Source organism: Eupeodes corollae, chromosome 1, assembly GCF_945859685.1.
Source record: "Eupeodes corollae chromosome 1, idEupCoro1.1, whole genome shotgun sequence".
NCBI classification, from domain to species: Eukaryota; Metazoa; Arthropoda; class Insecta; order Diptera; family Syrphidae; genus Eupeodes; species Eupeodes corollae.
The window spans coordinates 191803018-191947196 of record NC_079147.1 but is presented as its reverse complement, the minus strand read 5'-3'; the positions used below and the strand labels follow the sequence as shown (position 1 = coordinate 191947196).

The following is a 144179-nucleotide window of genomic DNA, read 5'->3' as shown; positions in this document are numbered from 1 at the left end:
TAACAAACCAAAATGAAGCCGTATTGAGACAAAGCGGGCTCGCAGGCTGCTAAAGCTTAATGAAGACGAATAGATCTGGTTTAAAAATAAAATAATTTAATAAAATAAATTGAAATGTTAATAAATTTTTAATAAAATATACAATTGACAAAATTATAAAATCCTATTGATATTTAAAATTCTTTACAAGTTTTTATTTACTACATACATTTAAGTTAGGTTAAAGTGGCTGTCCTTGATGGAATCAGAGACACTTAGGCCAGTTTAATGGCCGATTGTGATACCACATGAATCTTGAGGCTTCCTGCTAAGCTTAATGGAACCAGTTTGAGACCCTTACGAAACGTGAGAGGCTGATTATGCTGATATGATTTAGATCTTAGGTAAATCTTGCGTTTTTGAGCTAGACAAGTCCATGTACAGAGTAGGTGAAGAACTGTTTCCTCCTCTTCTTCGCCCATACAGCTTCAGCAAAAGTCATTTGAGAAGACTCCTACTCGCGTGGCATGCTTTCCTATTAGACAGTGTTTGGTTATGGCACCAACACCATCTTTTGTTTTTCATGTACAGAGAATTTGAAACTGTTTCATCCTCTTCCTTGTCCATACAGCTTCTGAAAAAGTCATTTGAGAAGACTCCTAGTCGCGTGGTGTGCTTTCCCATTAGACAATGTCCGGTTATGACACCTATTATGGAGCTTATATGCGATCTGCTTAGAGATAGCAAGCACCTGGAAAGTTTTAAATCCAGTGTTGGCCAGATGTTTTTTGTGACTTGACACGTGCTGATGTTGTTCCACCTGGTGTTTGCCTTCTTCATAGCGTCTTGCATTAGCAAAAGTCTGCAAGTAGCGATTGGTATGCCAATATGTGCCAAACGTGATAGGATGGGCTGCACTGTACCGTTCCTGGCGATTTTATCTGTCTTACAGCTACCTGGAATATCTCTATGGCCCGGCACTCAGCAAAGGTGAATATTAAACTGTTGTACCATCTTCATTAGAGATGTGTTTGTAGAGACAGAGGCCAGACATTTGATAGCGGCTTGACTATCTGGGAAGATACGGATATTAGACATTGATATCACATCAACATATCAACAGCTCCACAGACCTTAGAAGCATAGCAAAGGGCCGATCTGACTACTGACTTAAATACATACTTTTGTTTGACATTTTTTTACCAGCTAAATGGATCAAGCTTTGTGAACTTTTGGCTTTTTCACATAAGTGAAATTTTAAATAGAGCTTTGTATCTGGATTCACACCTAAATATTTAAATTCGTTCGTTTACGATCTAAATAGGTTGCCCGTCATGGTTCCAGAGACACTCATTACGAGCGCTTGTTCAGCCTTTCAAGACCATATTCAATTTTACCGTATTACTTACTTACTTAAGGTGACGCTACAGTCCTGTGTGAACTAGTGCCTCACCCAACAAACTTCTCCACCTAGCTAGGTCCCTGGCTAGATGTCTCCACTTGCGCACTTCAAGTTCGCTGAAGTCATTTTCCAATTGTGCGTTCCACCTTATCCTTGGTCTTCCTCTGCTACGCTCTCCTGTAGGTGTGGATTTGAAGACTTTCCGGGCTGAAACATTGGTTTCCATGCTTGAAACAGCCATCTTAGTCATTTGACTTGTACACTTCTGGCTACGTCTACGTCACTGTAAAGATGGCTTTTCTGCTTAATTGCCTTCTAAGTCCAAAGAAACAGCGGTTAGCATGAGTAATTCTTTGTTTGATCTCAGGGCTGGTGTCATATGCGGCCTTAAAACAGATGGTGGATGTTGATTTGATGTTATTGGGTTTTTCCAGGATCTGTCGTAATGAAAGATGTGATCGATCGATTTTCCAAAGCTCTTGAATAACAAAAAAAACTGGAACGAATTCAGGTTTTACAAACCTTAGAAATCCTATGCAAACAATTGGTCAAACTAAGAATGAGGAGAACAATTTATTGCTGATGTTTGGAGCTCGAATAAATTTTGGAAAAAAGAAGAACTCGAAGAAAATGACAAGCTACGAGATTTCCATATAATATTGCAGTCTTTAACTGTATTAATATTTAATTTAAAAAAGAATCAATAAGTTCAAAAATATTTCACTAATTAAATTTCTGTAAAGTCTGGCGACAGATAATTCTATCAAATAAACCCATTAAGATAAGCAGCAAAGCGTCTAAAAAGACCTCAGACTTAAAAGTAATCAATAAAATTTCAAGATGACAAATGAATCGGAAACTTGAAACAAAAAGCTGATCTTGCAAATGTTTTTAACCATTTCCAGCAAATATGACTTCAGATCGCTTACAGTTTGGTGATAGGACCGAAGAATGTGAAATTCTTTTTGTCACGCTCGAAGAAATAAGAAGCATGTTTAATCATAAGTTATCTAATAAGAAATCACCAGGTTTTAGAGGAAATGGCCTTAAAAAAACTCCAAATTATAATAAAAGCATGCCTTAAAGACATGGACCTCATCATGGTTTCATTGCAAAAGTTATACCTTTATTAAAACAAGGTAAGCCACTAACAGAAGTAACAACTTACAAACCAATATACCAATCATGAGAAGAGTTTTTTAAACTTCCACTTAAAAGACTCAACAAAATAATGGAGGAAAGAAGACTAATTCCGAAGCATTAAGAAATACTGAATCACATTATAAATATGGTAGAAAAAGATTTGAAATAAATTCAAGTATGGTCTGCTATATTCTTTGATGTTGTTAAGTAGAAACTGCATAGGGGCCTACGAAATACTGAAATCAAATGTTGTGAACCAAATCTTTAGAATACTGTACGACACAATAATTAAGAACTAAAGAAAATAAAAGACGGCGTAACGCAAGGAAGTGTACTAGGATCAACCTTGTATCCTTCATTTACATGGGATAATAAAGAGGATAGCAACGCTATTGTGACCACCTTTGCTAATGATTCTGAAATATTTGTAGCAGACAGATTCGTTTCAAAATACAGTTGATGGATTTAGTGTTTTGACCTTAAAATGGCGGATTAAACTAAATGAACCAAAATTGACGCATGTAAATCTTACAAGCCTATCATCAATCAATTTAATCAATACATAGATCACAAATTACTTGAATGATATTTAACATAAGTTCTTTTATCGTTTTTGGGGTTTCTTAGTAAGTCAATGCTTTTTTAATGGTTAATCGCAAAAAAGTCAAAAGACCAAATCGTAGGTCTTAGGCGGTCAAATAGCTGATAACTTGATGTGTAAATTTTCCGTAATATTCGTTGTTAAATGAAAACGCTCCTCATCAGAAAGTAATGATCTTTCGCAGAAAATCGTTGTCCAATGCAAGCTGTTCTAGGGTCCCACGGGACCAAAAGTCACCCAAAGAATTTTTCTCTCGAAGCATCTTAAGACGCTCTCATCTTTCTTCAACAGGGTCCAGGCTTCAGCGCTATAAATGTATAAATGAGAACCGGGATGATGAGTGTCTCATAGATGGTGATTTTAGATGCTCGACAGGGTACTTTACTTCTCAATTGCCTTATAAGTCCAAAGAAGCAGCAATTTGCAAGAGTTATTCTTCGTTTGATTTCAGCGCTGGTGTCGTTGTCTGCATTAATAGCGGTGCCTACGAGGTAAACAAAGTCCTTAACTACCTCAAAGTTATAGCTGTCCATGGTGACGTCTTGTCCAAGACGTCGTTGTTGTACTTGGTCTTGCCCTCATTGACCACTAAACCCATCTTTTTCGCTTCCATCGCAATGCTCAAAAACGCTCCATTGACATCACGCTTTGATCTTAAAATTATGTCGGAGTAATTACATGAAGCTTTGGAAGATTGTGCCTCTAGTGTTGACGGTTGAGTTTTGCACAATTATTTTCAGAACGATGTTGAAGAAATCGCATGACAGTGCATCGCTTGTCTAAAACCTTTTTTGACATCAAATGCATCGGTGCGATCTTTTCCGACCTATCGTCATTTTGCACAAACGGATAAGTTTGACAGTGATACCAAAACTAGACATTGCTCCGTAGAGTTCTCGTTTTGATATTAACATCTTAAACTCATTGACTCTGTGTGACTTTTTACCCAACGTCAAATAATTTACAACATCAACTTGAAGTTGAACATTTGTGTGTTTATTCTGTAATTTTCGTTCGCAAAGTTATATGTTTCCTTAAAGTTCGGATATAATGTCGTTTTTGACAAAAATGTTTGATCGACTTGAAGCTTTAATCAAAGAATTTTGCTTGCAACCTTCCCTCGCAAATATTCATGGGTGCTTATAACAGTTTATATCTTATACCAATAGATCACCTGATTTGATTATCCCCAAATATGTCACATACCACATTCAATCTTATTTGTTTATACAAGGCTTATTAGGCCTCTTCAAAACCGATAAAGTCATCAAATTTCTTGTTAAATTTTTTTAAACTAAATCTTGTAACCCTTCGTTCTATCAATGATTATAAAACAATTAGCAACTCTCTAATAACAAACCATTTAAAGCTAAACACCTTCCAGAGACTTTAGGTTGAAGACCTACAGATACGTAGGTATGAATGTATGTACAAAAAATCAAGCCCTTTTATTTGACGAACACATGCATGATGATTTAAATTGAAATATTTGATCAAATAATTTCAATAACATCGTCAAGCGCGTGGCATGATTTTCGAATTAGCTTTCTTTAAGTTGAAAGTACCTATTTTTGTACAAGTGATGCTAGCTTCAGAGAAGAACCATAAACTAAATCCAGGCCATCACATCAGCTTGTAGAGTGTAGACTTTTTGGGATCATAGAAATTCCCAGAAAATACCAACTTTTATGTGTATAGTTTTATGTTTTTTGCAAAAGTCAAGTCAAGTGCGTGTCATATGAAGACTTTGCTTCCTTTTACCACCATCCCACGTCAAGACCGACGATGACGACGCATAGAGCGCCCTCTCTTATGTTTAACATTTATATGTATGTCGTTGTCGTTGTGTTATATTTTGTCTGCTTAAGTTGGCAAACAAAATTTGCATATCTCTCTTCCCTTAAAATATCGCACTGGGAAATGAAGAAACAGAAAAAGGATTATCCGGATATACAAACGGTATAATGATGTCAGACGTTTTGTCTGACTAAAGTGTTCCACTTTATCGCTGCTTGAGTTGGAAGGGGGCTTGTGAAGGGATGAGGCAAGTGGTTGGATTGGTAGGTCTTTGTCGTCATCCGTAGACTTTTCTTCCTTTTGGTCCTGGGTGGTGCTGCTCTTGTGTCATTTGAATTCCCAAATTTAGTAGCACTGACGGAAGTTGGTCTGGGGTCTGACATAAGGACTCTGTCATCGTTGTCGTTCTAGTCGTCCTGGGTCTGGAAAATTGTCAAAGAAGTAGAAGAAGCAGAAGACGACGAAGTGATGTCGGCGGATTAAAATTTGAAATCATGATGAGCTTAAAAATTAGAGTCATAGAAGGAAGAAGAAGTCATATTTGACTTACTCTACTCTTTTTATTCGTTTCGCTTCGTTTTCCTTTTTTCAATTGAAGGCAGAAACCTATTAGAAAATAGAAGCGTTCTATTTTTTGAAGAAGCGAAGTAGTATAAGCCTTCAACATACATAATATAAAGTATGATGATGAGTAAAAGTAAAAGGAGTAGTGTGGGCGTGAGATAAGTTTTAGATATCTGAGCTTTGGCAGTTGTGGGGGATTTAATTTATTTTTATTTGGATTATCCTCGGAAATTCTTCATCCTTGATGGTGGAGAAATTGAAAAACAATATTATTTTGAATTGTTTTGTTTTCTTGAATAAAGCGGAAAAAAAGGAAACTACAGATAGAGAGACAAATAAAAAATAAAAATAAAAAAAAAAACAATTTTAAAAGTGGATAAGAAGATAAGAAAGGAAAACAATGTAGAAACATTTAACTTAAGGGCTCTGTAGTTAATGGTTTGACCGTTGAGTTTTATTTGTTTCGAAAACAACAACAAGAAAAAAAAAAAAACAATTTAATGAGAATCCAAAGACAAAAACAATCTGCATAAGAAAGTAAATTGATCCATAGAGATGGATTAAGTGATGTTTACTTTTAAATAAGTCTTAAACCTTATAACCATCATTATAGAAAGAGAACAAGTACCTATTGGGGAGAAAATTTGAGGAAATTGTTTTCAAGTTAAAAGTCATCAAATGTAAGGAATTCAATGTTTTAACTGCCTAATTTTTATAATCTTTTGTCAAGTAGACTAACGCTTTTTTAAGTTTTCAAATCAGCATTCCGTTGAGGACCAGTTTTTGCTGGAAACGCTGCTGTGAAAGTGGAAAGTTGAATTTAAAAATAAAACATAATATCCAGTTATTAAATTTAAAAAGTGCTCAATATGATGTCCAAAAATCGGCCGTTTTTAAGGTTATATATAATCAAGCATATTTCTGCTTAAAATAAGTATTTATTTTAAAATCTAAAGTCACATGTCTGACAAACGAAAAATCCTCGAAACCTCACCAGAAGAAAATTCCTATCAAGAAAATACACCAAATCGCCACGAAATCTTAAAATGCACCACCACCAACATCTCTATATCTGATTCGGAATTTACAAAAAATTGTCGCATCGTCTCTACGAACTGTGCTGGCATTGGCAATTACTATCCTAAAGCTACCAAAGAAGACCAGGGGACCTATTCTGTAATGCGCTTCGAAAGCAAATATTTTCGAAAACGAATATTTTGTACTCTCTATTTCTAATGCGGATAAGAAATCTACTACTTACAAAATGACTAATCCGCAATGAGTAGTATCATCAGCATATAGTCGATTGAACCATGGTTCCTCTGTAATAGGATTTGATAGAGGGAAATTCTGAAGACAAATATTAAATAAGGAAGGTCCCCGGTAGTATAAGGAAAGGTACTGATTTTTCAGCTTTAATTGCAATCGACGTAGTACGATATGTACAAAAACTGTAAATCATTTTTATAAGCCAGTTTGGAAACATTAAATTTAAAAGCTTAAATATTAATCCATCATGCCATATTGAGTTTAAAGCTTTTTCAAGATCAATATCTAAGCTAACTGTACATTTTTTGTTCCTTAAGCGTTTAAATACTTTATTTTGAATTATTAGTAGTGCATGCTCAGTAGAACATCGCTTTCTGAAACCATATTGGTTATTTGGAATAATATTTGCTTCTTCGGTGAAGTTATTCACAATGATCCTCCAAAATTCTTTCAAACAGCTTTAAAATATTAGAAAGTAATGAAAAAGGACGAAATTTTGAAATATCTCTAGCAGCTTTGGTTTTTGCTATCGGTACTATTAATGCTTCCTTCCAAGCACGAGAGAAGTAACCATTGTTAATACAATGATTAAATACTGTGGATAAAACCGTATCTTAAGAAAGAGGACATTTTCTTAAAATGAAATTAGATATCTGATCATTACCAGCTGATTTTTTATTGTTCAAAGCAATTCTAAATGCTCTTGGTAGGTAGGTAGAAATGGCGATCTCAAGGCAACCTAGACTGAGATTCAATTAGCGCTGTAGTGCGCCATTTTGATACCAAAAACTCGTTTGACCTTTGATTGAAAGGGATAGATTGATAGAGAAGCTTCATAGCGATTATGTTAGAGCTATTTTGTCGCATTGAGAAAAAAGATTAGTTCTCTAATCTTTGTCTCAGATAGCTCACCAAGTTCGTGAATGCTTTTCCAAAGTATTTCATTCTAGTGCTTGCCAAAGCAGGACATTTGTAGAGGAAATGGATTATAGTTTCACTTTCTCTTTGGTCACTACAGCTACGGCAAAAGGTGTTGTAAGAGATACCTAATTTCTCTGCATGAACTCCTATAGGCCAATGTCCGGTACAAACCGCAACAATCCTGGCTATGTCTTGCCTTGGCCTGCATAGAAGATCGTTTGTACAGGTTTTGTTATAGGTGGGCCATAGCTTCCTAGATATAATGCAGTTGGGTAAATTGCTCCAACTTCGGTTTGATTCAGTTTGGTAGATAGAAAAGATTTTACCCTCCATAGCACCAAGAGGAATGTTAAGCATTTCCGCAATTGAGCTATGATGGGACGATCCTTGCCTGGCCAGCCCGTTCATTTCCCACGATACCACTATGGCCCGGAACCCAGATCAGGGTGACATTGACGTTAATATTCAGGCTCGCAAGCTCATCTCGACATTGCTGGACCAATTTAGATGAGGATATTGCCGAGTTAATGGCTGTGACAGGTGCCTGACTGTCTGTAAAAATAGCCGCATTTCGGTTTTGGTTTGGGTTATGTTTAAGTATCACCCTTATTGCATGTAGGTTAGCTTGAAAAACGCTAGCAAAGTGAGGAAGCCTAAAGGATTTGGCTACATTTAGGGACTCAGAAAAGATCCCAGAACCAACTCCGCACTCCATCTTTGAGCCGTCAGTAAAGATGGTTGTGTCGAAACCTATCGACACGATGTCATCCTTCCAATCTTCTCTGGATGAGAAAATAACCTTTAAACCCTTACTAAGGCTCAAAGTAGGAGTGCAGTAGTCAGTGTCTACCGAGATAATATCTGAGGGAATCAATTTCGTAGTGTTGCTGTGATCATAAGGTTTTGACAACCAGCTGTTTGATTCCTTCAGCATAATAGCGCTGCAGGAAACTATGTATTTAATAAAAAGGTCTATTGGTAGAAGATCCAAAATAACGTTTAAGGCGTCCGTTGGGCAAGTACGCATGGCCCCTGTGGTGCCCACGCAAGCTGTTCTCTGAACCTTCTTTAGCTTATCAATATTGTAGGCTTTGCTAAGAGCAGGCCACCACACAATCGAACCATATGTACTACGGCTGTGTACGTCCATAAAATCATCTTCGACTGAAGTCCCCACTTTTTGCCGAAAGTTTTGCTGCAGGCGTATTAGGCAACACAGGCCTTCTTGACCCGTACTTCAATATTTAGTTTCCAGTTTAGTTTAGGGTCGAGTATAACTCCCAAATATTTCTCACTGGAAGACAATGATAGGATTTGACCGTTGAGTGGAGGTAGCGTGAAGGGAGGTACTTAAGGTTTTGGTGGTAAAGAGCAACAGTTCAGTTTTACTTTATTTAACTCCTAGTCCATAACTCGTGGCCCAGTTGCTAACTTTCTTCAAAGCTGACTCCGTGATTTCACTAATCACAGATGTGTACTTTCCTGACACCAATACCACCAAATCATCCGCATAGGCTACCGCCTTCACTCCACATCTCTCAAATTTAACGAGAATTGCATCCATGACCATCAGAAGCCGTAAAAGAGGCGAAAGGAAACCACCCTGGGGTGTTCCCCTACTCACGTGTTTTGTTGCGATTGTATTGCCTAGAGAGGCTCGAATCTTCCTACCACTGAGCATGGAAATAATCCATTCTCGAATAAAGTCTTCTACACCGAACTTAACGAGCGATTCTTCTATGGATTCTGTAAGGACGTTGTTAAAAGCGCCTTCTATGTCTAGGAAGGTGGCAAGAGTAAATTCTTTATAATGGATTGTTTGTTCTACAGTACGCACTACCTCCCTCTTGGTTTGAAGTCTCCATAGATTTGCCCTTAAGATAAGCATGCTGAGAGCTTTCAAAAGGTCGTCTAAATAGTATTTCTCTAATATGGTAATCAAGAATGCGCTCCAAGGTTTTAAGCACTAAAGATGTTAATCTTATTGGTCTGAAATCCTTCGCGGATTCGTGACCTCGCTTACCCACTTTCGGAATAAAAACTACTTTGACCTGTCTCCACGACATGGACACATGTTTGAGAAGGAGACATCTTTTGAAAATTTGTTCCATCATGCAACTTTTGAAGCATAACTGGCAGTATGCCATCCATGCCTAGGGACTTATACGGAGAAAAAGTATTGATGGCCCACAAAATATTTTCTCAGGTTATAACGGAATTGACTTGCTCCACATGAGCTACGTTTAGCTCTGTGGTTTCAAGCGATCCGGGGTTGTCACTCTCGCAACCCGGAAAGTGCGTCTTCACCAGTAGCTCAAGAGATTCGGCTGGAGAGGCTGTCCAGGTTCCATCAGACTTTTTTAGAAATGAAGGATTACAATGTTCCTTCGATAAAACTTTGCTGAGCCTTGCGGAGTCCTTACGACACCTATAAATTAATAACGCAAAAAGAGACATAACGAAGCCTAGGCTGTTTTTTTTAGATGAGAAATTTCCGGATCCACTAATTTCTAATACAATAAATGAGTACTTTATAAAAGCAAGCAAATATGAGGTCAACTAATAATGCGTTTGGACTCGTATTGTTCAAGCAAAGAACTTAAGAAAGTGCTTTATTAAACAAAAAAAAACAACACAATTATTTAGATTCTCCACAAAAATCTCGTCCAGATGTTGGACATTTGTGTCACTATAAAATTCCCTTGTCAATTACAAATTCATTACTCTGCCCTATTTCGCACATCTGTAAAACTTCAATTAATTTTAATTCTATTTCAAGACTGATGGGTGCTCCCAGATTTTTCCTCTCTAACAAACCACTCTATCTATATGTGCAATCAATTTGCATGATTATTTCGAAAACAGAGAGAAAGTCCAGAGTTTAAATCATTAACCAATTAAGTCCGTTCCTCTGAACATCCACACTTTGCACTCCAATACATCTTCCCCAAAGACTAACAAACCAAAAAATCGAAAAATTTACACAAAGTGCAACACCAGGGACCTATGATGGAAATAGAGTATTTTCAATATAGTAGTCCTATAAAGCTTATTCATAGTCGAGGCACCCACATAGCTTTTTTTGAAGCACATGCAAATAATCATAAAACCCGATAACCTAAAAAAGTGGATATAAATAAAAATATTTATGCACCAGAAACAAACTCACGCACAGAACAACACAACAACAACAAAAAAAAACCCTGATTACCCGTAATCAGAATTTTAACTCCTTCGGGAGTTAAATGAAATCTCTTTTTTGTGTTTGTTGGTGTTTTCAAAAACATAGCATACGAGTATATTTTTAGCCCAGTTTTGTTTCATAATTACAAGGAACTTAGTGAAATTTTGATTCTGATTGTGAAAAAGGATGTGCCAGGCGCCAGCGAGTGTGTGGAGGATATTTTGTTGGTGTGTTGTTTCGTTGTAGTGTATTCTTTTCCTTTGAATCCCTTTTATGATGTGCTTAACGAAACAAAAACACGAGAATGAGCATGGGCATTGGGTAAAGCTGTTTTTCGAAGCCAAGGACTACACAAATACATATGGTACTTATCAAGACCAAAAAGCGGTATGGGTAAATTTTCTCTCTCTTAAAACATCTCACCGCATTTTCACATGGCAATGGCGTTTTATTGAGCAGAACCATCATCATTATCGTCATGAAGGAATTGAGATACAAATTGTTTTCGTTTTCGTGGGAGTATACTCGTCGTAGGAGCTACGAGCATAATATGCTAAATACTTTGACGGGATTCAGTTGAATGGAAAATCAGGAACCAAGAATGTTTAAAATTATTCTTGGAAACAGTATGTGGAACAAAATGGTATTATTTGAAATTTTTCTTAATGAGACTTAAATTATTGTTAAGATATAGCTAAGATGGTAAGAGGGGAAAAGTTCGGCAATGTGCTTAGAGTTAATTGAGTTTTGTTTAAAGTTTTTCTCAAAATAAAATTAGAACGGAAAGAATAGGAAAAACGATTAAAGTTCCTGGCAGGTTTTCAAGTCAAAATTTGTTAAGAAGAAGAGGTTCCCATTATTGAAGCTATCTGTATGAATCGGCTATGCAAAGATATAGAGTTTCCTAACAAGTTGGAAATGTTTACTGAAATGTGGGCAAAATTCCGCAAGCTAACCTTTTTTACGGTTGGACAATTCAGAATTGTGCATAAGACTAGGAAGAGATGATATCGTTGTTGGCACAATTGGAGAACAAAAACTGCACGATACCACCTTCTACAACGGATTAATACTGATCGATTTCACTTTTAGTAGCTGGTAGATAGTACCCAGTTCAAATTTCTTGATATCCACAAGAGGTCATGGAATTCTCCTTATCAAACAACTGTCAACATGATTGTCAACATATGACACTTCTCGATGTTCGAACATTCGGAGGGGCTTACATTGACTTGAACTAATACCTCTTTGAAGTCAAGGAGCTGCTCGCGAGTTCTACGAGCAAAAAAGTTAGAGAGGAACAGCATATTCTTAGTTGTAAAAAAAGGAGCATGAAAATCGCCAGATCAAGGAGTTAAAGGGATTTCACAACAGGAATGAGCTTCGTAAATCTTACAAAAAGGTTAAAAACCTCCCAAATGTACCAGCCAGGAACCGAAGCTTGCAAGGACGAACAGAGAAACATCGATGTTGAAGCACAGGCTATGTTGAGAATATGGAATGACAACTTCTCCAAATTATACATATAATTGCCAAGGGTGTGATAACACCACTCAACCTAGACAACGTTGAACAATAATTCCGTGTACTTGTCCTTGACTATATGAAGATAACTATATCGAAATTGAAGGCCAACAAAGCTGCTGCAGCTGACTTTATAGCTGCCGAATTATTCAAAGCAGCAGGCAATGATTTGGTTGGGATCATGTACTAACTCATTTGCAAAATAAGGTGGGAAGAAAGCATACCCGATGAATGCAATCTCAGCATAGTTTGGCCATTACTCAAGAAACGAGACTTCCTAAATTGTGCCAAATACAGAGGTAAGGTAAGGCAATTTTTACCAGCTGTCTTTACCTGGTCCATGTTCCCTCGGCGTGGAGAGAAGATAAAGTTGTTTTTATACCCAAAGCAGGTAAATGCTCGCAAGTCAATCCTAAAGATCTACGACCTACAAGTCTATCATCACTGCTTCTTAAGACCTTGGAAAGATTGATTGATATACATTTAAGGGCAAGTATTGATACAATACTTCTGTCTTCGTTTCAACATGCCTACTGTAAAGGTAAATCGGTGGAAACAGCGTTACACACTTTAGAACGTACGGAGTTCACTATGGTTGCTTTCCTTGACATCGAGGGTGCCTTTAACAACGTGGAGACATCTGCAATCACATCTGCACTAACATCTCTAAATGTAGAGAGTTCGCTTCGGAAGTTTATTCATTTAATGCTGACTAGCAGAATAATTACATCAAAACTGGGCAACTCTTCTGGCAGACGATTCGTTAGTAGAGGGACACCGCAAGGTGGTGTTTTATACCCTCGTCTTTGGAACCTAGTGGTGAATTAAATCCTAACTAGTCTGGATGCGGAGGGTTTCAGAGTGATAGCTTTTGCGGACGACGTTGCTATATAGCAGTTTACCTTAAAAGAATTCTTACAAAATGCCTTAGACAGACTAACACTTTAGACTGATCGGTGTAGACACTAAAAAACGATTTAGTCTTATTTTCGAGGAGACACAAAATTCCATATGTCAACCCTCCCTATATTAAAGAAATCCAATCTCAGACGAGGCCAAATACCTGGATCTTGTCTTAGACAAAAAACTAAACTAGAAACGCAATGCACAGGAAAGAGTCAAAAAAGCTATCGTAGCTCTCTTTTCTTGCAAAAAAACTATTGGGGCTTACAACCCAGATGGTTACAGATGGTTCAAAAACAAAAGAACTGGTTAGTGGAGGTGTGTACTCTGAATGACTGGAATTAAGTCTCTCATTCCGCCTTCCTAATCATTGTATCGTGTTCCAGGCGGAACTTTTGGCGATAAAAGAAATCTTGTCCTAGCTTAAAGAAAACGTGATATCAAAATCTGATATCAGTATCTTCTCAGATAGTCAGGCTGAACTTGCCATTAACGGTACAGAGCAGCCCATTCTACCACGTTTGGCCCAAACTGGCATACGAATCGCTACTTGTAAACTGTTGCTATTGCAAGACGCTATCAAGAAGGCAAACACCAGCTGGAACAATATCACTCCGTGTCAAGTCACAAAAAACATTTGGCCAGCACTGGATTTAAAACGTTCAAGTTGCTTGATATCTAAGCAGATCGCTCATAAGCTCGATAATAGTGCCATAAGCGGACACATTATAAAAGGAAAGCACGCCACGCGACTAGGCGTAATCTCAAATGAGGAAGAGGAGGAAACAGTTCTTCATCTTCTCTGTACACGCTCTGCTCTGGCTAATTCTTCTTTAACGATCTAAATCATATTAGCACAATCAGGCTCCACGTTTCGTAAGGGACTCAAGCTGGTTCCATTGAGCTTATAAGGAAGCCTCAAGATTCATGTTATGTCAAAATGGGCCATTGAACTGGCCTAAGTGTGTCCGTTTCCATCTTGGACAGCCACTTTAATCTAACCAAACCTAACTGGGGTATCAATCTTCTGAACATTGCATATAAAATCCATTACTGTCAAGGCAAGATATAAACGTCTTAGGATGTTTCGAGAGAAAAATCGGGTGATTTTTGGTCCGCCTACATACATAAACGGAGAGAGGATTTAAAGATACAACGACGAACTGTACAGAGCTGTACACTGTACAACGACACTGATCTGGTTAAAAGAATAAAAGTCCAACGCCTAAGATGGTTGGGCCATGTAGAGCGAATAGACATCCAACTCCGAGGGACGAGGGAGTAGAGAAATACTGCAACGCAAGTCGCAGATGAGAGAGGATCTCAACCAACTTGGCGAAACTGGAGGCAGATACCTTCGAACTGAGCTGGCTGAAGAAGCATGTTGGTAGAAGTTAAGGTCCGTCCTGGACTATAAAGCCACCTTAAGTAAGTAGCTATCAATCGCCTGTGGCCTTCAGAGTTTTAAGGATAATTCGATGGAATCGTTTTTCGAAGTCCCAAGTCACAAGCTTTAAATGGCCTTCAAAACCAACAAAACCTATGCCATGGTCAAATTGAACCTGATGATTGTTTATGCACCAGACTAAGTCAATTCAGAAAACATGTCACTCAATCATAAAAGGACAATAAATTATTATTATTATCATTAAATTAACTTTTAAAGTTGTCAAAATAAGATTTCCTCTGCTTGTCAATTCTATTGTATGACATCCGAATCGAATATTTCAAGCTACACAGACACACCATGTTGTTCTCAAAAGTTATGGTAATGTGATCACCGGACGACATTGGTGCAATGCAATGGGCAGCGGTATAGTCCTGGCGATAGATCTAACAAACCACTAGAATATACACATAGGTATACATAAGTATAAATGGTATAGAGCAAAAAGAAGATCATCATGTTATCCTATACATTTTATTCCCTTATCTATTCCTCCCAGGCACTCCTTATATGTACCGTACCTATACCAATTGTGCACCAAAAACGACAGACACACGCTTCAGTACTCCAGACACAACCACTCACTGTTGGGGGTGCAGCATTTGGTGGTTGGATTCAATATGGTAAGGGATGTGGAATGTGTCAATCATGGTGTGGGTAGGAAACGGGAACTCAATGCTTTGCTCTGTTCCAGCTCTAAACAGAAGCAGGAGCACATTATAAGAGGAAGCTGAAGAAAAAATTCAGACCAACATGTGAGGGAGTTGAAGTGGGCTATGTATAGCTTCATAGTGCGGGCTACATATATATATGTATGTATAATGGATGCTAATGCTTGAAGATGAAATTTCAACTGCTGCTCTGCGGTAAGTTGAATGTTGTATGTGGTTTTATTGTGGTTGGGTTGGTGGTCTTTGTTTTGGTACACTCATACTCTTCTCCTATGATGTTATAGGGCAATATATGGTACAGCAGCATGGAAGAGCTAGGTGCAGGTAGGTGGTTCCAGGTACCATAGCTACCAGTTTCCATCGTTGTTCAGCCTTTTTGTTGTGCTTTCAATACGAGGGAATGGTGGACTTGGTTTCAATGTTTATGGAATTGGCCACAATCGCTCAATTCAAAACGAGAAACAAAGTAGAGTGATGGTATAATGCAGGGTTGGGGGTAGTAGAGGTGAAAAGTTTGTTTGCTATTTTAGTTCTTTTTTATATTTTATACATAAATGTCGAGGACTATTTTTTTAATTTTTAGTTTTAACCGCTACTAGTGTTTTGTGGCAAAGTGCGTGTGATGGAGTCAGTGAAAAGTCTCGTGAACATCACTGAATTTATTAACAAAAAATAACTTTTCATATAAAAAAATAAGAACAATTTAAATTCACCACGACACAAATTTTTCCTTCTTTCTATATTAAATAAAAGTGTTAGTTGAAATTTGTACATTTGCATAGGTATATACTCTTGGGGTAACCTTATGTTCCTTTGATGATTAAAAAGAAGAGTGACATTCTGAACGTGTTGCAGAATCTCACAGAATCTCTTTCACTTTTCTCAACATTTTAGATATTTCTTAAATAACTTATTCTGCATGTGTAGTTATTTTTGATCTTAAAAAAAGACTTCCAGACAAAAAATAACATTGATAACTTTCAATTGGTGCCCTAACGCAAATGATATTGTTTTCTTAAAGCCAAGTTATCTTTTTAAAAACTTCAAGTTAATAAGGAAGTTAAGTGTATTAAGGTTTAGGTTTTTAATTTTTGTCAAAAAAATTGTGTACAAATAAATTGACCGATGGCATTGATTGTGTAGTCTTTAAGGGCCTTAATTGCAAATACCTGCGACCTAAAAAAGCTCCCTAAGAAATAGTTAAAAGGATTCAAATCAAACGATCTTAGCGGCCAATTCATGGAGCTGCGGTGCTAGATAACCAAGCCAAAAAACCACTCACGCAGAATAACGATTGAGTCTTAAGCTGTGTTGCATGTAGACTGTATAGAGCCTTCCTGTTGAATAGGTCGTGGGTGTACCTATCACCTAATTCAGGCCACAACAAGTTGGTGATCATAACCCTGTAGCGATCGTCGGTGACGATAAAGAAGAAAGGACCGCTAACGTTAATGATCGCCTTAGACTATTTTTTGACCATAATTGGGATCATCATTCAACTGCTCGAAAATACAATTAGCGAACACATAACGCAGGCTATGGTCATTTGGTTTGAGATCCTTAATTTGTTGGATTGGTCTGCGACAGGCCTCGTATTAATATTTCCGATAGAAAACTATGTAATTATTGGAAGGTGTCAGAGTAACTGAAAAAGTATCTAGAGCTTGCACTTAAATCTTGTTCATGGTTTCTGACTGTAGGCACGAATCATGACAACAAGATTTGGGGATCTGTTGCGAATTTGATGCCTGGCAAGATGCTGTGAAAGTTAAAAGTTGTAAACATTTATCTCGCCCGCATTTTATTTTTATAAAAGTCAGTTTAAAAGTTAAAAATATATGTATTCACCTATTTATTAGTACAAACGTGGGCATATTTATAAAACAGGTAATAAATTATAAAATCTAAAATCGTTTAAAATATCTGCAAACCTTCCATATAGATCTGATTCTGATGAACAATAAGCGTAAGAGTCGTCTAACTTCAACTGATTTTTATTTTTTTAAATAATTCAAAAATGTCCAAATTAAATTTATCGTCCATGATTCCCAACATACTGAGATCGAAAGAGGATCTCAATGCAGTAAATTGAGAGATAACCTTCTTGAGAAAACAAAATGAAGACTTGACCCAGAAAGTTCATCAATTCTAAGCAAGATGCGTATTGTTAGAGGAATATGTCGAAGCACAAAGCCGTGAACTTAAGGGTAAAAATATTATTTTCGCCCTTCCATCTGAAAGCACTGACCCTGAAGAAAAAGTCCCAAACCCATTAAAACAGGCAGAAAAAGCAACATAATCAAAATGAAACTAAACACTGGTTGCAACGAAACTGCATTGATAATGCTTAAGAACTCCGCTAGGCTGGAGAATACAAGTGTTTACATAAAACTAATGGAAATGATGACGAAAATGAACTACAACAAATGTTTGGACAGCTAGACTTTGGCAGTGTCATAAACACAAAACTGTCAAATAGACGGCAAGACGAAAGTACAAGATCAATACCAACTAAAGTTCCACCAGGGATGCCACTTCAACAAAATAGAAGCAGTGGTTATAGTAGTAGTGTATTAAGAAATTGAAAATTAAATGCCGTCAGCCCTTTAATTAATAGATTTTGTAAAATATAAGCCTATAACTTTTCTGGTCTTAATAATAAATTATTGTTTGTAGAGTTTTTCAATTTTGTCAAAACATTTGAAATATGTTTCAAACATTTCAACGGATATAAACTACATCGGATTCCTGCTATCAAAACATCTATCAAGGGACGTGCAAGTTGAGATTGTGTATTTGGTAGAAATCAAATAACTACCCTAAGAAACATCAAAAATGATTGTTTGAACGTTAACACTAGAAAATCCAAAGACTTAACATGTAACAGTAATGGTACTGCACTACTCGATATGCTTCAATTGCATGATTTTGTTCTTTTGAATGGATGTACCGAAATTGACCTAGATTGTTAATATACGTTCATTGGAGGGTCAGGCAAATCAGTGATTGATAACTGTATGGTGAATAATGATTGGATTCAACTCTTAAATAAGTTTGAGGATCCGTACAGACATTTCTCTGATCATAAGCCAATCATTGTAGAATGGACAGCAGAACCCGACTCTCATCAAACAAACCAAAATTTGTTACCCCGACTAAGATGGAGAGAAGACGAAGCTGAAACTTTAAAACACAAACTATACATCTATCTCTCAAGAATCCCAAATGACATCGAGTCTTCAGATGCTCTATCAAATGAAATAATAACATCCATAGGAAATGCCGCGAACAAATCAAGCGATAAGGTTAAGAAAGTGTTTAAACAAAAAAGGTAAATACCTTCATTCAGATGCTGAATATTCTATACGAAAATAAAAAGCACCCGATTGCAGTTGTTGATTGAAATTTCTGAAGATAAATCTTGATGCAAAAAAAGTTGTTCTAGTCAAATAATTTATGATCAACATTAGAAATAAAATCAGCGCCTTGGTTTGAGCTAGAGTGAAAAAAAACAGAAAATTATCCCTCGGCCGGTTAAGACCTTATCGTCGCTCAAGCACTTTAAAAGACAGCATCTTCAAGCGAACACCTATTATAAGACCTTGTGTTCCCAAAAAAAATACTTTGAGACAAAATCTAGACGGTTATCTAATTTAATGAACTGAAGGAATTTTGAAATTAGGTTAAAAAATTAAAGGAAAAGCCTTTAAAATCCACCCCAAGTGAAGCCCAATGCTTTTGGAAGACCATTTTAAAAATTTGCTAAACCGAATTCATGAAGGAAATAACATTTTGGACACAGATATAACCAACAAATGAAGTAGATGCAAATGAAAAAAAATGATGGATGAAAAAGTGGTAGGCTCCAATGGGATACCAGCGGTATTTTGTAAGTATGGAACCATTGAGTTAATAAGCAAGCTTACTGCAGTTTACAACGAGGGATGTATTGGGAACAGTCTTGATACCTCAATAATTTAGTGAATCGATCATTTTTCCGATCCACAAAAAAAGATGCTGGTCTTGATACCATTCTGCAAACATGGTTTAGTAAATGGATTGATGAAAAAAGGCTGTTGAAAGAATTTCAGGCAGGCTTTAGATCGTTACTCAACAACTGATCATATCTTTATTCTAAAAAGCATTGCAGATTAATTTATAAGAAGAAGGAAGAAGATTTCAAATCTGCATTTGACATAGTGAATAGGCAAGCTCTTTTCTATAAGCTTTTCGGTATGGGAAAATCTTTAAAGTTTGGAAGAGTCTTGCCAAGCATATATTTGGATACTAATGCAGCAGTTTGGAATAGTACAGAAAGGTCAGAATGCTTTAGAACGGAATCAGGGGTTAGACAAGGTTATACGATGAGCCCAAGCCCATTCGCTCTCTTAATCGAAGACTTAGTCGATATCTAACCTACTGGTATCGAACAAGGTGAAGAATTAATTAAAGGTTCTCACGTCATCTCCAGAATCACTACAGCTTATGATAAACCAAGTTTTTGAGTACTGTAAAATATGGAACCTAATAGTTAACATGAAAAAGTCCAAGATCATGATTTTCAAGAACGGAGGAGGTAGAAACTGCTTTAGTAAAAAATGGAACTACAATATTGAGAATAATTGTCAAAGAGTTCAAATACCTTGGAGTGAGCTTGACAAAACATTTAAATATAGAAACGCATCTGAGAGAAAAGCTTACAAGTGCAAAAGCGGCTCATCTTGGAGTAGGTGTTTCTCAAACAAAAGTATCGCACACAGCAGTAAGTACACTGTTTTTAAGGCAGTAGCAGAATCAGTCTTCTTCTATGTGGAAAAATTGTTACGCTTCTACATTAAAAGTCTTAAAGCTGCCACCAAATACGCCGAATTATATAGTTTTGTTGGAAACGGGACTGCAGCCACTCTTTGTACGAACACTTCGATTGCAGATTGATTATGTGCTCAAAATCATTAATATGGATAATTCCCGCATTGAAATGATGGATGAAACTTTCTAGAGAGTGTGACATGAACCTTAACATATATACCTTTGTTTTATCCACTGGAGAGAGACACTGTACCACCTTATTGCAAAGGTGGATGATATGTTATGGGGTAAATGCCTTAATGAAGCAAATGGGTTTCTGCACAAAGCAATTTCAATTGGTAATTGTCCAATTCTTAAAGACATCAGAAGAAATGTTCTTGTTTCCTCTTAATCCACGAAGAGATTTTTTTTGGTAATTTTAAGGGTATAAGTGCTTATTTTTAAAAATTTCGATAAAAATACTTATTCATCGTTATATAACTTTTTGGCGCTTAAAGGTTTTGTAATCATGCAGTCTAAGAGCAGCGTTCATATAGAATTTTTTTTTAGATAAATTGGATTGAGAGGAATCCCGCTTTTTAAGAATGTCAATGAAATGTCAAATCAATGTGACAAGGCGGAAATAAAAAACTACAAGCCCATTGTAAACCTTTCCTGCAATCTTAAACTTTTTGAACAAGCCGTTTGTAAGAGTGTATCATTTTTCGTAAAAAACCCCTTTTTCGGAAAGCAACACGGATTCTTAAGAAAAATATTATCTACTATAAATTTTCTCACATTCTTAAATAAATGTTCAAACGCTTCACAATGTGATCATTACTACGTAGACACTGACTTTTCTAAACCCTTTGAAAAACTTAAATCTCTTGGTTTTCCACCCTTTTTTTGTATCCAAGTAAAATTAAAAAAAAATCCTTTCCTAACCTTTTGTTCCCCATCCTGCCTATTAAAGTAACAAATTAAATACTTATTTTAACTGATGATCGTACTCTTTTTCAGGCTGATATTGATAGTTTTGCAAGTTAGTGTTTGAAAAATGGCACGTGGCTGTGACTCAACCCTTCAAAATGTTAGACGGGGCATTTTTTGGAATACGAATCGTAAATTTATTTGATTATTGTATTTTGCAGCAAAAACACTGTCGTGACTTTACTTTTTAGGATAAAGGTGTTTATTTCTGTTCCAAAGGAAGTTAATGATCCCTATGTCACTTTTTACTTGCGACATACCTATAGGAACTATGTATATGGCAAGTTTTCATTCGTGCAAAATTTCGAACTTGAGATTTTAATCAAACATGATATTACGATGGTAGAGAAGTCGAAAAATGTGGGTCCCGCGATTCCGTCCGGTCGGTTTTGTCTGTCTGTCCACGCTCCTACAGCCTAAACCATTGGGTTGATTGAGGTCAAACTTGGAAGTTTGACCTTAATCAAAACCGATAGATTTTTTTAAATTTTCTCTTAAATTTTCTCTAAAATTTTATTTTTTAACTTGGCTTCTTTTAAAAAGGACTTATGAACTTACAACTTATGAACTGATTTCAATCATTTTTTTTCTGAATAAGCTCTTATATTGCCTTAATAATATTTGATTATCAAAAGTGCAATTTTTTATTGCTTAGATTTTTAATATTAGAAAATATCGAAATTTTTTCTTTTTTAAATTCAATATCTCAAAAACGGGTCAATATTTTTTTTACAAAATTCAAATGTAAATCGTATATTTTTATTTTCTAAACAACTGCATACCAACAATATTTTTAAAACAAAATTGAAAAATTTTATTTATAAAAAATTAATTTAAAAAAAAAAGCACTCTAACGATTTTCAAAAAAATAATTTGAAAAATCAACGGTTTTTTCATTTATAAAATGGCATTTAAATTTTTGAAAACAAACTTATTTGTCAGGTAAAATCTTGAATATTAAATTTGTTTTAAGAATAAAGTTGTTTAACACAACGCCAAGTCAACTATTCTACTTGCCTTTATAAAAGAATAAATAATAAGTACTAGTTAAATAAACGTACAACCTCTACAACTACTGCTTACGTGTCACTTCACAACTAAAATCCAAGACGCACAAGAGCCTGACTGTAACCAACACATGAATAGCAATTTCTTGTACATTAATGAAAAAAGAGGCTGAGATGCGACCCACACTGATAACTTCCCATCCCGTCTGTCGATTTGACTTGCTTAAAAGTTTGTCTATATGTACACGCATCAATTTTTACCAAATTTTCGTACTATTTTTTGTAGATTTTATTTTTTTTATGAAAAAACGCACTGTTAGATTTTTATATAAAAATTACTTAATATTGAAAACAATATTTTCTGTAAAATAAAATAAGTTTGAAGCCAATATTTTTAATTTTTGAAAAGCTATTTGAGCCGAAAGTAAATTTTTACCAAGTTTTAGTATTGTTTTTTTTTTTTTAGAGTTTTATTTTTTGTAAAAACAACTCACAATTCGAATTTTTTAAAAATTTTACCAAATGTTGAAAACAATATTTCGTTTAAGATAAAATTAATTTTATTATTTTAAAGTTTTTAAAAGATATTTGAGTCGAAAATCATTTTTTACCAACTTTTGTTAATTTTTTGTTCGGTTTTTAATTTTTTGTAAAAAAAACTGTAAATTCGATTTTTTTCAAACCTTAACTGAATGTTGACAACAAGATTTTTTGAAAGATAAAAGTAAATTAAAGCCAATATCTCAAAGTTTTAAAAAGATATTTGAGTCGAAATATATAAACTTTTATACATTTTTTTTTAGGTTTTTTTTTTGTAAAAAAACTGTCAATTTGATTTTTCTCAACATTTTTCACAATGTTTAAAATAATATTTCTTAAAATGTAAAATAAGTTTGAAGCCTAAATTTCAACTTTTTGAAAAGATATTTGAACCGATATTCAATTTTTACCAACTTTTGTTAATTTTTTTCGGTTTTTAATTTTTTGTAAAAAAACTGTTTATTCGATTTTTTCCAAACTTTAACTGAATGTTGACATTAAGATTTTTTGAAAGATAAAAGTAAATTAAAGTCAATATCTCAAAGTTTTGAAAAGATATTTGAGTCGAAAATCAATTTTTATAAACTTTTATACATTTTTTTTAGGTTTTTATTTTTTGTAAAAAAACTGTCAATGCGATTTTGCTCAACATTTTTCAACATGTTGAAAAAAATATTTCTTATAAGATAAAATAAGCTTGTAGCCTAAATTTCAAGTTTTTGAAAAGATATTTGAATCGATATTCAATGTTTACCAACTTTGAGTAATGTTTTTTTTAGATTTTTATTTTTTATAAAAAAAACTGTCAATCAGATTTTTCTTAAAATTTTATCAGATATCAAAAACATTATTTTCCGTTGCAAAAAATTGTTTTAGAGATGTAATCATGTTTCAGTCGTAAAATTTTCGAGGCGAAAATTATTTTTGTAGTTTTATTGATTTATAAAAAAACCGTTATATTGATTTTTTTCAAAAAGTTTACCCGTTTGGCATCACGTTACAATATATTATTTAAAATTTAATTCAAGTCTGTAGCGTTTTTGGTTCGTAAGATATTTAGGGTTAACCAAAATTTTCACCTTTTTTTAAAACTGCTATTGTAAAAAAACCAGCAACGCAATTTTCTTGAGAGCCCTTTCTGCATCTTTGTGCCTTATTATCTGTATAACAAAATTTAATTGAATTTGATATTTCTTCTGGTTCTTGAGGTATGGAGGACGAAAAAAACGTTGCGAACGTGACGTACGGACGTACGAACGTATTTATACACGCACGCACATAAATCTTTCTAAAAATCTTTTGCTTCGACTCTAGGGACCTTGAAACGTCGAGAAATGTCAAAATTTTGAATTCGACAAATCGGACCCATTACAATAACTTCCTGTGGGAAGTTAAAAATAAACTGAACGTAATAACTCCATGTTTGCTCTGAAAACTTGTAGAAAACAAGGAATGTGATTGGATTGTAGTAAGCACCTTCTACCACCAATAACATTCCTTCATCTTTATCATAAACATGTCTTTATCTATCTATCTGCATAAAGTTAAGTACGCCAATGAACTATTCATTATCTGTTTTAGACACATGCCTAACTACACAACCAATAGGCAATCGCTTTACAATTTGAACATACATGTTCTTCCTCTTTCTTATCTTCAGATAATTTACTTTCCATCCTGGTTCTTCTAATATGAAATTAAAATAAAGCTATCCAAAGGAAAACGTTTTTAACGAACTAGTTGAATACACAAACAATTGTTTTCGTTAATTACGCTTACAAGTATATTTCACTTGCGTTATGCAATGTCCTAGTATGAGTTGTGTCTTGGGATGAATTGCGGGTGTTTTTGACAAATCAAATGGCATTTTTATCTTTGAAGACAAACTTATTTTACAGGTATATTTTAAAATCTTATATAAGTACTTTTTTAAAACAGACTTTTTGCATACAGGTGCAAGTTCGTGCGTTTGTCTTCATAAAATTATCATGTCTTCCAATATGCAAGTATGGACTTCCAACTTCCATTTGCGAAATGCATAAAAATCGCATTGAACAAAATTTCATTAGTCTTTCCCTTAGGAGTCTTCCTTTGAATGATTCTTATGATCTCTGACCTCCTTATGAACATCGTATTCAGCTTCTTCAAATGCAATCTTAGATGGGAAATTTTTGTACAAAAAGGTCTGTCGGTAGAGGCACTCCACAAGGTGGTGTTCTGTCCCCTCTCCTGTGGAACATAGTGGTTAACGAACTGCTTTCAGCTTCTTCAAATGCAATCTTTCTCCCACCAAAGGCTTTATAATAATGCTTTAATTTTTCTTCATCAAACCATTTATGGTCAAATTAATGTATACACGACTATTTTTAGACAAATGGTCCCAAATGTCAAATAAAATGTCAAATGTTAATTAGAGAAAATAATGTGAGACTATAATCGTTTATAAACTTAATTTATGTTTTTTTATCTTTCTTTCAATTCCAAATCAATATCCTCCTACAATCGTTCTATTTATTTTACCCATCACTACCTTCACCGATACAACTCACGACGACACGCCAACGTGAAAAGTGATAAGAATATTTTATTTTTCCATTCGCACCTTCCTTTAGTGGAATTTTTCAAACAATTATTACCATCCATTTATCTAAACCAATACAGAATTTACCATCCCGTCCTGTCTGATGGAATCAGACTTGTTTCAAAAAAGAAATAAAAACGATTATATTATTATAATTGTTTCTATTTTCATGCAAATTTTCCTCTTCAACAAATCGATTCTAATTAGAATGAAAGCATTTTCACCTCACGATTCGACCCGATTCGTGGTATGGCGTTCAAAAAAACTTGTTCGACTTCGAAATTCCAATGGCAAAAATATAAAAAATAACGGTTCAATTGGAAATCTATTTAACTAACAGTATTGAAAATTCAAAATCTAAAATTATTATAATGAAATGTGTACGTTTTCTAGCGGTATTGTCAACCATTTGTGTATATTCGAGTACCGAACGATCGATGTAAATGTTTGAGTATAACAAACAACTTGTGACTAATTACGAACTCATACTAATTGATTAAACAAAAATAGCAAAGTTATTTTTATAGTTTATTGTTTAAATTAACAAACACACAAAATCAAATAAAACATACAAATTGGAACAACAACTGTTTAACATGTCACGTGGTTGCATTTAGTATGTGCTAAATTATATCAATAGACTTAGTAGCAATTTTTTTTTTTTTTAATAAATTTTATTACATATTTTTGTTTACCAAATGACAGATGCAAAAATTCTACAAACTGCACAAACCAAAATTTATCAGCAAAGTTTACTTATGCCTTTAATAAAATTAATAATAATAATATAATTCAAACCGAAATAAGAGGGTGAGGGTGGTTTGGTTTGGAGTGGGCTTTTGTGTATTTATGCCGTGTGACAGTTAAGGACGTTTCTATGACAGTTCAGCATAAGTATAGGTACAATATATTGCTGAATAGCTGGATTGCTGTGATGGCGCGGCTGTTGACGGCACTAGCACCACCAGCCACGTCGTCGAGCCGCCCGTTGCCTCTGCCACAGTAGTACCGCATTGAAGCAAGGTAAATCCCAATTAAGTGCGAGAGCAGCCTAATTAATAACACTGTTGCAAACGATTACGTACATTAAATTGGTTTTCGAGGGATAAATAAATTATCGACTATTTACTGTTAATTGTGTGACATTAAAATATATTATTTCGAAACAATTTCGTGCCAGGATTCATTATTTAAGCTCTGTGTGCGGTGCGCGTAGGGTGTAGATATAGTCTTTGTTGTTCTTGTGCTACCTCGTCATCATATCGCTTATAAATAGGGTTGAAGGTAGTATGGAGTATGAGTATGATGGGAAAGTCCTTTGATTGCTTCCATCCTTTTTCGGTTATTATTTTATTATTATTATTATGTATTATAAATATGATAGGTAGGGAAGTTAAGTAGGTATAGTAAAAAGTTCATTCTGCAGATGTTGAGAGGGTTATAAATTTGGCTCACTTGCAGTAATGATGTTGAGTAAATTAATATAGAGTTTATTATTATTGTAGTATAAGATGATTATTTTGTTTTTAATTGGGAATAACAGGAGGCATATGAAGCTTTTTTGAGGTAGTTAAGGGTGTTTTTGATTGTTCCTTTGTCATTTAGTACCAACAACTAAGGAATATCACATTGAAATAAATGATCTAAACATTTTAGAGATGTTCAAATGGTAGAATTGTGCATTCAAGAGGACACAAGCGTCCACAGGTTTTTTTTTAAACCCACCTCTGACTATCAACTCCTACTCTCACCTCCCCGCGGTAAACATCGTGTGCCTAGTACCTCAACTGGAGATTGGATTCCAACCCCAGTAGAAAGTTGTTGGGGGCAGCAAACGAGAGAGGGGGGGAGAGGTGTTTAAACTAAGGCACCTCTCCTTATTCAGGCGGCAGCGGACGAATTCTCGAGATGGAATCAACGGTGGCGTCTACAGTTCCAGTAAGGTTGAACTACTTAGTGAACACCTTATAGGGCTTCTTCGACATATTCAGAGCCCAGGCCTGTAAGGAGCTGTTTATCCGGCTCCTCTTTCTTGGAGTTATACTAAGGATCTGGCCCTCCAGGTTGGGGGTTGTGCCGTCGGGGTGACTTCCTGGCCACGCAAAAAATAACTTTAGTTGCGAAGCACCTACAATCCTCGGATAAGGACGGATTCACTGTTAACAACCCACTTAAACGAAATAAGGACAACGAACTTCGGATCTTCGTGAAATGTTAGGTCCCTTAACAGACCACGTGCAGCTGAACAATTAGCGGAAGCCCTAAACTGCTGCAAGGCAGATATTACCGCCATCCAAGAAGTACGATGGGATGGACCAGGCAAACGCAAACTAAAAGACTGTGATATATACTACGGCGACTGCTACGGAGAACAAAGACAGCATCTATTTGGGAGTGAATTTGTTGTTGGAACATACTCAGGCAAAAAGTCTTGAGTTTCAACAGTGTGAGCGAGCGCATCACGACAATCCGCATCAACGCTAAATTCGCCAACATAAGCCTAATAAGCGCGCATGCCCCAACAGAGGAGAAAGATGAAGACACCAAAGACATATTCTTCGAGCTCTTGGACAAGACATATGAGCATCGCCCTGGGCATGACATTAAAATTGTCTTAGGAGATTTTAATGCCAAGCTAGGAAGAGAAGACATCTTTGGTGGCATAATCGGGAGATACAGCCTGCACGACACCACCTCCGAAAACGGATTCAGGCTGGTCGATTTTGCTGCGGGGGGAGACGTTCTGGTAGCTAGTACGCAGTTCACGCATCTCAATATCCACAAGGGGACATGGAAATCTCCTAATCAATCAACCGTCAACCAGATTGACCACATTGCGATCGACGCACGACACTTCTCCAGTATACAGGATATCCGAACATTCCGAGAGGCCAACATTGACTCGGAGCACTACGGCTACGGATATCCAGATCCAAGCCAAAACAAGGAAGTATTGTGAGAAGATTTGACGTTAGACGGCTACAATCGCAAGAAACTGCTATGTCCTTTTCCTATCGAGTCTCTAATAACCTCTTAAGGAATCCTATGCTGCTTGCATTACGCATTGAAAACCAGTGGCAACATTGCCTTGCAGCCATCAGAGATGCCTGGTCTGAGGTGCTAGGTTTCACACGGCCACCACAACGAAACACCTGGTTTGACGACAAATGCCTTAGATGGAAAAAAAGAGAGCATGATAGGGGGCGATCGAGAAGATAGAGGAATGTCAGAACATTAATGAGGTTCGTAAATTTTAACAAGAGGTAAAAATAACTTCCCACTGGTACCAGCCACGAACCAAAGCCTGTAAAGACGATCAGGGGAACATCGTAGTAGAACCGCAGTCGGTGCTGAGAATATGGAAATACCACTTCTCCAAATTATATAACGGCGATGACGAACCGAATTCCGCTGTAAGGGAGATAGAACCACTCAACCAAGGCGACGCAAATCAACAATTCCGTCTACTCGACCTTGACGAAGTGAAGATAATAATATCGAAATTGAAGTCCAACAAAGCTGCTGGAGCTGATGGCATCGCTGCCGAACTATTTAAACCATCAGGCGATGACTTGGTAGGGAGCATGCAAGAACTCATCTGCAAAATATGGTCGGAAGAAAGCATGCCCGATGAGTGGAATCTCAGCATAGTGTGCAAGATACATACAAAAGAGACGCTCTAAATGGCCTCAACTACAGAGGCATCAGTCTCCTTAACATTGCGTATAAGATCCTCTCTGCCGTATTATTTGAACGTCTGTCAACAACCTGTTAGGTCCTTATGAGTGTGGCTTCAGACCAGAAAAGTCCAATATCGACCAAATATTCACACTACGGCAGATCTTGGGAAAAACCCAGGAGCTTCAAATCGATACCCACCATCTCTTTATCGATTTTAAAGCCGCGTATGATAGGATCTATAGGGAAGAGCTCTACAGGGGAATGTCTAGTTTTGGCATCCCTGTCAAACTTATCCGTTTGTGCAGAACGACGATGGAAAATGCACGCTGCTCTATTAAGGTCGGAAAAGATCTCACCGATGCATTTGATGTCAAAAATGGTTTTAGACAAGGCGATGCACTGTCCTGCGTCTTCTTCAACATCGTTCTGGAAAGAATTGTACAAAACTCAACCGTCAACACTAGAGGCACAATCTTCCAAAGGCCCATCCAATTATTCGGATATGCAGATGATATTGACATAATAGGAAGATCAAAGTGTGATATCAGTGGAGCGTTTTTGAGCATTGCGACGGAAGCGAAGAAGATGGGTTTAGTGGTCAATGAGGGCAAGACCAAGTATATGCTGTCATCAAAAAAGGACACTGAACGACGACGTCTTGGACAAAACGTCACCATGGACAGCTATAACTTTGAGGTAGTTGAGGACTTTGTCTACCTAAGCACACCAATAAACTCAGACAACGACACCAGCGCTGAAGTCAAACGAAGAATAACTCTTGCTTTGGCGGGTGATGAAGAATGGGGGAGAAGATACATATAACGACGAATTGTACGGGCTGTACAGCGACACTGACCTAGTTAACAGAATTAAAGTCCAACGACTTAGATGGCTGGGTTATTAAGATCGAACGGATATCAACGCTCCAGCCTAGAAGGTCTTCGAATACAATCCCTAGGGACAGGCGCGGCGGTGCAGTAGAGGAAAACCGCGACTCAGGTAGCGCACGCAGGTGGGTGAAGACCTCACCAAACATGGAGTGCGAAACTGGAGACAGCTAGCTAGGGACCGAGCTGGCCGGAGACACATGTTGGTTGAGGCCCAGGTCCGCCCGGACTGTAGCGCCACCATAAGTAAGTAAGTAACTAAGAGAGGAGTTGCTTGCAGAAAACAATTTTCAAAGGCATTCCTAAAATAAACTGCCAACTTGTTCGCAAATGAATCTAGAAGAAGACTTGAATATTTCTTAAAAGTAATATTGGTTGAATATCTGTCAAATTTACATTTACATTTACATTACTACGTATCTTTAAAACATATGGAGTTTAAGTTTTTAATCACACGAAGTATTCAAAATGAATTGACAGTACAAAGTCTTTGAGTAAGTCACACTCTAAGCTTTGATGAAATGAACTTCAAAAAGATCTTTTTTCTTTTATTTTGTAAACTGAAACTTTATTTTGTTAAATAATCTATTTTTTCTCTTTTTAAATAAAATCACAAAATCAAAAAGTAGAGTTAAAAATTGTCATGAATCATTCATTCATATAATTTTAGTCTGTTTAACATTGTTTGGGTAAATATAACACTTTTTGCAAATCGAGGCCATTCGGTTTTATGAAAATATAAACAATTATATTAAAAATTTAAAAGTATCTAAATCATGATAAGATTATTTTAAATCGAACCCAGAACACACAAGAAATTACCGGCAGAATGCCACAGTTAATTATTAACGCATAACTTAATCTTTATTTAAAGATTTAAAAACATTTGAGAACAAAAAAAAATACAAATATGTATATCAACACCGTTATAATTCCTACTAGCACGAGTTTAAATCCAAATGTAGACCATCACTATACCCAAGAAAAACCATGTAGATACTATATCTATACCTACCTATGAATTGAACTTACCAACTTAAAAAGGCTCTAATTGATGAGGCACGAATTCAAACAGAAATTCAAGATCCACGAGCCCATATACCAACAAAAGTGATCCATGACGATGATGGCGGTACTCATGATTACGATGATGGCCAAGTTCATGCAATAAGTTCTTAGAGTAATTTTCAATGACAAGAAAGAACGAATCAGTCGTTGATTGTATCTCACATTGATAAAATACTATTTATTCCCAAAATAATAAATTGACTCTTAAATTTACGACTACAACAAAAAATCTACCCTCTTTTCAATAAAAAATCTGTGCCTTTGTTTTTTTTTTAAGTGTGTGTACGTCTTAACTTGTATACCTTTAAAAAATCGGAAAGGGAAATCAAATGATAAAACCTTTTAAATTAAAATCGAAATAAAACAATGAAGTCTATGAAATAGAAAGATACCAATTTAATTCTCGTGTGTTCTGTTCTTCTTATACAATACCTAGAAAACCAATTCTTCAAAAGCAGATTAAGTTAAATAAGTTTTAAGAAAAGGACTTTCATTTTTTGTGTGCTTTCGTTTTGTTTGTCTAAAGATGACCCACAAAAAGATTTATCATCATCATTCTTATTCGGGGAAAGCTTTCATCCTGTTGTTGTTGATGCTCCTTCAGCTACACACGATAACAATGCTTAAAGTTGTTGTTGTCAACTCATCATCCGAATTTGAAGATGCCAAATCTGAATCGTTATCGACGATAAGTGGTAGTAGTTGGAGTAGCAGCAGTGATGGAGGAAGAAGCTCCTCCAGTGAGGGAGAATTCTTGTCAAAGGAAATAGCGGCTCCCTTGTTGACATTTACGTTAAGAACCGGGAACAACAATGGTTCATTGGAGCAATCGAATCATCCGGACGACGACGATGACGACGACAACTACAACGACGAGGAGGATAACAATGCTGGCATTTACAAAGCAAAAGTGGGAACAGACGAAAGACGGGAAGATGAACTCCATGAATTCTATTCGAATAAGGATAATGAGGGCGATAACAATGACAGTAATGTTTCATCTGAGTCCGATTCCGATACTGGTTATGGTTATGGTAAAGGACTTGGTCGTCGATATCGAAGAGATGCTGTAGTTCAAGGAGACGGTTTTGGTAGTCCATCATCAGAATCACCATCACCCTTACCATCGCCGCCGCCAGGAGGAGAAGCAAGCAAAGCTATTTCGACTAATTGGGGTACTTATGAGGAACAAGCACCAGTTGTTGTTCATTCGGGGAGTCGTTCTTCGATTGACGAAAGCGATGCTAACTCTGTTGACGGTGTTGGTCGTATGGCAACAGATGCCGATTCCAATGCCAATGCCTATACCTTTACCCAGAACGATGATCATGACCATTATGACGATGATGATTCATATGCGTATGGTGATGAATATCAATCGAAAGAGAACGAAAATGAATCCAGTGAATATGATGGAGAGAACCCTATAACGTATGATGATGATGATGATTACGAACATGAAGGTGGACATTTTGAGGGAAGACAATTTTATCCTAGTCAAGGAGTAGCTGCTGACGACGACAATGTGCACGTGGAACATGAACCCAGTGGTTATTATCGACAAAAGTATTATGCAACAGCTAGACCTTTAAGTCAGCAACAGCAAGGAAAGGAGCCATCACAACAACAACAACGCCCAGGATATAGGTAAGTTTTGTGAGATGAAAAGATTTTGAATGGTAATAGAATAATAATAATTATGCTTGAAGTTGTTCTCGAAATTATACTCTCGAAACTTTATTCAAGGAGATACCTATATAAGTTCTATTGATGTTATAAAGGTTGTGCTTTTGTTCGGCAATGTAAAGTTTTACCATTATGGATACTCTAAGTGGATTATATTATTTTTGAACCACTATCTAGATTATTTGAAGATAATTATTTATCTTTTATTACTGAACAATTCTTTAGTTATTTTGTTATGTCTAAACTAGCGTCCCGTCTCGGCTTTGCATGGGTAGACATAAATAGATACAGATATTTAAGTTATATGTAAGCATGCTAATTAAAACGACCAAGAATTACTTAATTTGAAACAAATTGTATACTTATCTAAAAGCCTCCCTGAACACTACGTTGGCTGTGGTATTTGTAGGTGGCAACAAAACGTATTGATTTTCAGGACATCCTACTCGAGAAAGTGCCACATTCAATTGCCCGTGGGAAAAGCACTCTTTCCTCAAGTCGATACCAACTTTGGAAAAACTTTGTCTCTTGGACAAACATTATTTGATCCGCCGGTACATAAGTACATCTGAAGCAGTGTGCAGGATATTAGAATTGTACTTATTTATTACTACCCGTGCGAAGCCGGGACGGGCCGCTAGTACTAAATATAGCCTATGTTACTCAGTGATAATGTAGCTTTCTAATGAGAAAAAATATTAAATTCGGTCCAGTTTTTGTGTTTATTCGTTACATATAAAAATACACATCTTCCCTCTTTTTTAATATTTAGTGTAGATGAACATAAATTAACTAGATTTTAAAAGTTAGCCTTTTTATCGAAAAAAAAAATGTTAAGTCGATACAAAAATTATATTTACAGTACCAAAGGTGAGTTTTAGGAATGATAGCAGCTGAAACAAATCCTTAACATTTTGTTGAAATTAAACTAGTTAGTTAGTTAGTTGTAATGACTTTTTATTTCAAATAATTAGTTTACAACGCCTTGGTTATCTTAGTCTATTTGGTGTGGCTCAAAGCCGTCTAGGTCAGGTTGACAATAAATAAATAAATATCGTAAGTTAATTTACAAACAAAAATTAAAACAAATTAAAAATTAAAAATCTCCCTCTAAAATGCGTTTTCTGTATCGAAGTGCAGCTACTGTTTAGTTGTATAAAACATCCCATCCTTTTTCGCCGTTTAAGATGCTTATTGTCTCTCCTTCTTCAAGGGTTTTTTTTTTACGAAATACCATAACACGAAGTTCTTTTAAAATTGGACAAGCTGCAAGAAAATGGAAAACTTCCTCCCTGGTGTTCATGTTGCAAAGTTCGCAAATAATTGGTAGATCCGTTCGGTGGGGTAAAAAGTTTAAACTTATTATTTCACCTCTTATTTTGAAGATATTACTGATTTTATCAATAGAGTAGCAATCAAGAAAGTATGTATTTTCACTAAGATAATGGTTTAATTTGCTATAGTAATTCCTATACAGTGAAGCTCCAGCATCTTCAGTGTATCTATCGTATAATATTCTACCGAATTTACCTAACAACAAGATAGGAAGGTTGTTCATTTGTCTGGATATCTAACTCTACTCCACACTCTGATGCAATTTCTATCCACACATTGCAAATACTTCCACCCGTTTGAATAATATTTCTCATTACTATGTTTGGTATTCTAGTTTCTTCCATCTCTAAAACTTTGATAACATATTTAAAGTGCAATTCTAGTGTATACAAAAACAAAGGGGGAGTACCAGTTTCAATATACAACATATAATTTGGACGGCCTAGTCACTGATAAAGCTTCGGTTCCCATCGATCACCGAGATCAAGCATCAGTGAGCGTGGTTAGTAGAAAGATGGGGGACCGTCTCGAAACCTACCGCGTGCTGTTGTCATGTGTTCTTTCTTTCTGTTGTTCTTTCTCTTCTGTCCTTCTGTCTTGTATTAATGTCTTGTCTTGTTATCACCTTACATAGCCTAGTTGCTCAAGGTGCTGTGTTCTCTACTCTGTAAATTTATGTGCAGAGTAGTGTGAAATGTAATGTAATGGAGTGTTTTTCGGCAAACGGAACTTACTTACTTACTTACTTAAGGTGGCGCTACAGTCCTGTGTGAACTAGGGCCTCACCCAACAAACTTCTCCATCTAGCTCGGTCCCTAGCTAGATGTCTCCAGTTTCGCGCTCCAAGTTGGGTGAGGTCACCTTCCACTTGTGCGCGCCACCTGATTCGCGGTCTTCCTCTACTGCGCTGTCCTGTGGGTGCGGATTCGAAGACTTTCCGGGCCGGAGCATTGGTTTCCATGCGCTCTACGTGACCCAGCCATCTTAGTCGTTGGACTTTTACTCTTCTGGCTAAGTCTACGTCGCTGTACAGCCCGTACAGTTCGTCGTTCCATCTTCTCCTCCACTCCCCTTCGATGCATACGGGACCGTAGATCACACGAAGAACTTTTCTCTCGAAGCGACCCAAGGTGCTTTCATCCGCTTTTGTCATGTTCCATGCTTCTGCACCGTATAGCAGGACGGGGATGATAAGGGTCTTATATAGCAACACTTTGGTCCCTCGAGAGAGGACTTTACCACTTTGCTTTCTTAGTCCAAAGAAACAGCGGTTAGCAAGAGTTATTCTACGTTTGATCTCAGCGCTGGTGTTGTTTTCTGCGTTTACAGCGGAGCCTAGGTAGACAAAGTCCTTGACTACCTCAAAGTTACGTCTGTCGTTTGTGACGTTTTGACGTTTTGAATACTCACAAAAGCCCCATTGACATCACGCTGAGTTCTTCCAATTATGTCAACGTCATCAGCATATGCCAGTAATTGGACAGACTTTTGAAAGATAGTGCCTCTAGTGTTGACCCCAAATCGATGAAATTGCTCGTTTAGCATCTGATAGTTTTTCATCGAGATGTATATTTACATTTAAGTTCGCCGATATCATCATATCAAGATATTTGTATTTGCGTACTATCTCCACATCTTCTCCATTGAACTTCCACTTTTCCAAGCAAGAATATCGACCGCCACCGTCTCTGAACACCATAATTTTGGATTTCTCCAGGTTAACTGTTAAATTCCAAGTTTTACAAAATATGGATTTCTCCAGGTTAACTGTTAAATTCCAAGTTTTACAAAATATGTTGAGTCTGTTAATCATTCGCTGAAGCCCATCCACTGAATCAGACAGAAATACGATGTCGTCCGCATACATTAAAGCTGGCTGGAATTTTTACCCTGTTGAAGTTTATACCACCTTTAAGAGAATCCGTTACATCATTAAGATACAATATAAAGAGTAGGGCACTTAGTATACACCCCTGTTTAACGCCCATTTAAGTTTCAAATTCTTCAGATGTAAGAACTCCATCCCACACAAAAGCCACATTATTTTCGTACAATGATCTCAAAATGCGAATAAATTTGGTTGATACTCCCATTATAAAGAGTTTATAAAATAGTGCTTCTCGCGATATTGTGTCAAATGCTGCACGAAAGTCCACAAAAAATCATCAGCTATGTTGGTAAGTGCAAATATTTAGTCAATTGTGGAATAACCCTTTCTAAACCCAGCTTGGAATTGTGTTATAATTTTCTTTTCTTGCACCCATTGACTAAGTGTTTTGTATAATAACGCAGCAAACAATTTGGCTGAAGTGTTTAAAAAAGAAATTCCTCTGTAGTTTGCTGGATCTTTGTAATCACCTTTTTTGTGAATCGGAAAAATAATGGATTTTTTAAAACTTTCGGGAACTTCAGCTGTTTCGAAGATTCGGTTGAACTACACGGTTAGTAATTTCATAAACTCGTTTCTTGAATTTTTATAAAATTCAAATGGGATTCGGTCATTTCCCGGGGCTTTATTTAGCTTTGAGTTGTTTATGGCTTCCTGAACATCTTGAAGAGTAAAAAGTGCATCCAAATTTTCATCTAGAAACATAAGGGCCGCATATTCAAATAAAGGAGACAATAATGGGGCATTAAGAAGGCTGTTAAAGTGGGTTCTCAGCAGAGGAGCATTTAACGACAGCGAAATAGTGTTAGTGCGTCCATTTATATATTTTACCGCTTTCCAAAACTCAGCTGAAGATCTCGTATTGTTTATCACAGTTATATTTTGTTGTTCATATGCTGCCTTTTTATCATAACAAATTCGTTTAAAATCCTTGTTATAGAGCACTTTGAAAATATTGGAATTATAATTATTTGATCTAAAAAGTTTTAAGAATTTAAAAGATTTATTTCTGGCTTTCAAGTATTCTGCATCAAACCATTTTTGTTTAAATAAAATGTCGCCACTTGGTAATTTACTAGGCGGGATAGCTTTCTTTATGATTTCCGTTAAGGTTTCAGTATCAACTGGGCTATTAAGCATTTTCAGATTTTCAAGATTTGCATTAAGGTTGTGCTGATAGCTTTCGCGAATTCCTTCCTTCCAAACAAATTTCGGTAAAAGTCCTAAACGCCTTATGTTCTCCTGGTTTACACTTGCAGTACAAGAAAATGTGATTTCCAATGGCATATGATCAGAAAAAATCTCCGCTCCAACTTTAAAGTCTTCCAACAGATGATTCATTTTCCAGCTATTAAGCAATAATCAATAACCGAACAAGATGATCCTCGAATAAATATAAGTTCTCCCTCTAAATCTCCTGCACAGCTCCCATTCAAAACACGGCAGTCATACGCATCAGAAAGTTGTATTATTTTTGAGTCTTTACTGTCGCAAACTGAGTCCTTAGATTTACGATTTTTGTTCATATAAGCACCATCATAGCCAGTCAACAAATTATCTTGTGAGCTCCCTATTCGACCATTAAAATCACCAACAAGCATTATATCATTTGTTTCTAAAAATTGAAGTGAGTCACATAATCTGTCATAGTCACGTTGCCAATGGTTGCAGTTTAAATAGATAGGTATTAATACGACGTCATGATTGCTTGTTTTTATATCCAAAGTATGAAATTCACCCCTTTTGTTAAAATTAACACAAATACCATCAAGATTTTCACGGTATCTAAATAAAGTTCCTCCACTTCCTCTGCCAAATAGTGATGTTTTTACTGCAGGTACTCAGACAAGCACATAATTTAAAAATATTTTCTTAAATCTATTTTCATCATTTTTTAAAAGATGAGTTTCAAAAAGAACAAATATATCAAATTTCTTAACATAATTAAAAAAATTTACAAAGTTTAATTTGTTTTAAACCTGATACGTTATAGCTTAATATTTGTATTTACTAATTTACTAAAATATTTTCGATTTCATTTTGGTTGACTGGTCCGCATCATGCAACGTGTGCACATGCATTAGAGCTTGTGGGCATAGCTGAAAGTTGTTGATCTCTTGGCAGCATTTATTTTCATTATTTGTAAATGTACCTCCATTCATAAATAAATTATAATTGATTGGTATGTCTCCAAAAATTAATTTAATAACTTCAACCCCATTTTTTTCACCACATCTCAGCCCTTGCACAGTGTTCCAAGTAAATGTTTTTCCCGCAATAAGAAGCTTATCATCTCTTAAGGCAACTTTAATTGCTGGATCTTTGAGACGCAGCTCCTTCATGATCGGAATCATTTTTGCTCGTCGTTGTCGAATGTTGAGGGGCAAATCTTTGTTTTATATTAGTCCCCTTGAGCTTACAAGCATTCCTCAATACGCCCCACATTGACTCCCTGGATTTCATTTTAACAATGAATGATGCACTGTTTGGGTTTCGACTGCGTACTCCGTAGGTTGAATCAATCACTTGGTCCGGAGCGACATCAAGTAATCCAGCGCAGATGGATTTTGCTTTTTCACCCATGTTGGTTTGGCTTTCAACAGGAAGGTTGATTATCAGATTGGCCTCCGTATATTTTTGCACAACTTTTTCAAGCTGGTCCTCAAGTTGATTGTTTCGTTGTTCCAGGTAAGTAACTTTTTGGCAGATTTCATCATGACGCCGATTTAGTTCTGCAATCTGATTGTACAGCAGCTGTAGGTCTGATTTCGATGCAAGTTATTTTACAAGCTTCTCATTATTTGCAACCAGGATTTCCTGCATTTTTTCGACGCTTATATCAGTAGGTGTTCCCATCGTAGCGAGTTTTGTTTGCGGTTTACTCAAGCTTGGGTGTCGTTTTTCGTTGCCTGGGTGATCTGGAGATGTATCAGATATTCCTCTTTTTACCATTTAGAGGTTAACTTTTCAAGTGATCTTTTTCTTGACTAAATAGTGGCTTATGATAAAGAACTTACTCAGTAATTTATTTTCGTTTGTAAGGGTATTTTTTAATTTGTTTCTTCAAAGGTTTTTTATTCAAAATTTACTCTTTTTCACACTTTTTTCATTTATTTTTTGGGAGATCAAATTGTATGTGTCCACTTTGACAGATGACGTATTGCCAACCTCATGATCCGAGACGTCTATGAGAGATAATGGGTGATGAAATTAAACTATAGAAAATATCACCGAGACATTTGCTTCTTTGAACAAAGCCGCGAGCTCTCATGTCTGTCATTGTTGGTTGTATCGTTATTCTTATAAACAATACTCTAGCGAAATAGCCAGTTGCATACCTCCCCTTAAACAATTCAACCGTAATGACCGTTCTGCTAGGAATGTCCATCAGTTTACCCTTAAGCCGAATTTTGGACGTACTGTTAAGTACCGAGATTCTTTCTTTAGCCGCACTACGCGAATGTGGAATGCTTTACCTGACTCAATATGTCCCACTCATTACAATGTGCAGACATTCAAAACCAATGTGCATCAATTTCTCCTTTCTAATCCTATCCTCCTTTCCTAATTGTTTGCACAGTGTTTAATCATTATAAGGGTATTCATAACCCCTTTAGTGCGCTTACAATATATAAAAAAAAAAACAAAATTATTGATAAGATTCGCTTTTGTTTTAAAAAAGTTGAAACTAAGATTGGGATATGTGAGCCACATGTTGAAATTCCTAACCTAATTGTTTTCCCTTTTAGTAAATTAAGGTTCTATGGAAAGTGGATTATACTAGTCAAGAAGATTTTTTTTTGTAACTGAAAGTTAAGTAATGGATTTTCGAAGAGTTTTGGTGTTCTTAGTCTGTTTCTGGCCTTAAAATCATTCCATAACCTTAGGGATTTGCAGTATCTTATTTTAAAATAAGTATTTCGTAATAAATACTGCAACAAACTTCGTAAAACTGTAAAATAAAAGTACTTTTCAAGAATTGCAAAGAATTACAAAAATTTATGGATTTTTCTACATTCTGAAAAATTTTTAAGGAGCTAAACGAAAATAATTTTAAAAATAGGCAAAAGGTTAATGTGCCAATAAACTGGATCATTATTTTTAAAAGCTTTTAAATTCTACACTCACAAAAACCTATTGACGGTAAACATGTTAGGTGACGTTATAAGCTCGGATGAGATACATATGGTTTTGAATAAAGTCAAGGGCTATAAGTTACCAGGTTATGATTAAATTCTTCAAATAATATGCTCCCAAAATTTTTCTCGAAAATCTAGCTAAGTCACATTCTTTAATTCTAAATACAGCTGAAAATACGGGAAAGTTTAAAAAAATCAATAGTTTTTCGAGTACACCCAAAAATGTATGTTAATAATGTTGAAGACGTATTTATTTGTGCAGGATTCTCAAGGTTATATGCTATGATTGTCAATTTTTGACAGCATAGATCGGGGAGCAGTGTTAAATTGTGTAATGAAAAAAGTTTCAATTGTATGGAGAATTCTGTAAAAGAATACTTATTCGGTTTCAGAATATTACATAACCTTAAGTGCAGTAAGGTTCTGATTCTTTCCAAACGGAATTATTGTTGCTGGACTTCAAATTAGAAATTTTTAGTATATGCCGATGATCTTCTTTTATTCTAAGACTTGCCAGAGAGCGTTTGATGTTTGATGATAAATACGTTAAAGTCCAAGGTCATGATCAGGTCAGTTCAGGTAGAAGTAAGCACGAAATAAACGAAACATGGGAAATCATACAAGTTGTGCAAAAATATATAGCTACCTTGAAATTATAGTTGCACCCAAACTTAACCAAGAAAAAGTACTCCTAGGTGGAACTTAACCAAACGATGGCTGCTATGGACTCTACCTGGAAACCGCTGTTTAAGACCAAGAATGATATTCACAGCGTTTATAACCTATATAAATGTACCTTGAGTTATCTTAAACTCCTAGTTACCTGGTTCTGATTGAAACAGGTGTTAGCTAAAATATCTTTTCGCTTTAAGAATTCACTTTGAATATAATAATTTTAAAAGCACTTGTATACAATGACAACCGCCTTCTCAAAATATTAACGATACACACAAGTAAAGCTGGTTTCAAAAGTGGGAGGATATTTTTATGCTGTGGGGAGTCTCATTGCAGTTTTTGGATACCTTAAATATATTTTTGAAGCATAAACCTATTAACATCTTGAGTAAATGCATGTCAGGTATAGAGGAAGTAAAGAATTAATCACGTTGATCCTTCTTCCAAAGCTTGAGTATCTACATTTAAATCAAAGTAAACTATTTCAAGGGTAAATTGAAATATTCAACTTTTTCCGTGTTTTTTGACTGATTTATAGATGTTTCTACCCTTTGTTGTGTTGCACTTTTTTAGTTTATTTTAAAGTTAAAAATAAGTTGTTGTATTATTAACTTGCCATAGGAAGTTATTGTAATGGGTCCGATTTGTCAAATTTTGAAATTTCTCGACGTTTCAAGGTCCCTAGAGTCGAAATAAAAGATTTTTAGAAAGATGGCTGTGCGTGCGTGTGTACGTACATTCGTACATCCGTACGTCCGTACGTTCGCTACGTTTTTTTCGTCATCCATAGCTCAGAACCAGAAGAGATATCGATTTCAAATAAATGTTGTTATATAAATAATAAGGCAGAAAAATGCAGAAAGGGCTCTCAAGAAAATTGCGTGGGTGGTTTTTTTTTTACCATAGCAGTTTGAAAAAAAGGTGAAAATTTTGGTTAACCTTAAATATCTTACGAACCAAAAACGCTAGAGACTTGAATTAAATTTTATATAATATATTGTAACGTGATACCAAACAGCTACATTTTTTGAAAAAAATCAATATAACGGTTTTTTTTATAAATCAATAAAACTGAAAAAAAAAATTTGTCACCTCCAAAATTGTACGACTGAAATATGATTTCATCTCTAAAACAATTTTGTGCAACGAAGGATAATGTTTTTGACATCTGATAAAATGTTGAGAAAAATCTAATTGACAGTTTTTTTTATAAAAAATAAAAATCTAAAAAACACATTACTCAAAGTTGGTAAAAATTGAATATCTATTCAAATATCTTTTCAAAAACTTGAAATTAAGGCTTTAAGCTTATTTATCTTATAAGAAATATTGTTACTATTCTGAAAAATGTTGAGAAATATCGAATTGACAATTTTTTTTACAAAAAATAAAAACCTAAAAAATTGATTTTTGACTAAAATATCTTTTCAAAAATTTGAGATAATAGCTTCTTATTAAATTTTCACTTATAAGAAATATTGTTTTCAACAGTAGGACAAAGTTTGAAAAAAAAATCGAATAAACAGTTTTCTTACAAAAAATTAAAAACCGAAAAAAAATTAACACAAGTTGGTAAAAATTGATTTCAGACTCAAATTATCTTTTCAAAAATTAAAAATATTGGCTTCAAACTTATTTTATTTCACAGAAAATATTGTTTTCAATATTCAGTAATTTTTATATAAAAATCCAACAGTCCGTTTTTTCATAAAAAATAAAATCTACAAAAAATAGTACGCAAAATTTTTAAAAATTGATAGGAGTGCATATAGACAATCTTTTAAGCAAAAAAAATCGACAGACGGGATGGGATGTTATCAGTGTGGGTCGCATCCCAGCCTCTTTTTTTAATTTTTGCATATGACAACAAGCTTTTTTGTAATTTGTAATAAATTTCAATATATATTTCTATTAATAATAGTTACAATTTGAATTGTAATCGGTCTTATGACGTGATTAAGTTTTGTTTACCATTGAACGGCTCGTGCAACAATTGATTTGGTAACCGAATAGTTTAATGGTGCGAACCCGTCAATTGGCCCCAAGATCTTGTGATTTAACGTCGCTTGACTATTTTCTGTGAGAATATGTGAACTCACAAGTCAACACCTAAATCTAAAACGTTTGACCGCTTAGTGGCCAACATTCAATCACAACTGTTGGTTGGAAAAGGTAATTGAAAATTGAACCTCCATAAGAAATACATATGTCAATTTAAGGAAATCATCTTTGCTATATTTTATTTCAAAGTTCTATTCCTCTTATCTTATCTTATTTTATCATGTATAAACATATATGTATAAACATTACCCAAAGCTTGTACACACTGTAGACTTTCGAGGATATCCATTTTTCTTTCTTAGAGCTTTTCCTTCTATTTCCTTGGATTGTAGCGTTCATAGGCTTTTGAAATTGTCTATTGTTTTCTATAAAGCACCTTAACAATCTCCCAAGGTACTGAAAATTAGAATAGTATTTTCTCAGCAAAACACACAATGTATAAAAAAAGAAGTTATAGATAATTGGCTCAAATATCTTGACAAAAAATAATTTTACCTCATACAAAATATTATTTTGAACAGTTATTATTAAAAAAAAAAAAACAAATGTCTCTATTTTGTTTCCTATAAAAATAAGAATCTTTAACAAATTTTAGGAAAAATCGATAAAAACTGATGTTCGATTCTAATAGGCTTCAAGATTATTTCATTCTATTAAAAGTTTTGTTGTTAACTTAAGATAATGTTCTTCGAAATCGGTATATTTCTTTACATGAAATAAAAACTTTAAACAAAAATGGTTTTCTACTAAAATTTTTGGGAAAAAACAGGTATTGAAAACAAATTTCTTTAATCATAGGCAAAAAATTGTTGCTAACTTTAATTTTTTATAAAAGAAAAATTCAACTGGCAGTTTTTTTTTGCAAAACACGAACACCTACAAAAAACAACATAAAATTTATACGAAATAGTTACCGTCTCAAGTATTGTTATTAATATTGTGTTTAAGTCTTAGAAAAATCATAAACCGATCACTATTGGGAAGTTGTGCCAGTGTGCGTCGCACTCCGGCTATTTTTACTACTTCACGCTGTCTTCGGTGGCCAGAACATCTTTAAAAGATCATTGTTTGTTCTACATAACACATAAATTGAAACTAAGTATTCAATACTTTCCCTAGTTGTGTAAGCGCAAAGTGACCCGCTATATTAAACGTAGTTATCAGTCAAAATTTCGACCAAGACGCAACTATTAATGTCAAAATAACACAGAATTTTAAAAGAAACTACTTTGTGGCTCACTCTGCGCTGCAAATGCTGTCATTTACTGTGCTGTAAATTTGAATACCAAATCATTTGTTAACCAAATTTCTATGTGTAAATACAATGAGGTTTGAAAATACAAAAAAAAAACAACAATAAATTTTGTTTTATAGATAATTAAATACATAAACAAATTTTGTTCTTGCATTCTTGTTTGAGATTTGATGTGTTTATTGAGTTATTGTTCTTTTTGATTCTCATATTTTTGACCATATGTATTTATAATTCCCTTTTTTATTTTTTAACAAACATTTCTTCTACCTGTTAAAAGTCCTAGAAAAAGTTAAGGATTTAAATTCAATAGACGGTATTTACCCTCAGTTCTCAATTACTTTTCACCCACACAATAGACATAGTCGACAGTCGTCGTCGCCGCCATACTTCGTCGTTCATCGCGTTCTTATCGCTTGACTGCTTAGCTTAATGAGGTAAAATTATAATCATCACTTCCTCTTATCCATTCTAAATCCGTATTATTTTCTTTTTTATTTTGGATTTAATATACAAAGTAGATAGACATTCATAGACATACAGATACAGAGGATAAGAAGCTGTTATGAATTCCATTCACTAAATGTTACTATAACATCTCTTAACTTTTGAATAGATGCTTCAATGAACTGACTGACGAGACGAGATGAGCGACGAGGACGGCGAGGCGTAGACGATGAATAAAGTGCCAAACCGCTCCTTATAAATGCCATTTGAGAGCCACTAATCCTTCTTAGCATGAAAACATGAGGATTTATTAGCCTCAATTTATGACTTAAGTGCGTTTTGTGTCTAGCTGGCTTTCGTTCTCATCCTCGTCCTTGTCGTTGCCGTACAGTGAATGTTTGAAGTGTGATGAGGAGTGTGAAAAACCGTAAATATATTCAGAGTTAATGAGTGGATCTGAATATATATGGTATGTATATTTTATGCAAAGTATATGAGTACAAAAACTATACCTACGTTTTATATTAACTCAACGTACATATATAGAAAGTGTAAAAGGGATATATAGAACAAAATAGATATAGGTCCTTATAGTTAGTTTCCCGTTTGCCGTTTTGGTATGTGATGGTTTTGTATGTGCGGTGCGATGGAATTCATTAATCCTTTTGAACTCGTTGATAATTATTATGGCTCATGATGATAAGCTATAGGTCCTGACGAATATACATTATACACGGTGTGATGTTTGACAGAAAGCTAAATGAGATTTACTGATGTATGGCATGGATGGTGATGGTGATGCTGGTGGTGATGTCGACGTATAAGCTTCTTATCTCGTTGAGTTCATATATTTACAGACCTATAGGCTCAGAGTTTTCTGTCTAGGTGTAGATTTTAAAGGGCGCTTTCATAATAATTGACATTTTTTGTTGTGGCTTGTTTTTTTTTATGATTTGTTATAGTTTAAGAAATAAGAACAAATTTTAAAAGTTTAACAGAAAGTTGAATAGTAAGAGGTATTCGATTATTATTAAATCGATTTTTAGCCTCATACTTACATCTATGATATTTTGCTTATTTTTCACTGACAACTTAATACGGAAGCAAATAAAAAACTCATAGAAGGTAATAATTCTGTTGAAAATGGCAGCTGAGATAAATTATCAATGCTGGCTACATAAATGATCTCCCATTTGCTTTTATATTGTTTGATAGCAAAATGTGCTTCCACTGCACTGTACTCCCCATGTTATCAACCAGAAACTATAAACCACATTTTTTCAAAATAAGTTGCTCTCGAACTTCATTTTTGCAGAAAAACAAGCCACGCAATATTTCTGGCAGTATGAGCTGTACGAGCATGTACCAGTGTTGTCACATCTCCTACATAACCGACTTACTTAAATTTTTACACGATTTTCCCGATTGTAAACACATTTAGAGGAATAAATTGATCGAAAAAATCACGAAGTGCACGATGAGAATTTTGATTTAAAAGCAAATTTTCATAATTAGCTGGAAAAACCTCAAAGCATTGCTCTATTTTTCAAATTGAATTAGTCACAAGGCTGAAGGCTGAATTATGAATACCTTTATTAACACACTGTAACAAATGTTAAATATTGAACCTGCTAAAGCTTTCCACATTCATGTTGTGTGGCTTGAAATGTAATCTCTTTAGTTGACTCTGCATTTAAAATTGGGCTCAAAGGGTAAGTGATAAATCATCATCAGAGGTACATATCTTTCATCAGCAGCCGGAGTAGACAACTTAAGCATTTAGCAGTATGTTATCTGCAGAGGAAATGGTTTGACACATACATAGACACGAAAGTGCACCCAACGAAAAGGGCAGGTCACTCTTTTGTTTCTGTATTTTACACTAAGTTTTAAAAGCATTAAAGTCTATTAAGTTTTTAATTCCCCATTGAACACTGTTGTCAGGATCAGAATTCAAACAGCTTATCATAGCCATTGGTAGTCCATATCCTAATGAAAAGAATGTGAAAATCTAAGGGTTCTAAATGAAGTTTTCAAATATAAGGAAGAATGTCGGAGATAAAACAGAGCCCTGTGGCAACCTAGTGATTATTTTGAGGATATCAAATTTTAAACTGCCCGATACTGAGTTCGTTTAAATTTCTTTAAAAAAAGTCGTAGGTCCAAGATCCATTTATTAATGCTTTTTATGTTTCAAACCGCCAAAGAAATGTTTAACTTCCCATATGATAAATATATCATTGTAATCGGTCCAATTTTTCGGATTGAAAATTTGGACATTTCTTGACTTTCCAAGGTCTTTAAAATCAAAATCATTTTTTTTTAATATATCTTTGTGTGCGAGTGGCCCTAAATCCAAACGTTTAGGGGCCTTTTTCGACGGCCATATCTCAAGAACTGTCATATATAACGACATCAAATAAATTTTATATTACAAATAATTTCATCAAAAGATGGTGGAAGTTGAATGGGTGTTTATTTACTATTTAAAATTAAGTGAAAAATTAAGTTGACTTCATATATCTCTCGAAGCAGTATTTCTAGCGACTTCAGTTAAATTTTATATTTTGAAGTGATACAGAGTTACATCAAAAAATATTTGACAATTACAATTAATGTATGCATTATAATTTTATTCGTTAAAGAATTACGTTTTTTAAATCTGGTAAAATTTGTAGAAATGTAGAAGGAACAAGGTTTTTTTTTACAGAAATTAAGAACATAAACCACACACAAATATCTTGGCAAAAATTAAATTTATTGGCTTTGGAATAATTGTATCTTAAAAAATATTATTTTTAACTTTTCTAAAAACTTAAAAATCAAATAGTCTTTTTTTATATTATTCACATCTGCTATTGTTGAAAGTGTTGAACGCTCTGAGCTTAAAAACTAGATCAAACTTGGAAGTAACCATGTCTTAATTTACTAACAATTTACTGTAACTGATTTAAATACTTAACATCTACTAAAACTAGGTGGATAAGAAATTGTATTCATTTTACTGAAATGCAAAATTCTTGATGTTTTTATTAAAGAAGGCATTTTAGCTTTCAGAAATAATTTGGGGAACTAAAAACTACTAGGAATAGACAAGTCGAGCAAACATTTTTGGAATGTAGATAAAGTAATAAAAATAAAAAATGTTCCCGCACTGAAGATAAACAATCAAATTTTAATTTAGGAGACTGAAAAGGCAAATGCTATGTCTAAAAAATGTCGTTCCTTCGTTTCTTAGTTTTTGGTTTTCGGCTTTCTTGTAGCACTGTTCATCAAGTCCATCGTATTATAAACCTTATCAAGAGATATGTTTGTATTGATAGAAATGCAAAAATGATATTGCTTGACGTAGAAATGGAGGTTAATTTTGTTTGGCATTATGGATTTTTTCATAAGATGTTTACTTTTATTTTCCCCATGTACCTTAAAACTTGTATAAGTCTAAAATAATTCTTTCCACTAATGCAACTGCATAGTGTTGTTGAACAATTTTGTATCTGACATTTTTACTTTAGTCGTATGTGTTCCTCAGGAATTTGTTTTCAGCTCAATTTGTTTCACTGTTTTTACTCGTGACTTTTCTAGACTCAAAAAAGACTCAAAAGATTAACTTAACAATTAAAATACTCTATTATCCTTTTATCAATGAAGTGCCCGTGGCGTGATTGTTAGTGAGTGTGACTGAACGGACAATTCCAAAGTACAAAGAGCGGGACCAAATGTACGCTTATAGAAACGCAACAATTGACGCACTACGTAGGCTATCAATTAACAAGTACTGGGACCGCAAGATCCGGTCAGTCAATTCACGATCCTAGTATGTTCCCCAAAATCAACAAGATATTCAGGAAAAAAAACGATAATGACCTTCCGTGTCTTAAGCTCCAAAGAACTGAAGAGAACAGAGACGTACTCATGACAGCGCAAATAGATCCAGAGGAAGCCATCTTTGTAGATGACTTTTACATAATTGAAGATCCGAAGCAAAAAGTGGAGGCAGTGAGAGCTGCTTTCCAGCAAGTGTACAAGGTGAAAGTTAGCATTCGCCCCAACCACGACGTAGAAAACAGAGCCCTACTTAATCACTTTAACCTTAGAAATGATATGGCACAATGGCGATCTGAGAACCGCGATTTCATGTGGTTCAATGACGATTCCTTGGCAAATGCCATAATCGCCGAGCAAACGCGAGCAAGTCCCTTGTTAGTGACGAAGGTTGAGCTTCAGCTCATCTTCAATTCAATAAAAAATAAAAAGTCAGCAGGTGTCGATGGATATACATCCATTATTAAGACATTTACCGATGGAAGCAATTGACATTTACACCACACTTTTCAACAATGAATAATGCATATTATCCAATGCATTGGAAGACCGCCGTGGTTTATCCTCTCCCGAAAAAGGGAAAGGACAACTCCAACCCGTCAAATCTTCGGTCGATAAGTCTTCTTCCGAGCATCAGCAAAGTTTTCGAAAAAATCATTAATAGGGCTCTGACTAAGTGGGCTGCGGACAACAAAATAATTCCGGATAATCAGTTCGGGTTCAAGGCGGGTCATGACACAATTCATACTGCGTCTAAACTCGTTTCTGATATCCAATGGAATAAATCAAAACAACAATGCACAGGTGCTGTTCTGGTTGATTTGGAAATGGCCTTTGACACCGAATGGTTAGAGAGTCTTTACTTAACACTGAGCACTGAGCAGGCTTGGCATAAGCAAACCAATGTTGTATATACTTTATGATATGCTTAACGGTAGAAAGTTTGTTGTCAAAAGTGGCAATGTAACTTCTAATACAACATTCTCAATTAAAAATGGTCTTCAACAGGGAGAGGTGAATTCGCCGATTCTCTTCAGCATTTACAGCAGCGATCTGATAGGTATTCTTACAAAGGCAATTGCATACGCCGACGATCTAATTGCGTACAGAACGGCCTGAAAAGTTGAGGTTATTAGAACTCTTTTGCAGCGTGATTTCAACAAGATTCAGCGATATTGCGACGACTGGAAACTGAAAATAAATGTCCAGAAGTCGGAGACATTCTGTTCCGGACTCCGTTGGCAGGGCCACGAGGGATACGTGCAAGAATTGGCGCAAGTTGGTCATCGTTGATCTTCACGGGCAGCCATTAGCGAGCAAAAGTGTAGTGAAGTACCTTGGTATCTGTTTATATCAGTATTTATATTTCGACAGACATATAAATGCTGCTCTGACTGACCAGGGCCAGAGGAGCCTTCGCTCTGACGAAACGGCTGTTTTTTAGCAGTCGGCTTGACCCCAGAGTGAAGGTAATTTGGTACATGGCCCTCATACGGCCAATGATCGTTTATGGTTGTACTGTGTGGTTCAACGTTGCCCCTTCCCAGATGGAAAAGTTTCGGGTGTTCAAGCGACGCTGTACCGGCTTGTATCGGACAGCCGAATCTTCTTATGTGCATTACTTTTCCAACCAGGTCCTATACAACGGGACTCGAATCAACAGAATTGACAATTTCGTGATAAAACTTGTTTGAGGTCACATTGCAAGAGCTATGTCTTCGACCAACAATTTAATTTTTGGGGCGTTCTATCCGAACGACGAGTATTTTTAAAGTGCACGCTTGAGCGGCTTCATTTCACCAGAGCATTCCTCTTTTTAGACAAATGCGGTCTGATACAGGATAGATTGGCATTTCCGTTAATCTACCACGTCAGACGAAGAACCGTGGATAGGCGACTCCCATACAATCGGGACGTCATGGCACAGGCCGGAGCAGAGCTCCTTCAGTTCAGTAGGGCTGTGCCAGAACGGGACCGAACTGATAGGGTGAAGCAGGAGAACCAGTTTTGGTGGCTTCAATCGGCACTTGATATTGGGTAGTCGGGATGGGGTTTTAAGCGTTGGCCGGGTGCCTTCTCTAATATTCAGTCTGAGACAAAGAAAATGGGTCTTGACATCAACGAGGACAAAACGAAGTATTTACTGTCGTCAGATAGAGTAGATTCACACCGTAGACTTGGTCAAAACGTGACAATTGACAGGAATAACTTTGAGGTGGTAAACGAATTTATTTAACTGGGCATTGCTGTTAATTCTGCAAATGACATCAGAGAGGAGATCAAACGTAGAATTTCCCTTGCTAATCGCTGTTTCTTTGGCCTAAGCAACAGTTGAGGAATAAGGCCCTATCGCGAAGTACCAAAGAGATACTATACAAAACCTTAATCATCGCATTCTTGCTGTATGGTGCAGAAGCATGGACCCTCCCCAAGGCAGATGAAGGATCTCTTTGAGGAAGGTTCTTCGTACGATCTATGGTCTAATTTGTGTCGACAGACAAAGTAACATGAGCTATACGAGCTATACACCGACTTGCCACTGGTCAAAAAACTGCATGTTCAATGCTTAAGATGGCTAGGGCAAGTTGAACGAATGCACATCGAAATTCTAGCCCGTAAGGGTGTTAGGTAATCAACGCCAAGCCTGAGGGAACAAGAAACAGAGGCAGGCCTCATCTCCGGTGGAGTGATCAAGTTGAGGCCGACGCACTTCAAGTTGGTATTGGATACTGGAGGCAGCAAGCTAGAGATCGAGTAAGCTGGCGAAAGTTATTGCTTGAGGTTCAGGAGCATAATGTGCTGTAGCGCCAACTAAAGGAACGAAAGGATTAATATCTTTATAAATGTTTTAATTTTTTTATTTAAAAAGGGTGTGTTGTTCTTGGGTCTTTTCCAGGATTTGGCGTAGAGTGAAAATTTGGTCGTTGGTAGAATTTCCAGGCCTGAAGCCACAGTGGTAAGTTCCAATTAGTTCGTCAGTAAATGGCTTCAGGCGTTCACAAAATACACTTGACAGAATCTTGTATGCCATGTTTAAAAGGCTAATGCCTCTGTAGTTGGCGCAGAGAAGGCGGTCACCTTTTTCATGGATCGGGCAGATGGTGCTTAAGTTCCACTCGTCGGGCATGCTTTCTTCCGACTAAATTTTAGTAACTATCTTGCATATGCCCCTTACCAGATCTGCTCCAGCGTACTTTAAAAGCTCCGCCTGCAGACCGTCATTACCTGCCGCTTTAGTTGCCTGGTGCTCTCTGGCGGAATCGTTAACTTCATCACCAATAAGCAGCTGGTTGAAATGAACACTCAACCAATTTTCGCATTGACTGCGTCTCGACTACGGAATTACGGCTACGGCTAGTGAATAACGTTGTTTTCTTTTTAAGTCTTTTATAAAAGCTCCTGTTAAAACATCCCTGGATCTCCTAGACTTCGCGCTGTTCATGGGCTTTTTTCTTTCTTCTAAGCAGGGCGGTTTTCATCCCTTCTCTTGTCGACGAAGAGCTATAGGGAGGATCGTGTCCTCCTTTGCTGCCACAATCTGTATGCCTCCGTTTTGGCTTTGCTTGACAGGAACCGGGAAGTGCCTGGTGGCGGCTGTGAGAAACCCAGTACCTTTTCTGCAGCATTCCTGATGGATTGTTTGCAGACCTGCCGGTGTGTTTCTGAACACATTTCGTCCGTTGTAGGTTTCTCTCAAGCTCTAGAGATACTCGATCGCCAAAAGCATTGGCGATATCCTTGGCACGTCTTCAATTACGTAATTTCTTTAAATTTTGTAGTCTTTTTGGGGATTTCTTTGTTTATTTTTGAATCAGCATGGATACAAAAAAAATTGAGGGTAAATCTTAGTTAAAAATAAGTAAGGTATGATGGCAAACAACCTAAGTGTTTTTTGTAAATGAAGTTTTATCAAAGACTCTTTTAAACAAGTGTTAAACAAGTTAGTAACATAATATCACACTAACTCTTATAAAAACTAGGTTAAACTTTCATAAACAAATCTCAAAGGATACAAGTTGTTACCTTAAAAGCCTTCGAAATCCATATTTCTTCTCTCAATTTTCCCAAAAGAGATCCATTTGTTTATATTTTTCTTTTCTTATTGTTTCTATTTATTTTATCAAAACAAAACATAACAAAACCTCAAAATCTCATACCCCCATCATCATAGATATTTCTACATATATTTGTGTAAGAAACCACCAGAGTAAAGAATTGTCTTTCTTCGATTAAGCAAATATCCTTGAACTTTGACAGAACCCCTTGACATTTAAACCACCAGCACACAACACAGCGGTGGCGGTAGCGGTGTTATTTTTCTTTTTCATTCCATTTCACTATAGAAAACAAAATGTTTCTTACACACAGAGCTTAATAATATTATTGTAACACTAAATTCCCTATTATCATTATTTAATGATGATGAAAGCCCTTATCGATCCATCAAGAGATTTCCTTTGCCCTCGAGGAGGAGTGCGAGCATTAAGCAGAGGTAAGGCGTACCTACTCGTCAGTAAACATAAGTATAAAAGAAATTATTATGGTACTTCTCTTCCTTTGAGCTTTTATATGTAGCTGGAAAAACTTTTCGTCATGATGCTGTGGTTGAAATCACGCGCGAAGAATACCACGATTAACAAAACCAAGCCCAAATATAGGGTATATTCGTACATACACCTTTTACCCAACTCCATAACCTGCCACCAATAACCCCTTTTTTCGTGTTTCGAAGGATGAAAGGATGGGGATGGGGGTTATGTGTGTGCAAGTGAATATTTACGCGGTATGTAAAAGAATACTTTTCTTCTTTCCTTGGGCAAAAATATACAAAAGGTTAAGGTATTCATATGTACGAGTATGTGAAGTGAATCATGGATGCTGCCAGATAGTCAGCCCAGTTTCCAGGAGATGATGAAGAGTGAAAAAGGGCAGATAAAAAACATGCCACAACCAAACAATACAGCGCGCGCCGTCAGAGGTATGTATGTAGGTACTTTTGTAATACTCCGCATTATTCGGATAATATGAGTAGGGTAGATACGTGGATAGATTTCAGCACCTTGCATCCTGAGTTCACATCAACAACAACAACAACGACGACAGCGAACGATGACGTGTTAAAAAGTTTTATATTTTTCTTATTTGTACCCATTTTTTTTATATCCCGACCCCGACAGCTAAGTGAAGCTGCTCAAGTCGTCTTTCAAAACAACAAAAGGTTGTTGGCTGCCAACAATCCATCCTCCAGGAGACCCTTATCATCAGCGATAAGGGGGGCTGAAATCCTCGCCATCTTAATATCCTTGATCTTTGGTGTTGTGTGCTTTTTTTTCTCTGTGTTGTTTTTATTGTGTGTAAATGACGACGGTATAGTGCGCTGTTTTTATTGTGAATGAGGATCAAGTTGCATGCTTTAATGGCAGTCAAAAATAGTGTAAGAGAATACAAATGCTTAAAAAGACATTTTCAGTTAGTCAAAGGATTTGTGTTTATAAAAGGTGCCGTCAAATTAAAACAAGGCTTGACCATTTTTTGATACAAAATTTGAAATTTGATAGTCATAGGTTTTCGTTATTAAATATGGTTTTAAATATGATAATTTTAATTTCGTGTCCATCTATCGATATTTCCTAAAGTTTAACAAAATATTGATAAGAACATTTTGTGCAAGATAAACAATAATAACAAGAATAATTTTCTTTAGTTGAATATTTAAGTATACTATACAACAATTTCCTTTTAAAAAATGGAAACTATATACGCTGATTCGTTTGAAAGTTATAGCAAAAAAAAGTCAAATAAAAAAAAATCCAATCAAGCCATCCTTTGCAACAACTTCCTCAACCAATATATGTATGTAGAAGAAGCTGATGAAATCGAAATTTAGATTGGCAAACTGGTGTGTTTAGGTAAAGGTCAATTCTTAAATCGCTCTGATAATGGAAACCAAAATAATATTATTTAAGCTTTTAAATTTGCTTTAAAACATTGGATTAAGATAGTTAAAAGTATTACTTTCAAGTAATATTGAAATTTTGGTGAGTCCGTTTGATTTCACCATTTAATTTATGTAAACAACCAAAAGTTTGGTACAAGTAAAAGCCATATTTCTAAACAAGCAAAATGAAACGTACACCACCATCGTCGTCACAGAAATTCAGTGACTTCACGCAATCTCAAAAAAGGCCACATAAGGATATTGCATCACAGTCACCTCTGAGTGGTAGATCGAGCGGTAGAAAGGCATCCGCAGTGGGGGCGATGTCAGTAAGGGATCTGAAGAGAATTATAGAGGATTCTATGTCCAAAATACTAGACGCCAAACTAAAGGACATGCATTGGAGCGCCAAGTCGAAATGTTGCAGTCAAAGGCTAATAAAAAAAATGTCCTTGTTCACCTTCCTATACAAGGGGGGAAGATGCCAGTTTAAAAGAAAAAAAAATGTTGCATAAATCTATTGCAAACCAACGAAAACATAGTTGCAACAACGAGGGTCTTGAGGTCCAGCAATAACAACACAGCAAGTGTCATCGTTAAGTTGCACAAAAATGAGGATGTTGGTCAGCTTCTAAAAGCTTCATCAGCACTCCGGAACACAGGAATTTATCTGCATCGAGATCTACCGGCTACCGCACGAGCAAGAAGAGAAAAATTATTGACTTTAAGAACTGAAATTCTGAGCAAAAATAAAGTTATAAAAACTCAGTTGAGAGGACAAACATTGGTCGTAGAAAGTTAACACTTTCATTATGACAACCAAAATAAGGAATTTAAAAGAAAGCAAAATACTTGAGTTATGCAACTCCGTTGGACTTCGAATCCTTGATGGTACTAGTGATGGAGATAAACTCGGCGAATGTACGTTTGTTGGTAAAAAGGAAAGTTTTCTTATTGATTATGGACTGGCAGGAGAAATGAGGAATTCCGTGATCACTGATTTTGAGGTGGAGCAAGTACCGTTTTCAGATCACATTCCAATTGTCATCTACTTAAATACTGGAAGATCTGAAAACGAGGAAAATGTGAAACTACAGTTGATGTCCAAACTGCATCGGAAAGATTCAAAGCCAACTGCATACAATGTACATAAATTAATTGGATATATGTCTAAGAACGCAAGAAAGCAGTGATCTTACAACCGTCAAAGATTGTATAAGGAAAGCGGCTCCGGTACTTAAGAAGCACAGTCGAAGTGGTGAGTTTAAAGAGTACTGGTTTGACTCAGAGTGCATGGTAGCAAAGAAGCAATCCTACGCGGCGCTTTAGCGGTACAGGCGAGCCAAAGATAAGTTTGAAAAAAGGAATTACCTCCTACTGAACCGTAAATTTTAAATATTGTGTAAGAAGAAACAATTATCTCACTATGAAAATGACGCTAATAGCCTCGTTAGTTGTAAGACCACGAGTGAGTTCCTGGAAGAAAGCACTGAAAATAAATGGCAAGGTTTATTTTATCAATAGAAATCTCAATTGTGAGACTATAAAAATGCAAATACGATTCAATTTGCACAAGCAGCTTTTAACGAGGAACTTTATGACGGAACAATCCATAGGGATGAGGTATATGCATCCATTAAAGGGCTCAAGGATGGTAAAATTGCTGGTTCCGATAGAATAACTTGGGAATTCTACAAGAATGGTTCGGACGAGCTGATCAACAAGATAATGGACATATTTAACAACATCATGGATCACGGAATGATACCACAGGAATTTAAGGAAACTCTAATTTTTCTCATTCACAAAAAAGGTAGTACAATGGACCCTGCAAACTATAGAGGAATTTCTTTCTTGAATGCAACATACAAAATATTTACTGCGGTTTTGCACAGTCGACTTAGAACGTGGATTGAATCATACAAGCTATTGAAGGAATTTCAAGCTTAATTTAGACAGGGACATTCCACCGTAGACAACATTTTTGTTCTACGTAGTATCGGTGATTTCTTTTTGGACCAAAACAAGAAACTATATGTTTTTTCGTTGATTTTAAGGCAGCTTTCGACACAATAGACTGATATGCTTTGATGTATAGGTTGTTTAGAATAGGAATGTCATATAAGTTTGGACGCGTACTGCAAAACATCTATATGGATACCTAAGCAGCTGTATGGGATGGAGAAAACGTTTCCGATTAGTTTGAAACGATGACAGGTGTGAGGCAAGGTTGTATGTTAAGTCCAAGCTTTTTTGCACTTTTTATTGACGATATCACCGATTGTTTGCCGGGAGGAGTGGAATATGCTGGTACTATCATCAAGGCCCTTCTTTTTGCTGATGACATAGTGTTGTTTGCGTACTCACGACAATCGCTACAACTTATGATTAATAAACTTAGTGAGTTTGGAGGACGTGGAAATTAGTTGTCAGTCTAGAGAAGTCGAAGATTATGGTTTTTCGGAAAGAGTAGGTGCATAAGAGCGGTGGACATTTAACAATGAGAGAATCAAAGTCGTTAAAGGATACAAATATTTAGTTATCATTATCACAAAAATTAACAATATGGAATGACATCTCACCGAAAAACTACAAAAAGCCAAAAATACTTGGAGTAAAATCTTTACCAATTAACACATGGCTCACAACAGTAAATACAAAGTATTTGAATCGGTAGCTGAGTCAACATTGATGTATGGAGTCCAAGTGCGGGGTAGTAAAAAATATGATACCGCAGAAAAACTTCTCCGATTTTATATCAAAACAATATTTCGATTACCACCTAATGCTCCGAACTACATGCTTATGCTGGAAACCGGTATATCGCCGCTATTTATTAAAACCCTTAAATTTCAAGTTGACTACATATGCAGCATTTCAGGCGATAAATAGCAAATCAAGTTGGTTTAGAGATTGGATAGAGCTAGCGGAAGAAGCTCATATAGATCTTGCAATTAGTATCAGCTAGTTTCTATTATAGATGATCGGAAAGAGTTGCCTTTGCTGTGCGAATTGTGCAATATGGGCGAAAGCGAGAACATTTTTCATTTTATTGGTAGATGTCCTGTATTTCGAGAAACAAGAAGAATATTTTTGGGTGTGATTATCTATCAGAAGAGGTTATGATTTATCATCTTAATGAAATTGATGTTCCTATACTTTACAAATATTGTAAAATAGCATTAGCTTATAGAAACAGAATTATAAAAGAAACTTTTTAAAAATAAAGAATAATATAGTTACATAAATTAAAAAAAAGTTGTCAATCAGGCAGACGGCAAATAACCATGCTTTATTATTTTAAAATATGTACATACTTATGTTATATCATAAAATAAAGAAAAAAAATCTAATTTAATCGAAATTTATAATATTCTTCGAAATCTGAATCCTAATATAAGCCCAGGTGCTGATGGAATAAGGGGATGTGACATTAAACTCCATGGAAATCTACTAACACTATTGATTCTACAAATTGTGAACAGAAGTTTGACACAAGGATGTGTTCCGAAAGTGTTGAAGACTATAGTTACTCGTCCCATCTATAAAGGAGGAAAAAAGTAGAATTAACAATTGTAGGCAAATTTCAATCTTGCCCGCTGTTGCAAAATGTCTTAAAGAAGTTGTTGTAAGACGTTTAAACAAGTTTATTGAAAAACACTGCTTGCTTCAATCTGATGAATATGGTTTTCGAAAAATGTAAAAGTTCGGCATTAGGGAAATGGTTGGAGAGCTATCTCATAAGAAGAACGTTTAGAGTTATAAATTATGAACCAACTTCCTACAAATCTTAAAAATATTCGTGACTTTAAAAAAACGTAAAAAAATTGAAATATGTCTAGTTTTTCAGTACCAGTTTTTGGACTTCATTGATTTTTCTTAAAATCCGGCAACAATAATAGCTCAAAATTTAAAAGGATTCAATAACATGTAAAAGCCATTTTTAGCAATTAACTAAGCTTAAGAGATGATTTACCTAGTCTTAAATGCTTTTTACATCTTACTATCTCTTAAAAATATGCTGAATTTAAAACAACAAATGGCTTTAAATTTGGAAATTAAGGTTCTTAGAGGATTTTTTGTATTTATTTAAAGAACAGATCATGACTATAAAATTTGCTAAACGCTAGGGACGTAATCTGAAGAGAGTACACATTTTGGTATAACAATTTTATCATTTGAACATGTTGATCAAAATTATGCTTTAGTTCAATGGTGATTTCAAAGAGCATACTTATAAATGACAGCTTCAACAATATAACCGCTATTGACTCTTCTCTATTAGCAGACTTGTAAAAGAATGCAATCTTTTGGGAATGCAATCATTATAAACGATTTATTGAATTCCACCTCAAGAATTCTCCTAGAGATTGTTACTTACAATTTTGCAAAAGTTTTAATCATTCTGAGACTTCATGCATTCAATGCATTTACTTGATGTAATTGTATTCTTTTGGAGTTTTAATATTCTTTTAAACTCTTTGCAATCTTTTAAAATTCGTTAAAATTCTTGAAGTCGTTGCAAACATTTGATGCTTTTGCTTTCACTTGAAGTTTTTGCGTTCTTTTGAAGTCTTTTTGCTCCTTGTTTTGCTGTTCTCGGGCTATCAGTTAATCAAGAATAGCTTCAACTTGTTTACGGAACAGATAAATGCTCCTAAATCTTCTTGAATTGCAGCACCACACATTGCCAATTTAGGAAACTTTGTTTCCAACTTGTTCAATCAAATGGTTCATAGGTTCTTGATATTTAGCTGCTGTTGCATAAGCCTTCTCTTGTAAAAATTTAAAAATCTAATTGACAAGTTTTTTACAATAAACGAAAACCTACAAAAACAAGTAAATTGAAAAAGGGTTTTGTCTTAAGTATCTTGAGAGATTGACTTTAAATTTTCTTACCTTAAACGTTTAGAAATATTAACAGACTAGCAGGATTGTGAAGCTATCAATGTGGATCGCTTCATAGCCTTTTTTTCGAATCGTAAGTAAAAATGATGCCTTAATGATCAGAAAACTGTTAATGTATCAATATATTAAAAAATTAAGTATTTTTTTCCTAAACCTTGTATTTTCGTTCTTGACTCTTGTGTCATAGAAAATTAAAAATCAAAAAATGATAGACTTTTACTGCACTACATCGAAGTGAAATTTTCGGGAGGTGGGAACAATCCTGAAACTCAAAAACCCCGAAAATCTAAAATCTCAAAAATTACAATTTCCAATATCCCGAAAAGGCAAAATCCTAATTAACAAAATCCCGAAAGGCCAACACTTTATCACATTTTGTATCTAATATAACTTTTCAGGATTTAGGCTTTTCGGTGCTTTGATTTTAAGATTTAGTATTTTTGGGATTTTGGGTTTTCGAGCTTTCTGTTTTCGGGATTATGTTCCCAACCACCCTTTTAAGTCCTTAAAAAAGTGAAAAGTGTCTTTTCGCTAAAAGTTCCGAGAAACAATGTTGTGCTTCTGTAAAGTGCATTTAAATCAAAAACACACTTTTCCTTTCCACTCAGTTAAAAACAACAACAAAAGAAAACTGAATTTAAAAAAAGGATGCGTCAATCTTTACATGTAACATTGTACATACATTTAACTTTATTGGCATAAAGCTAATATGTTCATAAGAATATAGTCTTAAAGATTGAAGGTGCTCCTTCAAATAAAATAAAGAATGAAAGGCTTGTCGCTATCCATTTTTCGATCCTGTTTATCCTCAAAGCGATACAGGTACGGAGGATAAAGAAAAAAGGTGAATTATATCGACTTGAATTTAAGTTTATTTTCTTTTGTTGTTGCTTTGTTTTCGCTTTATTAACTTAATACCGATATAAAGAATTTGAAATGAACCATAATGGGGATGAGGTATTTTTGTTGTTGTTTTACTTTTTAACTTTTCAACTTTTTAACGTGTGCGAAGCTTATTGAAATTCAATGGATGCGCAGCATTTAATCCTAGTATCATCCTGATGCTGCTCTCCTGCTGCCTATATGGTGTATTTAATGAATAAATAAAAACATTTTAAAGCATACGATATTTTTATGTCTTTATAGAGGTTGGTTCAAATTTACGTGTTGTTGTTTTTGTTTTCTTATTTTTGTTCTCCAAAGTTGAATTGAAGAACGTATATTTTTGTTTTTTTTTTTGGGAATGACATAGGTGCGCGTCTCCTGACAAGATAAACACCACCTTAAGGCAATTGATTTGTTACATTTGGGCGTGATGTGAATTTATTCTTTGTTTAAAAAAGTAAATAAACAAACAAACATATCTATCTCTAATATCGAAGATATGTATTAAAATTGACATGACGGTAGGATTTCTATATAGATAAAAGGTATGAAATGAAAATAAAATATACGATAAGGATAACAAAAAAAAAATATTAGGTTTGGATACGTACGTCGTACATACATACATATAAAGTTCATGCTTTTGGCATTTATTTTAAACTTAACCTTAAGCATTGGAGAAATATAAATTTTCTTTTTCATATAAAATCAATGAGTAAAGGACAAAAAGGATAAAAATGATTTGGCATTTGAGCAATTTATTTACCTCTCAAATCATCATGTTTTATGGTGTTTTTAGGGTTTTTATTTTGGGTCGGTTACTTTTGACCTTATCATTCTCCAGATAAGTGGTTTATTTTCAAGAAACAAGTGTTAGCGAGGGGCAGTTTAACGTTCACAGAAAAAAAACTATGAGTATTTAATTTAGCGGAAGACCAATGGTTGAAAATTCTATCAATATACAATTTCAATGATTGTTGTTAAGGTTTTCTGAAATTCGAGTGAGAGCGTGATTCAATTTTCAAAAAAAAACCAACTCAAGGCTCGTAATTGTAAAATTTGCGTTCGATAAATAATTTTTCTGTTTTTCGAACAATAAGAACAAATAGTACTTGGCAGAAAATTAATAAACAAATTTTGAATAAACTAAATCAACTATTTATTGGAATTTGGTGTAATAGTTTCCTTTCTCATTCAAGCAAAGATTTTTTTTCATTTTTGGCACCCCACATCTTCCATGGCAGTTTGGAACCTTACACCGCTGTCTTGTGGTCCAAACAGGAAGGTGATCTAATGGAATGTCCTGCGATGGCAACAGGTCCTTTCAATGTCTTCAATTGTAGATTATTCTCCATGATATAAGACCTCCACGTCCGCGCACATGAAATCTGCTAATGGCGGCCACGCCTCAGAACTATCAAGCGTTCGTCTGTACTATATTATCCAAGAAGAGCCTCAACTACACCCATATGCCGATTGTATGCCATGACTGCTTTTGGACTTGATACAGTTTGGTAGCTCTTTTCTTTTTTGTTAAAGCGTTGGACTTCAGAAGACTGTTTGCTGCCAACATATGTAGAAGCAAGGTTCGCAATTCTGTTGTCAAACCATGTTAGCAAAGAAATATGCAGGTTATCAATTGTCTCCAGTTTTTCCACAGTTGAACCTTTTCCTTTTTTTCAATTCCTTTTCGATAGGAACTTTAAACCCCGAATCTGATTGGCTTTTATTGTTCCTGGCTGTAAAATAGCTTTCTTTGCCAGATAAGTCAACAGCGGTACGGACGTGTACCAGTTGTCAAAGAATAATTTGTGGTTGAATCCGTCGGGAATAGTTCTCGTCCGTCGAACAACATCGTTACTAATCTTTGGCAACTCGGTTAACAACTGTACATGTCCTTGTTCAAAGTTCAAAGTCGTTGCTGAATTCAGAGTTACCCCTGAGAACAACATTTTTATATCCTCATTTGTGTGTTTTTTTGGGTGGTATTAACGCATAGATGATCTGCTTTTGGTTGGTAAAACTTGTTCATCTTCTGCCATATATTCTTCTTTAGGGACAGTAAGGCTTCTCTGCCTTGTTTGGTCCAAGAATGTGCTGGTTGTTCTTTGGGTAATTGCGTCGAGTTGGTATTGAAATGTATGAACCTTTTTATTTTTTCGAAGCTGTTACATGCCATTACAGAGTTTATTTTGTTGTAACCTAGGCTTTCATAGCAATAAACCTTAGTTGGTGGTAACTGAACGAAGGTCATGTAAAGGCATATTCCAACAAACTGTTCAAGTTCCATTGCTGTTGTATGGGAAATTTTCGGGACGGTTTTCACAGGAGTATCTGATTGTTTCTTCTTCTATATATTTGAACATTTCGTCTGTAAACAATTACTTGTAGAATTGTATTGGCGTATTTAAGCTATTTATTTCCTTAGATAATGTGGTATCATTTGTGATTGCGGTTTCATTATCACCTTTTTCCAAAAACCCATCTCGCCATCGGGGTTTTTCAACTCTCGCATTTCTTTTTGAGGGAGCTACCATCTGGGATAGAGGAATGTTATCTTCTAATTCCCAATCGGATTTATCAGACTCTGGAATATATACAGGTGAAAGATTTTTGCATCTGTTCACCTCGTGCTCATCATAAGAAAGATCTTTGTCACTGCTATTGTCGGGACAATTTTGTATAGTAAAAAAAACCGATGTGGGCCCATATCTGCTTTCTGTAATGTTCGTATAAATAACTACGGAATCGAAATGTGAATATTTTTTAACTCTTAACCTTACTTTTACTCAAAAAACTGCAATTTTATAAAAATAAAAAAATATACGTTTATGGTAATTCGTTAACTGCAACGTATTCCAATTAAATTATTACGAGTTACTTCATAAAATCGAAAAAATTCAAATTGTCAATAATATTTATATTATTTGCTATTTGTACATTTTTTTCAAACCCTACATTTTATTTTTGTAATTTTTATACAATTTTGAAATTCTCAAACACGCGGTTCTGGTACTGCACTATTTGTGACGAGTTTGACGGAAAAATTGGTTGCTGAAACTCGTTCAAGGATGGCGTTTATCAATAAAATTTAGAGCGTTTATGTTACTAATTTCACACTGTATGCAAAAAACAACAGAATTTGTTGAAAACTCGAAAATATCGACAAAAATACGGTTTGGCTCATATATGAGCTACCAAGCAGAAGAGGGTTAAGGGAGTACATCTTGTAGTATTTTCTACAGAAATATTTTTCATTTTCGAAGAATTCTCATTGCAAAAACATTATCTGAAAATTGTAATCCAATCCGTCCAATATTGAGCGTGTTTCGATTATTTTTACTGTTTATGGTCTGTGAACCATGCAACACAGATTCGCGTTTCAAACTTAACCATATTATTTCAAAACAGCCTATTTCAAATCAGTGGCAATGATATCCAGTTTTTGAAATGTTTTTTTTTTTATTTCAGAAGACAGTCCTTGTTGAATGCATTTTTGTTTATATCAAGGATATAAGAAATATAAACTTTCACTTATGATCACCACCTATTTTTTCAAAAATGTTTCCTTTTTCAAATCCTTCGATTAGAGACAAGATTAAACAATGCAAAAACTTTATTCATTTTGTTCTCATATTGAGAGCGCACTAAATAGGTTATGAATACCCTTATAATGATTAAACAAATTTCGAGATGCACATTAGCGTTCCAGATTCGTGTAGTTCGGCTAAAGAAATCATCCCTAGACTTCAAGGGTAAACTGATGAGCATTCCTAGAAATACGGGTATTACGATTGAATGGATTAAGGGGAGGGATACAACTGGCTATTAATCTTGAGCATTGTTAATGAACATTGCTATAAAATTATAATAGACATAAGAAATTTGTGGCGATGTTCAAGAGAATCAAATACCTCAGTAAAAGAATAATAGCCTTTCATTTTAAGAGTCTCTTTTTAATTGTATCCAAAAGATTCAAGTACGTTTACACTGCACCAGACCTGATCAGAAGGGGTAAAAAACTTCTTGTATGGTCGGAGAAAACCTAAACACTTAGCAGCATTTTTTGCGGTGTTAAATAAATGATCACTCCAGAACAAGTGGTTTGGTATGCACATACCTAGAACTGAAAGCTGTTCAGTCTCCTTAATACAAGTACCAAGCATTGATAGTGTTATAGGGGAAGGGTTTACGTTATTGCGACAGTAGAAAGTTATTGAAGAATTAAAATCTAGACGGTTTTTGGTTCCCCATTGGACAATGCTGTCAAGATCAGAATTCAATGAGCTTATCATACGCTACCATTGGTAGTCCACATCTGAAGAATAAGGATGAGAATCTAAAAAGGCATATGAGCTGAGGGTAGTGTTATCAGCGAAACAATTTAGTGGGTTAGAAGTTTCAGACAAAAGATCATTTATAAAAATAAGGAAGAGCGTCGGAGACAAAACGGAACACTGGGACACACCAGCGATTATTTCGTGAATATCATATTTGAAACAATCCAATCTACTACTCCAACGAAGAAGAAATTCATCAATACCAATTGCTCATATTTTCGATAAGAGAGTTTGATGCCAAATGCCTTTGAAATATCAAGTGCAATAATCTTACTTTCTTCAAAACGATGTTAAGATTTGTTCCACTGTTCGGTGAGATAAATCATGAGATCGCCGGTGGATCTATTGCGAAACGGCCGGTCATTAGGTAGCTTTCGTTCTTCAAAATATTTCTTAAGCTGAAAATTGATCAGCGTTTCCATGACCTTGAAAAGAAGGGATGTAAGTGCAATTGTATAATAGCTAGAGGGCGAGAAGGATATGCCTTTTTTAGGGACTGGCTGGACAAATGCTATTTTCCTACACTTGGAATGAGACCTGTAGAATAGTAAAAATGAAAAAGCTTACGTAGCGTTTTTGCCAGGGGGTACTATCCGGGCCAGTGGATTTTTGAATGTCAAGATCTTTTAGTACGCTAGCAACTTTACGAATGCAAAGATTCGTTTACACCCATTGGCAGGCTCAAATTAACAGCAAACTGTGCTGCAAGCAAATTGGCTTTATCAATTGAGCTTTCAAAAGGTGTGTCATTAGAAATTAGCGTAGGAACTGACGATTACGTAGCGTTGCGCACATTTTTTACAAATAACCAGAAATTTCGGACATTGTAGTATTTTTTGACGTAATTTCATTGACAACGTAAATCTTCAATGCTTAGTTTCAATGATAATTACGGACCTTCGTAAATGGTTGAGTAATTAATAGTAACTGAATTTCACTCTAAAATGTCTGGTTTTTTAAAGAAGATTTTTTATCAAGATTCTTTTTCCATGATTTCTATCAATTTTAAATATTTAAGGTTTTCTTATTTAGTTTTTATTATATTTTCATATACATTTCCTTTCAGCATTTCCTGAAGCATGTGGAACATATATATAACCTTATTTGTTTGACGAATACGAGTATTTTGAAACATTTAATTGTTGCTTTAATTTTTAACAGACCAATTTTCTATTATCTGAGGTTCATTAGAAAATATATAAAGCTTAAACTTTCTTCACATTAGCCCTTAGCTGTCATAGCACCTTGTCTGTATAGTTTGGCCAGGTTCTATGCCCGATAGGTACTCCTATCAAAATAACTAATATCCCTTCATTTCGCAAAATCCGTATCTTACTTAAAAAACCAGTCCTAAGAACGTATACGTCTAAAACTTTTCCATTTTTATTTTGAAATTGAATTTGTATTTCTAATGTTTTAAATATCTTCAAACAAATTATCGCTAGTGAAGCTTTTAACAATAAATGACCAACAGAGACCACTAAATTATAAATGAAAATACAATAGAATTGAAAACAAATGCACTTGTTATTTTTTTTATTTTTATTTATTATTATTTTTTTGAAAAATAGTAGTCTAAAAGTTTTGCTCTGATTTCAGTATTGACGCCCTAAGCTGTGAATTTTTCGGTATTATAAAACATTGAGTTCTAACTAGTATTTAGTATTTATTTGACCTATAGCTTCTGTAGAAAAGTATTTAGTACCAATTCGAGTAATAATAACACGACTGTCAAGTTAGCATTTTTTTACACATTTTTTTCCACAACTACGAGTAATTTACAATAAAAAAGCTTCAATAAACTTCATACTCACTTTTTTAAATTTTGAAAAATGTAGTGCTAACTTGACAGTCAAAATATTAACTGGTATTGTAACAAGATTCTAGCTTGTTTTAAGTAGTTTCTTAAGCATGCGACCTAACTAGTTTTTATCTTGAAAGCTATATACATACTCTTACAGTATCAAATGGCATTTTAAAGTCAAAGTCTTTAACTTCTTGCGAATTCAATAATCTGTCGGAAGATATACAAAAATTGTTTCTTCGTATCCTGGCACTGATTTTTATTTACAAAATTTTTATGAATTAGAAAACACCCGGAAGGATGTGTGAAGAGATTTTTTGCTGAGTTTAACTATCTTACTCAGATTATCAATGAGTCTATCCGAATTTTATCTTCTTAAGGTACATCTGAATCTAGCATTGTTTAATTACAGCTGCTAGAAAGCTATTATCAAAGAGGTAAGTTTCAACCAAGTCAAAAAGGACAATGATCATATTCGACAGACCAAATGTATGCACAAAAATTACGGAAAAAATCCTACAATCGCCCAAAAATTGTAAAAATATTTGGTCATTCATTAACAAAAAATATGACAGCCTCTCCTCAGTTCTAACACTTCTTGTCAATTATACTCCATTTCCGAGATTTTAGAAGTAAGCTTTTGGATAGTCTTTCAAACATCTAAGAGAAACACGAAACCATTTATGCTAAAATGATTCTCAACAAAAAAAAGTTAAAACCGTTTGAAAGTAAATTTTGTTCTTGAAAGAAATATCTTTTCTAAGTAATTCTGTTTTACCAAGTTTTTGAAATATATTAAAAAATATAAAAATAATCTTGAAAAGAGGCTGGGTGCGACCCACACTGATAATTTCCCATCCCGTCTGTCGATTTGTCTTTCTTAAAAGTATGTAGGTTTTCGTATTGGGCTAAAAAAGGTGTCAATTGAATTATTCTTACAAATATTGTTTGTATCAAAAAATAGTTTAGTTTTCAAATCTAGTTTTATTAAATAGATTTTAAGGTCGAAAAAAAATGTTACCAATTTTAGTAGCATTTCAATTTGAGAGATATCAAGAACCGAACATCAATTTACACTAAATTTGCGTACTATTTTTTGTAGATTTTATTAACTTCCCATAGGAAGTTATTGTAATGGGTCCGATTTCTCAAATTGAAAATTTTGAAATTTCTCGACGTTTCAAGGTCCCTAGAGTCGAAATAAAAGATTTTTAGAAAGATGTTTGTACGAACGTTCGTACGTCCGTACGTTCGCGACGTTTTTTTCGTCCTCCATAGCACAAGAATCAGAAGAGATATGGACTTCAAATAAATTTTATTGTACGGATGATAATGCAAAAAGAGAAAATTGTGTTGGTGGATTTTTTATCATAGCTGTTTGAAAAAAAAGTGAAAATTTTGGTTAACCCTAAATACCTTACGAACCAAAAACGCTAGAGACTTGAATTAAATTTTATATAATATATTGTAACGTGATATCAAAGAAATATATTTTTTAACGTAACATAAATCAAAATAACTGAACAAAAAAATTTGTCACCTCCAAAATTTTACGACTAAAATATGATTTCATCTCTAAAACAATTTTGTGCAACAAAGAATACTGTTTTTGACATCTGATAAAATTTAAAAAAAAAACCGAATTGACAGTTCTTTTTACAAAAAATAAAAACCTAAAAAAAAATTAATAAAAGTTGGTAAACATTGATTTTCTTTTTTTTTATGAAAAAAACGGACTGTTGGATTTAAAAATAAAATACTGAATATCGAAAAAAATATTTTCAATGAAATAAGAAAAGTTTGAAGCCAATATTTTTAACTTTTGAAAAGCTGTTTGGGTCGAAATTCAGTTTTTACCAACTTTGAGTAATGATTTTTTTAGTTTTTATTTTTTAGAAAAAAACTGTCAATACGATTTTTCGTAAAATTTTCGAGGAGACAATTTTTTTCATTTTTTTTGATTTATAAAAAAAACCGTTGATTGCATTTTTTTCCAAAAATATATTGGTTTGGTATCGTGTTACAATATATAATGTACAATTTAATTCAAGTCTCTAGCGTCATTGGTTCGTGAGATATTTAAGGTTAACAAATATTCTCTCACCTTTTTTTTAAACTGCTATGTTAAAAAAAAAAAAACACAAACGCAATTTTTTTGAGAGCCCTTTCTGCATTTGAAGGCTATATCTCTACTGGTTCTTGAGCTACGGACCTACGGACTTACGAACGTACGTACACACGCACGCACAGACATCTTTCAAAACTTCTTTTTAGTTCGACTCTAGGTACCTTGAAACTTTGAGAAATGTCAAAATTTTCAATTGGTCTCATTACAATAACTTCTCATTTGAAATTAACAATACTAAAACTTGGTAAAAAATTTTTCATAAAAATTTAAATCTGCAAAAAATAGTACGCAAAATGGGTAAAAATTGATGTTCTATTTGACATTGACTTTAAGTTAATTTCATTCTTTTAATTTGTAAACACTCTTAAAGTCAAAATTTGGTTTCTCTTAAAGATGGTTTAAGATAAAGTTAAAGTTTCCTAAGTACATCATGTTATTTATGTATGTATGTGTGTGTGTATGTGTGTATGTATTAAGCACACGAATTAATAATTAAATAAAGCTTGTCACAATCTGTAAGTATAAATGCATTAAATTTATTGAAATCAGTAATAGGTGAGTCCTTAAGGAAGCAAATTGTAAATCCTTCCATCTTCCAAAATCTCTATAACTTTGAGTAAAATGCCATATAATAAATAAAGGGTGTCTCAAAATTGACTCATGATTTGAATTTGCAGCCATAAACCTTAAAATTTGACAGCAGTGAGCGTTTACACGAGTTAACAACGTGTTTTAACAGATGAGGAATATTTAAAAAATAAATGCTAAAGATGGCCGCCAAATGTTTACCATCGTGACAAATCGTTTATTTCTCAATTGACAGCTGTCAAATAGTTTTTTTTTTTAAGTTTTCACTTGATATTAAATAAATGATGGAAACAAATTGAATCTTGTGTTCTGAGTTCTGCGAGGCACCTTTTTTACATTCAAGTAAATAATTAAGAGGCTGAAGAAGATGGCTCCTTTGAAAACTGCTACCGATTTGTCACTATGTGAAATGAATCCCTTCTTAAAGTCTTATATACCTATGCAATAATTCTGATGCTCTTTAGTATGAAACTCTGTTTCTACCTAAGAAATATGGTAGACGTTTTCGGTTAATAGAAAATCAATATCCAAGAAGTATACGAACATGGAAGTGTATGCGCTTTGTGCGATTGATGTGTGACATACACAATTCGTATCAAATTTTTGAAAGTGACAAATATACACGCCGTGTGTGTTGTTAAGTCCTTAACGTTTTGTTTATTTCGATTACGATATAAGACTGTGGCTGTGGTACTGGCTCTGTGGCGTATCAGCATCAGCAGCATCAGGATCTCACTTTACTTCCAATGCACGCAGCACAGCATATATTGCACTTCCCTATACATATGCAATAGAGGAAGAGAAAGAAGATGGAAATTGATTGCACAACACCGTATCCTTTCAAATCTTGTATAGATGATATGCCTTTCAAGGGGACTACGACTTAAGAGCGACGAGCGACAGAACGACTTCGATACCGCAAAGGCAGAAAATAATGGGGCGTCTCTGTGTACTTCCTATAGAATTCTCCTTCCTAACTATTTTTACTATGTCTATAGCTAGAATTTGGTATTGTAGACTTCACACTGTATCGGCAATAGGACGTACTATACTGAGAAGTGCCAAGCTTGAAATGCCTTTTAATTGGCATGTAATTTGAGATTATTGGTAAAAGCATTTGCAAAACTCTGGTTTGGTATATATGAGTAGGTTAAGGTAGGACATTTAGAAGGATGTGAAGCTTTGATACAGTTTGTTATAATTAGGAGGCAGAAAGTCGATTTTAATATGCAGACTTTAATTTCAAGGAGTTGCTTACAGGTTTGTGTGTGTTTCAAGATACGTACATATACATTTTCGTTTTTGTTTATAGTCACATACTTTGAATTGGTTTACGTCATCATAAAGGTATAAATGTGGAAGTGTTAGTTTTTGGAAGTTATTGAAATTCTATGAATTTTCATTATAAAGAAGGTTTAAACCTAAACCTACCTTAGTTTTATCTTGAAACATAATATTCGATTAAGATCTATGTGTTCTTATGCTGTGTGTATATTTTAAATGAAAATTTGACTTTCAAATGACTGGACGAAAAGTTTAATAGAGTTTTAAAAGCTTTGAGCTTAGAAAGAATTTGCATGGATTTTATTTCAAGTATAACTTGTTTAAGGTGTGGTACATTGGAAAAATGTATATTAAGATACTTGTAAGTTCTAAAATATTTCAAGAGTTTTAGTTTTTATTACCCGTGTTTTGTTGGAACATCTATCAATAGTATAGCAAGATTTAACACGAATAACAAAAACAATATCCGCAGTATGAATACTACCGATAAAAGTTAAAGTAGAATCCTACTACGGATGGGCTTTCGACATTTGTATGAGTCTCGAATGGATCTTATGTGATTTCGTTCTCAAATTTTGGTACGATTGATATTGAATTTTTGTGTCGATGGCTGTGTTCGATGAGTAGTTGTGCATTTGGAATCATGTGTTTTCCATTGGGGAAAAAATCAATCTGTTACTGTTGATATTATTTAATTTTGTTAAAGGGATTAATTTTGTGCAAGGGAAAACAATAAAAAAGATATTTAAGTTTTTCTTCACAAATTTTGACTCGACTCCGATCCCCTACCGGAATCGAGTCGAATCAAGCTCCTTTCAACTCGATTCAGGTATATAAAGAATTGCGTTGAGCTTCAAGCTCGCTTTAACACCACATGTTAATGTAGTAGTCAACGAACAAACCCCCTCCATGAAGCAATTGTTACGTTAACTTTTTTTTTATATAATCTCAAAGTCAAGATGTTTTCTTACCATTTATTTTTGAAAAATTGTCCATTTTTTTATTTTTCTTAATTTTTCAAAACCCACCTCTGTCTATCAACTCCTACTCTCACCTCCCCGTGGTTAACATCGGGTGCCCAGTACCTTAACTGGAGATTGGGTTTAAACCCAGTGGAAAGTTGTTGGTGGTAGCAAACGAGAGAGGGGCGGAGAGGTTTTTCCACTAAGGCACATCTCCTTATCCAGGCGGCAGCAGATGAATTGCCGAGATGGAAACGGTGGCGTCTACAGTTCCAGTAAGGTTAAACTACTTGGTGAACACCTTATAGGGCTTCTTCGACAAATTCAGAGCCCAGGCCTGTAAGGAGCTGTTTATCCGGCTCCCCGTCCTTGGAGTGATACTAAGAATCTGGCCCTCCAGGTTGGGGGTTGTGACGTCGGGTTGACTTCCTGGCTACGTAAAAGCCTCATAGTTGCGAAGCACCAAAAAGCCTCGGATACGGACGGATTTACTGTTGACAACCTACGCAAAAGAATTTAGGAAAACGAACTACAGATATGCACGTGAATGTTAGGTCCCTTAACAGACCACATGCGGCCGAAGAATTAGCGAAGGCCCTAGACTGATATAAAGCAGACTCCACCGCGATCCAGGAAATACGATGCGATGTGCCTCGCAAAAAGAGGATGAAAAACTGCGATATTTACTATGGTGACTGCTACCACGAAAACTAGCAGCGCTTATTTGGATGCGGTTTTAGCATTGGAGCCAGACTTAGGCAAGAAGTCTTGAGCTAAAGGGCCTATATGAGGGCCTCATGACCATACGCATCAAATCTAAATTCGGCAACATTAGACTGATATGCGCGCACGCCCCCATAGAAGAACAAGATGACAACACCAAAGATATGTTCCTTGAGCTCTTACACAAAACATATGAGGAGTGTTCTAGCTACGATGTTAAAATTGTCCTGGGTGATTTTAATGCCAAGCTAGGAAGGCAAGACATCTTTTGTGGAATAGTCGGGAAAAACAGCCTGCACGACAACACTTCAGACAATGGATTCAGGCTCATAGATTGATTTTGCTGCGGGGCGAAACGTCATGGTAGCCAGTATGACTTCTCCAGATCAATCTACCGTAAACCAGATTGACCATATTGCGATCGACGCCAGACACGCTTCCAGTATCATGCATGTACGAACTTTCCGAGGAGCTAACATCGACTCGGACCAATACCTCGTTGTAGCCAAGGAAGCACTTCGGGTTTCCAGACCCAAGGCAAAACAGGAAGGTGCTGGGAGAAGTTACAATGTCGAACGGCTACAAACGCAAGAGATTGCCAAATCCTTTTCCGACCGAGTTATAAGTAATCTCTCTCCAAGTTCTCTGCCGCCAACACAATGTATCGAAAACCAGTGGCAACATTGCCAAGATGCTATCAGAGAAGCCGCCTCTGATGTATGTTTCAAACAACCACCAACAAGGAACCCCTGGTTTGATGAGCAATGTCGGCAGGCAAGTGCAGCCAAACAACAGCCCCGCAAAGCGGCGCTGCATAAAAGGACGTGAGCTGCTCATGATCACTATGAGCAGAAGAGGGGAGAGGAACACCGACTTCTCAGAAGGAAAAAGAGAGGACATGAGAAGCGTGCGGTCGAAGATGTTGAGAGGTTTAAAAGCAGGAATGAAGTTCGAAAGTTTTATGAACAGGTGAAACGAAATTCACTGGTACATAAACCTAGAACCGAAGGCTGCAAAGACGAAAATGGAAACATCATAGTGGAACCGCAGTCAATGTTTAGGATATGGAAGGACCACTTTTGCAGATTGTATAACAGCGATGACGAACTGAATTCCTCTGTCAAGTAGGATGATTCATTTAAATACAGACGACAAAGGCCAACAATCCTGTCTTCCCGTAATAGATCAAGTAAATATCGCCATATCTTATTTTAGATCTAATAAAGCAGATGGCTTGAATGGCGAGCTCTTCAAAGCAGTTGGATATAATTTGGTAAGGAACACAAGTAGACTTATCTGTTAAATATGGAAAGCATGCTAGATGGATGAAACCTCCGATCCTGAAAAAAGGAGACCCTCTAAACTGCATCAACTATAGAGAAATCAGTCTTCTTAACATAGCTTACGAAATCTTCTCTACCGTAATATTTGAACATCTTAGGCCCGTCCTCAACAACCTGATAGGTCCTTATCAGTGTGTTCTTAGACCAGGAAAGTCTACAGTCGATCAAATATTCAAATTACCGCAGATCCTCGAAAAAACCCAGGAACACCGAATCTGCAAACACAATCTTTTCATCGGTTTCAAGGCCGCATATGACAGCATCTACAGGGACGAGCTGTATAGAGCCATGTCTATAGTTTTATCATCCCTGCCAAACTCGTCCGTTTGTGTTGAAGTTCTGACATTGATAAATCGATTTTTGAACGACCTATCTTACAATCTAAGTTACAATATCGTTGAGTCCTGGATCTTTTCAAAATTAAACGTGGAACAAATTTGCATTTGTCTAAGCCTAGAGAAGTTTTTAATAACTCCTAAGAATTCAAGCTCAGCAAATGTTTTATAAGTAAACATTGAGAATTAAGATAGAGCTAAGATTGTGGTATTCAAAATTTAAATCAAGCGCTTAATTTAACAGATTGCGGGGTGACTAGGACAGACTGACTTCTCTTCTTCAACCAAAGCTCCCTAAATTCAATGGACACAATAAATTTACGTCAATGTTATGCATTATCAGAAAATTAATATGTAATGGTTCTTGTTTCAAAAAAACTAGATTAAACTAGATACCACAATCTAAGTTCGAATATTTTCATATCTACATACGCGAAAAACCTCAAAAGATAAATAATCAGAAATTACATACCCCAAATTTTTTGATAACTAAAACTGTAACGAATATTTGGAACTTAGATCGAAATAGACTTGATAAACATTATTCAAGCGTTGATTGCATAATATTTAAATAATTGAGAAGATATTTGGGGCTCTAGGTTTTTAATAATCTAACAGCTCTTGACTCGTCAATATTTTATACAATACCAAAATATAAGACAAAAATTCCAATATTTGAATAGTAAAAACATGGATGATGGCAATTTTTTACTTTTTCAACTTCTTCAACTTCTAAACCTCAGCAATCTAACATGCAATATTACTAAAGTATTTGAAAATTTTTGAATTTCGGAAGCAGTTTTAAGTTACTAAAGATCAACATAAAAAATCAGAATTGAACACAAAAAAATAACGTTGCTAGTAATTGAACGGCGATTGTGAACAATAGCTTTTGACTTGGATTAGAAAAACTGATTGCAAATTGGAACTCAAATGATTATCTTGAATATGGGAGTCTAAGTCTTAATAAGATAAGGAATTTTTAAACGGATTTCAATCATAATCTCAACAGTATAATTTGCAGGATATAAAACAACACAAACTTCAAAATCGATAAGAACTGTTTAATTTATCAGCGGAAAAATTATTCTTGTTCTCTGGTCAGTTTTTAAATATTACTTTGCAGTTTTCAAACTCACAGCTTTCAATTAGCTATAGTTATCTTAAGTCAATATTTTGTTAAACTTGCACACACGAAGCAAAATGTTATTATCAAAATACTTGTGTTTTCGAAGAGTTAAATTTTTCGACGACAAAAAATTATATTTTTGTTTTTTTAATTTGATAAAATTTAGATACTTGTTCTTTGCCTCTTTCTTGCTTAAAAATTATATTTTTCAATTTTTTTATATAAATAATTATTAAATATTAAGATATAAAAAATGAGTTTATTAGATTTATGCAATACAAATAAATTGGGAACATTAACTTACCACATTCATTATTTGCTGCAGTGTCAAACCAAATTTTACCTCAGGTGGTTCTGATTCATTTGTTACGGGTCGTTCTTGGGTATTATAGTAAAGATAGAAGGTGATTTAGTAAGCGTTTTTCGTGTGAGCCATGTCAGATTTCTGTAACAAAAAATAAAACAAAAATATTTGTAATACTATTTAAGGTAAATTTTCATTAATATTCTGTTTAAAATTCTTTTTAACATTTTTAAACTGTGAAACTGTCAGTTTCAGATTGTTATTATTAAGACACCTACCTAACTACACAACCAATAGGCGATCGCTATACAATTTACACGGAAATGGCCTGGAGACCCATACTAAAAAAGTAACTGTGATATTATAATTGTCTTGCAACAACTCCTATAAGTATGGGATTGTGTACTATACTGTATGGTACCACAATATTTGCTTATAACATAAGAGCGCATATAGTACGTTTGACGAGACAGCATTGCCTTCAGCCCCATACTTTACTGGAGATGTCGCAATGCTATTAGTTTTTCCAGCGATAGTTTATGGCGTAATAATCGATACCTTTATTGGATAACAGTCAATAGTGCACGGCTACAACTATACTGTATCGATGTATTTCTACAATAATAAGGGACAAAACAATAATGGATAGGCTTTTATGCTAGGAGCGTTGTACATGTCGCCAGTCAGTATGGGCCTGACTCCCATATTGGCGTTGGCGTATCGGCTATAACTATTGTCGACGTTACTATTTTCACTAAGGCCACATTAACTATGATTACAACTTTTTATCCAATGGAAATCTGCTAAGCCATACAGTATTGCGATCACACCCATACTGACGTTTTAATATTCGCATTGTATTTCTTTCCGTGTAAACATTAATGTTCTGCCTCTTTCTTATCTTCAGATAATCTGTTTTCCATCCTGCTTCTTTTAATATGAAATTAAAATAAAGCTATCCAAAGGAAAAAAGCTTTGAATAAACTTGTTGCATACACAAACAACTGTTTTTGTTAAGTATGCTAACAAGTATTTTTCATTTGCGGGATGAGTTGTGTCTTGCGATGAAACTATCTTACCGACAAAAAATGCTGTGTATTCAATAAGTTAATTCAAATACAAAAACCATTTTCATTTTTTTATTATAAATAAAAGTTAATTTTTTGCAACAAATTCTAAATAAATATTTAATAAAATACAATTTGCATAGTCTACGTAAAATTCTCTTTGTTTATTTATTAAAATTAGTTCCGTATGAGATCCGAAAAATGGAGACATGCTAACGAAATAATATATATATGATAATGATTGGTCCAGACTAAATTTCTATTCAATCAGTAAACAACTGCATAACAAATAAAATTTCTATATATACAAAAGTTAATTTAAATAAATTTTAATGTTCAAATGGTAGGCATGTGCATTCAAGATGACACAAGCCTCCACAGGTTTTTCTCAAAACCCACCCCTGTCCATCAACTCCCCGCCATGAATATCGAATGCCTAGTACCTCAACTGGAGATTGGGTTCCAACTCTAGTGGACAAATGTTGGGGGCAGCAAACGAGAGAGGGGGGAGAGGTAATTCCACTTAAGGCACCTCTCCTTATCCAGGTGGCAGCGGCGAACTACTTAATAGGGCTTATAGGGCTTCTTCGACACATTCGGAGCCAAGGCCTGTAAGGAGTGGTTTATCCGGCTCCCCTTCCTAAGGATCTGGCCCTCCAGGTTGGGGGTTGTGCCGTCGGGGTGACTTCCTGGCCACGTAAAAATTAATTTAGTTGCGAAGCACCATAACAAGCCTCGGATACGGACGGATTCACTGTTGACAACCCACGCAAACGAAATAAGGACAACGAACTTCGGATCTGTACGTGGAATGTTAGGTCCCTTAACAGACTACGTGCAGCAGAACAATTGGTGGAAGCCCTAAACTGCTGTAAGGCAGATATTACCGCCATCCAAGAAGTGCGATGGGATGGACCGGGCAAACGCAAACTAAAAGACTGTGATATATACTACGGCGACTGCTACCGAGAACAAAGACAGCGTCTTTTTGAGTGTGGATTTGTTGTTCGAACTAGACTCAGGCAAAAAGTTGAGTTTCAACAATGAGAGCGAGCGCATCACGACAATCCGCATCAAGGCTAAATTCGCCAACATAAGCCTAATATGCGCTCATGCCCCAACAGAGGAGAAAGATGAAGACACCAAAGACATATTCTTCGAGCTCTTGGGCAAGACATATGAGCAGTGCCCTGGCTATGACATTAAAATTGTCTTAGGAGATCTGAACGCCAAGATAGGAAGAGAAGACATCTTTGGTGGCATAATTGGGAGAAACAACCTGCACGACACCACCTCCGACAACGGATTCAGGCTGGTCGATTTCGCCGCGGGGCAAGACGTTCTGGTAGCTGGTACGCAGTACCGTGAACCAGATTGACCACATTGCAATCGACGCACGACACTTCTCCAGTATACAGGATATCTGAAAATTCCGAGAGGCCAACATTGACTCGGACCATTACCTCGTTGTAACCAAGGTACATCTAAGGGTATCCCGATCCAAGCCAAAACAAGGAAGTACTCTGAGAAGATTCGACGTTAGACTGCTACAATCGCAATAGACTGCTATGTCCTTTTCATATCGAGTCTCTAATAACCTCTTAAGGAGTCCTATGCTGCCTGCATTTAGCATTGCAAACCAGTGGCAACCTTGCCTTGAAGCCATCAGAGATGCCGACTCTGAAGTGCTAGGTTTCACACGGCCGCCACAGCAAAACCCCTGGTTTGACGACGAATGCCAGCAAGCGCACACAACGAAACAACAGGCATACAAAACGGGACTGCAAAGGAGGACCAGAGATGCTCGCGAGCTTTAGGAGCAGTAGAGGCTTCTTAAATGGGAAAAAAAAGAGAGCATGAGAAGCGAGCGATCGAGGAGATAGAGGGATGTCACAAAAGGAATGAGGTTCATTAATTTTACCAAAAGGTAAACAAAACTCCCAAGGGTACCAGCCACGAACCGAAGCCTGTAAGGACGATCAGGAGAACATCGTAGTAGAACCGCAGTCAATGCTAAGAATATGGAAAGATCACATCTCCAAATTATATAACGGCGATGACGAACCGAATTCCGCTGTAAGGGAGATAGAACCACTCGAAGTGAAAATAGCTATATCTAAACTTAAGTCAAACAAAGCTGCTGGAGCTGACGTCATCGCTACCGAACTATTCAAAGCAGCAGGCGATGACTTGGTAGGGAAAATGCACCAACGCATCTGCAAAATATGGTCGGAAGAAGCATGCCTGATGAGTGGAATCTCAGCATAGTGTGCCCAATACATAAGAAAGGAGACCCTCTAAACTGCGCCAAACTACAGAGGCATCAGTCTCCTCAACATTGCGTATAAGATCCCCTCTGCCGTATTAAGTGAACGTCTGAAGCCATTCGTCAACAACCTGATTGGTCGTTATCAGTGTGGCTTCAGACTAGGAAAGTCCACTATCGACTAAATATTCACATTACGGCAGATCTTGGTAAAACCACGAACTTCAAATCGATACCCACCATCTCTTTATCGATTTTAAAGCCGCGTATGACAGCATCTATAGGGAAGAGCTCTACCGAGCAATGTCTAGTTTTGGCATCCCTGCCAAACTTATCCGTTTGTCCAGAATGACGATGGAGAATGCACGCTGCTCTATCAAGGTCGGAAAAGATCTTAACGATGCATTTGGTGTCAAAAAAGGTTTCAAACAAGGCGATGCACTGTCATGCGACTTCTTCAACATCGTTCTGGAAAGAATTGTGCAAAACCCAACCGTCAACACTAGATGCACAATCTTCCAAAGGTCCATCCAATTACTCGGATACGCAGATGATATTGACATAATTGGAAGATCAAAGCGTGATGTCAGTGGAGCGTTTTTGAGCATTGCGACGGAAGCGAAGAAGATGGGTTTAGTGGTTAATGAGGGCAAGATAAAGTATATACTGTCATCAAAAAAGGACATTGAACAACGACGTGTTGGACAAAACGTCACCATGGACAGCTATAAGTTTGAGGTAGTTAAGGACTTTGTCTACGTAGGCACCGCTATTAATGCAGACAACGACACCAGCGCTGAAATCAAACGAAGAAGTAACTCTTGCAAATCGCTGCTTCTTTGGACTTAGAAGGCAATTGAAAAGTAAAGTCCTCTCTCGAGCGTGTAAAATCACCATCTATAAGACACTCATCATCCCGGTTCTCATTTATGGTGCTGAGGCCTGGACCCTGTCAAAGAAAGATGAGAGCGTCTTAACATGCTTCGAGAGAAAAGAAGATGGAGAATGGAGGAGAAGATATAACGACGAACTGTACGGGCTGTACAGCGACACTGACCTTGTAAGCAAAATTAAAGTCCAACGGCTTAGATGGCTGGGTCATGTAGATCGAATGGACATCAACACTCCAGCCCGGAAGGTCTCCGAATCCAATCCCGAGGGACGGCGCGGCGCAGTAGAGGAAGACCGCGACTCAGGTGGCGCACCCAGGTGGGAGAAGACCTCAACCAACTTGGCGTGCGAAATTGGAGGCAGCTAGCTAGGGACCGAGCTGGCTGGAGACGCTTGTTGGTTGAGGCCCAGGTCCGCCCCGGACTGTAGCGCTACCTTAAGTAAGTAAGTAATTTAAATAAAACCGGTCTAACGATTTTCAAATAAACAAATTGAAAATGGAGATTTTTTGACAAATCAAATGGCATCTTTGAAGACAAACTTATTTTACAAAATCTTATATAGGTACTTTTTAAAACAAACTTTTTCTTGCATTTTATTTAACAAAGCTTATTCTATCCTAGATATAAGTTTAAATGAAGTATTTTTTAAGAATTTGTTGTGGCTTCATATTTGCTGCCTCTTAGCTGGAATTTTATGGAAACAGCTGTAGAGATCACTTGTCCGAAATCATTTTAAAACATAGTGACAAATTCTTTACCATAACATATAATTGTATGCGTTTTATATATTATGTCTCAAAGCCACATGCCTTGAAAAAAGTCACTTTAAAAAAAAAAACATGGAAAACCATCGCATGAAAAAATTTAAATTCTTACAAAATTGTTGATTAAATTTCCTCTATAACTGTTTACCCGTATTACGATGGTAAGAGCGTTGGACTGTCATGCAAGGGGTCTTGGGTTCAATCCCTGCCTGTTCCACCTTAATTTAAAAAACAATTTTCGCGGGTACTGCCTCTTGCGAGGAATTGACAAATCCTTCAAGAGTAATTCTTGTCATGAAAAAGTGCTTTCTCAAACTAGCCGTTCGGATTCGGCCCAAAATTGTAGGTCCTTTCCATTCCTGACAACAGTACTCGCACACAGGAATGGTTGAGAGTTGTAAGTCACTAGGCCCTGGTTCACAACAGACTGTTGCTGTTGATTTGATAACTGTTTACTATTAAATATTTAGGATTATTTATTTTAATAAAAATCGATTCAGAGAAATAACTCATTTTTTATTGAAATGGATTTAAAAAACAATGTTAAACCTTATTTCAATCGAAAAAAGTCTACCAATCATAGTTCACACCCTGAATATACAGAAACGAAAATCTATCAACTACAATTCTGAAAAATCTGGTATCAAAGCCTTTTAAATCTATGCAGATGTGTTCCTGAAAATCCTTTTATTAATCCAAAATTCTATATATGTACGTATGGAGGTTGTGGTACTTATGAAAACATATGACGTGGATGGTTTGAAAATTTGAAAATGAAAATGCACACCTGAAAATTAATTAATGTTCATCACATACAAACTATAATAAATGGCATTATGTAGGTACGTAACATATTCCCTTTTTGGTTAGTGAGTGCTGTGGTGTTATGTCCCTGTGCTTTGAGAAATGTCTATGATAAATTTTACTTCTAGGTAACTTTCTATATGTCTGATGATCTGGGTGTTGCAATGTGTTCTTGTAAAATGAGGTTTCTATAGTGAAAATCTTTAATAATTTATTTTTAATTCTTAAACAAAACAAAATAAAAACCTACAGAGACGAATAAAATTACGACGAATTAAGTTGTGGTTTTATAATTAAAAATGTCGGTTTATTTTTCCTATAATTTCAGAGGTAGATAAGATTTGTTTTTAAATCGAGTCGTTTGTGATGTGTTGTGTCTGCTTCTGTAACTTATTCTAAGACAAAAGAGTGATGACGGTATCCGCCTGGTGCAACAAACCTTAACTTTCTTTCGTTTTTTTGTTAATGCATTTAAAAAGCTAACCACACTCTAACTCTTGAGAAAATGCACAAATGTTTAGGTTTTTCCTTCCTTCGTCTTCTCTTTATAAATTGTTGAAATGTGCATATGTATGTATAGAATATTTTATATACCAAATGCCACTTCTGCTAACATCCATTCATGCTGAAGCTGGATGGTGTAGGTATAGTATAGAAGACTTGGTAACATTTGTCAGTCGTTGTCGTATTCAGAAGAAGAATCAGAAGAAAGATGCTGCAAAAAGCCCCAAAACTCCATCTATTTTCACAAGCATTACAAACATGTGGTCGAGCAAATGAGAAAATGCACCGATACCAGGCTCAAGGCATACAGCACACACCTTTTAGCTGTATAGGGTATATGGAACTTCTCATAGTGCACACTAACCGCACAAACGCACCACAAGGACCTTGCCTGATGTGATATAACTTTTCTTCTCTGATGGGTGGTTCCTTCCTCTATAATAGATCCCATCTTGTGACGGTATAGACTGTGTGAAGGAACCCCAAAAGCTGAAATGGGAATACATAGGTATATTGCACTCTCTCTGGGTGCCTCTCTAAGTGTTGCTGGAAAATTTACATTTTGATTGTAGTTAGGAGGGAAAATTCGCCAATGTTAGATAGTTATGTACATTCATACATTTTACACTTTTAAGGTGCCTGACTGTCAATCCTGATGCTCCTCTGGCTATGGTTTCGGTTCCAGCAGCTCTGACGCGACAACGCATACTTTTGCTAATGAGCATGGCCTACATTTACACTCTAGGAGATAAGTATAAGGGAAGGTACTTTTATTCCCTATCCCTATACCCGAAGAGAAGGAAGAATATCCTTTGCATATTCCTTCCATTATCATCATTATCATCATCGTTGTCATTCTCATTTTCCTTCTCCTCATTCTCATCTCATTTTGTGTCGTGTTATTCCGGTGAAAAAATCAGCCAAGCAAAATAGTTGGTTGGTTGGTGGGAATAGGACCAGCTAACACTTATAGTGAGAAATACCAATGATCGCATCATCAAATTATCAAAGTAAAATTGCCAAGTGAATGAGTTTTAAGCTATTTTCACTTCGCACTCCACTTTCCGCAAAGCACCATAACAAGAGGTTGTTTGTTTGTTTGTATAGAGCTGGTATGGTAGAGGAGAATGGCAAAAGTTTGAAGGAATCAAGAGTTGCCGCTACTTAATTTTAATGATTTTTATTATTAGTTTTTTTTTCAAGGCGTGTGGAGTTCCGGAAATTAAGGTTTTATTGTAATTGGTGGACATAAATGGTTATAGTTAGGAAAACTGAAACCTGTTAAGCAAAGGAATGGAACCAGAAAAAAAAATAATAATAGGATGACAATCACTGTCTACGTTCGGTTCGGTGCATTAACCTCCAGAAAATGGCCATTACAACCTACAGGTCCTTATAGGGTTTTAGATTGAATGTCATTTTTGTTGCAAAACTAAATACTAATGTCGTGGTAATTGCTTCTATTTAAATTTTTAAGGTCGTTCCTTTTTTATATAAATTGTGGAAAGCAGAGTGATATGGATATTAATAAATTATCATCATGGTTAAACGTTATTTTTAAATGAAGCATGTGTCAAAATTTAAAGAAAATGACGTCAGATATATTTCCTAATAATATGTCATATTTCGATACTGTTTGTTTCATTTCCCTCATCTGTCATACTTTTCACTCTGACAAATATATTAATACTTAATAAAAGATTGCTCTTGCGAGTGATTTTTTAAGAGCATGAAATCTTTAGTTAAATTCGTAGTACGATCGATATATTTCAATGTTTGAAGATTATTTTATGAATGGTCAATCCGCTGCGCCTTGAATGATCAATCCGCTTACTCTAATTTTTATTTATTTATTTGAATGAAGTTAAATATCAAGCGCAAAACAGTTTCATCTTATTTTTAAGTTATAAAATATTAATTTCAAATCCGTATTTTATTTGTTACATTTGAAAAAGGAATTAATACATTATTTTTAACATTATATAAATTGAACATATTATTTAAAGGTGAATTCTTCTCGTAGATGAAGCGATCTATCAATTGGTTCAAATAGACCTTTTACATTACGGCCTGGAACACTGAAAATGATGAGAGGATGAGAGATAAAAGGTTCAAAGCATCGATAAATCCATTTATTAGATAAAAGATAAGCAAATGAAAATAAGAACATCTTTTCTCCAGGTTAGGTTTGATATTTGATATTTATACGGCTACTTCAATGGGTTATGCAAACCTAGAACTCTTAAAACAAATTTAATGAACCTTTTTTGAATTAGCCTTTTTGAACGTCACATTAATGTGTGGTGGTGTGAATTCAAGCTTTTTATCAAACAAGACACCAAAAATAGATACCTAGTTGACATTGAACAGATTTATACCATTAAAACCATTACCCAAAGACAAAACAGATAACTATCTTTTCAAAGGTACATATTTTGAATACTTAAGAAATGATAAAAGATCGTTTATAAATAATACAAAAAGAGCTGGACCCAAATGGCTGCCTTGGGGAACTCCAAAATGAACAACAAAACTTTCTGAATGGTAACCATAAAATTTACAGAACTTTCTGTCAAATAAACAAGAATTGAGCCTTGTTGAAATCCGTTTGCTTTTTATTTTTAAAGAATTTTTTAATCCTAACAGAAATTTGTTAAATAAGACACAAATGTTGCTTGTTGAATATAAACTCAGCCACATTAATATTTTTTTATTTAGGCCTGAATTATCAGGAACTATAGCTCGTAAGCTCAATACGTTCTCCGTAACAGTAACAGCCGCATTTAATAAGTAATATCAATTCAAACTGACAGACCAACACAAAAAAGGACATTTACATTGGAGAGGCTTTACAACGGCCTAGTCACTGATAAAGCTTCGGTTCCCATCGATCACAGAAATCAAGCATCAGTGAGCGTGGTTAGTAGAAAGATGGAGGACCGTCTCGAAACCTACCGCGTGCTGTTGTCATGTGTTCTTTCTGTCTGTTGTTCTTTCTCTTCTATCCTTCTGTCTTGTATTAAGGTCTTGTGTTGTTATCACCTTACATAGTCTAGTCGCTCAAGGTGCTGTGTTTTCTGCTCTGTACATTTATTTGCTGAGTAGTACACTCTTTGGCAACTGCAATAGTTCGGTTGCAAACTAATGTCAGGTAAATAATATTAGTATGAGTATAGTGCTGATACTATGAAAATTAGTTTTATGGTAGCTAATGAACATTTTGAAATGTTTTGTATTTATCGGCTACATGAGAATAATCTAGGCAAGAGTTTTCTTAGAACATTTAAATAATCTGCTTATTGGAACAAAACAAAAAAAATATTAATTTTAAGGGATTTAAATATTGATATCTATGTATAAAAAAATGAATTGCTTTTCGAAGGTCTCACTAAAACTCGAGAACGGCTGAACGGATTTATCTTATCTTAGTCTTGAAAAGTTCGTGGAGGTATAGGGAAGGTTTAAAAGGCGAGAAAAAACCTGATAACTTCTGGGAAAACCCTAAAAACAGCTCTTTTCTATTTACCATACAAATGTTTTCTAGAGTCAATTTGAACTTTATTGCTATTCAATAAAATTCATATTAAATTATAATTACTCACTTTTGTCTAAGCAATTAAGTTGTGTTCCTAACTTCAAAGAGACAACTTGCAATTTATAACAGCTGCATAAAGTTCAAATTCATTCATATCTATGAAAATAGTCTAAGCGTATGCTTTGGAGGTTCTAATGTCGCGTTCCGAAAATAAACAAAAGTGAATCGCGAACACGACAAAAATGTAATAAACTATTAGTAGTACTGATTTCCAAATTATTTGGTCGGCTTCGCGAAACTTAATTTTAGCTAACTTTAGTTGTAACTGTATCAGATTATTTTTTTAACTTTGATAAATCTGAAGTTTTGTCACAAATTAAGTTTCTGAACACAACAATAATATTTGACATTAGATTTCATAACCAACTAATATGTCAATCATTCTGGTGCACTTCAGAACACGGAGATTTATAGCTTAAAGGTAAGCTCAAAAAAAAAAAAAATAAGAATAAGAACACGAAAAAAAGTATTACGATTGACGATATTGTGATCATGGTAACGTTATTCTATCTTTGTGAGCAGACGCAGTGCTCCTGCTCGGTAATTGATAATTATGCCGAAAAATAGTTATTATTGGGGAAATGCAAATAATTTGTTAAAATACACTGGTGAATCTACTGGATTATGTTATGCTGGAGGCAAAATATATATACACCGTGTAACGGGAGGGAGTATCAACCCTGAAGAAGGTAAATGTGCTCATGAAACTAAACAACCTCTTCCAAAAAACATAGGTCGAAATATGAAAAAACAATTTGGCCTTCCCATAGTAAATCAATCAGCTGGTAGTCACTTTTGTAAGGGAGGGCAACATTTTTTTTATAAAGCTGCAATGGATACCTCGACCGGATTCTTCACATAACCCACAGATTTCTGTCACATCACAGATTCAAAAGAGGAGCTTATTCAGAGTTTTTTTCCCAGATATAGCACAAAAGTTCAATAACCATAATTGGCTGGGTGAACGAGCAATATTAACAGCGAAAAATAAAGATGTCGAGGATCTCAATGCGACCATTAAGAATTTTCTTCCAGGACTGTTGGTTCCCTTCAAATCAATCGACACCGTTATCAACCAGGATGACGTAGTCAACTATCCCACCTAGTCAACTATCCCACCTAGTTTTTAAATTCACTGGAATTGCCTGGATTACCACCTCACAAGTTGCAGTTAAAAGTAGGATCAGTTGTCGTCATGCTGCGTAACATTAATAAACCCCGACTATGCAATGGAACAAGACTGGCTGTGAAAAAAGCTGATGAACAACGTCATTGAGGCAACAATCATAAAAGGAATATACGAAAGAGAGGATGTCTTGATCCCGCGTATACCGGATATCCCATTCGATTTTAAACGCTTACAATTTCCAATACGTCTGGACTTTGCGATGACAATAAATAAATCGCAAGGACAGTCCTTAGAAGTTTGCGGAATCAACTTGGAGTTTCTCTGTTTCGCGCATGGACAGTTATAAACAATAAATAAACCGTCTTCTTTGTTTATTTACGTACCACAAAACAAAACAAAAAATATACTTTATGAGAAAGCTTTAAATTGATTAACAAACTGTATCATAACAGTGTGTGTCTGTTAATAAAAAATTAAATCTTATAAATAGCCGGTATTTCAGGAAAACTCTGTTTTTTTTTTTTTAAAGTAAGAAACATGATGTGTCGAAAATAATAATGAAACTTCATGCTTCATTAAAAAAATGTTTTTTTTTATTCAATTATTTATTTATCGATTGAGGCAGTACGAAGTCTACCTGGTCAGCTAGTTCTAGATAATAATCAAGACACTGAAAGTTATATGTTTTTAATGTCGTCTCACAGGTTGGAACCAATAGAAATGAACCAACTCGTATGACAACTGAATCCCAAACGTGCTTAGAACATATGTTTTTAAGATTGAATACCCAGATTGAGCGAATAGTATCTTGTGAGGTGATGGATTGTAAAATAACAAACCATTGTTTGGTAAGTTTAGAACTGAAAGGTCTAAGACCCCAACAAAATTCTAATAAAAATAACATACCCTTTCTAGCCAAAGAAATAATTCATTTTGAACAATTAAATACAGACTTACAGTTTGAGTTTTGGGACGAGGTCTAAAGAGAACCCAATCCATCATAAACTTATGACATTTTCGTTAAAGTCTTGCAAATGCATTTAAGAACTAACAACTACAGTAAAGTCTAGGTTTAATAAAATCCGTAAGCTCAAACGACTTAAGCCATGGAAACGGAAAGTTTACTTATTAAAATAAATAAAAAATGTAAACGATATCCTTATTACCAAAGATTTAAGCAAAAATACATTATACTTAATCAGCAAGTTATTAAGGATTGATTGCGGCATTTATTTTCACTCTGCAGAATGTAAGAAAATTTGCATGTCGACCCACACTCGTAAGAGAAAAACTAGACCAAAAATGTTGTCTGTTCATCTACTTGTTTTAAAAAAGAGTCGGTTGAGAGTTTTAAATATATGGATATTTTAATTGATACAAATTTAAACTGGAAAGCAGACACATCACAATTAAAACAGTACTGATATCTGTTACTCGAAACATTTTTATGTTAAGACCATTTTGCTCAAAATCCTTGTTGGCAACAATATACTACGGACTCGTTTACTCGAAGCTGCAATATGGTATATCTTGTTGCGAAAGCACTTATTGCAATACACTTGAACCTCTTGTTTTGTCTCAAAAGCATATAATAAGAATTATCTGCAAGTAGAACAGATTTATCAGCACATGGCCTTTATTTAAAAATCTTCGTATCTCACCCCTAACACATCTTTATTTTTATAAAGTACTTAACATTTACTTTATGCGTTGTGGTTTTACTTACGCCATTCGATACTCAAATTTGTACAACTTGAGGATAAATGGATAATTTTTAGTTAAAGTTCCAGCTATTAACAAAATCCACTACTCGAATTTTTTCAATGTTATAGCACCTAAACTTTTTAATAAACTGCCTCACAATATTCGAATTTGAAACGAACGGAACCTCTTTTCGAAATATTGCTCTTTACAAAAGAAAGCTCAGAAATCAAAAATTTATTGATAAATGGAGTTTAATAAACTTTGTATTTTTTTTCAATTTTCTTTATGTTTTTAAAATTTTTATAATTATATTCTTCTCTTATAAATTAACATTTTTTATTACATTTGGCCTCTTAGTTTTTTTTTTCTTCTTGACAGTATCCGAGGCATGATGGGCAGTGAGTTGGACTGTCATGCAAGGGGTCTTGGGTTCAATCGCTGCCTGTGCCACCTCAATTTAAAAAAAAAAAAATAATTTTCGCGGGTACTGCATCTTGCGAATAATTGACAAATCCTTCAAGAGTAATTCTTGTCATGAAAATGTTCTTTCTCAAACTAGCCGTTCGGATTCGGCCTAAAATTGTAGGTCCCTCCCATTCCTGACAACACTAAAAATGATTTCTCGATAAAAGGAATTTAAAGAAAACTTTTGTTTTATCTATATATATAGTTCAATATTAAAAGACTAGTTTAAGTATACTGGGTATAGAAGAAAGGTCTTTATTCGATGAAGGTCTAAATCTTACTAACTATAATGACAATAGGTATATACTTAACTAGGTTATATACAGGTTTATATATAGCATCATAGTATAAGTATAAGTATACAACATCTCCCTTTTTAACAATAATAATACTAATTATAACTATTAAATTTAAGTATAACGGTTTTTTAGATAAAAGTTTAAATTATTCAAAATTATTTAATAATATTCAAAAGCAAAATAATGTATTAATTTAAAACTACAAATTGAGTATCTCTTACATGTATTTTTATGTATGGTTGTAACTAAGTTTATCAGGTGGTATTACCTTCCTTCCAAAACGAGTCTTGTATTCTTTTGTTAAAAATTCGTTATTATTTGATTCCGGGTTATTTTTATAACTTGATTGAATGTCATTTTCAGTTGAACCAGGCTTTTTAATATTAGGCGTATTCGAATTCGGATCTATGTTCAAAATATGTTGGCGATTTCGACGACTTACAGTTCCGTCTTCACCTTTAACAATAAAAGATCGTGGTTCTTGACATACCTCCACTACCCTTCCTGGAATCCAAACAGATGTCGGATTCTTCTTATAATAAATGTTTTCACCCGGTTCAATTGGTTTCAAGTCTCGAGCATTTTTATTGTAGTATCTTTGTGTTTTTTGAGTTTTTTGTTGAACTAACTGTTTATATTTGTGGACATTAACTAAAGTTGGTTTTAAAATGTTTGTGGACACAGGAATTTTTGTTCTTAATTTTCTTGACATAAGCAATTCAGACGGAGAAGGTAAAGTGCCTTTAGAAGTTGTTCTGTAATGAAGAAGAGCGACATATGGATCGGTATTAGAATCTTTGCATTTATTTAAAAGTTTTTTAATTGTTTGAATTGATCTTTCGGCTAGGCCGTTAGAACGTGGTAAGTAAGGTGACGATGTCTTATGATCAATATTCCACTCTTCACAGAATTTAATAAACTCTTTCGAGTTGTAAGGTGGACCATTATCGGAAATCATAATAGCTGGCACACCATGTCGTGCAAATATCGACTTCAATTTAGTAATTACAAACTTACTGGAATTTCCGTTATTAAGAAGTTCAATTTCGATATATTTTGAAAAATAATCGACTGCCAATAGATAAAGTTTTTTGTCAAATTCAAAAATATCAGTTCCAATTTTATACCAAGGAATATTAATAAATTCATGTGGGAATAGAGTTTCTTTTTGATTTGAGTTTCTATAGCGCATACAACTTTCGCAATTTGTTACGACATTTGAAATGTCATTCTTTATACAAGGCCAAAACACTATACATTTGGCAAGACTTTTGCAGCGCTGAATACCCATATGACCCTCATGTATGAGTTTTAAAATATCTGGTCGAAGCGAAGTGGGTATTACTATTTGATTATTTTTAAATATAACATCGTCTATGACATGTAAATCATCTTTGATACTAAAATATGGCATTGCCATTTTTTCTATAGACTTTTTGTTTGAAGGCCACCCTGACTGAATATATATTTTGATTTTGGAAAGGATTGGATCATTTAAAGATTCATCCCGAATTTGTTTCAATTTTGAAGAAGACACAGAAAGATTTCTGATCAAAAGATCACAATGCAGAGATAAATCTTTATCGAAATCTGTCAATGTACTTTCAGGTAAAGCTGCTCTGGAAAGAGTGTCCGCCGTGAACATCTCCTTTCCAGGCTTGAAAACGACGGTCAGATCATATGCTTGTAATCTCAACATAAATCTTTGGAGCCTTGCCGGAACTTTATGCAAAGGTTTATTAAAAAGTGGCACAAGTGGCTTGTGATCCGTTTCAACGATCACATTCCTGCCGAAGACATATTGGTGAAACTTGACACAACCAAACAAAATAGCAAAAAGCTCTTTTTCAATTTGAGCGTAATTTTGCTGACTGGCGGTTAAAGTGGCGGAAGCGAAAGCAATTGGACTGTTGTTATGGTATATGACAGCACCTACTGCACCTTTAGATGCATCGACTGAAAGAGTAAGAGGTTTATTTGGGTCGTAAAATGTTAGTATAGGTGCATTCGAAATGATTTCTTTCAATTTAAGAAATTCTTTTTCGTGTACATCGGTCCAATGCCACTGAATTTCTTTTTTTAAAAGCTGACGAAGATTAGAATTTTGAAAAGATAAATGTTTTACAAATGAACCTAAATAATTAACCATTCCCAGAAATCGTTGCAAATCTGCGACAGATTTTGGTCGTGGCATATTGCAAATCGCTTTGATTTTAGAATCATCCGGTTTGATTCCATCTTTATTAAAAATATGACCTATAAATTTTAATTCATTTAAACAAATTTTTGATTTTGACTTGTTAAATTTCAGACCTATTGATCGCGCTCGCTCTAATACTCTATTTAAAATTTCGTTGTGTTTATTCAAAGTGTCCGCAAAAATTAAGAAATCATCAATAAAAATCATCACACCCTCTATATCAGAAAAACTTTTGACCATTTGAGCATGAAAAATTTCGGGTGCGCATTTTATGCCGTATGACATTCTATATCTCCCGAACGGCGTTATAAAAGTGCATGCCTTCGATGATTCCTCATCAAGTGGAATAATCCAAAAACCGGAATTGGCGTCAAGCGACGTAAAATATTTTGCTCCACTCAGTTTAGCTTTGAAATCATCTAAGCTGGGGAACTGGAAATGCGACCGAAGAATCGCCTTGTTAAGATTTCTGGGATCGAGACAATTGAACAATTGAACTAACCCAATCAGTTGGCTCATCGACCCTGACTATGACATTCAATTTCGTCATTCTTAAAAGCTCTTCTTTAAGGGAATCTAATAAACTAAATGGAATTTTTCGCGGACAGTCTATCACTGGAATTACGGCGGGATTGATTTGTAAATGACACTCATTTTTTAGTAAACCTAACCCTTGAAACACATCACTGAATTTAGAAAATATTTTAGAATAAATAGAATCATTACTTAATTTAGAAATATAATCTTTTGAATCAAAATTAGTATTACAAGAATTTAAATTTTTAATTTCATCTACCTTTTTGATTAAATTAAGTTTAATAGACGACTGAAGACCAATAATAGCTTGACACTTTAAATTCAGCACGTAAAAAAGAATTTTGTAGTGATGACCTCTGTGTTGACAATTTAAGTTGCAATACCCAATGACTGGAAGAACTTCTCTGCTGAATGTCATGATTTTTGTGGATGACTTCATTACTTTAACTCCACTGCAAATTTTTTCGAACAGCTGCTTTGAAATTATATTTGCTTGTGCACCTGTGTCTATTTGACATTGCACAGATGTACCGTTGATGTGAATAGGCACTATCCATCGATCTACTTGCTCTGATGACGACGAAACTGCATAAGCTTGTTGTATGTGCACCATCCCAATAAATAACTGGGCTGTGTCGTCCGAAAGCTCATCATAATCAGAAGAGACGTCGACATTTCTTATGTATGCTTTTTTGTTTTTGCACATTTTAGCGAAATGGTTCATTCTTTTACAGTTGTTGCACCTCACTCCCAGAGCTGGGCATTTACTTCTATGTATTTCTCCGCACTTGTAGCAGCGCTTTTCATATGCCGATGAACTCTTTTGTTTATTGTTATGTACTTGATGGCTTGGTACATATGATGACGATCGGCTGTTGTGTGAAGAGTGTATATTATTTTTGTTGGAGAGCGACGAAGCCGAATTATTATTGTGATGGTGATTTTGTGACTTTGACGTTGAACGGTGAATAGCGGCGATAACGTTGTTGCTGTTGTTGCTACTTGCTAGCTGCAACTGTTGAGCTTGCCCTTTTGTTGCTTCCATCGTTTTTGCAATGTCGATGGCTCTGTCGAATTTTATGCCACCTTCATTTAATAATCTTTCTTTGATGCTTGAAAAATTATTATTTAACCCACATACGAAAATATCACGGAGTAAATCCTCCCTTAGATCTTTAAAATCACATGTCAGACTCAGATTTTTTAAGACTGTGATATATTCGTCGATTGACTCACCATCTTTTTGTGACCTTGTGAAGAATTTATGACGCTCCATGACGATGTTGACTTTGGGAAGAAAGTAGGCTTCCAGTTTCTCAATTAATTTGTCATACTTCACGACGTCTAGGTTCTCGTTGAAGGAATTGAAGATTTCCAAAGAATCTGGCCCCATGTAGTGAAGTAGTAGTGCGACTTTTCGTTTATCGCCTTGGTCCTCCAGATTAGATGCTCGAAGAAAAATTTTAAATTGGTTTAGCCAATTCTTCCACGTGGATGGTAGATTCGTGGATTTAAGGTTGAGTGGTGAAATGGATGCCGTAATATTATTCACAATTGCATACATGTTTGCGGTTGGTTTTGGCGGGTCGGTCATTTTTTTTTTTTTTTTTTTTTTTTTAATTTTATGTTACAGATCGACAAAGAAAATACATTATCTAATTGAATTAAATATTAACACATCTGACACCATGTTTTATCTATATATATAGTTCAATATTAAAAGACTAGTTTAAGTATACTGGGTATAGAAGAAAGGTCTTTATTCGATGAAGGTCTAAATCTTACTAACTATAATGACAATAGGTATATACTTAACTAGGTTATATACAGGTTTATATATAGCATCATAGTATAAGTATAAGTATACAACAACTTTAGACCTTAAGTCCTTATGCAAAATAACGCAGTGTTTGCTACATGTCTAACTCCGAAAATCGACAAGAAGTAGACAAACTTTGTCAACACTACATCCTATCTATGCAATGTTCACAGTTATTCTTGAGCGTCGTTCAGGTTTATGATTTCTCACATCACTATCTTTTCCCAAAACCTTTGATTTTTCCACCAGTTTTACTTCAAGTGTTTCAGTTTTTTAACTAACTGCAAGACTGTCGGACATTTTGACAATAAATTTTAACAACTTCAAGTTCAATTGTGTATCGTTCTATATTTTGATAGTTTAGTTTGTTCTTGTCAAATGTGAAAAAATTAAAGAATTAAATGTGACAGCTGCGAAAATTGCGTTGTATTCAAAATTGTAGCTCCCACTAGGCTTGCCAAAGTGATTTTTTAAAAGTAAAATAAAGAGTCATGGACTTATACATTGCCAATTTAATGATTTCATCATTGGTGTGTCAAGTTTTGACTTTCCGTCTAAAATTTCAAGTAAAATTAGACTATGAGAACTTTCTTGTTAAATGTTTCCTTACCTTTGCATATTATATTCTTGGAAACTCCTTAAAAAGTTCTCCATATGTAAAATATTATCCAAAATGTCTAATTTATATGTTTTTTGGGGATTTTTTGATGAAGTTTGTAATCCCTTACTGTGTAAATTTATTTTGCCAAAAAGTAAGTTTCATTGACTATTAACTACGAGTTGCAAGCTTTTATTGCCAAACGGCAACTTATAAACTTTATGTTGCCTGCCGTATTTTACTCGTTTTCTGTTACAAATGTTGCGAATTCAAATGATTGAAGGAAATTTCTCGCTTTCCTGCACATACTCGTATATGTACGTGCATATAATTTGTTAAGGGAATAACACATTCATCAGGAGATCCTTGCTTTCCCAATTACCAGACCATACCAAAACCAAGCAGACATTATGAGCTATAGGATGAGGAAACATCCCAGCCACACATGGTGTAACTAATGTAGGGTTACTCCTTTTTTTTGGTATCGGGTCGGGGCCGGGATTTCTTCGTATGTCACGTCGGTCGTATGTATTCTATTTTTGGCGCTGTTCCCGGTTTTTGTTCTTATTCTAGGAGGGAATAAATGTTATTTTAAGCAACTGCAAAAGCATTTCGCACAATAGTATTTTCAACTCTACTCAAACTCGTAGGTAGCTACTTTACCACATTGTGTCACACTAAGTTTACAATAAACATCCTGGCACTGTCAGTACTGCGAAACGAAGCATCTAGATCTTCTTCGCTATATGGAAATACCATCAGTGAAATAGTTTGGTTTTGTTATACATACATATACAAAATTGAAAGGGATCAACCCGCACAATTCAAGAGAAAATAAAAAGGATACACAAAATAAAACATCCTTGTCGTTGCATATGCAATGAATGTCAGTGTTTTATAATATACATATTTCCTACGGTGTAAAGAGCATACACTACACCATCATGTCATTCAGGACGACGAAAACAACGACGACGACGATGAGGAAAAGGAATAAAATGTAACAAAACTTCGTGGTGTGTGTGATGTGTTAATAGAAATGGGAATTGTCAGGAGTTTAATGGAGCTCAATAAAGCATACGTAATGCAACACACAGTACACAGCTTTGTGTGATATGCTTTTGAAACATTTGAATTTTTTTTATGTTTTTAGTAGGAAACAAAAATGTTAGAAAGTTTTGATAAAATTCAAACCATATAATCTTTTAAGTTAAAAATATAAAATTAAGGAAAGAAATAAAAGTTTAAATAGGAAAATTGAATTTGATTTTTAATTCGAGTCAATTTTTTCGGTTAGTTTTTTTGTATAACTAACGGGCACTCAAGGGGTTATTAATACCATTAAAAATACTATACATGTTTAAAGGTTTAACAAAGTGCAAACTTTAGGAAAATAGGGAAGGATTAAAGAGAAGATACCGATGCACATTAGTCTTAAAGTTTGAATATCAAAATGATAGGAAAAAACAGAGGTGGGTAAAGTATCCACATTCTCGATGTGCGGTTAAAAAAGGAATCTCTATGCTTGATAATATGTCCGAAATTGACCTTAAGGTTAAACTGATGTTCATTCTTTGAAGTATGAGTATTACGGCTGAATTGTTTGAGGGGGGAATGCAACTGGCTAGTTCGACAGAACACTGTTTATAAAAATATCAGTAGAACAACAAAAGGCATGAAACATTGCGGCGGTGTTCGAGTGACGTAATTGTTTCCGTTATAGATCTATCGCCTATCATTTTCAAAGCTCTTTTTGGATCTTGTCTAAAATACTTGAACTTGTTTTAGGGACACCTGACCAAATATGGAAGTTATATTCAGGTTTTGGATGAATGAAGACTTTGTAAGAAAAATTCCTTGCACTGTCGAAGAAATCCTAAGCACCTAAAAGCATTTTTGGCAATATCGAATTAGTGATCATTCCAAAGGAGGTGATCTGTGATACGAATACCGAGTACTGAAAGTTGACTAGTTTTCTGGATGCAAGTGCCGCTGATGGATAGCGGCATCGGATGGGTTACGCTTTTACGACAGAAGACAGCATTAAATTTTCAAAGCATTAAATTTTAGACGGTTTTTGATTCAGAATGTAATTAGCTTATCATACGTTTCCGTTAGTAGTACACATCCGAAGGACAAGGATGTGAATTTAGAAACAATATGAAAAGCTGAGGGTATTGTCATAAGCAAAACCAGTTTAATGGATTAGAAGTGGCAGACTAAAGATCATTTATAAATTTGAGGAAGAGATTCGAAGTCAAAACGGAGCCCTGGGGGACACCAGCATTTATTTTATGAATCTGAGACTTGAAAACATCCAATAGAACTTTTTTCTAATCTAACGGAAAAGCGATTCGTCAATATCAAAAGCACGCATTTTTGATAAGAGAGTGCAATAATCTTACTTTCTCCAAAACGATGAAAAAGATTTGTTCCGTTGTTTGGTGAGGAAAGCCATGAGATCACCAGTGGACCTATTGCTACAAAAGCCATACTCTCGGTTATTAAGAATCTTCCGTTCTTCAAGACATTTCTTAAGCAGATCATTAATTAGCGCTTCCATGGCTTTGGAAAGAAGGGATGTAAGTGCTATTGGACAATAGATGATTTTACTTTTTTAGGGACAGGCTGTACAAATGCTGTGTTCCATCCGCTCGGAAAGAGACAGATAAAAAAGCTTACGCAAAGATTTTGCCAGCGTTGAAGAACAACTCTTCAGAACAATAGGGGGAATACTATGCGGTCCAGCTGATTTGTGTATGTCAGTATTCTTCAGTTTTTTTTGAATTGAAGCTCAAGAGGATTTAGACGTTCCTGTGAAAGCATGTTTCCCTAACGTTAAACGGAAAATGGCTTACTTTAAATGAAAAAAGATATAAGTTTCGAATTTTTTCAAAAACACAAAATTTTTAATAGATGATTTTATTGCTATTTTGTTTTAAGCAACACTGGTTTTGAAAACTTAACAACGCTTCTTATTGTGAGTCACTATTTCTTAAGTCTCTGAACTCCCTTAAAACAAACAACAATTGGGCCTCTGATTACGAGTGAAGCCTTTCAAACTATAGCTGGTTCAAGAAATCAAGCTAGACGATCTTACACAACGTTGAATTTTTGAAGAATGGGCTCTTGAAAAGTTGGCCGAAGATGCACTTTTTTATCGAAAAATTGTGTTCAGCGACGAAGCTCATTTGGATATGGGTATGTACGTGAACAAACGAAACTGCCATATTTGCAAGAAAAACAACAAGAGCTACCAATGCATCAAGAAAAGGTCACGGTTAAGTAATATAATAGGCTGTGTTTTTAAAAAAAATGATTCGAATCGCAACGTTACTGTGGATGCTGAGAATTTCGGTGCGATGATCACAATTTTTTTTTTGCGCAAAATGGAAAAATTTGGCATGCATGGTATGTGGATTCATTCAAAAAGACGGAGCAGTGTGTTTCAGAAATCAGGCGGACAAAAATCATTTTACTGACTCATAGATATTTAGTTTTTCGACATTTTGTAGTTTAGAATTTAATAATAATTGAAGCATTAGGATCGGGGTTTTTCTTTTAAACTCAGTTTGAAAACATACAATTTTGAGCTCCAATTTTGACAAAACGGAAATTCAGTGATTTTGAAGCAAAAAAACAAACATTTTTCAAAAAAGATTATTTTTATTTTTGAAGTCCCTAGTCCTTCTTCATATCATACTTTACTTGAAACCATTAAGTAACGAGTTAACCATTTTGCGGTTTCAAAAGTATAGGGCTGGAATTCGACATCAGTCAAACAAAGTTGTTAAAATATTTTTCTTTATCACAGAACGCATAACACCACGATTTTTCGAATAAAATTTTCTTTCCCACGTGGCACACAAGAGCCACACTAGAGCGAATATGGTTTTATTGTAAGAGACATTTCCTGGTCGCGTAATTTCTCGTCGTGGCGATATCAACTGGCCACCAAGATCATGCGATTTGACACCACTGGACTTTTTTTATGGGGCTACGCAAAAGGCCGTATTGAAATCAAGGCTTGCAACAACTTGCGTTGTGGTCATTGAAATGATATAGTATTTCACACATTATGTCAATTTTCAAAATTTATAATAAAAAAGAAATATAATGAAAAAAAATATTTTATATGGGTTTTATTTACGTTTACTTTTAAAACCGCAAAATGGATAGCCCTGTACTATACAAAAACAATTACCTACTAATAACCTTTAAATGCACCCAATTGGTGACTTAAGACCCATATGCAATGCAAAGAATATGTATGTATTACTTTATGTGGAAAGAAAGTCTGTTAGTCTGCTTACCCTCAAAAGTGGGCGTGGTACATACATCGAATTTTTATTTTTGTGTGTATATTTTGAACGCCAACTTTTATCGTTTACTTAGCCCAGAAATCAATTATGATTTTGAAAAAGGCACTAAAAAAAGAGGGCGCAGAGAAAAATGTGTATAGAAGAATTTTATAAATCTACGTGAAGGACAACTTTTTTAAAGAATATACCCCTTATTTTTTTAGGTGAACCTAAACATGTTTAAAGATTTCATTCAAATCGGTTGGCTGGTTTAAATTTTAAAGAATTATGCCCCCCTCTGAACCACTGTACATCGGCACATGCACACAGGACGCTAATCAATGGACCAATTGAGAGATGAATTTGGGACCGTTCAATTGGCCACCTAGAACGTCTAATCTAACTGGCCGAAATGTTTGAAATAAAATTAAAAAAATTAGATTTAGCGGATGGGCCATTATTAAGCCTTAGCTGCTGCCGATGTTTGCATAAGTAAATGTTTAAAAATTGAATTATACCAACCGTGCTATTGATTTAAATGAGAATTTTATAGATTTGTCTGAATCTAAGGAGCTTTTCTAGCACAAAAATTTTATGCCAGGAGTTCCAAGTTTACAGGGATGTTTAAAATCCCTTTTTTTCGAATCCAAACTTAAATTTTAACAATTTGCTCAACTTTCAAAAATACCCGTTTTCAACATTATTTTTGTCTCCAACTAACTTCTCATTTTATATTGAACTATTTAATGAGTTAAAGACACTTTCTTATTTTGCACATTATTGTTATAGAGTATACTGATATAAATAATAAAATAATTTATGAAACTTGTCAACTTAAAGATGCTGGTTTTCCAGTTAACTTAACTTACAATAACCTTTCATTAGATAAACTGTTGATATTTGTAAAGCTTTCGCAACCTATTTCCGTAAGTCATTTATTAAAAGACTTGAAGTAGTTAATGAAGTATTCTGTTTTGAGAAAAGGGGTATATCTTTATCCCTTTTCTCAAAACAGCTGTAGTCATATTCTTGTGCTAAAAAGTAGGGTTCTTGATCTTCAGTCCATGATGAACGTTGACTGCTCAGAGGGTCCCAATAGTATTCCCTCGATTGTATTAAATAAGTGTAGAAATACTTTAGTTGAACATTTGATTTAATATTTTAAACTATTCTCAGAAACAGAAATATTGTCTGATTTCCGAAAGAAGATATTTCTTACACCAATATTCGAGAAAGGTGCTAAGACAGAAATTACAAACTGCAAGCCGATTGCAAAACTTTTTCGAAATCATAAACGAATTATTTGCTTGTGAGAGTGTAGCATTTTTGTAACAATCTCATTTGCGAATAGCAACTCATGTGCTCGTGAGAAAAAGATCAACAGCTGCAAATCTTCTCACATTCTCAAAAAAGTCCTGACATAATTAAATTGACGCAAAAACTGAAGCCGCTTGACAACCAGAAGCGTCGTATGTTCGTAAATTGGGCTTAGTATCAACTTGAAAATGATTCGGATTTTCATAGAAAAATCATTTTCAGCGATGAGGCTCATTTCTGGCTGAATGGCTTCAATCCTACGGATACTACTATAAGTCATCATTGCATCCCGAAAGAATTATGGTTTGGTTTGTACTTCTTCAGTGATGATCAAGACCGGCACGTTACTGTGAATGGGGATCGCTACTGTTCAATACCGAAATATTTTTGGCCGCAATTGGATGATATAGACTTAATAGGACGACGCCGCGGCGCACAATCAATTTATGGGAAACTAAGTTTGGGAAACGTGTTATCTCACGAAATGGTTCAGTCGCTTGGCCGCCCGGTCGTGTTGTTTAACGTCTTTAGACTATTTCCTGTTGGGCTACGTCAAGTCTATGGTCAATGTCAACAATCTAGCAACGATTGATTAACTTCGCACGAACATTGAACGTAAAATTGCAGCAGTATAGTCCGATTTATGCTCGAAAATTGTCGAAATTGGGTTCAGCGTCTGGATTTTTGAGCGTGCCGTGGTGGCCAAACAAAAAAAAACGATTTCCATTCATAATGGCATCGAACGTACTTTCAAATGAATAAAGAATTTCATAGATATCCAAAACCGTTTTTGTTTTATTTAAAAAAAACTTTTCTAGGGCTCTTATTGAAAAACCCGAAACATGTCTATATTAACTTTTCTTAAGGTACTTTGGAAACGGCCAAAATAACAACATATGAACTTCTGAATGTTTTTCAAACAAATACTTTTAGCTATTAATCTCAAAAAGAAGTTCGCTAGGATTGCGGAATTTCTTTCATCATAAATCAACTTTCTAGTAATAAAGAACCTATTTGAAACAATTTAATTTTAATTTTTTGCTTCCTGTGGGTCCTATCTATCAACTTATGACGAAAGTCCTGTCTACCTACCTTTTCTACCAACTCCAAACCATAAGTACATTATGTATCCTTGGAAATTCAGTTTTCATAAAATTGTGGAAAGAAAAAATACATTTTCATCAAATTATATATTTTATTCTATTTTCAGACGTCCTGGAAACCGTAATCGATTTGGACAGCAACGCCCTAACAATTACCCTCGACCATCCCAACAGGTAAAAGAAAACAATGAAAACGACGAAGAAGAATCAACTGGAAGTAGTCTCATGGGTTTCTTTCAAAAAGCCAAAACATTTTATGATATTTTCCAAGCAATGAATTCGGCATGGAAAACAGTCGAACAACACTATCGTAAAACATCATCAGGCAAAGGCGTATTCCCCGAAGATTACAAATACCTGAACCAATCTACACAAACTGCTCCCAATACGGCAAACCAATCTGTAAACAACAAAACAAACAAGATGAACACTAAAAGACTAAGAACTACCAGAGTACCAATTATTGTACCCACGTCAAAGGAACATGACCATAAACAACAACAACAACAAAGAGAAGATGATGATGAACAACAAGAGCAACAGCAACAGGATACGTGGCAGGAAAAGGAAGAATACCGTTCACGTCGTTCATGGTTGAAAGAGACTGTTAATGACAGCAAGGAGTCAACATACAACATGGAGGAAGATAATTCCGACTTCCAAATTACTGAATCAGATTCGGGAACAGATTCATCCTCCGCATCTACATCAACATCCTCATTCACATCCACGCCAACATCCTCTTCGTCATCATCGACCGCAATTGCGGAAGGACGCTACATTAAGGGTGACCCCCTTAAAGGTTACTATGATTTTGTAATAACCGAGGGTTCCTATAAATTCTGGGCCGTATTTCAGGTAAGATACTGATTTTCAGCTTCCACTTAATATTCCCAAACTCCCGAACATACCTATACACCTACGAACTTGTTGTAATCCGCTTGCATATAAATGAAGAACCTCTGTGTATGCAAAATAGTTCAAACAACACATGCAGATGAGGTTTATTTGTATACACCAAGTCACGAATCCTCTTTCCTCTTATATAAACACACCAAGCCCACCTCCAACCCCAACCTTCAACTATAACACAAAACAGACAAAATCCTCTTGCACATTTGATGGCAATTGGTGGGGTTCCGTGTCGAATTTGAATTCAGATCCTGGTCATAGTCCTGTTCGTGGTCCAGGTCGCTGGCGCTTTTGATGCTGATGACAACAACGACGATGGAGTTCGATCCTGTCCAATGGCATCTAATGAATAATTCCGTGAAATATTGAAAAGCCAATTGGCTTGCCGGGGCTTTTTGAAGCTACACTCGTATATTCTGACTGCGGGGGTATTTTGGTGCACCGAAGAGTTAATGTCCAGAAATCGTTACTAGACTACCTTTATCCTGCCAAAAGCACATATATGTAGTATAGAATCAATATAAAACGAATAATAGAAAAAGATATATGAACAAATATTGGGGAAAGAGAGAGAGAGAGAGGAAGAATTGTTAAAAAGCAATATAAACAAACCTAGACATGTTGGCAAATATAGAAATTGTTGGTTAAGGATAATGTGTCCTGGATTCGGGGTTTCGACCAACAAATGTATAGGAAAGAGTTAACTATAATTATTTCCGGATTGCCATCCATTGGAATGAATGTTTATGAAGTTGTTTTGCATAATTTTGTTTTGACGGAAATAAGTTTTGAAAATGAAAGGACCACCATCAGAAACTTGATCAATTTGATAGAATTTAAATGTTATTAAGGATTACCTGGTATCAGAACCCTATACAGAAGTTTTTAAGTGCTCGAAAAAGTCGAGTATGAATGCATGAAAAAATATAAAAAAAATCCATTCGATTTGGTTGTATTCAACGTCTTTAATATCGCTCGACAAATGATCTTGATTTATTCTCTTGGTTACTATTAAGCTAGTTTTGAAATCTGTCGTTTTTGCAGATGAATTGTATGTACAATTTGAAAAAAGACTTATACACCTTCATTCTTTAACTAAGGTTAGTTTCACTGTATTCAAAAAGTTTAAAGACATTCATCTTATTTAGTTAACATATAGGACTTGTTCTTCTTACCTGGGAACACTTGGCACACAGGTGCGAATCTCGAGGTTGTCGTTAAGGAAGATATTCCTAGCAGACCTAGAGCTCGCATTTGGATTCCAATCGAACCTGCTGGTATCGAGGACATTCTCGAGATGTTAAAAGTTTGTAACCCATTCATTCCGACGCATGACTGGAAGATAGCCAAGCTAGAAGAAGAAAAGGGTCTTAATAGGAGTGCCAATGTGATACTTAATAAAGAATCCTTGGCTGCTCTATCCTTGACCAATGGCTCTATAAACTATGGCTTCAAATCCATTAAAATTCGAATTTATAAAAAAGATGAGGTTAACGCGGATAGCGGGCCTCCAAACACAACTGAAGGTGAACTCGCGGTTGGTGAGCCTGGGCCGTCATCTTCTTCCCTAACAGAGGGTGACAACGCACCCATGCCCTCTCTAATCACGACTTCACCGTCTAAAAAAGTAGTAGACAGTCCATCCTTAATGGAGACTGAGAACGACCTAAACATGATCATTCTGAGCGAGAACGAACTCTTGGGTTCATCCTCAGACTCAGAGGATCAGAACAAAACCGTGGTGCAGGTTGATCTGCCTAATTGTAGCAAAAATGCTGCTGGGAAGACATTGTCCTGATTCAAGGGCCATGGATTGTGGGATCCGTTGTTCGAGAACTCAGGACTCTTGGGTACTACATACTGTGTGTGACAGATAAAGGTGAACCTACATCTTGAATACTAGTGAAACGTAGCATTAATGTATTTTTTCTCCATTATTTCAGTGACAAAGATACCACCGTAGCTAGGCTGGAAGATATAAAATTCCATTTGTCAACCCTCCCTATATAAAGGGGATCCAATTAAAATTTTCAGACGAAGCTAAATACCTGGGTCTTGTCTTAGATAAACAACTAAATTGGAAACGCAACGTACAGGAAAGAGTCCAAATAGCTACTGTAGCTCTCTTTTCTTACAAAAAAGCTATTGGTAATAAATTGGGCTCACAACCAAGAATCACGCATTGGCTATACACATCAGTAATCAGATAGATTTTAATGTACGGTGTGGCAGTATGTTGAACTGCTTAAGAGAAAACTATAAACCCATATAAATTAAATAAAGTCCAACGTTCAGCTTGCCTATGTATAAGCGGATAGCTTCGCACGACCCCATCTGCGGCCCTGGACACCTTACTCTCCCTAACACCTCTTGACATATTTTCCAAACAAATAGCTTCAAGCTCTGGTATTCGCCTCAAAGCTTCGTCGCAACAACATTGCCCACTCCCTTATTCTTAGGTATTTAAACTCAATTCCAAAACACACAGACTAAACCTTCCCCCAACTGCAATTCGAAATTTCAAGATTGTGTGCTAAGAGATCTTTCTGGGAGGAAGATAAGTCAATTCATTTTTATACTGAATGTTCAAAAACAAAAGAACTGGTTGGTGGAGGTGTGTACTTTGAACGACTAAAATTAAGTCCCTCATTACGCCTTTCCAATCATTGTAGCGTGTTCAGGCGAACCTTTTGGCTATAAAAGAATCGCTACTTGTAAACTGTTGCTAATGCAAGACGCTGTGAGGAGGGCAGGTGGAGCAACATCACTATTGGCAGGTTACAAGAAACATCTGGCCAACACTGGAGTTAAAACGTTCAAGGTGATTGCTATCCCTAAGCAGATCGCATAGAAGCTCGATAATAGGTACCATAACCGGACACTATCTAATAGGAAAGCACGCCACTTGACTAGGTGTATTCTTAAATGACTTTTGCAGAAACTGTATGGACGAGGAAGAGGAGTAAACAGTTCTTCATCTTCTCTGGCGCGAAACGCAAGAATTACCTAGGAGAATTCTCCTTTATCGATCTAAATCATATCATCATAATCAGGCTCTCACTTTTCGTAAGGGACTAAAACTGATTTCATTGAGTTTAGGAGAAAACCTCAAGATTCATGTGGTATTACAATGGGCCATTTAACTGGCCTAAGTGTGTCCGTTTCCATCATGGACAGCCACTGTTACCTAACCTAACCTGGGCACACTTCGAGAAACTGAATGGAATCCTCCCGTTCTCTTACGTTTCAAAGATCCGGCCTTCCACATAGACCGCAATTTAAATTTACCATTTCATTTCTAAGCTTCACTATTATAGAAATCAGTTGAATTTTATTCATCGCAGAATTATTCATTTCCTGGAAGATTATGAAAAAGTCTGTTATAAGTTGATTTAAACAAAGACTCAGCCGCTTCCTCTTCATAATCAGCCCAATTGCACTGTTCATTAAACTTAACGAAAGCTTCATACAACTTAGTTTTATTAGATCCTACATCAAAACCATTTAAGTCCAATGGCAATTTGTATCTTTGCATATCAACTACTAGTAGGTTCTTAAATAGTTTTGAGGACTACTTTTTTACCAATCGAAATTCAGAAATCGTTAGAACTGTAAGTTCCAAAAGCTTGAAGCTAAAATACAAAACAAATACGGAATTTTTCAAAGAAGTCGATATTCTTACTTCCCCAAGCTTGTACACTCTAAAATCTTATATTAACTGCAGTGAGATATGTTGATGTTACTAAAGCAACTCTTCCAAATGATTTTATTTGTTGTCTTAGCCTTTTGCAAATTATTCCTAAAATTTGTCTTCTTCTTCCTGACTATTTAAATAGATTTTTTATTGAAAATCCATCTTTTTTAAATTTTAGAATGTTGAAAATTCAAAAGCTGACAATATTCATACATCTATTTGATTAAACTTTTTTGGCGAAAAGCAAACTTAACAGCAAGATCATCATTGAATAGTAGTATTTTCATTTGTACATCCGCAAAGAAAACTGCAAGAGGCCGGCCGGCCGTCTAAGAAAAATTAAAATAATTTAGGACTCAGAGTACATCCCTGTCTTACTCCTGATGTGGTTTCAAACTAATCCGATAGCTTAGTTCTGTTATGTACTACAGCTTGTGTACTCTTTCCAGTAGATAACGTTCAAACTCCGATCATACTTCAAATTGAAAGAATCTCCTTTTGCTTTCGACATAGAAATTATATGACAATTATTGAATTCGTAAACAATTTGGAACTCATCTTCCACCACTTTTTTTCTTATCTAATGAGAAGCAATGGTTGATCCAGAGTTGAGGCGTTCGTAGAGGTTAACCCCCCTTGTGGGAGATAACTAGTTTTTATTTTTGTAGGAATTCCCTTCAATTCAAAACTTATCGTATTGAGTTAATGGATAACCCCAATGTAATGTTTGTTATTTTTATTTTACTATAAAATTCAAATTCAGGCCTATTCCAAAAACATAGCACAAATTCATCAAATTTTGACCAATTCATGATCCAGGGGAGGGGCATATGAGCCATAAAGCTTATACAATTAAGTTGTATGAGTAAACATTTCATCTAAAGATTTTTAATAATTTAACGAGATTCGCCAAAAAGTGGTTTGCTGTCAAAAACAATTAAATTCTTTGTAGCTTTAGTAATACTTTAAATTATTTTCATAATGATTGTTTCTAGGAAAAGATCCCGTTTTTAAAAAGAAATCTTGAGATAAGAGATCGTCCATTTTATATTAAGTTGCCTTTAAATTCAGCCTTTAAATCCATCTTATTTTATTAATGGACATTAGTGAACATTGTAGTGATTTTTACTTGGGACATATAGGAACTTTAGTACTGTTAGGATGGTTAGTGCGTTGGACTGTCATGCGAGAGGACTTGGGTTCGATCCCTGCCAATGCCAGCTAAAAGTAACTCTACGGACTGTTTGGCCACCTAATATTATATTTTTTCGTAGAAATTTCGAACTCGAGCTTTTAATCAAACATGACATTACAATGTTAGAAAAGCCGAAAAAAGTTGGTCCCCCGATTAAGTCCGAAAAGCATAATTTTCTTATTGCTCCAGGAGGAGCCCTCTCATACAACCGTTATTTTGTTTTTAAGTTTTCTGAACAACTAATTCCGATTTCAATAATTTTTTCCTGATGTGCAAGCTTTTGTTGAAGATGAAATAATCAAATTGATGATGATTTTTGTTTATTGAAAAAAAAAATATTATTTTTTTTCTACAGAACTCAATATCTCAGAAAGGGATTAACAAGTTCTATCGCCCGGTCGTGCATTTTATTTGGTTCAAAATTGATTTTCTGTTGATTAAAAGACGTTTAAGATTTTAAAAAATTAAAGAAATCTACTTTTTGAAGTGAATTTGCTTTAGATCTTCTAGAACCGAGATTTAAACATGAATTACAAGAATGTTAATGTCCCAAAAACAGCTCAAGTGACACTTTTTTTTAAACTATTGGATAATTCAAAAACACAATGCATGGTTCATATCTATTATAATGAAATCATTTTTAGAAATTATGTATACTTAAATGCATCTATTTCCTAAAATCCAAGAACCAACTATTTTCCTCTCTACAGTTTTTAAGTTTTGTTGACTCCTTTAAGATCAAAATATTTTCTGCCACCAGCTCCGATGTACGAGTAAGCAGACTGATAGCTATAATAATAATAGACTGATCGAAAAACTACGTCGAAAAATAGCCAAATTATAAATATCAGGGTTTTTGAATTTTTGTAGCATTTATCGCATTAGTGGAAATGGCAAAAAAAACGTTTTAAAATACGTGAAATCTTAAACAAAGCATATTTAGAAAACTGTTAGAATCTTGGAATGTTTTCATTAGGAGTCCCCCCGCCACCGATTAAAAGTCTGGGTATAACTTTGAGTGGAGTCCGTAACTACGCTGTTGTTATTTTGATCATTTGACGTCCAAAATATGTGTCCAGCCCAATACTATTTAAGTTTTCTGATTTTTCTGAAAATCGTCTTCAAATTTTTTATGTGTTTTTAAATCTTCGTGTATAATCTGTTAAGATAACCTCTCGTTAAGAACCAACCTTTCCATGATTGGCAGTAAATGTTTAAACTGGAAGAACCGTTGAGTCAAAAAGTTATTTCCTTGTTTGAGTTGAGATGTTTGCATCCTGCATATTCCCACTTACCAAAACTGTTTACCTTTTTCATACCTTTAACGGCGAATGTTATTATTTTTTCAAAATAGTTATAGTCTTCCTTGCAATCTTAGGTCATACCGTCTACTTTCATTTTAGAGTGATTGTCATTACACAATATTTTGGTGGATACGCTGACTTTCTTAAATTCCCAAAAAAGTTTGTTTAGCATAGTTTGTTATTCATTTTTGGGTTTGGCGATTAATATATCATTCAGGATGTTTTCGATTTAATAAATATTTACTATTTATTTTTGCTTTTAACTTACGAAAAAAATCATCCAAGATTGTGGAAAGTGTCGTATGAAATATTGGCCCAATAATTTCCATTCTTTTGAATCCAATTTTATTATTATGCGTTTTTTGCAGGATACGAATAATTGTTGGTCCCACAACGTGTTTAATTAACGCTTGTCAAGTAAATATTTGTTCAACTGTGTCGAATGTTTTTGCTCCTTAAATTTGTATTTGATCAGGCTCATTGTTTGAAGATGATCCATTGTTGACAACCCAGCTCTGAATCCAATGTGTCTCAATGGTTGTATAATTCTAGGCTTCATTTCATGTTGTTCAAAGTTTAAACTTGACATAAACCAAAGTTAATTTTAAAATCATTTGATAGGGTTTGGGATTAGTCTCTCTTATCGAAAATGCTCGCTTTCGGTTCTCATGAATCCTTACTTCATTGGATTAGAAATTACCTTTCGTTCAATACAAGTAGTATTGGATGGATTCAAGTCTGAAAACCATGAATTAAATACTGGTGTGCCCCAGGGCTCTGTTCTATCTCCAAAACTTTTTCTCATTTTTATTAATGATCTCCTGTCTGCAACATCTAATCGAATACATTGTTTCGCTGACGATAGTACTCTTAGCTTTTCATATTCGTTTTCAGACTCACATCCCTCTTTTTCGGATGTGGAACTCCAACGACAAAATATGATAAGCTCATTAAATTTCGACCTTAACAGCATTGTTTAATGGAGATTAAAAAACCGCGTCCAAAGCTTGAGTATAACTCACATCTCTGGGCTGGTTCTCCTTTAACTTACTTAAGTTCCATTACTTCGCTTGAACATTTTCGTAAGGTTTCTTGCCTGACCCTTTTTTACCGTTATTTTAACGGTTCTCCTTTTAAACCATCTCTCCTTTTCCTAGTGCTGACATTGGTCTGCATAATAAGGGTAGTAATATTTCCTTGAATGTGTGTTTTTTATAAAAAGTTGAGTAGTTTACTATTTCAAGTTGAACCTCTGGTTAAGCCTTATTTCGGTTTTTTAGAGGTGTAGAACTTTAAGTTAGCGACTTAATTTAAATGGCTACCATTTTGTAGGCTGATGAGAAATTTATTAACTTCCGAAAAGAAGTTATTGAGTCGAAATACAGTTCTTTTAGATTGTCAAATAATTTAAGAACGGAAATTCTTTAAAAAAAAAAATTGATATGTTACTTGTATCTAATGGTCTTTCGCTCATATAAAAGACTTTTAGCTTGAAGTTATACTCTACTTTTCCTGGTGAACACCCATTATTTCCAACTCTCTAGATATAGAGTGTTTATAAAAATAGCAGTGCTTTTGATTTTATAATTAAAAAGTGTTAAAAATTCAATTTTTTAAATTTCAGTAAGTAAATATTATACTATATAAAGTTTTTAAGTATTTGTACCATACTAGCATATAAAAAATTAATAAATATTACCTCAAAAATAAACAATCGGACGGTCAAGACACTGCACCGAAGAAATTCAAAAACTGCGTTTGGAGGGAGAAACCTACCAAAATATTTAAGACTTCCTAGGCTGCTCAGCAAAAATGGTCAGTAACGCCTTTAAATGGCAAAATAAACCGAAAATCGCGAGGTCAAAAAGGATGACTACTGAAAGAACTGACAGAAAAATTGTTCAGTTAGCAAAACAGAACCTTTTCATAGGCTCTAGGAAAATAAGAAATGGACCTCAACTGTCTGTTAGCGCTGTCACAATACGAAGACGTCATAAGAGAGAAGCCACCAACCCGAAGTCCATGCAAGGTACCATTCTTGACGAAAAGGCATGTGGCAAAGACAATGGAGTTTGTTAAAGCACATAAAGATTGGGCAAAAGAGAAATGGAGGAATGTTCTGTGAAGCGATGAAAGCAAAGTCGTCCTTTTTGGGTAAAAGGGTCATCGAAAATATGTGAGAAGACCCTAAAATGCAGCATACTATCCACGGTACACTATAGAAACAGTGAAGCATGGTGGAGGAAAAATTATGATATGAGCTTGCTTTTCATATTACGGGGCCGGGCCTATTTATCTCATGGGGGTTATAAGGGATGCAACCGAGTATGTGAACATTCTCGAGGAGGTTATGTTACTCTATGCTGATGAGGAAATGCCATTGGTTTAGGTATAGCAACATGACTATGACCCAAAGCATACGTCAAAAAAGGCAAAACCATGGTTTGCGCTGAAGAAGTTATCCGTTATGGAGTGACCCGCTCAATCATTTGTGGGGGGATGTTAAGAACGCAGTTCATAAAGCAAAACCCAAGAACTCGAAACATTTGTGGGAAGCAGTGTGTGAGTCGTGGAACGCAATACCAGTCGAGAGGTGTCAGGTTTTAGTGGACTTGATACCTGGTAGATGCGAAGCATCATAAAAAACAATGGTTATGCAACAAAGTACTAATTGTTAGCTAACATTATTTGTTTGTTATTAGAAGTTTAATGAAATATTTTGTAACGTTGATATTGAAGGCCTCTTTGTTTTAAATATTTGGAGAGAGAGAGAAAACACCCTTTTAAAAATATTTTATTAACTTATGTATTTTCTGAAAAATTCAAATATTTAAAGTAAAAGAACCTAAATTACAGAAAAAATACCATACAATTTAATTATAATTGAAATAAAATACGTGGAGTTTTTAAATAAACTTTTTAAATATTCATATGTAAGTCTAAGTACAAAAAAATAAGTGTTTCTGAATTTTATTGAGATTTCAAAAAAAAACAATGAGACACAAAAACCGATTGGAACCCAAATTGAACTATTTAACCTGAACTCAACTAAGATAACAAAAACCATCACTTTCAGAAAATGGAGTTCATTGAACTCTAAAAAAAAAGCCCACACAATTAAAAAATTCATGTGTACAACATTTCGTTATCAAGTATTCGGACACTTTTCTACCTTTTTATATCCATTTCATCATCATCATCATTTCAAACTCTCTATTGAACCAATTTCCTGCCAAACAATGACCATTGAACAATAATTGGTATCCGCATCCGGTACTTACGTAAAAGCTATATAGATATAGGTACCATTTGCGTTTACATCAACTAACTACATATACCTATAGAAGGCTATAGAAAGTTCTATATTAAAAAAAGAAGAGATATTCACGCGGTTGGTCAGCTGCTGTTGGCCGTGCCGTATGCGGTGTAGGTATATTTCCACGTGGCTATCATCATGACCCCAATTAACCAAAAAAGGCCTCTGAATTTCAAGCTATTATTTTTTTGAATTTTTTCATTTATAAAACGAGAAAAAAACAGAACTTTCAAGTCCACTCACACTCTACAATATTCCACTTCTCACACAGTTCTGAGATAAATACTCAAAACAAAGGGGGCATTACTCAAAGTATTAACTTACAATTAATTCATTTTACCCCAAATTGGATTTCAGTTTATTAAAAAAAATAAAGAAGTTGAAGTTTTTCAAAAATAAAGGACGAAAAAAACACCATCACCTGCCCACGTAGTCGTCCGTCGCGTTGCCCGTCGCGTCGTCGTCCGTAGTCTCTCGTTCTCATTTCGAGGTAATTTTTGTTTGTTCCTCTATATGTACCTTCAACACAGCATCACAGCCGGAAACCCGGAAAGTTTTTATTTTCCACAGTTCGCGTATTTCAATTTTCTACATTTTTTCTGTATTTATTTTTGAAAAGCTGAAATTCATCGGAAATCAGGGAAATTTTTCGTGTCCTCTTGTGCGGATGCAGAATACCTACAAAACTTGGCGCTCACACTTCCCGAACATATCCATAAAGTGCCTACAGACTTTGGGCATAAATAACACGTAAATCCAGAATGCACTAAAATCAAGTGTAAGGGGGAAGAAAACTTTTAGTGTAACGAGAATGTTGTGTGGATATGCTGTCAAGTCTTTTGCTGCGAATAAAGTAAAAATATTTACAAAATTTGACATTTCAGGTGAATAGTTGACAGCTATGAAGTGACATATAATTTCGAATTTCAATGAATTATGAACCCTAATAGTTGGTTTGTGCAACAAATCCTGTATTTCAGAATTAACTTGACAGTTCAAAGACAAAAATTTGCTATCCACCAATTTCGAAATTCGAACTTCGAATTGCAAATTTTTTGTAGATTTTGACATATCACTCTTTTGAGTTGCTCTTCGTTTTAACAATCAAATTTTTACGATGTTTAATTGTTAATTTAAATTTGACAGTGTGTTGGTTTTTCAGAATTAGTGGATTTTTTCAATTGACTTGACAATTTGTAAAACCATAAATTTGTTGGCCACCAATTTTGATTTTCGAAATGCAAATGGTTTGTGAATGTTGACACTTTATTGTGTTGTTTCATCGAAGATGCAAACTTTTATTTACGTTTTGTTATTGTAAATTTACATTTGACAGTTTGTTGGTTTGTATAGTTTTCAGAGTAATCGGATTTTTCAATTCACTTTATGACAAAAATTTGCTGGCCACTGATTTCGAATTTCATGGATTTTGACATATGTATCACTCTTTTAAGTGTTTCATCAAAGTTGGAAACTCTAACTGTTATTCACGTTTTGTTCTTGTAATTTTACAATTTGTTACTTTGTGAAACTAATCAGAATTGTTAGAATACACAATTGACTTGACAGTTCATAGACAAACATTTCCTGGCCACCAATTTCGAACTTTCAATTAAAAATGATGTTTGAATTTTGATTTTTTAACCTTCCGAGTGTTACATTGAAGTTGTAATCTTTTTGACAGTTTTTTGATTTCTATTGTTCTACCAGTTTTCCAGTGTTTCAAAATTGTTAGATTCGACAATTGGCTTTGAAGTTCATAGACAAAAATTTGCTTGTAACCAAATTCGATTTTATAGCTTCGAATTGCAAATCGTGTGTGAATTTTGACATATCACTGTTTTAAGTGTTTCAACAAAGTAGTAAACTGGTATTCATGTTTAGTTTTTGTAAAATCATATTTAATAGTCTTTTTTTGGTTTTTGGAACAAGTTTGACAGTTCATGGACACAAATTTACTATCCAACAATTTCGAATTTCGAACATCGAATTCAAAATAGTGGAAAGCTGTTGTACACGTACTGTTCTTGTAAATTTACATTTGATAGTGTGTAAATAATGTTTGTTGCGAACGAAATGCTAATCGCAAATAATTGCACACTTTGACATTTCATAAATATGACTGGTTGCATGACAACTGCGAGTGATTTAAAGTTTGAACGAACGCTCATAGTTTGTAAAACGTTTCTATTTATTTCCGAATTCTGCTTTCGATGGTTTCAAGAACGGTGTTGGCTTGAAATTTATAACTATATTTTCACTGGTTTGTCTATTTGTTGTGTATTGAAAATGTTCAACTGACAGTTTACCAAAAATATTTTGTTAGTCACAATATCGAATAACAGGGTGTGAGTGATAACGAATTTTGACATTTTATTCAATTGGGAATTCAATATGGATTTTTGTATTCACTGGTCTCAGCAACGCGCCCTCTTGCTGGGAATTTATGGATTTGCATTTGACAGTTTGCAGCTATATTCGAATTGTGAGTTTTGACATTTTATTCACAGGATTTTTTTTGTATTACTTGAACAAAATTATTGCTGTTCCCAGGTGTCACTTTAAAATTTATATAAAAGTTGCAATTGTGAAAAATTTGACACCTTTCTCCAAAGTGTCGCTTAATTTATTTTATTGCATGGATGCATAAACTTCCTTTAAGGTTTACATACACCATTACCAATACATTGTATTCCAGTATTGGATTGAAAGCTAAAAAATAAATTTGAATCAATTTTCTCTGGCAGTGTTTTTGTTGTGTTGTTGAGAGAATTGTTTATTTTTTTTTTTGAATTTTCATTTCGTTTTATATTAATTTTATTTTATTTTGTGTAACGTTTTTTTTAATTTGATATTTTACTGCGTGTCTGTGTATGTGTTTGCAGTAGTTTTTTTTGTATGTCACTTAAAGAAAAACAGCAACAAAACCTATTGATATGTTTCGAATATAACAGACTTTATGTCCTGCCTATATCACGTACTCGTCAGTTGGTCGGTCGGTGGACAATATTTTTTATTTATTTTGCATTTTGTTGATTGTTGTCTGCAATAAATTAAATATTTTATTCAATTTATTGGAATGTCATGTCAGGAATTTTTGCCTGTTGTTGTGAGTAGAAAGAATTTTGATCAGGATACTGTAGAGTATATGTATACCACTTAATGAGGAACAGAAAGTTTGATGTGAGGTTTTAATGAGTATAAAAGGTTTCTGTTTTCTTTTGTTTTTCCAATGTGTGTACATATGTATGTATGTATGTAGTTATTTGATGGAGATATCCAATTGAATTAAAAAAGTATTAAATAGTGATGAAAAAATAATAAAAATACATTTTTAGTTTGAAGGATTAATTAATTGCCTTTTCATAAAACTTGGGCTAACTTTGTTGAATGAAATTATTTAAATAAAGTGGAAATAAATCAATTTAAAAAAATGGAAATGTTACCTTCACACCTAAACTAACAATACTTACTTACTTAAGGTGGCGCTACAGTCCTTGTGAACTAGGGCCTCACCCTAAACTAACAATATTATAAGTTAATCTTGTCTAAAAATGACATAAGGTTCACTTAGGCGTATACTTATTTTTGTAGGTATTTGCAAATTATTTTTGGTCTTCAAATTTTATTGTATGGCTAAGCCGTAGTATGTGTAGTGGTATAATGCTCCGATTTGACCAGCGACATTTGCTTTGTCCACGTGGTAAAAAGAATGAAAATAGCAGTTAGACATTTTCCAGGAGCAAGTATAAATGAGCAATTTGGTGACCTTTCCACGATCAAAAGAAATAAAGGCGAACCGAAAGAAACGCTGTTAAAGTGAAGAAGGAGGGCTTTTTAAGGCACAGGGAAGTGTTTGTTGTATGCTTTATTAATTATCATATTGAAATTAACTTTAATATTGAATTGAAGCCTTTAGAACTGGAATGGTAAATCTATACGAATTATAGCGATTAGAGGATTAATTAAATTTTCGACCTTTTGAACGCCACAAGTTAAACATTAGCACTAATGTTGTTAAAACAGAATATCTGATTATAGGTGTTACCAGCGGATCTGTTCCACAAGCTTAAAATACTCTCCAGTCATTGTATTGCTCCGTTGGAAAGGGAAAGACAGACAAACAAGCAAACTAACTTTTCATAATATTAGTATCGATTTTATCAATAAGTAATATTAAACTGAGAGAAAATAGTTGGAAACAATGTTCGACGGCGGAGAAGATGTACAAAATGCTAAAATTCACTAACGCCTAGAAAAGTTTCAAGATTTTGCAGAATTGACCCAAAATCAAAAATTAGGAAGACATTGAACATTTGAAGCTTAAACAAAAAAACATCTAATCAAAAACGTGGTAGTAAAATCAGTTTTCCTTACTTTTTTCCAAAATTTTATTTTGTTATCTAAATGGGAAAATATTGAAATTAATATAGTAGCGTAAGCGTACGAAAACTAAAGCAAAAAAATTGTTTTAAATTTTAGTGTTAATTATGTCTCATTTCTATAATAAGTCTGACTTTGGCTTAACTTTTATAAAGTGAACATAACCGTTTTTAGTTTTTGGTCAAAAAAATGTATCGTTTTTTTTTATAAAATAGGGTAAATTTTATCAAACTTAAAGATAACTCATGGTTTGATTCGGGATGTGAAGAGGTTATTGGGATCAAGATGTAAGTTTCTGGATTTTTAAAGCCAACCCTACTGAGAAAAACCGGAACAAGTTCAAACAAGCTAGAAAGACTTGTAACAGACATATTCGACGCATTAAATGTTTGCATGACCAGAAGTTACGACAAAAAATACTACATGTCCCAAAGTTAGTACAATTTTCTGGTCATTTGTAAAAAACGTTCCTACGATCGTTTCCAATCACACTTTATTTGTAAGCTCGATTGATAAAGCCAATTTGCTTGCAGCACAGTTTGCTGTTAATTCGATGCTGCCAATGGGTGACATGACTCCTGCTGTACTTGAAAATGTAAACTATTCCATGGGACAAATCTTCTTTCGCATTCGCGCAGTTGCAAGAGTTCTAAAAGACCTTGACATTCACAAATCCGCTGGTCCGGATAGTATCCCTGTTTTATTTTGAATAGGTGTTCTTCAACGCTGGCAAAACCACTGCGTAAGCTTTTTCATTTATAATATGTTACAGGGCTCTTTCCAAGTGGATGGAAAACTGCATTTGTCCATCCTGTCCCTAAAAATGCGAATCTTACTCACCCTCTCACTATCGTCAAATTGCACTTACGTCCCTTCTTTCCAAGGTTATGGAAACGCTGATTAATTTTCAGCCTAAGAACTATCTTGAAGGACGAAAGCTTCCTAATGACCGGCAGTATTGCTCCCGTTCCAATAGGTCCACCGGTTTATCTCATAGTTTATTTCACCGAACAGTGGAACAAATCTTTCCATCGTTTTGGAGAAAGTAAGATTATTGCACTTGATATTTCAAAAGCATTTGATAGAGTTTGGCATCAAGCTATCTTATCGAAAATGCGTGCTTTTGGTATCGATGAATCTCTTCTTTGTTTTGTTAAAAATTACCTTTTGGACAATTGAATTCAAATAGTATTGGACGGGTTAAAATCTGGTATTCACAAAATAAGCTCTGGTGTGCCCCAGGGCTCCATTTTGTCTCCGACGTACTTCCTTATTTTTATGAAAATTTTTTTTCTGAAACTTGTAACCCACTAAATTAATTCAAAGATAACACAACCATTAGCTTTTTATATTCGTTCTTAGATTCTCATCCTTGTTGTTCGGATGTGAGCTACCAACGGAAAGGTATGATAAGCTTATTAAAACCTAATGCCACTATCCATGTGTGGTACTTGCATCGAGGAGACTAAACAACTATCAGTAATAGGTATGTGCATCACAAATCACTTGTTGTGGAGTGACAACGCCAAAAATGCTGCTAAGTTTTCATTGACGATGCAAGAAGTTTTTTACCCCTTCTGATCTGGCTATAATTAATAAAGCTTCAATTCCTCAAAAACTCGAATATAACTCTTATATTTGAGCTGGTATCCGATAACGTACTTGAGTCTTCTAGATAGAATTAAAAAAAATCTCTAAAATTGATTGGAGATCGTTCTCTTCGGAGACATTTGCTTCTCTTGAAAACCGCCGCAAGGTCTCATGCCTTTCATTATTGTATTGATATTTTTATAAACATTATTCTATTAAAATAGCCAGTTGCATTCCTCCCCTTAAACAATTACACCGTAATACCCGTACTGTTAGAAAAGCTCATCAGTTTACCCTTGAGACCAATTTCAGATCTACTGCTATGCACCGAGGTTCTTTCTATAGCCACACTGCACGAATGTTGAATGTTTTTCTAAGCTTAATATTTCCGATTAAAATGTGCAGACATTCAAAAACAATATGCATCGGTTTCTCCTTTCTAATCCTATCCTCCTTTCTTAATTGCTCGCATTGTGCTTAATCATTATAAGGGCATTCATAAACCCTTTAGTGCGCGCGCAATATAAAAAAAATTAAAAAAGGCTGATATCGTTCTCCAATTCAAAAACTCTACATTTGACGTTGTTATGTTTATTTCCAAAGGAGAAAAATTCAATACACTTTTTTTATAATTTACAAGCACTTAAGGGGTTATTAATACCCTTTACGTGTTTATTACCAAACACAGTTAGAAAAATAGGGAAGTATTTAAGAGGAGATACCGGTGCACATTGGTCTTAAATTTTTGAATAACCAAATGGGAGGAAAAAACAGATTTGGAAAAAGCATTCCACATTCTGGATGTGTGGTTAAAAAGAGAATCTCTATACTTGACGGTACGTCCAAAGTTAAGTTCAAGGGTATACTGATGTGCATTCCTGGAAGTGCAAGTATTATGATTGAATTATTTTAATGACAGACATAACACTTTGCGATGGTGTTCAAGAGAAGCAAATGTCTCGGAGAGAGAACGATCTCCTATCATTTTTAGAGCTCTTCTTTCACTTCTATCCAGAAGACTTAGATAATTCTGGCTTCAGCCCCAATATGAGAGTTGTATTTGAATTTAGGACGAATAAAATCCTTGAAAATTATTAGAAGGGGTAAATTATGCATCGGTGGAGAAGACCTAAACACTCCGCAGCATTTTTGGCGATGTCAAATATGTGATCACTCCACAATAAGATAGTTCTTCAATCCCCTCGATTCAAGAACCACTTATGTATAGTGGCATTGGGGGAGGGTTACGCTTTTGTGACAGTAGACAGCATTGAGTTTTCGAAGCTTTCAATTCTACTCGGTTTTTGAATACCCATTGACCAATGCTGTCAAGATCAGAATTTAATGAGCTAATCATACGCTGCTGTTGGTGATCCACATCTGAAGAACAAGGATGAGAATCTAAAAACGAAGGTACTGTCATCAGGGAAACAATGTTGTGGGTTACAAGTTTTAGACAAAAGATCATTTATGAATATAAGGAATAGAGTAGGTGACAAAAGGGAGCCCTGGGGCACACCAGCGTTTATTTTGTGGATATCAGATTTGAACTCGTCCAAAACATTTTGTTCTGAACGGTTCGCAAGAAAATTTCTAATCCAACGAAGAAAAGATTCGTCGATACCGAAAGAACGCATTTTCGATAAAAGAGGCATTCTATCAAATGCTTTTGAAATATCAAGTGCAATAATCTTACTTTCTCCAAAACGATGGAAACGTTTGTTCCACTGTTCGGTGAGATAAACTATGAGATAAACCGGTGAACCTATTGGAACGGAAGCAATACTGCCTTTCATTAAGAAGCTTCCGTCCTTCAAGATATTTCTTTAGCTGATAACTGATCAGAGTTTCCACCACCCTGGAAAGAAGGGACTTAAGTGCAATTTGACGATAGTTTGAGGGGGTTGAGGAGGATTCGCCTTTTTAGGGATAGGCTGGACAAATGCAGTTTTCCATCCACTCGGAAAAAGACCAGTAGAATAGGACAGATGGAAAAGCTCACGCAGTGGTTTTTGCCAGCGTTGAAGAACACCTATTCAAAATAAAACAGGGATACTATCCGGGCCAGCGGATTTGTGAATGTCAAGGTCTTTCAGAACTCTTGCAACTGCGCGAATGCGATAGAAGATTTGTCCCATGGAATAGTTTACATTTTCAAGTACAGGAGGAGTCATTTCACTCATTTTCAGCATCGAGTAACAGCAAACTGTGCTGCAAGCAAATTGGCTTTATCAATCGACCTTAGAAAAGGAGTGTCATTGGAAACGAGCGTAGGAACTGACGATGACGTAGTATTGCGCACATTTTTTTCAAATGACCAGAAATTTGTACTACCTTTGGGACTCTGTAGTATTTTTTGCCGTAATTTCTGGTCATGCAAAAATTGAAGACGTAGAATATGTCTGTTACAAATCTTTCTAGCTTGTTTGAAATTGTTCCGGTTTTTCTCAGTAGGGTTGGCTTTATAAATCCGGAAACTTAAATCATTTGCATACAATTGTCCATGACCAGTTCGAGTATTTTCGGTTGTATGTCTTCGATAACTTGACAAATTCTATCTCAAGGTCCTTGAATAAAAATCGAAGAAAAAACTCTAAAAGTCAAAGAGAGTCAGTGACAAAATTTGAAAACCTCTTCGACACATAAAGCGTTCTGAAAAGTTTTCTTGCAAAATTTCAATTGTTTCGTTGCATGAAGGACACTTATCGCAATAGTGTAGTATATTCTTATAATTTATATAATTTAAATACGTTGTGTTGAATGTACATTGTCAAATTTAAAAAGATGACAAGTTTAAATTTACATCTGCCTAAAAAGCCGGCATTTTAAAATAATACCATTTATTGGAAAATTATATATAAAGACAATTATTAGATGCAACTATCATGTACAATTCATATTTTCAAACTAAGAAGTTGGAAATAAATTTGTCCTTCTTGGTATTGTTTTACATATGTCATCAGCATCACATACCAAATCATTATATGTTTGATCAAAAGGGACCAATTATATCTCAAAAGGGTAAAATTCAACTAAAAAATGTTACAGAAATTCGATATTATTTGCCAAAGGGTATTCTAATTTATTTATACTAAACAGAAATAATTGAAGATATGGGAATATGGCCAAAAGGAAACAAATCATCAATTGTTTTGTCCTCTGGCTTTTCTTTCTTTGCTCAAGCTCACTTGTCTCACCCAACATACACAACATACATAGGATCAGGTACAAAATATGTAACATGCACCCAAACCCGTCCTTACCAATAAAAACGAAAAAAAGGAAGAAGTTTAAACTAACCGGGTGCAGCGAACGACATCTATGAAGTTTCTTTTATTTTTCTTTTAATTTTATTATGCTCATAAATTTGAAAGCATCCTTAATATGGAATGTGCTGTGACATCCTTTATTTTAATGCCATAAATTCTACAATTTCCCATTTTCAGTCATACATATATAAATATATTCTATATATTTCTTTTCTTTTTTGTTAATTTGTGTGTATTTTTTTTCTTTGTATATTTTTCGGTCGACTTTTTTTGGAATTGCTATAAAATGCACACTTTTGGACGACGACGACGATGTACTTGCTACCCTATGCTGCTTTTGGTGATGATCCTGTTACTGCTGCTGCTGGGTTACAACACACACTCACACATCCTTATATCTACATACATGTTCCTCTGGCTATGGAACACTGCAGGTTGGAACGGCTCTTTTAATTATTTATTCAACATTTGCGGCAATTTATTACTCGAAAGTTAATCCCTTGGTAAGCGACTACGACTATGTCGACTATCTCGGTGGTGGACGTTCCCTGTCGGACGATTCGGATTTTGTTGATATGGATGCACCAATAGCGGTGGGCGCTGGAGGTCCTAGTGCTGCTGAAACAACACAACCAGAGGGTGTCTCTAGCAGTAGACAACACCAACAACAACGGGAAGCTAGTGCAGGTTGGATTGGTTGGTTACCACATGCAGGACACACGTTGCGATTTATCCTCGAATCGATAGATAAAGTATATAATGAGGAATAAATACAAAAAAGGACAAACAGGATAAAAGGCACCACAATCGAGTTCCTCGTGGAAAATATACAAATACAAAACTTTATTCCTAAGCATTGTGCTCTTGGGAATTAGAATCACCATCATGGACATTTAAGTATTTTAGTATATATCCTTTAACAACTTTGGTTTGGAACACAACTTACCTATGCGAGAGCCAACTGGAATTTACATTATTTTGTTTAGGAATAATGCTACAATACAACAATACAACATGAGATATATTTAGACTTATAGACACATTCATAACGTTGTTAAGGCCACGAGGAATGAGATAGTCTTGCATGTTTTTAAGGTTTATGCAAATTATTTCATGAGAATAAAAGATACTAATAATTATAGATGTTGACATTTTTAGTCTGTTTTATTTTATACTTAAAATCTAAACAGATAATATAACGTAAATATTGAGATGTGCTTTCAGTTTAAGGTGAGTACCTTCGAATTCTAAATGTTGCACTTTCTTAAAACAATTGTTTTGGACCTATTCTTGAATTTTTGGACAAAATTTGTTCAACATTTCAAAAGATATTGGCAAAATCAAACAAATAATTATTTCGAAAATTGTTTTATTTATTACTCCATTGACGTTACTACCATGAAGCTTCGAGCTTAAAACCCCTCAGCTTTTTGGCTTTAGTGTCAAACTTAATATTTGTTTTTCTTTTAAACAACGAAAACTTGTTTTCTCTTTCTTTTATTAACATATTATGATAGCTGTGTCTTGTAGCAGAAAAAAAAATCAAGACCGTCCCTAGACGGTCTTGCCGGCTAATTTGTAAAATGTGCTCGTCTTTTGTTTAGTTCTTGTTTTCTGTCTTTTGTGTTAAAAAAAACATGATTGTCTAAATAATATTGGTATATTTTATGATAAAATTAAATTATTATGTATTAGATGGATCTCTGAAAACGAAAAATTGACTGATGACCAAGTGGCCTAATTCATCTATTCTGTAGTAGCTGATGATATAGTAGCAATGACACGATTTGTGATCCTGACTTCGTTTTTGATAACAGTGCGCCAGATAACTTTAGTGACATATCAGAAAATGATGGACAACGGACGCTTTTGAGAAAGCTATGCGTCTGAACCTAAGCGAAATAATATCCAGCAGCTTCTTCAACTTTTATTGTTGATTCTGAAGAACTGGAGCCATGTACTTCTTCTGGCATTTAAAAGTCTGTCGTGAAATCATTCAAAAGGCCGAGATCACCCCTACCGTCAATTGAGGCTGCTGGGCCAACAATTCAGCCTTATTCTGGTACCCTTAGTACGATAACTAAGGACCAAAATATCTGTCAAAATTAGTCTAGCGCAAATGATCAATGCGTCTCCACGTCAATGCAGTTGCATTTCGTGGGAATGCATCACTGCCATTGAGTGTAAGAAACTTCAAAACGCCAATGGAATTATTCAATTGGTTTTTTACGGACGAAACAATTGACTTCATAACTGACGGAAAACATAAACTTTTGGCTTCAAAACTTCTGTAGGAGAAATAAGAAATAATAATTGGTATAATGATGTACATGTCGATATACCGGTATCATAATATGGAGAGCTACTGGGGAAAAAATGATTTTCCTTCCATTCAAAAGTGCATGCGGGGTAAAACGATTAGCTGCAATGAAGAGATTTGTATGTTTCCATGATGAATTCCAAAGAAAAAAAAAGGTGACCCTGGCCTTGACCGTTTGTTTCGAATTCGTGCTCTTGTAAACAAACTAAACGAACGGTTCGATTCTGTTCAAAAAACAGCAAGACTTTGAGTTGACGAACAAATGTGCATCACCAAGACGTTACACCATCTTCGTCAATATATGCCCAAAAAGCTGCACATTTGTGGTGTTAAATCCAATCTTGTTGTTCGGTTATCAGAAAAAATTCCTGAGTTTTGTAACCACATAATTTACTTCGATAACTTTTACACATCGCTACGCCTCTTAGTCTATTTACGGGCACGATGAATCTTCAGCTTACAGTGAGAGGTGATTTTGTATTTCCAGCGAATCGTATCCCTGCATGTAGGTTGCTTACCGATAGTCAAAGTCAAGTAAACAAGGAAAACAAAGCATATTCCTCAGAGTATATGGCTTCAGTTGATGGAGTGGAACTACGGTTCTTTGGAAAGATAATAAGTGTGTACGTTTGGCATCAACATATGTAGGCACTGAAGACTTTCAAAGAACCCGTGTTTAAAATACTGCTAAAGCTTGTCGATATGACGAAAAAAAGAAAACATTTACGGAAATCGACTGCCCGTAAATCTTCCGGAAATATAACGCTCATATGGGTTAGAAAAAGAGCAATTTATTGGGTTGCTGATATTCGGTTTGATGGAGAAAATCATTTTCCAATATGGGGTTCCAGAAGAAAGAAAAAAGGTGCAAACATTGCAAAAAATCAGACACCAAAGTTAAGTGTTGCAAATGTTATATTTATTTGTGCTGTTCAGCAAATAAGAATTGTCTCTGGGATTATCACCACAGAAACTAAAATAATCGTTTTTTTACTGAATACAATTTTTCTTATTAATATTACATCTCACTTATTTTTTACACTCAAATCAGGAAGACTGTCTTGAGACGGTCTCCATTATTTTTGACTTGACACTCGATGTGGATACAAGTTTCAGCTAAAAAGTTAAATATGAGCTTATTATATGTATATGTACTTGGAAAAAAAGTATTAACTTCATAAGACCATTTTTACCGTTTTGCCCATTAGAGGTTTAAATTCGGCAAAGATCTTAGTCAACATTTTGTCTTTTTTTTCGAAGCACATTTTCATCTCACAGGAAATGTTAACAAACAAAATTGTCCGTAAATATCTTTCAAGAAACCATTGCATCATCTCCAGAGAATGACAGTTTGTTGCAGATAATGGAGAGTTGGCATAATTAGACCATTTTTCATTGAAAAATTGAAAGGATTTATTTGGACGACCTCTGGTACATAGAAAATAAAGTCCACTTTCAGCCACTTTAAACCCTTTGCTAGTTTGTTTTGGTGATCTGTGAAAAAGCTCAAGGTAAGCCTTGGCTTTTAATCCTCCCATATGAAGTTATTGCGTTCGGTACTATTAGTCCAATTGAAAATTTTGACATTTGATGTTTCAAGGTTCATAGAATCTAAATCTAAAATCCAGTTATCGTCGTCCATATCTTGAAAACCAATAGAGATATCGAATTCGAATATAATTTGACGTGATACCCAACTACTAGTATAAATTTCAAAACAAAAATCAATTAACGATTTTTTACGAATTACAAATGATATTGCCTTAAAATTCAATTCAACGTATAATGGTAAATTCACTAAATTTCTAATATTAATATAGGCATTCCTCAAGGTTCAGTTTTCGGTCCAATTTTGTTAATATTGTTTTCAAAGGAAATGAAAAGTGACTGTCTTTGCTGATAATTTAGAATAATTGACTGCATAGTGTATACTCTAGTAAATAAATCTTAGACTTAATATCGGATATTAATTCTGACTAGAAATTATTATTCGGAATTCATAAGCTTGTAATAAGCGTAAAACCCAAGGATTACACATAGTCCAAAAAGTCTCCGTAAAGCAGCTTTCTTTTTTATTGAATCTGAGATCTGTTACTATAACAATGTATCGAAAACAAGAATTTTGAAAATCACAATTTTTTTAAATTTGGTAAAAAGGTAAAGCAGGAAGCTAAATTTTTTTCAATGTTACCACTTTTGTTTTTACATTTATTCTTAGTACTTTAAAAAAAAAAAAAAACACTAAATTATGGCTGCTGTACCGTGACTTTTTGGACTAAGTGCATGTACTTCAAATTGAGCACATTAAATTTATATTCTCCACCTCTCATATATCATAGCTAAGAAGCTTTTATTTCGGTGCCACTAATAGTATGTCAATGAATGTTGTAAACTCTTTTTATTCTGAATAAGGGGGGTAAATGTTGTGTCTAGGTTGCGTTTGCTGAGTAGCACGTAGCGCTGCAATGCCGTCCTGCTACTAAAACCACATGTCGTTTGGGTCAATATGGTCATTTTGGGCCATAAGAAATTAGTAATCACCGTTATGTAGCGCTCGCTGTTGTCGATGATCGCTTCACTAGCGTCGTTTTAAAAAAATTATGCACCAATTACTCCGCCGGCCGACAGCCCAAAATCCACACCAAACTGTAATTTTTTGAGGATTCATTATCACCTGGTGAACCTCGCGTGGGTTGATGTCGTCCCATATACGGCAATTTTGCTTTTTAACACAGCCATTCATTCAAAAATGTGCCTCTTCGCTAAACATGATTTTTCGGCAAAAATTGTGGCCCTCTTCCAACCGATTCGGCGTTGTCTATGAACTTTGAGCTCCTGGGTCAGTTATGGATCTTGTATGAGTGTAGGTCCAACTGCTAATGTAAAACTCCCAAGTTGAAGTCTGCGAAAAGCCGAGTTCTTGAGCACGGCGAGGAATAGACTGCCTCGGGTTCTGCTGTACAATTGCACGGACAGCGGCGAAGTTCTCGGACGATCTTGCGTTCCTTGAACGTACTGATGTTGGCTGATTGTTTACTGAACCGGTCATCTCAATTTTGGCCACCAAACGTTGAAGAGTGGACTATGAAGGGCACCACGTCTACCGTAAAATGGGCGCAATTCGTGTAACGATTGTGTCCACAAACATTCATTTTTGATAGTACCTAAAGTGACTGTGCTAAGAACTACCTGCTACAGCTACTGAACTTCAGCTTTTCGTTGTTTGTGAGCTCGGTTATATTCTCGCTCTTAAACACATCTATTTTTATAAAGTGTTTAAAATATTTTTCTGTAGAAGTGGTTATCTAGTTAGTCTTATTTATTTATTAGGTGGTGCAACAGTCCGTTGAAAGCTAGGGCCTAGCTACTTACAACTCTCTTTTATTCCTGTATGCGAGTAATGCTATGATGGATGGAGGGGACCTACAGATTTACGCCGAATCCGAATGGCTAATTTGAGAAATCACCCGTGAAAAAACTTTTAGTGGCACAGACGGAGATCAAACCCAAAACCGAGAACGCACTATGTTATCTCACGTGGTGGCCATGTTAATTGACCAACAAGATTATTTAAAAGAAAAAGTGCACGTCAATAAGCCAGCAACAATTCAAGATCTTAAGGATGAGATAGTTCGTCACATCCACCGGACCACCGGATAGAAGTGTGACGCCGGGGTTGCGAACCATTTGGCCCATATTTTTTCCAGACATAATTGAACAATACCAATATTATCATGGTAAAAAAGAATAACAATAGGTTCCTTAAAAATTTGTGTTTTAATAAAAAATCAACATCAGGCCTATTTTATTTATAAAACTTAATACAATTCCCTTTTTTAAAAACTTTTCTTCTAGATCTTATATTTTCAGAGCTGAGGCGCCTAAAAGTAAATATGCTATTTTTAATTCCTGAAAGCTTAAAAGAGCTCCCTATTTCATAAACACTTTTAGCTTAAAAATATGATTAGCAATTACATATTAATTGGCGTCGTGTATATAGAAAAAGTAGACTTTTAATCATTATTTATCCATGTTTACAAATATCCTCAAAATTACCCTAATCTAACTTTAGTGCCAATCTAAACATTAAGCCTCTGTAATTTCTTCTCCTCTGAGGCGATGTTCATAAATATATTCGTATGCATCACTGCGTGCCACCATCGATGTCATTAATTTTGTGTTTACAAAATCTTACTTATGTAAACTGTGACTATACTCGTATATAGTCTGTGCAACATCATTTTACTTCACTTACGAGACTCAAGCCATCATGCAAGGTGAATATAATATAGCTCAACTTCTTCATCTTCATCTTGATCATCATAAGCAATTTATATGCATTTGGATCAAATTTCGAGAAACTTTCAAGCTTAAATATTAATTTAAACATAGATGGCTTACATGCCTCAAAAATTCTAGAAACAATCACGTCTTAAGCTCACTCCAACCTCTCGTCTCGTATATACAACTTGACAATCTCGCGACCAAAGTTTGCTGTTCTTTTTAATATTTACGGAAAACCGTAGGTACTAGGTATGGAACAAAAAAAAAAAGAATAAAAACCAACAAACTTCTATCCAAGCCCTCTTGCATCCATTTTCTCTATGTCTATATTCGCATAGTAGGTATAGAGCTTTATAGTACTTCGTTGACAAGCATAACTTTTACCTTTGACAGGAGAACAAACTGTTTTCCGGATCCTGCTCACGTAATGCAATGCAAATATGAGTGCGCGAAGAATGAAAGTTCTTTAGTGCTGAAGAATAAGAACAAGAACAAAACCAAGACGTAGAAGCAGAAGCAGAAAAAAAAGATGAAGAACAAGATTTTTGGATCCAATTCCCAATTGCTAACATGAACCTTAGAAGGCGCAATCATGCATGCACACCTGAGACTTTACTTAAATGAGTAGGAAGCCTTTCCTTCATCGTGCGACGCGACGCACGGAGCTCTAAAACTTCCGAAGAAGGAACACAATTTTCCGATGAGGCGAAAAGAAGGTAAAAGACTTCTTTCTGTTCTTTACCTAAGTATACAACCTGTCAGAAGGTACAAAATGTCATTGCCATAGGTGAGGGAGCACATGGATAACTGGAGGGAGAAGGGGCTGGTTGACATCCACAGTAACACAAAGGCTGATATATGGAAGTTAAAGAGCGAACAAACAATTGCGGCATCTCGTAGTCGTCGTCGTCGTATGTCGGTACAATCATCATCGCGTATACCGAATAAAAGCAAACTCTATGAAGACGACAACGACAACGATGATGATGCGAACGAATGAAGGTAAGGTGGAAGGATATGCCAGCAGGAAGGATACAAAACAAACACTTATACATGGTGCAACACATATGTTCACCAATTCAACCACATTAACGGTAAGTAAATAGCTAGGTTTTCATATAGTTTGTTCAGCAAAACTGACTGTAGTTCCTACCTTACATGGTATAGGTAAGGCCCTACCTAACCTAACCTCTATTCTAAAAGTAGTCGAAGAGTAGGATATTATGATGCCTGTGCTGTGCAGTGTGTTCGTAGACCGGGTAGATGCTTTGGAGTGGTATAGCATTTGTTCGTCCTTTTGTGGCATGAAGGTTTAAATGTGCGTTAAAGCGCCACTGCCTGCCACAACTTTGTTTGATTGTGCTTACAAAAGTTTTTTTCTTTTTTCTAGTGTTTTATGTAATTTTCTTTCCTGTACCTACAATCGTACATCTACTGTTAGTTGAGAGTAGGTACTACGTAACGTAATGTAGGTAGGAAGGAGTAGGTATTTGAGTTTCACTTAGGAGTTAGGAGAGTGCATTTTCACTTTGCAGCCAGCCATCCAACCATCCAACCAACCTACCAACTAACCAACGAACTCAACCATCAGTTAAAAAGGAAGAGTGAGTAAATTGAGGTTGAATCTAATTTACAAGGTGTTTTTTGCCTCAAGAAGTTTTGTTTGTTTCCATCCAAGGCATTCATAGAGTCGAAACGAGTTGAATTGAATTGAGTCGAAAGTCGAAAAGGGGAAGAAATCTGTGTGAAATTTTAAAGGAAATTTCTCTTAATTTTGATGTCGTTTTAGTTTTAAAATGTCAATTATTCAAATATCAAACATATACACATGTAGTTTATTACATTTTCTGTGTTTTTGAAGAAGTTTAAGAGGCAACTTTAAGTGGAGAGGTTTATACTGGTTTTCTGTGTTATAATTGGTGACATTTCCAGAACAAGTATATATGCATTTGAAGGGAAAAAAGAAAGTTTAAAAAGCAATTCCGAATTAAAAGCTGTTAGGGTTTCCTTTTCTAATACAGTGAGGTATTTCAATATATGAAGATTAAGATCCAATTGAAGTTTAAGCCGCAAAAGCTGTCCAAATATTGAATACAAAACCAATGAACGCAACACAACATCGGAAGGAAGGGCTTAAGCTTGCTAATATTGTCTCGGGATGTATTATTTTGGACGTTTCAATATTCAGCTAAAGTAAAACAAAAATAATTCTCAAAAACGAACTCAAAACTGTTGTTAAGCCTTCATAATTTGTTTGATAGTTATATAAGGTGCAACAATAAGTATCAGACCTTTAGAGTACTTAAGTATTTTCTTTCAATCACAAGTTAATGGTAATATTTTTAGAGGCATGAGTAGTTTCAAACGCTTCCAATTTGTGAAAATATGATTAAAAAAAACAGTCTGCTAAGCAAGTTCTTAGAGCATTTAACGCTGTTAAAGAACAAAGCTCATTTGTGGTTCGATGACGAAGACAATTTTTAGGTCATTAACCAAACAAAATATTTCAAAAACAATTAAGACTTGCGCAAACTGCCTTATTGTGTAAAAACAAGGTGACAAAACTGCACTTACAGAATTAGGGCCTATTGACTTGGTAGGTAGGTAGGTAGGTAGGTAGAAATGGCGATCTCAAGGCAACCTAAACTGTGATCCAATTAGCGCTGTAGTGCGCCGCCGTTTTGATCCCAAAAAACTCGTTTGACCTGTGAATTGAGAAAAAGATTATATTTCTAATCTTTGTCTCAGATAGCTCATCAAGTTCGTGAAAGAATGCTTTTCCAAAATATTTCATTCTAGTGTTTGCCAAAGCAGGTCATTTGCAGAGGAAATGAATTATCGTTTCACTTTCTCTTTGGTCACTACAACTACGGCAAAAGGTGTTGTAACAGATACCCAACTTCTCTGCATTAACTCCTATAGGCCAATGTCCGGTACAAACCGCAACAATCCTGGCAATGTCTTGCCTAAGCCTGCATAGAAGATCGTTTGTACGGGTTTTATTAAAGGTAGGCCATATCTTTCTATATATAATGCAGTTGGGTAAATTGCTCCACCTTCGGTTTGATTCAGTTTGGTAGACAGACAAGATTTTACCCTTCATAGCACCAAGAGAAATGTTAAAAATTTCCGCAAGTGAGCTATAAAAGGCCAATCCTTGCCTGGCTAGTTCGTCAGCCCGTGTATTTCCCACGATACCACTATGGCTCGGAATCCAGATCAGGGTAACACCGAGGTTAATATCCAGGCTCGCAAGCTTATCGCGACATTGCTTGACCAATTAAGATAAGGATGTGGCAGAGTTAATGCCTTTGAGCTGCCTGACTTTATGTGAAAATAGCCGCATTTCGATTTTGGTTTGGGTTTTGTTTAAGTATCTTACATGCCTCCCAAATTGCCAGCAGTTCAGCCTGAAAAACGCTAGAAATATTCAGGAAGCCTAAAGGATTAAGCTACATTTAGGGACTCAGAAAAGATCTCAAAACCAACTCCGCACTCCATCTTTGAGCCGTCAGTAAGGATGGTTGTATCGAAACCTATCGACACGATTTCATCCTCACAATCTTTTCTGGATTTGAAATCAACCTTAAAACACTTATTAAGACTCAAAGTGGGAGTGCAGTAGTCTGTGTTTACTGAGAGAATATCTGAGGGAATACATTTCGTTGTGTTGCTGTGACCATAAGGTTTTGACAACCAGCTGTTTGATTTCGTCCTATTGACTTACAGCTCTCAATCATTCCAGTTTGCGAATCCTTTAAGGAATGTAGGAGAACTTATTACTTATTACTTGTTACTTATTACTTATTACTTATTACTTATTACTTATTACTTATTACTTATTACTTATTACTTATTACTTATTACTTATTACTTATTACTTATTACTTATTACTTATTACTTATTACTTATTACTTATTACTTATTACTTATTACTTATTACTTATTACTTATTACTTATTACTTATTACTTATTACTTATTACTTATTACTTATTACTTATTACTTATTACTTATTACTTATTACTTATTACTTATTACTTATTACTTATTACTTATTACTTATTACTTATTACTTATTACTTATTACTTATTACTTATTACTTATTACTTATTACTTATTACTTATTACTTATTACTTATTACTTATTACTTATTACTTATTACTTATTACTTATTACTTATTACTTATTACTTATTACTTATTACTTATTACTTATTACTTATTACTTATTACTTATTACTTATTACTTATTACTTATTACTTATTACTTATTACTTATTACTTATTACTTATTACTTATTACTTATTACTTATTACTTATTACTTATTACTTATTACTTATTACTTATTACTTATTACTTATTACTTATTACTTATTACTTATTACTTATTACTTATTACTTATTACTTATTACTTATTACTTATTACTTATTACTTAATACTTATTACTTATTACTTATTACTTATTACTTATTACTTATTACTTATTACTTATTACTTATTACTTATTACTTATTACTTATTACTTATTACTTATTACTTATTACTTATTACTTATTACTTATTACTTATTACTTATTACTTATTACTTATTACTTATTACTTATTACTTATTACTTATTACTTATTACTTATTACTTATTACTTATTACTTATTACTTATTACTTATTACTTATTACTTATTACTTATTACTTATTACTTATTACTTATTACTTATTACTTATTACTTATTACTTATTACTTATTACTTATTACTTATTACTTATTACTTATTACTTATTACTTATTACTTATTACTTATTACTTATTACTTATTACTTATTACTTATTACTTATTACTTATTACTTATTACTTATTACTTATTACTTATTACTTATTACTTATTACTTATTACTTATTACTTATTACTTATTACTTATTACTTATTACTTATTACTTATTACTTATTACTTATTACTTATTACTTATTACTTATTACTTATTACTTATTACTTATTACTTATTACTTATTACTTATTACTTATTACTTATTACTTATTACTTATTACTTATTACTTATTACTTATTACTTATTACTTATTACTTATTACTTATTACTTATTACTTATTACTTATTACTTATTACTTATTACTTATTACTTATTACTTATTACTTATTACTTATTACTTATTACTTATTACTTATTACTTATTACTTATTACTTATTACTTATTACTTATTACTTATTACTTATTACTTTTATTACTTATTACTTATTACTTATTACTATTACTTATTACTTATTACTTATTACTTATTACTTATTACTTATTACTTATTACCTTATTACTTATTACTTATTACTTATTACTTATTACTTATTACTTATTACTTATTACTTATTACTTATTACTTATTACTTATTACTTATTACTTATTACTTATTACTTATTACTTATTACTTATTACTTATTACTTATTATATATTACTTATTACTTATTACTTATTACTTATTACTTATTACTTATTACTTATTACTTATTACTTATTACTTACTTATTACTACCTTATTACTTATTACTTATTACTTATTACTTATTACTTATTACTTATTACTTATTACTTATTACTTATTACTTATTACTTATTACTTATTAATATTACTTATTACTTATTACTTATTACTTATTACTTATTACTTATTACTTATTACTTATTACTTATTACTTATTACTTATTACTTATTACTTATTACTTATTACTTATTACTTATTACTTATTACTTATTACTTATTACTTATTACTTATTACTTATTACTATTACTTATTACTTATTACTTATTACTTATTACTTATTACTTATTACTTATTACTTATTACTTATTACTTATTACTTATTTACTTATTACTTATTACTTATTACTTATTACTTATTACTTATTACTTATTACTTATTACTTATTACTTATTACTTATTACTTATTACTTATTACTTATTACTTAATACTTAATACTTAATAACTTATTACTTATTACTTATTACTTATTACTTATTACTTATTACTTATTACTTATTACTTATTACTTATTACTTATTACTTATTACTTATTACTTATTACTTATTACTTATTACTTATTACTTATTACTTATTACTTATTACTTATTACTTATTACTTATTACTTATTACTTATTACTTATTACTTATTACTTATTACTTATTACTTATTACTTATTACTTATTACTTATTACTTATTACTTATTACTTATTACTTATTACTTATTACTTATTACTTATTACTTATTACTTATTACTTATTACTTATTTCTCGTTTCTTAGCAAATTTTTGGTGAGTGAAATATTTCTTCATTTAAAAAATAGCGAGTTTTGTTTCAGCTATTTTTCAATTTTTCCCGAAGCAGATGGCAACTGACAACGCAAATTAAATTCAATAACAATGAATTTTATTTTCAATTTCAGAGGAATCCTTTTAAAATTATTTTCCTTTTTTTGTGTTAATTTTTTCCTGATTTCAAAATGGAAATGACAGTCATGCAAATTGAAAGCCAGATTTTTGTTTTGTTTTTGGTGGGATTTTCACAATTTGCCTTAGGGGATGTGAAGGTGAGATTTAAGTGGCTCCAGGTGGACGACCAACACACCGCGCGGCGGCACATTGGAGGATTCATCTATCTATCCTTCTAGGTTATGGGTATAATTTTCATCTGATTCAGAACCAATCTCAGTCTTTTAATGCAAAATAAAAATAAAAACTGATCGGCTATTCATCATTTAATGGAAAATGCATAGCTCTGCATTTATGAAATGCAGGTTGACCGATTTATAGGGATTTCAAGTCGCGAATTGCGGCGGGCGGAAGGAGAGCCATTGAAAAGAGGGATATTGGTAAATTTTGCAGAGAGATGAGTTTCAGGATATATGATTTTTCATTGAATTTATTGCTTTGGTAATAATCAGTTGAAGTGAATTCGAATTGTGACAATTTATTAATTGGTTTTGGTTCAGGTTCTGGTTCATGTTTTTGTTTTAACTTTTTTGTATGCTATTTCATCATCATCTCTTATAATCAAAAAATATTTTTTAATTATTGATGAAGGGTCACACATCCTGGAAATATATGTATTATATTAATAATAATAATTTCACAGGAATATATCTACATTCTGTGAATATTCATACATACTCGTATTATGTACGCGTTTGTTTTGTTTTTTTGCGTAAAAATTAATGAAAAAATATTTTTATTTTTGAATAAATGGAAGTTTGATGTGGGTTGTGCGGTTTTCAATATTTTTCCGGTGGTTTCAATTTCTTCCTTGGTTTAAGGGTTCATTAATTTTTAAGTTTACCCAAAGCTATTACAACAAAAATAAAAAAAGGAAATAAATTAAAATCAAACAAAATTCCTTGAATTTGTGAATTCGCTTGATTAAAAATTTTGTCCAGCTGAATAAATTTAGAGATTCTTTATATTTTCTTTAAAGAATTAATTTCTTCTTCGATAGCAATCATAATATTATTAAGAATTAATTTGGATGCAGAACACTTATGGAGTAAAATGCCGTGAATGCCAAAACCTTCCTTATTTTGTAAAGCTTCAGATTTATTTATTAACGATGTTCTGTTGTGAAATAATGAGCTGGACTTGGTAGCTAAAAAGCGTTAAAGGTCAGAATGATTAAGCAAATAAAATAAAATTTCCTTGATTCGAGTTGAGAGCTTCATTGATATGTTTTAACACTTCAAAAAATAAGTAGCCTGCTGTTAGAGTGAGTTTTTGGGATAATGTAGTTGTATCGAAATTACACGAAAACTTCAAGCCTTATTCTGCTATTCATTCGAAGTGAATCTGTATTAAGGAAACTTTGGTCATACTTTATAGTATTCTTGTTTTTAATTGAAATTAAAAAAACTTTAAGACCTCCAAGAATTTTGGAATAGTCTGAAATCGCTAATAAAAGAAATTGTTTATTGGAAAAAAGTAGATGTTATGACAAGTTGAATAAAAATCTATTTTCCAAATAACAAGGTTTTTCAATATTTGGACTACAAATCTCATTTGAAGAAAAATCTTCCACAAAAAAAAACAGAAACAACTATTTGAAAAGAAAATTATATTTGAAAATTTTAATTGAATCGAATTTTTCGCTATAGAGGTGGAAGTTCTTATGTTCAACAATATCCAATACATTAAAAAATGTTTTTTAATTTTACAGACAGTTTTTGGTTAACCTATTTCAAAATAACAAAATGATCTAACTTTTCTCCAGATTTCTTTAATATTCTTTTATTCTTCTACTGAAAACTGATAAAAGGCCAATGCTGTTAATTTCCAAATTGAATTCACAAATTACCAAATTATGGAAGGATTGAATTTAGTTTTTGTGCTATTAAAATAATTTATCCAAAATTTTCAATGACAAGTTAGTTGTTCACCATGCCTATGCGGACGAAGTTGCTATAGCAGTTTCAGGAAAGCATCTTAACATCCTAAAAGAACTCTTACAAAATGCCTTGGACAGACTAATACTTTTAATACACACAAAACCGAATTGGTTTAGATTCGAGGAGATACAAAATTCCACTAGACACCTTACTCTACATATTTCGCAAACAAATAGCTGCAAGCTCTGCTATTCGCCTCAAAGCTTCGTCGCAGTCGTCTAACAACAACATTGGCCACTCCGTAATTATTAGGTATTTAGAATCAATTACAAAGCACATAGACTACACCATCCTCCAACTGCAATTCGACAGAAATTTCAAGATTTCTATACCTCCCAGACATTTCTGGGAGGAAAGGACATTCCTGGAAGATGAGTCAATTCATTTTTATGCAGAATGTTCAAAAACAAAAGAACTGGTTGGTGGAGGTGTGTACTCTGAACGACTGAAATTAAGTCTCTCATTCCGCCTTCCAAATCATTGTAGCGTGTTCCAGGCGGTACTTTTGGCGATAAAGGAAGTCTTGTCCTGTCTTAAAGAAAACGTGATATTTCAACATCTAATATCCGTATTTTCTCAGATAGCCAGGCCGCTACAAAATCTCTGGACTCCGTTTCTAAGGCAGATGAACTCGACAGGAACGTTACAGTACAGCCTATCATACCACGTTTGGCAAGTACTGGCATACCGATTGCTACTTGTGAACTGCTGCTAATGCAAGACGCTGTGACGAGGGCAGCACCAGTTGGAACAACATCACCACGTGTCAAGTCACAAAAAACATCTGGCCAACACTGGATTTCAAATGTTCAAGGTGATTGTTCTTTCTAAGTAGATCGCATAAAAGCTCGATAATAGGTGTCATTACCGGATACTGTCCAATAGGAAAGCACTCCACGCGACTAGGCGTATTTTCAAATGACTTTTTCAGAAGCTGTATGGACGAAGAAAAAGGAAGAAACGGTTCTTTATCTTCTCTGCACATGCCCTGCTCTGGCTCGAAAACGCAAAAACTACCTAGGAGAATTCTTTCTTCACCAGTCAAAACGATCTAAATCGACCCAAGCTGGTTCCGTTGAGCTTAGGAGGCAGCCTCAAAATTCATGTGGTATCACAATGGGCCATTTAACTGGCCTACGTGTGCCCGTTTTCATCTTGGACAGCCACTTTAACCTAACCTTCACACTTTGAAATGGTTTTTGTCAATATAAATTGAATTAGGACTAGCCATCTTTGCGATTATAACCATATTTAGCTTTCGGGTACTCCCGCAAACAAACTTCTCCTTTTAGCTAGATGTCTCTAGTTTCGCAATCCAAGGTGGGTGATGTCACTTTCCATTTGAAAGTGCCACCTGATCCACGGTTTTCCTCTACTGGAGCCATCTTAGTCGTTGGACTTTTACCCTTTTGTCTAAGTCTACGTCCTTGTCTAGCATGTACAGCTCGTCGTTCCATCTTTTCCTCCACTCCCCTTCTATGCATACGGGACCGTAAATCACGCGAAGAACTATTTTCTCGAAACGATCCTCTTTCGTCATAGTCCATGCCTTTGCACCGTATAGCAGGACGGGAATGATAAAGGTAAGGTATTGACACTTTGATCCCTCGAGAGAGGGCTTTGCTGCTCAATTGCTTTCTTAGCCCAAAGAAATAGCAGTTAAGAAGAGTTATTCTTCGTTTGATGTCAGCCTAGGTAGACGAAGACCTTAACAACCTCAATGTTACTGTTGTTGATGGTGACGTTTTGATCGAGACGTCGGTGTTGTAAGTCCATTCTTGATGACAGCATTTACTTTGTTTAACCCTTATTAATTAATAAACCCATTTTTGCCGTCTCTTCCTCAGCCTCAATACATACTCACAAAAGGCCCATTGTCATCACGCTATGTTCTTCCGATTAAGCCAATGTAATCATCAATGGGAGCTCTACACTATTCTTTCAAGTACGATGTTAAGGAAATTCCATCACCTTGTCTAAAGCCTTTTTTATATCGCAAGGTTCTGTTAAATTGTTTTCTACCTTTATGAGGCATGGCGAATTCTCCATTGTCATCATGGTCAAACGGATAAGTTTGGCAGGGAAGCCAAAACAAGACAAGGTTCTATAGAGCTTGTCAATATAAATGATGTCAAATTTGGCTTTAAAATCACTGGATCTATATTAAGGTGCATATTTTATCGACCGTAGAATTTTCTCTTAAACCGCACTAATATATGTACCTATCAGATTGTTGACGATGGGCTTTAGGCGTTCACATGTTACGGTAGTGAAGATTTTTAAAGCGACGTTCAGTAGACTGATGCCTTTATAATTGGTGCAGTTTAGAGAGCCCCCTTTTTTCAAAATAGCACAGTTACTGTCCAAAAAATATCTACCGAAATTTTGAGTTTAAAAGCTTTAACTTAATTTGTTGGTCATTATTCTAGTCCAAGCAGACATGCAATATCATTTGCGAATAGTGCAAACTTCTTCTATGTTCTCAAGAACATCCTATTACGAAATTCGTAGAAAAGGTATTGAACTAATTCAACAAAATTTTATTCGCTTTGCACTAAAGGGTCTTAATTGAGATGATCCTTATTTTGTCGGACTGTCTCTGTTAACACAGATCAAGACTTACAAACGCTGCGTAATTTTTTATCCCGCAACTGAAACTCGAAACGTATCAAGTGAAATACTGTATAGTTTCAACAAATAAGGCGACTTTCCATACTTCAGGAGCAACAATGACTTTTTTAAAGAAAAACATTATCTGAACGTCTGATTTCATTGCGCAGAGATGAGGAGAGATTGTTGGGGCTCTCTCGAAGAACTAGTAAACATTGAAAATGCGTACACTAAAAGATCTAGGTGAGATAAGAACACAAGAAATTTAAGCAGTTACACGTCAAATGCTTCAGAGAGTATGCAAAACTTCTCTCAAGGTCTAATAAAGCGTTTTCGACACTTGACAGATGTAATTTTTTTAACCTAATTGATATTTTGTTTGACTGGTTTGGAAAGGAATACATTCATAAATAAAATTTGAGTTTTGGTATGCAAGATAACTATACGTATGTGTGTAAATAGTATACTATTGTTTTTGAAAAGAGAACCAAGTCTTACAATTGGCCATAATCTAAGCATTTTGACAAGTTACTTGGAATAGTATAACATTTAATAGCGAAAATGTTGGAAGTACTAAAATACATGGTTTTTATGTGGCAAGGTTTTTATGTGGCAATTATTGACAGTAACTAATTTTAGTTAAGTATATTTAATTTTTTCATTTATAGGGTTTTTCAATAAGCAAGGGTTGATGTTGTGTGTGGCACATAGCACTGTCCTGCTGGAACCACCTGTCCTATAGGTTCATATGGTTCAATTTGGGCCAAAAGGAACTAGTTATCGACGTTATTTAGCGCTCGCTGTTGACAGTGACCGCCTTGCTAACGTCGTTTTAAAAAAAGGAAGGACCAATTACGCCGGAGTCATTCATCCAAAAATGTGCCTCGTCACTAAAGATGATTTTTTAGGCCAAAATTGGGGTCCTCTTCCAAACGATCAAACAAACGGTGGCTTTGTCTATGGTCATGAACTTTGAGCTCTTGGATCAGTTGGATCTTGTACGGGTGTAAGCCCACGTCCCAACGCAAAATTCACCAAGTTTAAGTCTGCGGAATACCAAGTTGTTCTGCACGCCGAGGAATAGACCACCTTGGGTTCTGCTGTACACTTTCGTAGACCGCGGCTATGTTCTCGGCCGATCTTGCGGTCCTTGAAAGTACGGGTGTTGGCTGATTGTTTACTGAACTGGTCTACCCTAGAATGGACGCAATGCGCGCGACGTCTGCCTTAAAGAACACTCATTTTGAGAATGAAGTCTTATCATTTGAATGTGCTGTTATGCCATGATGATTTGGCATAAACAACTCAATAAAACCAAAAGTTTTGACAGATGTTTACAAAACAAAGTGGCAGCCACATGACGCCAAAATCTACCCGCGCCATTTTAAAACCTCCTTCATAATTTACTCGTTGTTTTTCAGGAGTAAGTAATTCAATACCTTAGAACTTGGTTTTATTTTAGCTTATTGTTCTAAGCTTGCATGATTTCATCACATTTAGATATAGGTAATTGAATTTGTTCGTCAGTTCATCACAGGTTCGATATTTGTATATTTTCTGGCCTTGTAATCAACTAAGCAAAATGTCTGCCTTGCCCATAGGAAACTATTTTCCTAGTTAATATGCATTTTTTCTAATTTTCCATAGGATGTAATTGTAATGGGTCCGATTTGTCAAGTCAACGTTATGCTACTAATTCAAAAACTAGGTGGGACAAGAGTCCGCATTGAACAAGTGATTGAGGTTAACTACAATTTGTAGGCCGATTCCAAACGGATAATTTTAAAATGCACTTTTCATAGCAAGAGTTACTCTTGGAGGATTTTTCAAATTCTAGCCAGACGCAGTACCCGTAAAACAACAATTTTTTTAAAGTAGGGATTGTATCCCAGACCTCCTTTGACATGATAGTTAGTCTTACGGTCTAGCCGTGGGCACTACTAATTAGTTTTCTAAAAAAAGAACACATCGAATATCTAATTATAAGAGTTTCCGTCGAATTTGCTCGAATGCACTGGGAATAAGATATTTCATCACGGTAAAAAGTAGGTTTCTATATTCTCAAGCTTTGAACCACCTCCACACAAAAAATCATGTCATAATATTGCTCCATTGCGACATCAAGGAAGGACAAACAAACAAACAAACACACAAACAAACAAACAAACAAATAAACAAACGAACTGACTATCCTACTTAAAATATTAGAATAGATATGACCCTTATTTAATATTTGCATTTGGTTTTTTAAACTTCTTATCATTTCACACTCCCGGAGTTAATATTGTGAGAGATAAGAACATCATAAGTAAGTTCATTAAATTCCCACACAATCTTTCCTCTTATAATCCTAATTTTTGTGTATTTTTGTTGTTCTATCTTTACTAAACCACAAGAGTATGGAAATTCCATCAACAGAATTAAAAAGGCATTCTTGAGAATTCAATTTTTAAAAATTCACATTTCCTCATATAAGTCCATTTTTGTTGAGAAAAAGAAAAAAATTATAAATAAGTTATACAGAGAAAAACACAAAACAGCAAGTGCACTTAATTCCTTGAAGGATAGAATTAAAAACTTTTGTTGAATGCCCGAAGCTCACAAAAATATAAGTACATATTTATAAATATATAATATATAGAAATGTATACAAAAACAGATGGACACAGGACACCGCATCGTCCAGGATATGTAGAGTTTGTATATTTCTTGCATAAAACACATGGTGGCGAGGGCACTTAAAATTCTCAACATATCTGTTGACTAAGTGTTTTTGTGTTTTCTTTTTTTTTTCTGTTTGTATTCCTTGTTTATTTTTTTGTTCGTTTATGTTAAAGACGGAAAATGTTTTCGAAAATATTTTGTTTCTTCTTAGAAATATGTTGAACTTTAAACTGGAAGCATTAAAGAACATTTGTATTGCTTACATAGTTCTAACATTACAACCTTAAATTAGAAAAATGTTACGAATCTTTTAATAATCAGAAGTTCTTTAGATTTAAGCTATTTTTATCAAGAATTGAAAACAAAATGCTAAACAATTTTACCTACATTAATTTTTCTCAACATTTCATCTTATTAAAAAGAAATCACTTGAATTTCGAAGATATTTTCGACAAAAGAATAAACTGTAGTGAATTTTGCGTATTTTATAAGCTTTATTGTTTCATGACTAAATGAGCTTATATTGCGATGTGTGGTAGTTTTTACGCCCTCTTTGCATGGTTACAGACAATTTTAGTGCAATAATCTTAAAAACGAATATTTTTAGTCTTCTTAGTATACATCAAAAGGGTGTTTATTTTCAGGTGTGGTTTTCAAGAAGAATTCCAATACATTCAATTAAATGTCGTGTTCAAGAATTTAGCTTAATCGTAGTTTTTTAAAATAGTTTTTGACATAGTTTTCGATTTTCATATAAATTCTGAACGAAGGCTCAATTTTCGAATTTTTGTATGTCAAAAAACACCCTCAATATTGAATTTTATAAACTATCAAGTGAGTTAGTTTTCTTGGTTTGACATTTCAACATGAACAACACTGCCGTTGATCCCAATTACCTTTTTTTTGTATATTGTGTTCTAAAGGGGTTATCAATAACCTTATAATAATTAAACAACGTGCGAGAAATTAGGAAGGGAGTACAGGATTAGAAATGAAATAACGATGCACATTGGTTTTGAATGCCTGTTAAAGAGTTCCACATTCGTGTAGTGTGGCTAAAGAAAAAATCAATATGCTTAACAGTACGTCCGAAATCGATCTGAACAGCAAACTGATAAGAATTCCTTGAAGTACGATTATTACGGTTAAATTATTTAAGAGGAATAACGAAACTGGCTGTTTCAAAAGAGTCATGTTGGTGAATAAACCGATAAAACAATGATATAAGTCCATGCGGCGATGTTCAAGAGTAGCAAATGCTTCAGTAATAGACCAATGGCCTATCATTTTCAAAGCTCTTTTTCCAATTAATTCACAAAAGACCCAAGTACGTCATTGGCGCACCTACCGTAATATGAGAATCATACTAGAGTTTTGGACGAATAAAAGCTTTGTTAATTAAAGGCTGATCAGAAAGAGTTAAATACTTCTTGCATTGTTGGAGATAACTTAAGCATACAAGTGGACGTGGTTTGTGATGCATATACGAAAAACTGAAAGCTGTTCAGTGTCCTCGATGCAAGCACCATCCTGGGAAGGTTACTCTTTTGCGATAGATGAGAGCATTGAGTTTTGGAAGCATTAAATTTTACACGGTTTTTGATTCAAGATCACTATTTAATGTGCTTATCAATCCCTGTCGCTGAAAATCAAGCTCTGTCTATGAAAAGCTAAGTGTCTTTAGAAGAAGTTTTAGACAAAAGATTATTTATAAAGAAAAGGAAGGAATAAGGATATCTGCTTTAAAATCGTCCAATACTACTTTTATATAGAGGCCAATAAGAAGTTTAAAGAGCTTTGTACGTCTAAAAATAGTTATACGCTGAAAGGAAGCAGTCCGATTAGGATCTTGTAAAAACTCCGCTGGTTTTTGGAAACTGGCCAGGAAGCTGAATGGAAAACGTTTTAATATCTCCACAAAACTGTCTTCAAATGTATTACTTTCCCATTTCAAGGATCTTTTAAATCCTGTAAAAACACCGACAAAGTGGAAATTCGTAGCACCTGGAATCGTGGTTGATTCTATGGACTGTGCATTTACATTAAGCGAGTTGGAAGGCTGAAAAGGCTTAAAGATGGTAAAGGAGCCGGTACGAATGGTAATCCAGTGGAATTTTTTAAGTATTGGACTTTCGTGATCAAAGAGTACCTTTTAAAACTTTTTAATACAGTTTTAAAGGGAGAATTGTCGCCAGATGAATTTCGATATGCTATTATGTTTCCAATCCACAAAAAAGGTTCATTATTTGATGGGTTAACTACAGAGGGATTTCCTTTTTAAATTCATTTTACAAGATATCTACAACCATGATGCATAAGCGCCTTGTTCGTTGAATTGAGACAGAAAACTTGCTGAGGGAGTTCCAGGCTGGATTTAGACCAGGATATTTAGCAATTGAAAATGTTTTTATATTCAGGAACTTGGCAAAGAATTTCTCGAAACAAAGGAAGGTAGGTATAGGTAGGTAGAAATGGCGATCTCAAGGCAACCTAGCCTGAGATCCAATTAGCTTTTCCAAAGTATTTCATTCTAGTGTTTGACAAAGCAGGACATTTGCAGAGGAAATGGATTATCGTTTCACTTTCTCTTTGGTCACTACAACTACGGAAAAAGGTGTTATAAGAGATACCCAACTTCTCTGCATGAACTCGTATAGGCCAATGTCCGGTACAAACCGCAACAATCTTGGCTATGTCTTGCCTTGGCCTGCATAGAAGACCGTTTTTTACGGATTTTATTATAGGTGGGCAATATCTTCCTAGATATAATGCAATTGGATAAATTGCTCCACCTTCGGTTTGATTCAGTTTGGTAGATAGAAAAGATTTTACCCTTCATAACACCAAGAGAAATGTTAACCAATTTCGCAAGTGAGCAATGAAGGGCCGATATTTGCCTGGCTAGCTCGTCAGCCCGTTCATTTCCCACGATACCACTATGTCCCGGAACCCAGATCAGGGTGACACCGAGGTTAATATTCAGGCTGTCAAGCTCATCGCAACATTGCTGGACCAATTAAGATGAGGATATGGTCGAGTTAATGGCTTTGAGAGCTGCCTGACTGTCTGTAAAGATAGCCGCATTTCGGTTTTGGTTTGGGTTTTGTTTAAGTATCTTACATGCCTCCCTTATTGCCAGCAGTTCAGCCTGAAAAACGCTAGCAAAATCAGGAAGCCTAAAGGATTTGGGTACATTTACGGACTCAGAAAAGATCCCAGAACCAACTCTGCACTCCAGCTTTGAGCCGTCAGTAAAGATGGTTTTGTGGAAACCTATCGACACGATGTAATCCTCCCAATCTTCTTTGGATGGGAAAATAAACTTAAAACCCTCACTGAGGCTCAAAGTAGGAGTGCAGTAGTCAGTGTCTACCGAGATAATATCTGAGGGAATCAATTTCGTTGTGTTGCTGTGACCATACCATAAGGTTTTGACAACCAGCTGTTTGATTGCTTCAGCCTAATGACATTTAAGGCGTCCGTTGGGCAAGTACGCATGGCCCCTGTGGTGCCAACGCAAGCTGTTCTCTGAACTGACAGAGATTCGGCTGGAGAGGCTGTCCAGGTTCCATCAGGCTTTTTTAGAAATGAAGGATTACAATGTTCCTTCGATAAAACTTTGCTGAGCCTTGTGGAGTCCTTTATGTCTTCGATTGATTGACAGTATTTTCTCCAGCCTTGTCTATTAGCTGATGACAGGGCTTGCTTGTAAATTTTAAGAGAGTCTTTATACGGTTGGTAAAACTTGTGTTTGTGGCAGATATTGAAAATTGTCCTCGTCATTTTCCTAAGACTGGACAGTTCTTCATTCCACCAAGAAGGAAGGGTTTTACGGCTATATTTAACTGGGCAAGAGACTCTAAAAGTTTCAAAGGTTTTCACCTTTGAT

General features: G+C 34.8%; 2 protein-coding genes across 2 annotated transcripts; one reads left to right on the top strand and one right to left on the bottom strand.

Annotated features, from left to right (window-relative positions):
* Nucleotides 1–31129: 31129 nt before the first annotated feature.
* LOC129942787 (myb-like protein AA) lies at nt 31130–121049 on the top strand. The gene is made up of 3 exons (XM_056051856.1): nt 31130–32594; nt 100399–101149; nt 120389–121049. The coding sequence occupies exons 1-3, from the start codon at nt 31474–31476 to the stop codon at nt 120722–120724; spliced, it is 2208 nt and encodes a 735-aa protein (XP_055907831.1). The 5' UTR covers nt 31130–31473; the 3' UTR covers nt 120725–121049.
* Nucleotides 88342–91964, bottom strand: LOC129942788 (uncharacterized). Its single transcript, XM_056051857.1, has 2 exons — nt 91413–91964; nt 88342–89171 (listed from the first exon to the last, which is right to left on the bottom strand). The coding sequence occupies exons 1-2, from the start codon at nt 91875–91877 to the stop codon at nt 89160–89162; spliced, it is 477 nt and encodes a 158-aa protein (XP_055907832.1). The 5' UTR covers nt 91878–91964; the 3' UTR covers nt 88342–89159.
* Nucleotides 121050–144179: the final 23130 nt, after the last annotated feature.

Coding starts and splice junctions, on each gene's coding strand:
- LOC129942787 (XM_056051856.1), top strand. CDS start 31,474: ATGACCCACAAAAAGATTTATCATCATCATTCTTATTCGGGGAAAGCT. Junction 32,595..100,398: donor CAACAACGCCCAGGATATAG/GTAAGTTTTGTG, acceptor TTCTATTTTCAG/ACGTCCTGGAAACCGTAATC. Junction 101,150..120,388: donor AATTCTGGGCCGTATTTCAG/GTAAGATACTGA, acceptor GGAACACTGCAG/GTTGGAACGGCTCTTTTAAT.
- LOC129942788 (XM_056051857.1), bottom strand. CDS start 91,877: ATGAACCATTTCGCTAAAATGTGCAAAAACAAAAAAGCATACATAAGA.